The sequence below is a fragment of the Cavia porcellus genome, unplaced genomic scaffold, assembly GCF_034190915.1.
Source record: "Cavia porcellus strain 051 isolate PalLab524CR breed Dunkin Hartley unplaced genomic scaffold, mCavPor4.1 scaffold_12, whole genome shotgun sequence".
NCBI lineage: Eukaryota > Metazoa > Chordata > Mammalia > Rodentia > Caviidae > Cavia > Cavia porcellus.
The window spans coordinates 69,297,346-69,432,169 of record NW_026947495.1 but is presented as its reverse complement, the minus strand read 5'-3'; the positions used below and the strand labels follow the sequence as shown (position 1 = coordinate 69,432,169).

Below are 134,824 nucleotides of genomic sequence, written 5' to 3'. Positions count from 1 at the left end.
GGTGGGAAACAGTGAAATTTCTGCTTCCTTCCTCCGGCAGGGTTCTGTGGGGTCCCTGCCAGTCACCCACAAGTCTCATTCCTGCAGTTTACATGTGTGCTGTAAATTTCTAATTTCTAAGCTACTGTGTGCTGAGAATGAAACACTTAGGGAGAAATGGGCTCTGTTTCCTTCCATAAGGACACTTGCAAGGAAGAAATTCATTTCTGAACAAGTCTTCCTAAGTTGGCAATTAGTAAGTCATCTAAATTCTGTCCTTTAGAAGCAATAGCACATTCCCACCTTGTGATCATCTCCAAACACCAGCTTCCCCAGTGAGCTCCCAGATTTGCCAGAGGGAGGACCGTGTGGGCTTTGGTCAACCTCATGGCCACTTGGTGGTAACTTTGCTGTCTGCTCTTCTGACTGTTTTCTCCAAAGCTAGTGTGGGGACAGCTCCTTCTAGGTGCTGCTGTTCTAGTCTTAGACAAGGCGAGTGGGGTGTCACAGGGAAGAGATGAGGGGGCATGGTTTGGGGGAGGTGCACCCAGAATCTTTTTTTTGGGGGGGGTACCAGGGATTGAACTCACAACCTCTCACTTGCCAGGCAGCTGCTTAGACTGTTGAGCTAAATCTGCAGCCCACCAGAATCTTTTTTCCTGGTGTTTATGCCTCAGTTTGAGCTTCTACATGTCCAAGTACTTTTGCCCTGCCCTGGTTCTCTGGGCCTTTTTATGGTAACTTGGGGAAGAAGGGCAAGAATTGACCGCAGGAGACTGCAACGCCCTGAGGATCTCAGATCCCCAAAACATTATCAGCTCTTCCAGAGCATAGTAAGAACCGTTTTAGGTGACTCGTGTGCGTGTGTGTGGTTTGGGGATGAAACCTGGGTCTCTGAGCCAGCATCCTCCCTGTTGATGAGATATTCTGATATCCTAGGACAATTGCAACTGGTTTCTCTTTAGGGATTTGACATACTTTATGCTTAATACATACTATATATATATATATATATATATATATATATATATATATATGCACACACACACACACACACATACACACAAATAAAAGAGGGCCAGATTCTTATAATAACCAGTGTATTTATCACTTTCTGTTTGATCTGTACTGGTGATATTTGATTTTGCTCATCTTCTGAGGTTTCTGTCAATTATTTAAAAACTCTAAAGGGAGAAGCTCTATGAATAAAGTAGAAGTGGGTTTTCAGCTTGGTAGCTGCAGTATCTTCATTAAGTTATGTGTGGCTTTTGGGAGATGGCATGATTTTATCATGGTGCTCACATTTGTAATCAGGCTGTGAAGCGCTGTCTATTCTGTAGTTGGCACGGTACAAAGACGCCTCATTAGTGCTTCTCTGCAGGCTTTTCTTGCAGATACTGACTTCAAAAACCACTGAAAATTGTAATATACATGCTCTTTGCCGTCTAGCAATTTAAAATTTCTTTAGAAAGTTTTATCTTTGGGGTTTTAACCTTTTAGCCAAATTTTTCAAAAGCCAGATGCATGCTGGGTAAACTAGTAAAAATTAGTGGCACACGTGGATTCCCCTTTCCATGAATACTTGAGTATTTTACTATGTCACCCGCAGTGTAATCTGATTCAGGGCCACATGCTGCCCTGAGCCTGGGGGTGGGGTGCAACAGGCCCCTGCCTTTCCACAGCTGGTACCTATTAAGGAAGCAAATACCTAAGTCACAGCCACTGTGAGTAAATAGCAGTGCGAGCTGCCTTCTCCAAGAAATTATTCGCTATTGCATTTCAACCAGCAAAATGACTTTAAAAAATTATTTCAAGGTTAATATTTAGTTCTATGAATTTTAACATTTTAATACACACGAGCCTTTAAGAAGGTGGTTAAAATGAAATAAAGCAGAGATGGCCAGCATAGTGTTACTGAAATCCATCCTTTTGAGTAAAAAAATATGGTTCCCAGCTGTCTTAGTTTTAAGAAAAACAGTATAGTCATACCTTTGATGATGATCTCCGATGTAATTTTGTCTAACAGTGGCTAGGGCTCTATATAAAACACATGTGTTATATATTCTTTGAAAGTTTGTGAAGTAGATATTGTCATTCCTAGTTTATAGGTGAAAAAAATCGAGGATTCAGAACTTCAGAGACATATAAGTATCACAGCTGAGCCTGAGCCCCTCTTATCTGTTTCCCAAGTGATACGTTTTCTGTCCATGCATTTGGGGATAAAAAGATAACATGCGGTGAGCCAGGGATATCGCTCAGCTGTGGAGCACTTACATAGCGTGCGTGAGGTTCTGTCACAAATAGACTAAATAATAAAAAGATAATGTTTTATAGTGTTTTAGAATGTAGTACAGTGCTTTATAGTGTTTTTAAAAAGATGTAGTGCACGGCACATGGCAGGTACCACTGTTTATTTTTAGGTGGAAGTCTGTTGACTGAGAGAAAGGCGATATAATGTAGTCTCAGCTCAGCCCCAGGGACCATCCTTTCCCTTTTGTTATCTTGCCCTCTGATGCCAGCATTTTGATGGAATCACTGAAGTACGGAACGGTCAGGGGTAAACAGTGGTCCTTTTGATGTAAATAGTTTAAAGGTATGTGATTCTCAGTAGAAAAAAAATTTTGTTTTCTACTTTTTATCTTCTCTTTGGAGAAAAGCATGAAATTAATAATGTTCAGTGTGGCCTGGAGGACAGCTGAGGTTAAAAGTTGACAAATAAAAACAGGATCCTGCATTTCTCATTTTTAGATCACTCTCTGTATCCCTCCGGCAACTGTAGTCCTCCAGGTCCCATAATCAAGGAAGAAAAATACTCTGTGACCTAATTTTCCTGGTTTTTCTTCCATAGTTTTTTTTTGAGACAGAGTTTCCCCATGCTTGAATTCACTGGGTCCAGGCTGGCCTCGAACTCACAGCGGTCCTCTTGCCTCAGCCTCCTCAAGTGCTAGGGTTGCAGGTATGCACCACCTGCATGAAATGTCCTGATCATGAAATATTTTTATGACAAGGATTCAACATGTTGCAAGGTGAATAATGCAAGCATCATTCTTTGGGTAAAATGCAAGTATCGTTACGTTCCCACTTCGTTGGGTGTTGGGGACGTGATGCTGGCCGTAGACAGAAAGGATGTGATGTGCTCAGGGCAGTTTGTCCAATAGCAAAGGTTATGGACTGTTGAGGAGACTGATCCAAACAACGAAAGCAGCTGCAGAAAAGAGCTTCCCACTAACCACGGGGTGGAAGGACCGATGCCATGCACTGCACAGCGGTACCCACTTCCTAACGCAGCCACCACCCGTCCCCACACAGTCGGCACTCAGCTAGAGACAGAAAATAATTCAAACCAGGGAACAAAGCATTTCATCATTTACACTAAATGGTAAATAACGCTGACATGTAAAGTCAATGGGGATCGCTATAATGTCTTTATAGCTACATTATATTTGTAATTCTGGGGGAATCGTGGCTTCTCAGAGGAGCAACCCTGTGCTAGCACTGACAGACAGAACTTGAGATGAATAATTATAACCTGACCCAAAAAGACTAATATGAACAAGATCCATATTCAAAAACGCTCCCTGTGATCCACAACTCAAGTGACAGATCAAAGCTTTAAAGAGAATCACGAAGCTCAGAAAAGAAGACTGCATCGTTCTCTGCACATTTATCTCCTTCCCGTCTGGCCACTTGTTCCTTTTCTATTTCTCTTATTGCTTGGCTGATTGAATCGAGCACCTGCCTACAGTAAGTGTATTCATAATTGCAAAAAGATCAAGCAAGAAGTAAAGAAGAAACTGTCCGATGCTCTTTAAATACACTGATCTGTGTCCCTGAAGCCCATCTGGTTGCCTGTAGGTCCCCAGCTCAGTCAGTGTGGTCAGGAGAGACTCTTAGCGCGTAATAGCTGGAACTGTAGCTGTCCGCTTTCCTTCTCGTTGGGAGGGCACTTTGAGACTGCCCTCCACTCCCAGTGATCTGCTGAGTGCATCTTGAAAAGTACTGTAAAGTTGGGACACCTTGATTGAAATTCTCACTTTGCAGCTGCCTATTATTGAGCAGCCTGTAATTTTCAGAATCAGGAGAGATGAGCAGGTTGGAGGCACTGAGCAGAGCCTAAAGCATGAGAAGAGTTTAGAAATTATTAGAATTACTCCACTATCACTTCCAAATCCACCCTGTGGCACCCTGGTCCCGAGAAGGGCTCTAATGAGTGTTCCCCAAGTCTGGATGAGAAAGTGACTTTTCAGGGATCCTGTGCCCTGTCCTGTTCTCTCTCCTCCATCTCTAAGAGGCCAGACTTAAAAAATTCTCTCAACTCTTCCTCAAGTTGAAGACAAACTTTTCCTTTTCTTCCAGCAAGGCAGAGGTGCTTAGAAAGTAGCATGATCAGAAGACTGGAGGAGTGCTTGTTTGATCTTTTAAATGATAAAGTTTTACACAAACCACAGAGAACTCAATTATGGAAATATTTATGTTTTATTCCAAATATTATGATTTATTTTGGAAACCAAAGAACCGCTTTTGAATTCAGGGGGTGGGTAAATTTATAGGATGTTTAATACTTGATGCTGGTTATTTCCATGTAGGTGTCAATTTCCAGATTAATTTATTTAATCCTTGAACTTTTACATGGAACAGTTTGGGGGGAAAAAAAAAACCACTGTTATCCACTGTGATGTATCATAAATAAGCAAAGCAAGTAAAACCATTTTAATGTTGTTTGTAAAATTTGGCTTCCCCACAATGTTATGATTCATAGGACAGTCAGCAAAGGAAGACCACTTGGAAAGATGTGTTCTCAATAAGAGCTGAATTTTTGTCAGAAGAGCTTCTTAGTGTTTTTCATTTCCTAGGGAGCTGCAGAAGTACTAAAATTATGTCGAGACAAAGTGTTTATGTTTCAAAAGTGCAGGCCCCGCATTCCAGGCTCCACACTGAGATCTCTCAAACAGAGGCAGCTTTTATTGGAGCTGGGCAGTGAGGCTAACTCATAAAGGGCCTGGGCTAGTCTATATTGGAAAAACAGACGATAGCCATAGAGGCGGCTGAAAAAGGAACAACCACGTCCGGTGCTTGGCAAACTTTTCCATAAAGGCTCCAGTAGTAAATACTGAGGCTCAAAAATAGACCCTGATAGTACCTGCATGAATGAAGAGGGCTGTGTTCCAATAAAACTTTATTTACAAAAGCAGGCACTGCGCTGGACTGGATTGGGAGGATGAACTGTGGTCTGCCCAGCCTTGGGTGCCTAATGAATGCTCACTGAATGATGTGATCATTCTTTGAACTTAGTGAAATTGGTGGTTTGGGAAGCATAGGAACTTTACTACTCAAAAAGGTGAGGCTACTGTTGAAACTGGACTTCACCTGAGATCTTTCCATTAACGAATCAGTCTTTTAGGTCAAAGGATTTTTTTCATGTCACAAACCTGCTTAAAATGAAGATCTCCTAGAATAGATCAAGTCACCACTTCCATAGACTCTAGTTTATTTACTTCCAGCTTATTAACTTCAGCCCTAGAAGCTTCATAAGAGTTCAAGGTACCGGGCTGGGGATTTAGCTCAGTGGCATAAGCACCTGCCTTGCAAGCAGGCGGTCGTGAGTTCGATCCCTGGTACCAATAAAAAAGAAAAAGACAAAAAAAGAGTTCAAAGTGCCTAGGGTAGAAAAAAGAGGACTGAGGGGGAGAAACTGCCATAAAAGGAACCTAGTAGCTCCCATTCACTCAAAAAACTGCCCCTAGACTCCAGGAGCCACCCAGCCACACATGTATTTTGATCCAGCAGCAAAGGTGTGTTCTTTAGGAATAAAGTCCTGCGAGAAAGAGTGCTCATTCCTCCAGAGTGCTTTTACTCGGCTCCTGCAGACACACATCTCTATCTGTTTTGGCCGAAGGCACAGTACTAGGAGCTGAAGGTAAGAAGTGGAGTGGGTTAACCCACCAGGGAAATTCTGGGTATAATCCTGGGAAACAGAATTTACACTCGACACCAGAAGAAAGGGTAACTCAAGTCCCTCACACTGTCAGTCCTATTTCAGCCTTGCCCTTCCCTCTGTGCATTCCAGTTTGATGCATTGAACTGCGGTCCTAGAACTGATTTTTACTTATTTTTTTAAAGCCAGTGTGCCAGAGGTAGCAGTAATTATTAAGACTGTCATTTTTACTTTTGAGTTTATTTTTGTCTGTGCAGTGCTGGGGATCGAACCCAAGGTCTTGCTGGTAGCTGATAATTTTTAAAAATCTTTTTTTCCTCATCTTTTCTGTTTCCTTAAGATTTTTGTTCAAATTGCTAAAACTTCGAAAAATCTTAGGAAGTGTTTCTAGAATACTAAAGCCCTCTTGTGTGTTTAACCCATTCACTATGAGCTTGATTTACAACTGCTTTTCTTGCTTGATGAATCCCACATGCCCCATAATTTAAACATCGTAATGTGCCCTCACTGGAGTGCCTTTTTATTTGGATGTAAATTGACCCTGAAACTGCTCCCAATCAGAAGTTTGTGTTTGATATACTGTAGCTTAGAGCTCAATACGGTCCTATGAAGGTTCAGGCTGGGAGGATAGGCCTGGGGTTCAATTGCTGCCGTAATTAACCTAGCTCAGGTTAATTTAACCATAAAATATACACTTCAGCTGACTGTTCAACCTGCCACATGTAGGTCTTGAGCCGCTTGAACGGCACGTGTGTTCACCTAAGTACAAAGGAACCCTGAGTTCATTCCTAAAGTTATGCAGCTCAGTTTAAAAAAAAAACATAAGGGCTCTGAGGGATTTTCAATGGAAGATCAGATGCTTGAAGAGTCCTAGATAAGGGAAACTAATAAATTTTTACCTAGTCTTAGAACAAACACAAACCATGGAAGAGTGGTTTATCTGTGCAAATGTGTGGTGGAAAACATTAATGACTTCCATTTGTAGATAATTCTAGAGCTTAATAATAATTCCCACTATTGGCAATTTACACTGCAGGTTTTAGCACGAGAAAATGGCAAATTCCATGACATGTTTAGCTGGAATTATGAAAGTTATTACTTTTCCAAGTACTTATTCAACACTTTCAACCAAATTTGGAAATATTTCAAACTTAGTGTGAGCATCGTCTCAGTGAGTCTTAGTAAAGTCAGGTTCCAGTTTCTCCAGGCTGAGAAGGTAATGAGGGTGCAGTAACAGTGGGAGAAGACTGAGGGGGAGAGGTACCCTGCTTAGGGAGGGACACGGTCACAAAGTTAGAATCATTGTGAAGTGCAGGAAGCTAAGCCTGAGGGTCCTTTGCTCACACAGTACCAGCCTCTTCCAAAGCCCAGCACTAACCATGGGTTTTTAAAAAAATAATTTGCAGGGGCTGGGGATTTAGCTCAGAAGTAGAAGTGCTTGCTTGGCAAGTGAGGTTGTGAGTTTGATCTCTGGTACCAAAATATATATATATATATATATATATATATAATTTAAGATTAAAACAATTATTATCCCATAAACATGTTTTTCTTAAATGCTATAAGCTTCAGAGCTCTCAAAATCAGGGTTCACACTTAGTATTTAGGGAAGACTCCTCTGAGAATGGGATAGTTCAGTTCCCAATAGGATTAAAAGGAGCCTGCTGTGTTCAGCGCAGGAACAGAAATCCAGGTTGGTTCAAAGGCTGTTTGATAATTCTGAAGATGGTACCTGCCCAGCCAGTTGGAGGAGCCGAATGGGAAGAGAGGTAGGAAACACATTGGAGAATTATCAGCAGTGATGTACAGGGCCATGAAAGACATTCCAAGGAGTTGGTTTCTACAGAAATGATGGGTGAAGTCACTGCCGTGTTCTCAGGGGAGAATGACATGACTGGATTTGTGGTTGTCAAAGATTATCCAGACTCAACCAGGAGAAATGATACAGGGGTAGGGTTTGGTTGGAGAAAGGAAGCTGTTGCAGTATTCTAGGTGAGAGACAAGGTGGCTTGGAGCCGTGGTCATGGGAGGAAGCAGACCGGTTTCAGAGATACATTAGGCACCCATCACAGGAACAGCTGGTGGATTGCAGGTACCAGTTGGGAAGAGAAAATCTCAAAGATGTCTTAAGTGAGCTTCCAACGAGAGCCACGAGGTTGCTGGTAATGCTACTACCATCTACACTGAGGAAGGCCCAGAGAATGGGAAAAATTGGGGAGGGATTAAAGAATTTGGATTTGGCTATAATGTTTGAGATACTTACCAGTTACTTAGGAAGATGCTGAATACACTCAGCTATATGAGCACATTTGGGAGAAAGCTAAAATTTCAGGAGTCAGTAACAAATACCTGGTAACTACAACATTTCTAAAATGTAGAGTGTCAGCATCTATTTTTGTTATTGTGTTCACTACTGTTCTTGGTATTGGTCTTGCATTCCATCATTTAATTGAAGCCTGACAAAGCCTCTAAACTGAATTCAGTAGAAGCCTGCATAAAGAATTTACAGAGGAACTGCAGGATTCTTAGTAAAAGGTGTTGGAAGTTGGGTAGAAGTACTGTCAGGGGATTTCAGGAGTCACAAAAAGTTGTTTTTAGGGATATCTAGCAGGGAATTTAGCAATATTACAACAGATCTGGCTTTACACATGTAGACACTTTATGGCGGACACTGCTTTGAAGGTGATAAAAAAGCGGGATTATGGATTTAGACATGGTTCTACATCACTTAATCCCACTGTGTGCAGGAAAGAAGTAGGTATTTGAAATATGTATACAGTGCCAGCTCCATCAATCAGGCTTTAACTTTGTTATCTGAGTTCGTTTACATTTCTCAGCGGCCTGGGAGAAACAATTACATGAGCAACAGTGAATCACTCTGATCAATGAGATCAGGCTTTTGAAGCATCCAGGAAACTTTGAGCTTTCAGTTAGGAGATGTTTTCCAAGTGCTAAAAACTTATTTTCTCAAATAACAAGTAAGAGAAGTGCAGGGTAGTCTGAATTTCCCATTCGTTTCAAGTCTAACTGAAAGTTCTAAGTGTAAGTTTTTAGTAGCATCTGGGGTATAGAATCCCGATATATTCATACTTTTGTGTAGTGTCTGTAGCACCAGGGAGCATTTCAAAGAGCTGGGAAATGAAAATATTATAGCATAAAGGAGAAGTAATTTGCTATGCTGCTATTGAAAGAATTCTTGGTTTTCCCTTAGGCAATATAGATCAGTGTACCCAGTTGGTTAAATAAAATGAAAATTATTATTGAAACCAGTGTTTCTAGTAGGCTTTGAAAGAATATGGATATCACTATGAAATAACTTTGGGCTAAGGAGGAGATCATGAGACTGCAAAATGCTAGGCTCTCAGGGAAGGCATCTATAACTGTGCAGATGGAGAAGGCTCTGGTCCACTTAGCATTCAATGTCACAGAAATCCACAAGTGGATTTTGTATGAATTAGTTTGAACACTTGGAATCCCTTTCTGATTCTTTTTTTTTTTTTGGTCATTCAGTACTGGAGATTGAAGATGGGGTCTTCACATAGCTACCATCTTCCAACTGATTTTTTCTTTTTTATTTTTTGATACAGGGTCTTGCTAAGTCACTAAATTGCCCAGGCTGGTCTTGAACCTGTGATCCTCCTGCCTCAGCCCCCAGAGTGCTGGGATTACAGATGCGCACCACCATGCCTGGCTGATTCTTCTCTGTTTTTGGATGGCAGTTGCATATATATGGATTTTTGGATTTCGTCTTGGTGGCATTTCTGTTCTTCTGCAACTCACATACAAGCTTCTTGAAATATGTATGCTGAAGCCTAGATATGCATTTGGTGGTGGTTGATTAGAAGGCTAATCCAGTTTAAAAACAAAAAAGTAGGAGTGAGGAACACACCAAAAATAAATTATTTTTTGCATTTATTTTATTTTAAAGAGGATAAAACCAAGGAAAAGAAATCAGAATAAAACCATCAAAATAAACCAGTAATACAGGACTTCAAAACCCCACGAAATCAACAATAGTTACCATAATGACTTTTGTTGTCTTTAAATTAGCTGCAGGTACCTTGGGACATAGTGCAAATCGGATAGAACAGAACAGAAGAGAAACAATAAAAACAAAACAATGAATGCAAAAACGACTTCAAAATAAGCCAATAGTAAATCCAAAATGCCTGCCATAATATGTCTTGCTGTCTTATAAATAGCTGCTCATGCCATTAGATTTAAATAGAATCAAACAAAACAAAAGAGAATAAAACCCAACCCAACAAAATAAGGCAAATGATGTGGTTTCCAGGCGGGGATCCTGGTGCGGCTGGGGTCTGGCTGTCTCCACTCTGGCAGCGACCCGGCCCACGCATGTTGCTGGTTTCGAGGCGGGGATCACCCCCTGGTGAGGCCTGGTTCTCTCCCCTCCGCAGTTTGTGAATGGCCCCAAAAATAAATTATAAAAGATGCAAGCAAATATAAGAAATACAGGGAGCAAAAATAACACTTTCAGGGTTTCTTGGCATTACAGTGTTAAGCTGTAAGTAAATACAGAACAATGGTAAAGTCATGTTCTAGAGGAAGGTAGGAAAAGAAGGGAGGACTGTGACAGGATTAAAATGAGACAATTCAGGAGCTCCTACCAGCCGTGCTGCAAAGAAAGCCGTGCAGCTCTCAGCTGCTGCTGTTTGTAGAGTGCTAGGACAGGTGGACAGCCACACTCAGCTAATTCCTGGGAGGCCGTCTCCTCTACCCTCTGCCTCCGACCCAGACCTTCCCTAGCTGTCCTCTAACTGCCTGGTTGGATCTGGGTCGTTAAAAAGTAAATGCTAGCACCTGGGAAGTTAACCACGCCAAGTGTGGAAGCGATTCTGCCTCAGGTGCTCGCAGGTGAGTCACAGGGCTGACAGTCACCCACGGCTTTGGTAGCCAGTCTCGAGGCGCAGCTCCTTGAGAATGCACCCTGCCTGCTGAACACTTAGCACACGCGGACCAGAGGACCCGGAGAGAGCAGCTGCCCTACCAGGGCATGGATGGCCCTTCTGCTTGGGAGCTGCTCCAGAATCTGCCCACACAGCTAGGTTCCCACTCCAGCAACTTCTCCTGCCAGCCCCTCCAGTGCCTCAGTTTCCTTCCTGTAACTGCATCACTTAGACTGTCTCACCAGTCCCCCCACAAACTAACCGGAACTAACCCTGCGCCTACTCAAAACACTAGTGCTGGTTGCACGGTCCATAAATAACCTTATAGGACCCTGGTTCTGTTGCTCTTTATGGTTGAGAGAAATCACTTTTCACTGAAAGAAAACTTTTTAATGAATACGCAGTCTTTATCTCATTGTTGCTCAGTGTGACGTTTATTAAGGTTTTATGAGAAAATGAATAACTTTTCATCAACCACCCATGGAAAAAAAGTGGCTTAAATTTGAGACTTTCACAAGATGAATTTACAGTTGGGGAAATCTGCTAGATGTCTCCTGTTGGTCCTGTTCTTTAATGAATGTGTAAGATAAATGCATCATAGCTAATTTTGCTCCTCTGTTAATAAAATTAGTTGCCTGTGCAGCCTGGTTGACCGGCCTCCCGCTGCACGCAGCTGCTTCAGCATGCTAATTGAACTGTCAACAATAAACACAGGAAAGGAGGCACTTTAAGCTACCATTTCAGGCCACAAAACCCCGCTTTAAGGCTGCCTGCTGTTTCTCCTGACTATGCCTGAAAAGCAATTAAGAAAGGTCTTGTGTAACTGCATTCTGCTAAATCAAGGGTAAGCTGTATGTCCAAGCTCACAAAAGGCACACAAAAAACGTTTGCAAATCTTCTCAGGGCCAAACTGCGTGCAGCGGTGCTTGTAAGAATGTGTGGCCCAATTAATGGAAAAACACTTAGCAGAAAGTTAAATGGCCCTCTTGCCTTTTGCCCTATAAACTGGCGTCTAGCCTTGAGCATGAGAACCTTCTTTCTCCACAAACTTATGTCACCAAGGCGGAAACACAATGAGCCAGATAGGAACCAGTCTAATAGCTTCCCCAGTCCTGGGTGGTAAGAATGTCCACCCAGTGAATACAAGGTGCTTTGTTATCACTAATCGTGGCGCTGAAAAGGTTGCTAAATTCCCACCCGTGATAGCACAAAAGACACTTGGCCAACACAACAGCACTGTTTGACACCGTGGAAAGAGAGGACTACAGGCATCTAGGCTGGGTTAAAAAATAAACAAATAAAATAAAACAAAGACTGCATTTACTGGTAGTTCCATATCCGTTGGTCACATAAACTTAGTTTTTAAATAGCTTATAATTTTAACACATACTTCACCATTTAAAAATTTAGTAATCAAGCCAGGTGCAGTGGCACACTCCTGTGAGCCTAGTGCTCGGGAGGCTGAGGCAGGAGGATACTTGCAAGTTAGGAGACCAGCCTGGCTACAAAGTGAACTCAAGGCCAGCCTGAACCACATAGCGAGACCTTGTCTCAAAAAGACAAAATAAAGAAAAAAATAATTATTAGTCATTCTGAGTGTCAATAAACTCAATGTTTAGGAGTTACTGATATGTTTCATGGGATGAGGTACCCAGGGGAAGTCTTATACCCTAATGCTTAGTCTTATACCCTGAGGTACGGTGCGTGTTACCGCAGTGGCTGTGAGACGTGACCTGGAGAAGCTGCTGGCGCTTTCCACCATGCCAGTCTATGTTTGCTTGAGAGAGTAAGATCTTGAAAATACCAAGCATGAAAAAGCTTGAAGTTTGCTAAGCACAGTGAAACATAAAGTCCCTCCCCAACAAAAGACATTTTAAGCCTACCTTTGTTTATCCGTTTATTTATTTAGAAAATAGGAAGGCTATGTGTTGTGTGGTAAAACCACACATTTTATTTTTATACTTCAGTGAATTTTAATTTTTTGTTAAAAATTAAAAATCTTATTCATATGTGTTAAGCTTACATTTTTAAATTGCAGACAATTTACAATTGTTCTTTGCTATGTACTTGAAGACAGACATAAACCTTAACATGCTGTTTCATCAGAGTTTTATGATTAACCTTATTTTATGGAAGGTTAGAGTTTATGAGAAGTATACATGCACCTAAAGTTATTTATGAGAAGTGAAACTATTCTCACCCAGCTGATTCCAATTGTCCCTTAATTATATTTTTAAGATTAGGCAATGACATATTGTAGTTATTTAAATTTTAAAGGATTATTTTTGTTATTTCAACTGTCAACCTTAAGTGCCTTTACCGTAGACAGCAGCACCCTTTGTTCTGTCAAGTAAAAAGCACTTTAATAAGATTGGACTGGGCTTCTGGACCTATTTTTAGTAAGTCAAGGATATGTCTTAGAAAATATTTCCTCTGGACTTTTTTTTTTTTACAGCTCCCAGTAAAAGCTAATTATCTTTAGGAAAATTAACGTTGAAATCATTCAGCATGTTAATTTAAATTTTGTGGATTGTGCTGGATGAATGGATTTGATGTTTCTTTCTAAAACCAAACTTATTTCAAATACACATAACATTGCTGCAGAATGAATAAACACAATATTAACAAAGCTGCATCTCACATGCATATGATTCAGGACACTTCTGTGTTTAATCTACTGATTCAGGTAAACTATGGTCAGCACCAGTTAGCGGGTAGTTAGATACTTAGAAATTTTTCTTTCTCTTTTGCTCATCTCGTTCTTACTTCATTCTTGTTTGTACAAATCGTAGGACAAAAATTACTAGCATTCAAAACATGTTCTCTGAAGTTACAGTTCTTGCTTACTGATTTGAAGCAGCTATAAAGTTGTGTTTTGAAAATGAGTTTGAAAACATCGCCAAGTAGAAAACTTCTAAAACTTGCATGGTTGGGGTTTATTTTTCATTGTTGAAACAAGCTTGTAGGATGCCTGGTTTCTCGTTGGGCCTAAGACTGTGTAATTCCTACGAATACTTTTGAAAATAGACAAAAAATGAAAGGGTAGCAAAGAAAAGAAAATCAACCAGTACAAGATTTTGTCCCTAAATTTTTGCAGTCAATTAAAGCCCTGTTCAAGGTTAGGCTGGAATGCCTCCAGCTGTGGTGTTCCATGTAAAATAAAATATTGCCAGCTGTGGTCAATTATTTGATTTCCCTATGAAACTTGAGAAACGTGTAATCACTGCTAATCTGGTAAAAGTTGATCAAGTGTGGCATGTTGTGTAATCTACTGATTGCAATTGCTTTTAGGTATGAGTTCAGAGGAGTATCACTGACTGCTTTCTAGATTTCAAGGGCTAAAGTAAGAATTTAACTTGTACATTTCAAATTTAGCTTTATCAGAGAGGATTGGTGAAAAGACCTGTGTTTATCCACTTGAGAGGAAACTCAGCTATTACATGTCTTTGAAGAGTAGTTAATAAAGAAATGCTTATGATAGAATGTAAATGAACAAAGCAAGACCCAAAATTTTATGTATAATGAACCCCGTTGCATTAAAAAACCTGAAGTTAAAAAAATGTTAAACCATCAAAACATTTTTTCTGGTTTCCATTTCTGTTATGCCAAATGTTTGAATAAAAGATTACATTAGGCAGTTTGCATAAGATTTGGGAAAGATCAGAGGGGAAAATATAGTAAAGCCATAAAAAATCTTGAACCAAAAGTAAAAGAACACACACACACACACACACACACAGCAAAAAGTGGAGAGTTCTGAAAACTAGGCGTTCACTTTCAAAACTTATGCCGAGAAGCAGTATCCATGCTGCGTGTGCTTTGGAGATAGGCATTCCCGGGGATCTAAATGTGCTCTTTATCTTTGGTGAGAGTAATAAAGACAAGACTGATTCATTTCTTATAGTCAGCTGTTGAAACCTGGAGCTCATCATAAATCTAGCATCAAGTCTGTAAGGTTTCTGCTTTCTTATCTGTAAAGAAGGAGCATTATCTACCTAACAGGCCAACTAGACAACCAAGCCAGATGGTTTAGAGAAATGCTGAATGCATTTCTGGGACACTGGTAAAAGTTTAATAGGTGTTACCTACTTTTATGAGTTTTCATTGTCTACAATGTTCTATTTTTCAAGTTATGAACTACGATCTGTAGGTTTTATGTTTCTAATGCAATATGTTATCGATATCTTAAGGATCTTTGGAGGGCACCAAATACTTCAAGTTCTCTATGATGAAAGTGCCAGGGTATTAACTCTTACTGTCTCTGAGATCAGTAATTCTAGCGTTTCTTAAACCAGTTAGTTCACACATCTGTCAACATTAACTCAGGCATCGCTTCCTCCGCATTCTGCTACTTACACTTAATGTTCTGCCAACAATGACATTGTCATTTCAGTGTACTGAGCTCCATGTAATTTTGAAGCATGAGCCATCTAGTTTTAACTTCGGCTCTGTGTATCTGATTAATTTATTGATTAATCAGAAAATGGCCAAGGACTAATGCTGCAATTCATGTTTTTTGTTCTGGGGGGTGGATAATATTTCACCCATTTTCAACAGAGATGCTTAAAAAGCCGGTGATATTCTAAATTTCCATGCTCACTGTGCTGCTCCTCAGAGCTATAATTTTACGTAACAATGATTCAAAAGGGGAGCAGAAAGACACTCAAGCTTTGAGATTCCTGTATACATTTGGCCCGTTTGAAAAACGGAAAAAAATATATTGCTCACTAGGGTCTCCTTTTAGTATCCAGCTAACTAGATTGAGCTCTCAATTTGTCTACCAAAACAATGGGTCCTCCATGTGTACTCCAGTCTGCAGGGTCAGTCTGGGTGGCTCTGGACACCTCCACCTCCTCCTCTGAAAATGGCAACGGTCCCCTGCCTTCCTGTGCCAGGGGCTGAGGACTCCAGCAGGACCTTGGAAATCGGAGAGCTGTACCCTTAGAGTTTTCGGGTCCCTTGGTTACACCTCAGAGGATCCTCTAGGGCTGAATGTCCTGTCGTGGTTCTCTTAGAAGCTCTAATGCACACCTCTGTGCTAACTCTGCCTGTTCATCCTTGTGTGAGGGCTTCGACTCCCCATCTTGATGCCCCTCAGGCAAGAAGGCACCTCACAAATGTTACCTCTTGGGGCCATGTCAAGGCCCGGAATCTGTCACCACCCAGCCAGAAGCTCTGTCTCCCTTGGGTGAGCTGTGCATATGCACCCGTCACACTCCTTGCCTGGTTTCTCTTTCATGAAAGTGAGTGTCTATTTCATGGGCTTTTTGCTTCCCTGCCAGTGGGTCTTAGGTGAAATCTTCTAGGTCCTCTGATAGGTGCCCATTTCTTGGAATCTCAGGAGGGCTTGGAATCTCCTCCACGCAAATTCATCTACTTCCTCCCAAGCTCCTGTCAGGCTCCTGACACCAACAGCTTGGGAGGGGAAGGTTCAAGACGCACCTTTCTGAGCTCTCCACTACATAACTAAAGACAATGTCAAGCTAGCGACACCCACATTTATAGCATGATGTGTCTGACATAGGCCAGTGCCCAGATTGCCATTATAGTAGTTCAAGTTTTGTTTTCCTTGGGTTTTGCAGATAACTCCTAAAACAAGATTCACAATGGTGCGGGATTCCCAGCAGGTGATTTTTGCCACGGGGATCCCTTTTCAGAACTGTTTCAAACATCATGGGCATGAGGAGCGTGCTTTCTTTCGGAGGACAAGCACGGGCCTCGCCTGTCTCCATCTCCCACTCTCACCATGCCCGGCCAGATCTGAAGGCTGTTTCATTGTCGCTGGCTGTGGAGACAAACAGGCCCTCGAGGTCCTTCTGAATACCGTGTGACTTTGGGATTTTCCCCTCAGCTGCAACTTGGTATTTTTTCCTGGGGAAATCAGAGAACTCTAGATGTTGGACTAATTTTATTATTAGGAGGAAAATCAAGGTAATTTATGCAAACAAGATAAAAATACTGAAACTCACATACATCAGTTAACCCTTAATTTTCTTAAGATACTTATTACAATATGCCAGATGGTTACTTAAGTCCAAAGAAAATCCTTAAATCAAATCAGCTGGCAGTAAACGGAGGCCAATTGAGCCACAAAAGATAGAGATTTGTGTGATTGTTTATTTAATCTAAACATAAACGTCAAGAGTTTAAAGCCCCTAAAGCCATGTTTCTTTTCCATTTGGAAAATTGCAACTAAGGTTTTTTTCCATTGTCTATTTTGGTTCTCATGAAGCAGAGACACGGTCTGATGAGGCCATGGTAATGAAATCCACACCCGCCTCCAAATTTTCTCTTCAGCAGGGTCCAGTTGACAGCATCTTTAACACTTGCTGCTATTAATAAAACCTGAATAAAATGATGCCTTTGTCTGAGGACATTAGCAGAATTGTAGAGAGTTGCAAAGGACAGGGGGTGGAGAGGAGGGTGGAGGAGGTCGGTCGTCCAGGGCACCAACATAAAGTGGCTAACTGTGTTCAGGGAGCAGCACCCCACCAGCCACCAGTGAACCAACCACAGGGATGGTGCTGCCAGCCGGGGTGTCCGCAGGGCTGGGGACAGTTCTGTGCACCTTCAGCAGTTCCATCACAAGCCCTGCTCTGAAATTCTAAAGACTATTTATGCACTTAATGAGGCAGGTTTAAAAATTAGAGTCTTGCCTGTCCATATGTTAATGAACAATTTAGAAGTACATTATAAAGCTGTCTAAATATTTCAAACTAAGGAAACTGTACCATCTACCCTTCCCCATCCAACCCCTGCCCTATAGAAAAAATGTTTCCCTGTGTGGTTGTAATTGAGGGTAGTGCAATGTTTTAGCACCCTGGCTGGACACTAAAATCACCTAGAAACTCTGGGTCCGACCATAGTCCAACAGAAATGGTATCTCAGTGTAGGCCCAAGCCTGGGTTCATCTAGCTGCCCGCTAGGGCTCTGCAGCTGATTGCAATGTGCCAAGATGCAGGAGGACAGTGCAGTGGCGGTTACCACAGTCCCTTCAGGCTTTAGTGTGCACCAAAATCACCTGACTGCTCGTGCAAACAGATTTATGGGCCATGCTCCTGGAAGTACTGATTCTGTTGGTCTGGACTGAGGTCATTTTGTCTCTGAGTCCCGGTCCTAGTTGCTGCTCTGGCACCCATGATTTGAGAACTACTGCTATGACAAGATTCCTGGGCCACTCAGCACTTTCCTGTGCAAGAAATCTTGCGCAGGAGTTGTCAACAGCGGAATTTGGAGCAGGGGCATCGAGCCCGAGTGGAGGAAAGATTTTTAAGAAAAGATGAAGGCGTGAATGATAAGATCAAAGGGGAAATTTTGAATTTTAAAAGTACAGGCTGGACAGTTTTCCCAGAGAAGTTTAGGACAACAGAGGGGAACTCCAATGAGTTGAGATAATTTAAAAGAAGAGTTCTTGGGCTGTCTGTGTTTTCTTCCATGTGCCAAAATATAGGTAACAGTTAGTTTGGGTTACGTCACCCCACCAACATCATTAGTGCCACTTCTGTCATGAATGAGCCACAGGTATTCCGCTTTCCTAAGCCTTAAGTTCTTGTTCCCGTTGGCTTTTCCACAACCACTTAACTTGGACAGTTCCTTAAAGAAATGAGAGTTATTAGAAGGAACAGCATTGCAGAGCCTTAGAGTTGGAGAAAGAAGTCTAGGAGAGACTATTTAGGACTGTTTAGCGGGTGGCATGAACCGTGAAAAACTTACCCCATGACTCCCAGATCTTGATGGTCAAAAGAAACCTGAGTGTAGAATCCTACGTCAGTTGCAGTGAGGAAGGAGGGAGGGTTGGGGTGAGAGACCCAGAAGGGCTCTGCAAAGCAGGCTGCCCTTCCTGGATTTCTTGTCATCCACACAAGGCTTGGACAAGGTCAGATTTGGGCTGAGAGGCTCTGAGGTGGAGCGGGCTGGAGGAGTCGCTGCTGTGGCCCGAGACAAACTGTCAATTGCTCGTGTGACAAGAGTCCACTCACAAACAGGCCACAGAACCAAAGGTGCTATTTATTCCAAACTGTAGAAATCATGGCAACACTTCCTAGAAAGGTCACAGCAGACGTCACCTTTGTTTTTTGTGCCCACTCTCAGGGCAGGAGACATTAACAAGCCTGAAAAATAGGTTCACAGTAAAGTAGGAACCGGGGTTCTAGGTATCATGAGCAACACTGCTGTCTTCTGGGCTGGTGAGTGAGGGTACAACTGAAAAACTGAGAAAAGAAGCTGCTGAAGTTGCTTTTAGGAGAATCCTGTGGGGCTTGTCATTCCTTGGTTGCACAATTGGTTTTTAGCCATGTATGAGATGCGATTGAAAAGTACAGTGCATGTTCATGCTTTAAAAACATTTACCACAGCAAAAGACACATTGCCACGAATCCCCATCGGAGTATTCCCCCTCGCTGTAAACACACTTATCCAATAGTTCTCGCCACTTTGAGGCAGTTCGGGAAGTTCTCTTCTGTGTCTTTAGCGGTGCTGTTGTGGCTGCCTCAGTGTCCTGAATAGATTCCAGCTGTTTACCTTTCATAGTCATTTTGATTTGGGGGAAGAGCCAGAAGTCACCCAGGGCCAGATCTGGTGAACTGGGTGGAGGAGGACACACTGTATTAGTTTTACAAAACTGACTTTGTTGGATGCACTTGACCACGGCAGCATGCACCACATTTCTTTTTAATCACAACTGATACAGGCCCTCACGAAAGAGCACCTCCAGAGCTGCTTCAGAAGAGGCAAGAACAATGGGATAAATATGTTAAAAGTGAGGGGAGTGTTTTGAAGGGAATTAATGGCAATGCATCTTTTACTGTGATAAATTTTTAAAAAATAAGCATTCACCGTGTACTTTGATCTTTATACTTGTGAATATTTTGTCAGCATATCCCACTGAGAGGGGGATGGAACTAATCTAGGTATCAGAAAACCCAAGGTCCAAAGCTACTTTTATCATTCATTTGCACTGTGAGCTCCAGCACTTCAGCTCCCTGACTTTCCATATCCGCTTACAAAATGATTTTCTTTGAGATTACATCTGACTGATATCCTAGGAAACAAAGAGGACTCTGGTGTTGGGGCCTATTTAGGACCCAGTTTTGGAAGCGTATAGGTGGCATCAAATAAGATTCCAATTAAGAAAAACTGCATGCTGTTTTCTTTGAGTTTGGGGTTGAGACCAAAATAAAGTTTTAAAATAACATGAAGTAGACGCTTGTCCCTAAGGTAGGACAAGCAGGACAGATGCTCTAACAGTGTGGCTTTGGTAAACAAGAAATTTGGAAACATTAGCACAATACTGTAATAGAGTGAAATGACTATTTGAGTTTTCTTTTTTTTTTTTCTTCTTGAAGAGTAGAAAGTAGTTTACATTAATAAACTCCTAAACTATGTGAGGTTTATACTGCAATCTTTATACATTATTGCCCTATTTCTTCCAGAACTTTTTTTAAAAAAGAGATAGTCATTATCTTTTGCAAAAATTTTTGTTTCCCATTCTTTGTTCTATTTCTACTTCATGCATTTTTTGACTAAAGTAGAAACAAATATGAAAATTCAAATGAGGCACTTATAAATTATAACTGAGTTGTTAGGATACAGTCATGAATGTAAGATTGTATACAAGTAGCTATTTTATACAATTGCATTATTAAGCTAATTAGTACTAAAATGATAATGGTATTAGAATCTCAGATCACCCTTATTGGTCATTTGTGGTTTATCAGTCTCATTCTCTCACTGAAACCTAATTTCCATTGAACTAATAATATAAATGTCATCCTTCTTTTAGTTACTGGTTCCATCTCTCCTCATTTAGGGCTTTCTCCTTCTGAATGTACTCCTCATCACTAAAATTTACTGTTGAATGTTTTTGCTTCCCAGATGAGTATGCTCAAGATGTCCCTGCAACATACAAGGGGAGCGGGGAGAGAGAACAGCAGAGATCTCCAGGCTTGGGTGAAGGCAAATTGGTGTGGAGTTTATTGTGCCTGGGTGCAGGCAGGCAGAGAGTGAGAAAGCCATCTGCCCCGAACAAAGAGAAGTGGGCCTCTTTTATAGGGATGGAAAGAAGGCAGGGGACATTAGGAAGATTTTAATAAACATCTGTGGTCAGAGTTCTCTGGCTGTCTTATACCTCAGCGGGCAAAGTCCTTAAAGTGTCCGGCGTAAATTTTTGGGTGTCTCCAGATGTCCCCAGATGTCCCAGGACCTGCAAAATTCCCTGTCCTATCTTATCTTCTTTACAGCATCCTGTGCTGGCTGATCAGTTTTCTGCTGACAGGACTGTTTCTGCTGGCAAGCAGGTTGGGGTTGGGGGAGTCGGGTCCGATTCGAGACTTGCAGTCTGACTCTCAAAACAGTCGAGTCCTGTCTGCCCACTGCCGGGTCAGTCTTTCCTTCTGTTTCTTTTTCTCCCCTGACCTCTAGCTTTCCTGTCCCCTCTTGGTCTCCCTTCCCTCCTGTTTCTCCTCCCACAATCTCACACTTTCTCCTCCCACAATCTCACCCTTTCTCTCATTTGTTGGTCTAGTACTTTTGGAGAGCAGGCTTCCCCTCTGTTGTCTAGAACGGAAATGAGTTTTGGCAAACATGAGTACGCTGGAAGGCTGGGCTTTGTCCTTATGGCATTTTCTGTGTGGTAAAGATGACAGACATTTAGGAACCATGCGGCGGACTGTCCTGACTTTTCTCCACCTCCGATCCATTGCAGTTGGGTTGGAAACTTCAGTGTAGCCACCAGGGAGCTCTCAGACTGAATGACTGCTTTGTAGATTTTTACCATCTCATTCTTCTATAAATGTCCTCGTTCTAGGTTTTTGTCTCTATTCTTCACTAGCTTGCTTATTTTATCCTCCAGACTTTCTTGGCTTCTTTTTCTGTATCACTGAAATGGGTGGTATTTTTGTACTGTCTGTCCTTGACCCCTTTTTTGTATTATTCTGCTGTCCTCAGGCAAATCTACTTCATGCATTCAGCCAGCACCTCTAGACCTGTAGTTACACAGCCTTCCCTCACTGTCGCTATCTTTTGAATGGCTCCTGGGACCCAGCTTCCTCTGTTCAGCTGTCTGGTGGGCATTCATATGCTCTCTCAGACTCAGTAGGTCCTACACTGAGTTTATTTCCTACCAAACTGGTGGCTCCTTTTATATCTCCACCTTTGTTTGGAGAATGACCATACCTAATTGCCATGTTCACCTGTTGAAATGAAAGCAGGATTTTCAAGAACTGGCTTGCATAGGTAAGATTTGAATTGAAATTTAAATGACAAAAAAGGAGCTGGTCACCATATTTGGGGGACAGAGTATTTGTATTCCAGGTAGGACAACAGGAAGTAAAGTCCTAGAGGTAGAGCATGGATTTTGAGGAGTCCCTGGAAGAGCAGCAGTCCAGCGTGGCGTGGGGACAGGAGGAAAAGAGGGAAGCAGTGCCGAAGGGTTCAGAAGTCGGTGGGAGCTCCATCACCATGTGGCAGGGAGTAGAGAAGGGTAAATTTTATTTCAAGCCAGAATGGAGCGTGGAAGGGAATGTTATCTAGGTACATAGGAATAAGGTGAAAGTGAACCCTATAGGTTGACAGGATGGATCCTCAAAGGGTGAAGTGGGAAAGGCAGGGCAGATGTAAAGGCAGTTTGCAAAATCTGTAAGGCTTTTACGTTTTGTGGTGTGCTCGGTAGGGGACTGTGGAAAGCTTAAGGGCGAATTGTGTTGTTTCAGAAGCACAGTTTTGGCAGAATTAAGGAGGATAAACTGGCCAAACATAAAGCTTTTAGAGAAAGATGGAGGTTGCAAAGAGACAATATCAGTCAGTGTCTACAGAGGGAAAAAGGATTTGTGAAAGATTAATATGGAATGGAGTCAACGGAATATACAGAAAAAGGCATTATTGGGGTAGCCTTGCATTAATCAGATCTGTTTCCCTGGTTTCAACTCTACTTTTATAAAAAGACCTACCTGAAGGTATTAATATACTGTCTATACCAGTAAGTACTACATAGTCTATGTTTTAATTTCATACCACAAGATGTCTTTTTACTTATCTCACATTACTATGTTATTTTGAAAAGCTACGCAAGATTAATTTAAATTCGTGTAACATCCCAGAAATAATTCTGTAAGTTAACTATTATTTACTATAGACACAAATATATAAATGCTGTCTTGATGTCAAGATAGTTTATCATCTAATTTTTTAAGCTAAAAGTTAAGAGTAAGAACTCAATCAAGGTTTTGTTGTCTTGACTCAAATGGAATTATTTCTCTTTAAATGTGTCACAGCCAAAGATTCAAGGAAGAATTCTTTGTTCATGCTGGGGAAACACCATTAAAATACCTCTGTAACCCTCTAGCCAACTTTTTTGCTGTGGATTACTCAGATAGGAACACAAAGATCCTGAATTGTTTAAGTTTTAACTCTCTAGTCCTTTTGAGGCTAAGACACTAACGCACTGCCTGTTCTAACACTGTAGTTCCACAGTGTGGCTTTTCTATAATCAAATAAAGGATAATAGGCCAAAAAAATTACATAAAACAGTATATACTTTTTATTACAAAAATCACTCAGGGCTGGTTCGGCAGCACATATACTAAAATTGGAACAATACATAGAAGATTAACATGTCCCCTGCACAAGGGTGATATGCAAATTCATGAAGCATTTCCTATTTAAAAAAACGAACTCACAAAAGTCACACAACTGTGGGTTGTCATTTCACTGTGTTGGGAAGAATGTTTTCTATTATATATTTTGCTCATCAGTAAAAGGATGAATGTTTCATGATGCCTTTGAAGTGCAAGCAAAAATGACAGGCTGGAAGAGGAATATCTTGCAGCTCCAGAGCAAAGCAGTCTTGGTGTGTGTTTCAGGGCAGTGTTTCTCATAGTCTGTAGGTGTTATGAGCTGTATCCAGATATCCCCCCAAGTCTCATGTCATCACAGGCGGGACTTCTCAGAGGCAGCTGGATCTAGAGTGTGTGATGCTGAGAGTGTGGCCATGAGGCAGGGACTGAGTCATGGTGCAAAGCTCAGATTAGGGGTGCTAGGATTAAGTGGGTAGAATTTAGGGGAAAGAGGGCGGCTGTGCTTACTCATCACTTGCTCCTTCACTTCTTTGCTGCCTTCCTGCCTTCTGCCCATTATGAACTGTTTCTCTTCTGCCATGTCCCCCTGCCATGTGCCATCCTGCCTTGGAGGTAGCCAATTATGAACCGAAACCTCTGCAAACTGTGATCCAAAATACACCTTTCCTCCTTTAACTGTGGGCACTGGCTATTTTGTCACAGCAACAAGATAATAGCTAAAGCAGTAAGTCTGTCCTTTTACCCACAGACAGCCTTAGCATAGGAGCCAGTGCACTACGGGAGCGGCACCATCAGGGCCACAGGCAGAGGCCTGGGGCATGGCTCAGGGGCAGAGTGCTTGGCTTGCTGTCTGGAGTTGCATATCCAGCTCTGCAAGCAACAACAACCCTCTCAATATGTCAATATATTGATATAGATAGATATGATATGCAATGATATATATATATGCATAAGAAACTTTCTATGTATTTTAAAGTGCTCAGTGACAGTTTGGAGATAACTCTTTGGGATCAGTCATACTGCTGGAACTCTTGTACTTTGTTAACATTAACAAAATAGAATCACCATGCATGGGTGCAACTCAGTGGAAGAGGCCTTGCCTAGCATGTGTGAGGCTTGGGGTTCAATCCCTGCAAAAGGAAAAAAGAAAAAATTGCTCATAATTCAGGATCTCAACCATGTTAAAAATAGACATTTTCCAAATAAACATTAAGCAACTAAAAAGTTCCAGTGTTTTTTAAATACAGCAACACAAGTGACAGAAATATAACACTGAGGAGCACAGTGACTAACAACTGCTCAAGAAAGTGAAGAATTAGAGTATTTTCCACATAATAACAGTATTGAATGAGGTGTCATGCTGAAAACACATTAGGAAATTTAAAAAGTTGGTGGATTTGCAATGGCTATATTTGGTATAGGGCATTATATAATCACTGTTCTAACTTTAACAAACCTACATCACAGCCAGCATTAGAGTATACTAGTCACTTCATGAATGTTTGAATTAATGTGAAAATGGCAAATTACATGCCAATTTTTAAATTTATAATCTTACATGAAAAAAAAAGATTCTCTGATTTTGTTCAAAAGGCAATCTTGATATGAGATACATGTCAAAATACATTTGATCTGCATGGCTTGTGGACTGTATTTACAAATCTGCTTTTTACTAAAGTATATTTGTATCTCCCCAAAATTTAGATATATAGTGGCAAAAAAATTTGGGATTGTCTAAAGTGCATAGTTTGATAAATTCTGGGAAGACAGCAGAACAATAAGCAGCAAAATAAAAAGCCTCTCTGAAACAGCCCAGATGCTGGAATATAGCATTCTGGAGAAGACCAGAAGGAAAGAAATGAATCCTCTTAAGCCAGGAAGAAACTAAAGTAGAGCAAAAAAAGAAAGAAAGAAAAGAAAGACAAACAGATGGCAGTAGCCAGATGCACTCTGATTGGGGCCAGTCCCACTGTGTGTGAAGTGCCACCGGAATCTGGAGACGCACGGTCACAGTGAAGTTGGGGGTTGGCAAGCCTAAAGTCTTGGCAGGGAAACACAGTCACGGAGGGGAGCAGTGGACCACAGAACTGGAGAAGAGCTCTGGCTTGTGGTGAGTGTGGGGGAGTCAGTCCTCCCACCAGAGTGGGCGATTGGCTGGGTGCCATTTTGGAGTCCAGCAGGATAAGCCTGGAACCAGAACTGCAGCCGACTTCACTCAATCACTCCTAGTACAGAGCAAATTGGTGAAAATTGCTTGCACTGATTCTTGTCCCTGTATGTGATCCAATAACCAAGGCTGAGGTTTCCCTAATCAGCCCGGACCATGCAGCACACACTAACATGAAGACTCTCAGTGGTTAACCAGCTCAGAAGGGAGGGGCCAGCCTGCCCTACCCCTGCTTATACTCCAGGGTTCACCAGCAGATTAGGGAAAGTAGCAATCCTCAGCCATCACACTTCAGAGTAATTATAACCAATACAGGAAGTGCCTGGGACCCCACTATCCACTTGGTCTGGAAGAAACCAGGAACATGATAAGAGGAAAAAACAAAAGGCAGTCTCCAGCCTCCAACCTAAGCAGTACTGGTCCAGGAGAGGTAAACACAGAAGAGATTGGGAGTTGCACACCTGCAGTTTCTGAAGCAACAGCATCTGACATAAAGAAACAACTTCATGAAACTATAAAAGAACTTAAAAATAGAAATATTAATACAAGTAAAAGATGTAAGAAAAATAATAAAAGAAATGTTAAGCACCTCTCAAGAAGACACAGATGGAAGAATTAAAGGAGCACAGAAAAAGGAAGGAAACCTTTGATGAAGAATATAAGAAAAATTTAGAATACATGAAACATTCAAAAAGATTACCAGGAAATTAAAAACTCCTTTGAAAGCTGGCAAAACTTCTTGAAAGAAAATAAAGATAGACTATCAAACCTTGAAGACAGGTTTGCAAATTGCAATTGTGAAAGGAAAGAGCTCTTAAAAATTAACAAGGAACCAGGAAGTAACAATACAAAGGCTAGAAGATGACAAGAGGATCTATAACTTACGAATAAAAAATGTGAGTAAAGAAGAAGGGATAAACACAAATGAAATACAAAGGCTATTTACAGAAATAAAGAAAAATTCCCAAGCATAGGAAAAGGAAATGATATTCAGATATATGAGGCATACAGAACTTTAGCCAGCTATAACCAAAACAGATCTATACCCAGACATATAATAATCAAGATTCCAGAAATCCAACACAAGAACAGAATATTAAAAGCTGTCAGAGAAAAGAAACAGATCACCTATAAAGGAACACCCATCAGAATCACGACAGACTTCTCAACATAAACCATCAAATCAAGAAGAGGCAAGGGGGAAATAGTCCAAGCCCTGAAAGAAAATAACCTCCAATCCAGATGATGTACCTTGAACAACTATCTCTCAAAATTAATGGAGAAACAAGATGCTTCCCTGACGAAGAGGAACTGGGAGAGTTCATAACCACGAACCCAACCCTACAAAAAATACTGAAGGACATTCTAGAGAGAGAAGAAAGACTATGGCTTCAGGAACAGTGGCAGAGGGGGCTCACTGAATGGGGCAAACAGTGGAATGAAGGGGAAAAGTAGACAACCAATGACAGAAAAATAGCATGGCAGAGATGAGGCAGAGAAGACTGGCTATAATCTCTAACACAGATGGCTTGATACACTAACAAAAAGAAACACAGACAGAGTGGATCAGGAGATACGGTCCATCAAGATTCTCTATATAAGAAATATAATTAACTTGCAAGAGGATTTATGGGCTGAAAGTCAAAGAAGAGAAAATAATTTTCTATGTGACATGGAACCAGAAAAAAGTGGGAGTAGCTCGCCCACCAGCTGCAGATTGGTTGGACAGACATAACACTTTTATACAATGGAGAACTACTCAGCTATAAGGAAGGAAAACCTTGAGCCTCTTGTAGGTAAATGGATACAACTTGAGATCATGCTCAGGGGTAAAAAGGTTCAGAACCACTTAGGTAAGTAGCGGGTTGCCTCCCTAATCTAAAAGCTAAAGGAGTTAGTGGGATACCAAATTTACAATGCACCCTGTGAAAATGAAAGGGGAGGAATTGTCTAAAAAGGGAAGGCAGAGGACACTGTTAATCTTGTGTCATGATTTGAAACCCATATTGTTTACACTGCTGTTTAGTTTGGTTATATTCTGTTCCAGTTTGTCTACTTGTACTAGATTTGATGGCATGGACAGCTATTCCAAAGACAACAGGATATATTATGGTAACCATTTTTGATTTTCTATTAACTTAATTTGAAGCCCTGTATTGCTTTCACTGTCTTGTTTTGACTGATTTTATTTGAATATTTTGTTTGATCACTGTCTTGTTTTGATTGATTTTATTCAAATCTGTTTTGATAGTATCAAGTCTGAGGGTTCAGGTAACTACTTTGAAGACAATAAGATTCATTATGATACCCCCCCAAAAATAAAGTGCATAGTTCCAGTTGACACTGCATAAAGTGTTGTTCATGTCTTCAGCTGTAGAAAAGTGATCTGCTTGTATTCTATTTAATGTCATGTTTTTTTCACATTTTTGTTAGTAATTTTTCTGGTTAAACTGGCCCCAGAGCACAGTGCTTAAAGCACTGCCCACTGTTCCTAAGTACAAGACTGATGTGTTTTGTGAGAAACAAAGACATGTTAGACATGCTTTCCTTAGGCAGTAGTTATGGTGTTGCTGGCTATGAGTTCAATGCTAATATATAAACCCTGCACATTAAATCAGGTGTCTTTAAACAGAAACATGCAGTAAACAAGGCAATGTAGTGATTAGTTAATGTAATATGGCTAGAGGCTTCGAGGAACCTAGTCTTGTATTTTTCCTAGGAATAATGGGATAGCATCTCCTAATGCAGTGTTTGTGAGGAGTTTGTGGAACATAATCATCTGGAATACTGAGAATCCCCTGGATTTACCAATGATGTGATGTGATGTGATGTGATGTCTGGGAATTGCTTATAATAATTTAGGGTAGCATAGGCAGCTGGATCTAGGCATAGATGAGGTAAATCAGCACTGAGCTGAAAGTTATCTAAGTGGCAGTGATGGGCATCTGGGGTTCATTAAACTGTTTCTCGGGGTGGGGTGGGGGGACAGCTCAGGAGTGTGCCCCGGACTTGGCATGTAGAAAGCCCTCGGTTTGATCTCAAGCACCAAATTAAATAAAAGTAAATAAGCCATTTTTAAAATTTTTGAAAATATATTCGGTATTTTCCATGATAGATGCGTCTTTTACAACATCGTTCTAAGTATTTAGAGATTTAACTTCAAACTGGATGCTTTTGTTGTTGTTCTGTTTCAAGACTTAAAATTTGCCTAATTGTTTTTCCTCCTCATTCTGTTTTCCCAGCTTCACCATAATCTGTTGTAGAATACAATCTGAGGGCTGCACAAAGAGGCTAACTGAACTGTGCAGACCTAAGAAAAGCAGGTTATGCCTGAGATTATAGGTCTGTTAACGTCTCTGTAAGTTTCACCTACACAACTGTCTTTCCGCAGCAAGGACTCTGACATCCTCATTTATTTGATCTTTGGAGAATACCTTCTGTAAGCGAATCCTGCTGTGAAGGGTTAACCTTTACATTCCAAGCCCGGTTAAGGACTGGGGGATCGGGTAGTTTGTCTCATTGGAAGAACATTCTCTTTGTAGTTTCGGGTTGCCTTTGACCCTTCAGTGTAGAGGATGATCTCAGTACAGCCCTTGACAGATGAGAGGGTTAAACTGACAGATGAGTTAGCTTACCAAGGGCAAAATAGGCCACCGGCTCTGTTTGTTTGTTTTTAATAAAATAACAGCCCCAAATCGAAAGAGACAGGAGAAAAAAATACATGGAAAATAACATAATTGTAGCTTATGCTTTCCTAATGTTTTTTGCCTGAAGAGCTCAAAATATTCTCTAAACATAAACTGAAACTTCAGTAGCTCCCGGTACAGACAGGGCGAGTGTTGTTACCCTCATCTGGAAGGTAAGGTCAAGCAGGGCAGGGAGCGCTCAGAGCCAAGATGAGGACTCAGAACTTGACTCCTGTTCAGCAGCCAGTGGAATGTACTCCAAGACCTTCTCTACTGGCTAAGTTGTCTTCTCTACTTTAAATCTCACTACAGGCGTCTCGCGAGATCCCTCCTCTCAGCATCTCTTCTGAACCTCTGGCCCCCTCCTCTTACCCATACACCTACCAGCACTTTATTCTCTCTTGGCCCCTCCCGCCCAATGTATTGTTTATTCTTGATTCACTGGGTATTTAAGTGAATATTGTCTTCTTATATCTCCAGTGCCAGTTGAGCCAAACTGGGTGCTGAGTGAATATTTCTCGACTAAATTCCTTTATTAAAACCAACTTTTAAAAATAATCCAACAGGTTTATCTCAAGACTTAACACATCTTCCGTGGATTACTGTACCATAGGAGAAAATGTTCTGTAACTGAAATTTAAGGAGAAAAGCTCTTTGACTCATAGCAACTAATGTTTGGAAAGAGCACCTTTGCACAGCAATGACTTCCTTTGGTGATCCCTAACACTGACACCAACTTTCGTACCACTTATCACGGGAGATGGGGATGAGAGAAGAAAAGTGGGTGATCAATACACCCCACAGTGCTGTCTACATCATGGGGAAGTAAAGTACAAGGTTTTAACCAAAGTGTATTCAGCAGTAGGAGTTAAATCTTTCTGTGTGCTTTAATAACATTCTCTTCTGTGCTACCTCTTTCTTTGTGCTGATGTCTGACTTCTGTATCTAAGTGCCCCCTCCCCCCCCCCCCCCGCGCGGCACACACACACACACACACACACACACGCACAAGGGAGTCACTGCCTCGGGGGCCCAGCAATCAGAGGGAAGCTGCTTTACAGTCTCAGGTCCTCATCAAACAACAATAAAACAGAATTACTGCCCCTCCCTGCGAGCTTCTCTTTCCTGTGGATAAAGTGTCCTTCTGGTCTCCAGGGGCCCTCTGAACAATCACATATGTAAAGAGCTTTTCGTATAGAAAGGCATCAGAAAAAAGCTGAGCATGGTCAGACTTCTAGTAGCTTTCGTGAGGTTTAAATACCAGATTAAGGGCTGTCTGGAGGACAGCTCAGGTAGCGGACCCTTTGTAACAGTACTTCTGTAAGAATCATCATTTCCATATTGGCCACTTCTCCCTTTCTATTACTATACTCAGCACGTGCACACTCATATGCTTTTGTTTCCATTCAGTCAGGAAATGATTAAGGTGGTAGTATCAGTGTGTACCAGAGAGACAGATAGGACACAAGGTATACAAATACGTAAGGATTTACAAGACCTAGGGCTGGATGAGGAAGCGTGCAGAGGCTGCCTGTATATAGAGAAAGAAGGATCCAGTCCGAAGCCTGGAGCTCACTGCAGTGTCCCAGGCAAGTCTGCAACAGGAGGCCGGTGGGCCTGCAGTGGAAGCCTGAAGAGTCTGCGCTAGAAAGCTGAAGGATCTGCACCGGAAGCTGAAGGATATTCACCGGAAGCTGAGGGATCTGCAGCGGAAGCTGAGGGATCTGCACCGGAAGCTGAACAGTCTGAACCGGAAGCCAGGAGATGATGTCCAAGGTGAAGGTGAAGGCTACAGCTCCTCCAAAGAACAGAAGCAGATCTGTCCCACTTCATTTCCTCTTTATACCATCCAAGTGATGAGCTGCTTTAGGGTAGGTTTGCCACACCCAGGGTGTGGAATTGCTGAGCCAATTTAGCTGAGCGTCTCTTAATTTGACACAACTATCACAGTGGCTTAATAAGTGCAAATAATAATAATAAAATATTACATTAAAATTGGGGGAGGAGGAGATCAATACCAGTGAAAAGTGAGTAGAAAAGATGAGGTGAGACAAATACTGTCTAACCATAAGCAATTTGCCATAAGATGGGTGTTACTTTCCATTTTACAGAGCAGATAACCGAGGCATGGGTAAGTGATTAAGACCTAGGCAGTTTAAGTGACAGTGGTCTGGGACTCAAAATACAGGCCCCTGGTCCTATGATGTTTTATCAACAACGATGCTGGGCATAAGGTTAATACCCAGGGTACAGCTTGTCAAACCCTCTGGTCAGGAGACTGACCACAAGTGTGACTCTGTTTTTTGGCAGACAAAATGGAGAAGAGAAAACAATCTGTTACATGGTGCACAGTAGTTAGGAGATAAAAACAAGCTTGCTCGAGTACTATAATTATTTCTGGTTTAGAGTCCCGAAGAAATGTCTCTATAAATTCTCACAAAGAAGTCATTATGTGATAAAGAGGCCAAAATTCTCCAGTAAGTCTGAAAAATATTCATAGTGCTGTTTCTTGTAACATCCCTCACTTTGTGAAGTACCAAAGCCACATTCAATAAGAGGCAATTCAGTATGTGGTGGGGGGTGGAGACAACCCCTCAGAAGTTGAGGGCAGGGTTGTGTATCTCTGCTGGGCTGGTTCAATTTAACAAATTGTTTTAGGGTACTTAGAGGGAAGGACGAGCTGTAGACCCTGAAGGCCACTTGTCCAAATTAACTGTATTTGTAAAACTTTGAAAGGCAGTGAAATTGAGGATATTTCTGGACCATTACCTAGAGTGCTGTTATTCTGCAGAAAATATGGAGTTTAGCTTTAGCAGTTAAGTAAGAATAGGCAGGAATGGTTTTCTTTCTGCCTTTTTCTTTTTTAACTTAGACACTGTTTATATACCTTTAAGATACTTTATGATTATTTGATGCATGTGTGCAATGTATGATAAGGAAAACAAGGCAATAAGCATTTTCATCTCATCAAATGTTAATCGTATTGATGTGTGGTGTGTTTGTCAGTTTTCTTATTTCTGGGAAAAGTATCTGATATCCACAACTGAAAAGAGAAGTTTATTTGACTCCTGGTTCTGTCCAAGGCTTGCTGGCTCTGGGGCAGAGACATCAAGCTGAGGAGCTGGGCAGCATGCTGATCACTTCACAGTGGCTGGAAGCAAAACAGCATCCCAAATGGGCAGGAACCAAATGTAGTATCCAAGGTCATCTCTCTACAGCCCACTTGGACAGGTCCGGAAATGTGATTTGCTCACCTCTTGGTTGATCTCAAGCTTATTGAGTTGACAATCTAGCTTCCCTGTCACATTTCATCCATTTTCAAGTTGACACCCAGACATCTCTGGAAACCACACTTAACCTCCAAGAAAACACAAGGTCATAATTCCACCTCACGTGACATAACCATCCTGAGCACAACTGAACATGCACTAATTCATTTGCAAAATTCTCAGTGGTTGTTTGAAAGACCAAGTTCAAAGTCTTCTCCATGACTCAAAGCAAACTCTTCTCCATGACTCAAAGAAAACTCTTGGCTGTGAACCTCTAAAACTCAAAAAGCAAACTACATGTAAACATTATCATTCTAAAAAGGAGAAATAGGGGAGATAGAAAAGAATGGGACCAAGGAAACAAACCAGTGGGGCCAAACATTAAGTGCAGTAGCTCTATGCCTGGCAGCCAGGATTCAGGATGGTGAAATGTGTGAGTTTTTAAAGACCTGGACAGTCCCATTCCCTATGATATTGCTGGTTGCAGCCCACACAGCTTGCGTCTTGGCTGGCTTTGCTCCTGTGGTTTGCTTCTGCAGAAATTCCAAGTCTCAGTCCAGCAGCCTCAGCTTTCTGGGGCTCCACTGTCCTTCAGGATAATTCTCAGCACAGTCCTCTCTCAGGGGCACCTTGCTTGGCTCCAAGACCTTCCTTTGAGATCTGGACGGAAGCCTCTATGACCCCGTTTTCAGTGCCAATTTTCTACACTATTTTTCCCATTACTAAGGAGAAACACCCGATACCCACAATGTCAAGGGAGAGATGTTTATTTGGTTCGTGGTTTCATTCTGCGGTCAGCTGGATCTAAGGCAGGTATCATGGTGGAAAGGCTGGAAGAAGAATGCTGCTCACCTCATGGCAACTGCAGCAGGACATGAGGATGGCAACAGACAGGCGAGGTCAACGACCAGAGATAGTATCCCCAAGGTAACACCTCCCTGACCCAGCCAGACTTGCCCAGACCCATGCTTTGCTGATCTTTCAGGTGCCTCTCAAACCAGACAAACTGGAAATCCAGCTCACTTCAGAAAACAGATTTTTAAAACAGTGTTTAACTTACTATTCTATAGAAAACCAAAATGAATTCCTCTTTTCTGGGTTTTGGTGCCTTATCTGATGTCTTTCCATGTCCCATGTTCCCTGCCTTTCCTAGTCTCCATGACCACTGTTCCACATGGGATTACCTTTTTAATTCCCACAAAGGAGGACAAGCTGTGGGATTTATCCTTCTGCACTGACTTCACTTAATGGCCTTTGGTTCCATATATTTTGCTGCAATTGGCAGAATTTTATTTTTTGTGGCTGAATATTATTCCACAGTGTGTACATACCACATCTTCTTCATCTACCCATTGGCCTTTGAGTTGATTCTATAGCTTAGCTATTAAAATGTTGTTTCAATAAACCATTCAGTGATAGACTAGGTTTGGTAGCTGCATTGCTGGAGCTTGGGGAATCTGCTAGACCTTGTCCAGGTCCTGACCAAAAGGCAGAAGTGAAGATGGGACTTTTTGTGCCACCATCTATAGTCCCAAGGCTGTGGGCTGCAGGAGGGGACCTCCCCAAGTTCCTGCAGTCAACACGGGCTGGGTTTGGACTTGGCCTTATCTTGAAACTGTACAGATGGAGTGGACTGTTTTTGACTCCATGGGTTGTGCCCACGCCAAGGCTTGGTGACATTACAGGGTCAGCTGCTCATCCCTAAGGCAGGATGGTATCTAGTGGTGGCTATTATAGCACCTTGGGTCCCAAGGATGGGGAGACCCAACATAAATCCTTTCTCTGAAGCAGAGCAGCTGCCCTAGAGCAGTGAGCTCCCCTAACCATGTGAGCACGGTTCCCCTGCAGTCAGGAGGAAGCTCTTTTGCAGGGGGCTGCTGGGCCTTTCCTGCTTTCTTTATTCTACCAGTGTGGATAGAATGGCCCACCCCCTCAGTCAGGAAGTCAGGGCTGAGAAGGCAGTTTGTTTTATTCTTATCTCTAGGTTTTCTTTCTGAATCTCTGTGGGGTTTTTTTTTTTTTTTTTCCTCCCTTTGGTTAGGGCTTCCTGTCATATCCTTACTGATTTCCAGGGTTCTACTTCAATTGCTCTCATTGAAGTGCAGTTTCTGCTTTGTTGCCCTGGTTCTTCTCTGAGGCAGAGTGACACCCAGGGCATCTCCATTCAGCCATCTTGGATCCTGTCAGCATCACTGGATTTCTTGTAAAAGTTAAGGAACTTCAAGAAAGCAGTTTGAAAAGAAGATCACTCTACAAAAAGTCCTAATCAATGAAAAATTTGGAGCCTGAAACACTCCCTAAACAGATGGAGCCCAAATGATGGTAGAGATTTTAAAAAGTTCCTTATAGAAGAATGTTTCAGTATGGAATTCTAGAGCAGGTACAATCAGATAGCTACCTTGGTGGTTTAAAAACATGAACAAAGAACTAGAAAATTTAAACTTAAATGTAAAACCAAAGTAATATACATATTTTTTTTAAAAATAAAATGGTTTTAAACCCCAAAATGTTTTGCACCAACCCTTGCCATTCCTGGTTAATTTATAGAGGCCACCACTTAAAATACTTTATATTTACATTTCACCTGGATTACCAATTTTTAATATTTTGCTACATTTGCACTGTAATTCTCTCTTCCTATATTTATAGGGAGAGAGACATACTTGATAGTTTGAACCATTTGTTTGCATACATCATGCCCTTTACCCTCATTATAGGAAAACTTGAGACCAGTTAAATTTTATAGTATTTATTTGAGAAGAAAAGAGTTAAAACTGGGCAGCATTCCAGACCGAAGATTGTTCAAAATGTTCTACCCTTGTACAAATTGCTGTGTGTTTATAGCCAAAACAGCGGTGTAGTGAAACAACCTGATTGTTAAGGGTTGACATTTGCCCTGTCTGGTTATGTTTTGGCAGCTTTCAGCCTGGTTGGCTGGAAGTTTGGCTGCCATGATGGCTGAAACTGTTTCTTGGTTAAATGGATATGCTTTATCGTTCATCAGGGGAGGGGACAGCTTACTATGCATAGAAGCCCCTCTGAGCCAAGCATCATTAGAGTACAGAGGCTGGAAAGGGTCAAGTTGTTTTGGTTCAACACTGGGAATCATTTTGGTATGTATATCCGAGGCAGAAGCTGAATATCTTTAATACAACAATCAAAATAAGGAAACTAGACATCGGTTCAATATTTTAAACCATAGCTCACATTGTGATTTTATTAACTGTCCAACAATGTCTTGTAGAGCAACTTTTCTCCTTTAATGTGAGGTTTGTTCAGGATCAAGTATTGCATTTGTTTGCTGATCCTTTTAATCTCTATGTTCTGGAATAACTTTTCAGCCTTTTTCAATATTTTGCAAGAATGCCTTTTTAAATTTAAAAGTATTTGATTGGGATAAAATCGCCACTCAATAATCTATATGTAATTCTGTCATACTATTTTGTGAGTTCTAGGTATGTGCTCAGCTGAAATGACCAGTGTGACCAAGATAACAAACATATCCATGTCCACCATCTCCATCATTTCTCTCTCCAGTCCACCCAGTATTTATCAGTTTATATTTTGAGAATTTTATATAAGGGGAATGATAAGGTAATTACTGGTTTTGGGGTTCAAAATCATTATTAATGATGATTAATGATGTTAACATATATGAATATTTCCTGCTAACAGGGGTGTACTCCTTTGAATGGAATACTGCAGACTGTTGATAATGGGTTTGTGGTTGATTCGGATGATATCCCACATTCTGTCTTAGTTACTTTTTACTCATCATTGAGACAAAATACCTGATGCCCAAAGTTAGGGAAGGAAAGGTTTATATCTTACAGTTCTTGGAGTTTCAGTCCATACTCACTTGGCTCCAAGGTAGCATGGCATGGCAGGGCAGCCCTTCTGATGGCTGTAAACAGCAATGCATGAGCTGGCAAGAGAAAGACACACACCTTCTTCCCACCATTACATCATATTCTGGCTCCACCCCTAGGCAGGTAGAGCACTCACACCACCAATCCGAGCACTGGACAACAAACCAATCACAAATGCTACATTTGGTTGAGTCTATAATTGCATGAGGCTTGGGGGACACTGACATAAGCCATGACAGCTCCTCAGTGTCAAGTCCTCTAGTCCGCCATGGTCTGGACAGCGGTGCAGCGGTGCAGCGGTCCGCTGCCTTCTTCCATGAGTCTCAGCCTTAGGCTCTAGCAATTGTCCTACTCTGCTGTGGCCTCTGCTCCCAGTGTCTGCCCAGGCCATCACTTTCTGCCCTGGTGCTCTGGCCCTGGCCAGCTGCCTTTTCACTTGGTTCCTGCAGCGTTCACAGCTTGGGAGATGATAACTGACCCCAGTGGCTTCACCCTTGTGAAGATTTTGCAAGTGGCTTGAAATGACAGTGCAGCCAGAAGGCCTGGGGCGTGAGCAGCAGCCGGGGTTATTGTGAGCACCTGAGTGTATCTGAGTGTCCCTGAGGAGCTGGCTCACCGAAGGTGCATTCCAGCATTTGTTCCCTTATCTCCTCATACCTGGCAATTTGGATGAATGCCTCAGACCAGCTTGTGAGTGCCTGTATTGAATTTTTAATGATTTTTTTTGGGTTTGATGTTTTCTCTTCATTAGATTCAGATAGTGTATACCCAGCTGGCATACCATAAATAACCCTACATCCTTTTCAGAGCATCGAATCTGAAAACGTACTCTATTCTTGCATGCCTCACTGTTAAAATGGTAAAACTTGCTTCTGAACAAATGGGTTTCCTAGCTCTGTTTAAAAGCCCTGACGGCAATTACACCTCAGTAGAAATAAATGTATGCAATGTCCTGATTTTAGTCTTTAAATTTCATGTCCTACTTGGAAAAATGACAGGGTAGGAGCAGGAAAGGTACAAGGTAGGGCTACGATATCATTTCTTCCCCAATATTATTTTTGTTAATACCTGTTGACAGTACATAATGGCCATATCTCTCACGGAAAATCGGTGCATGCACAGAACATCTTGATTCCTTTATCCTCCTCTGCTCCTTCACCCTTTCTTCATCACTTGCAAAATATACATCTTCTTATTTCCTTCTCTCTTTCATTTTGCTCCTTATATTTTGGGTTTCTCATATAAAGAAAGCCATGTGATATTAAAGCTTGTATGTCTGGTTTACTTCACTTACCATTATGGTCACAAGAGGAGTCCATTTTCCTACAAATGACTCAAGTTTTGTCCTTCTTTATGGCAGAGAAGTGCCTCATTGTGTATAAATATCACTTTTTCTTTATCCATTCATCTGCTGATGAACATTCAGGTCAATTCTAAGGCTTAGCTGTGCTAGTGTTATGAACTGGGCTACTACAGACATGAGTATGTATGCAGCACTGTGAGACAGTCTCTCAAAGCCATTCGGGAAGATAGCTAGAACGGGAATAACTGGGTTGAATGGAATTTCTAGTTGTAGCTTTTTGAGGACTCTCCATATTGATTACTATAATGGTTGTACATTTTACAACCAACAGTTTACATTCTTGCCTATGATGCATAAAGGCTCATTTTCCCCTGCAGCCTTGCTAGAATTTGTTATTATTTTATTTTTGATGACAGCCATCCTTTCTGGATGGAACCTCAGCCTTTTAATTTGTAATTCTCTAATAGCCAAAGGTGTTGAATATTTTGTTATGTGCTTATTGGCCATTTGTACTACTACTGAAAAGTGTCTATTCTGAGGGCCATTTTGGATCGGGTCTTTTACTTTTTTTTTTGGGGGGGGTCTAATTTTTTTAAGTTTTTTATATAGCCCAGATATTAATTATCTGTCCAAGGAATAGCAAGCAATTTTTTTCCATTCTGTAGGCTGGTTGTTTTCTTCACTGTGCAGAAGCATTTTAATTTCGTATGATCCCATTTGTTGATTCTCAGTATTATTTCTCGTGCATTTGGGGTTCTGTTCAGAATGTTCATACTTTTACCTATGTCTTCAAGAATTTTAGCAACTGGGCATGGTGGCTCATACCTGTAATACCAGCACTTAGGAGGCTGAGGCAGGCGTATTGTTGCAAATTTGAGACTAGCCTGGGCTACAAAGTGAGCTCAAGGCCAGCCCGAACTGCATGTCATTGTCTCTGTCTCTCTCTTTTTTTTTTGGTACTGGAGATTGAACTTACGACCTCGCACTCACCAGGCAGGTGCTTACATCACTGAGCCAAATCCCCTGCCCTGAGTCCCTGTCTCAAAAACAAAAAACAAAAACAAAACAAAACAAAACAAAACAAAACAAAGAATTTTACCAATTTTGTATTCCAGGAGATTGTATTTTTAACATTTATATCTTAGATTCATTTTGATTTCAGGTTAGTACATGATGAGCAATATGGGCCTAGATTAATTTCTTCTGCCTGTAGATATCTAATTTCTTCCCATTTACTAAGTAGGCTACCTTTTCTCCAATGTGTTTTTGGTTGTTTTGTCAAAGATCAAAAATAGCTGAATGTGACTGGGACTGTTTTAACATCCCCTGTTCAGTTCCACTGAGCTATGTATTTGTTTTGTGCCAGTACCATGCGGTTTTTATTGCTATAGCTTTATAACTTGAGGTTCAGGAATGTGATGATTCCTGCTTTGTTCTTATTACCCAGAATTGCTTTTGCTATTTTGAGTTTCTTCTGGTTCCATATAAATTGTAGAATTGTTTTCCTTAATTCTGTGGGGAATGCTTTTGGTATTTTGACTGGGATTGTATTAAATCTATATATTAGTTTAGGAAGTATGGTCATTTGACTACCTTGGTCTGCTTATCTAGGAATGGAATGTCTTTCCATTTTTTTTTTTTTTTTTTTTGGTACCAGGGATAGAACTCATGACCTCACACTTGCCAGGCAGGGACTTAGTCACTGAGCTAAATCCCCAGCCCATCTTTCCATGTTTTGATATCTTCTTCAATCTCCTTTTTCAGAGTACTGTAGATTGCATATTTCACTTCCTTGATTAGGTTAATTCTTCAATATTTAATTTTTCTTGATAGTATTGTGAATGGTATTTTCTGAATTTCTTTCTCTGTGAGTTCATTGTTGGTATGCAGAAATGCTTTTGATTTTTGTGTGATTGTCCTATTGTGCTACTTACTTTGGTTATTAATTCCAAGAGTCTCTTGGTTGAATTTTTTTGAGTTCTCTGTAGGACTCATGTCATTGCAAATAAAAATTTGATTCCTTCCTTTCCTATACATTTCTTTTTCAATTTTTGTTTATTGCTCTGGCTAATGTCTCGAGTACTGTATTGAACAGAAGTGGTGACAGTGGACATTCTTTTCTTATTCCTGATTTTAGAGGAAAGCTTTCAGCTTTTCCCTACTCAATATGATGTTGGCAGTAGGTTTGTCATAAATAGCCTTTATCATTTAGAGAGAGATTTTCTTTGGGCTGGTGCTGCTGGCCCAGTCTATCTGTTCTCCCTGAGCTGTCTCTTCTCCCTGGAGTTTCTCTTGGGGCATTTGGTCCACAATAAGGTCAGTCAGTTAGTTGGCCACTCTCGCGCCCTATGCAGGCGTGGAGTTGTTGAATGGCTACAGCCATGGCCTGAAGCTCATGGTGTAGAGCTGGGTAAGGGAGGGCACTGTACAAAGGCAGGTTCTGTCCACAGGGTGTCTATCTCTTTATGATAGAAAGTAAAGATGTGCTAAAAAATGATGAGGTGATGTCATAGAAACATAAGACAGATTTGAAGGGGGGTAATCTCTGTCCCAATCTAGGACATTTCAAGGATAGTAATCAATTATAAAGGCCATACTGATGAGAGAGAGGGAAATAATTCAGATTTGTATTTAAAAAATGACAGTGCAAAGCCAAGCCATGGTGTTGAATTCATTCTTTCTCTGTAGGTCTCATTCAAAGGGGAGTCCAAATGGATTGTTCATTCCTATGGAAGACCACCAGGACAGCTCCTTGAGAGGAGATCAGTTATCTCCATTTTGGTTAAACCTGGCCCTATTCCTATGTATTGATATGTACGGAGCTGGTTAGAGCATTTTCTCAATTGGCATTAAGCAATGCAAATGGGTCTAGCAGAGGGACTGATGTACATAGCCTTTAAAGCAATGCGACAGGGCAGTAATGCCCCCGACTATAGCTCCCAAGTAGTATGTATGAGCTACCCAACAGATGCCATGCTGTCCTTAGCATGAGAGACTGAGCCTTGAGAAGGGATCTGTGATGTCTCAGGGCATGTAGATTACACATCAACACTGAAGCACTGACCCCAAGACACTAGGTACTGCCCCAACCTGTGATATGCAGGTTGGTCTTTCTGCTACTCTTCTGGTCTCTCTCTCTGTCTCTGTCTCTGTCTCTCTGTCTGTATCTCGCTTTCTCTGCAATGTGTATATTGCAGGCTTCCTGCCTAACGCAGCTCACAGCCCTCACGTACTTCCCACTTTCTCTCAGTCACTCGTCCCCAAGGCACTCCCCTCTTCAAGAATGAGTAAAACCCAGGTTTGGCCCTGGGTCAAGGCCTTTGTTCTGGCTGGCCATTATTCTAACTGGACTTAGGATCCCTGTTGGCTCCCCACAACTACAAATATGCCTTAGTGCTTTATTCTCGCCGTATGTTGTAGTGGAAGTGGTGGATTAACTAGAATTCCAATAACTTTTCCATGGAATTACACATGTGGACGCCTCCAGACTGCGAAGAGATCTGGGAAGGGATTTCTATACATTTGTATATTCTACCCTTTGTTCCTTTCATATTCAAGTTTTTCCCAAGCCCACAGACACGGATCTGACCCACTGCGTTTCTTACTTCCTCAGAGACCTCCTTCCCACACGCTGTGCTCTGTGTTGGACCTGGGTCCCTTGCTCAGCTCTGGTCCTGTATTCTGCTTCTGTTTTGGGGTAGAGCCCTGGGCTTTGTGATTCCTGCAGTTTTGTTTATGCCTTCATTAGTGGGGGCATTCCATCCTCTAAGCATCTGAGAACATTCTCTTCATCATTGGCTGGCATTTGTCAGTCTCAGTAGGCACGCGCTTGGGAGACATTCCTCACAGTTTCCTAGCATACCTAGAATTCCAGTCTGAGTCTTGTTTCTCCTGTAGATAACATGTGAGGGCAAATGAGGGTGGGTATTTTTATTTTGGAAAGTTTAGGCATTGCTCAGTAAGCAGCCCATTGGCTTGAGGCTGTCTTTGGATTTTGAGTTCCTAGGTAACAAAGTTCAACTTTACCTGTACATAAACCAGCAGAAACCTAATCTAGAAATACATTTTTTGTTCTCATTCAATTACAGATAGCTGAGCTTCAGCCAGTCACAGGTGGCCAAGTGATCAGACCATATCTACAAAGGCAGAGGGCTGGCCAGAAGAGATCAAGTCAGCGCCACTTCTTTTTTTTTTTTTTTTTTGTCTTTTTCCTTTTTATTGGTACCGGGGATCGAACTCACGACTGCCTGCTTGCAAGGCAGGCGCTTATGCCACTGAGCTAAATCCCCAGCCCCTTCTATTTCTTGTCTGGCAGTGCTGAGCACAGTGCTCTGAACCCGGTTGCTTCCCTGCCACCCGAAGCAGGAGGTGTTGCTGGCTCAAATAGTTTGTTAAATGTATTTTGTAAAAAAAAAAAAAAAAAATTCTTTTTATGAGATCTTTTTGGTTCTGAAAGTTTGAAGTTTCATTTTGAGTATAAGTTAAAGTTTTAAAAATGATCTTCCAAGCCCTCCTGAGATCTGGCTTCCCATCCCCTCTCTTTTCCTGTAACTCCTGCCCCTTCCCCCCAAGCCCGCCCCTCCAGCCTGACTCTTCCTTAACTTGCCAGCCCACCCTGGCTCCTCTCTCTCTTTTTTTAAATTTTTTTTTTATTTTAAAGAGGGTAAAATTAAACAGAACAAAACAGATAATAAAGAAACAATTTAATGAAACAGGGATTTCAAAGCAAGACCACTGGAGCTCTTCACTATCATATTGTCTCTTGTTTTCTTCCAAATAAGTTGACCACATCTTCACACACAGTGAATACATACTGAACATTATTGTACTAAATTAATCAGAACAGGATGATCAAAGCTTTTTAGGTCTTTAAGACCAGACATTAGGGAAGTCAACAATGGCTGCCATAATGTCTCTTTTTCTCTTCGAAGTAGCTGTACATATCTTTACGTATGCTGAAATTAAACATAAGAGATTAGACTAATACCACTCTGAACAGTGAATAATAGTATTGCTAGATTTTATATCATAATGCTACAGAATTAGCACTGTGTATTTTAGTGTCTCTTCTTCAGAGTATCTGTTCATTACATTGTGCATTATATAATCTGTTCCTGTAAACTGTTTGGAAATTCTCCACATATATGAATCTCTACATGTAGACCTATCCTTTCTGTATTATAGGGAAAAACAGATCCAAACAAGACAACAAAACAAATTCCTAGAAAAATATGAAATGAAAAAGACATATAAAAACCACAATATTAGGTGATCTACAGTAGCTACTATGCTTTCTCTTGTTATTTTCAATAGAATTGTCTACATCATCAGACATAATATATTTGAACATAGCAATGCATAGCAATTTTAATAAAAATACAAATTGGAGACATTGTAGAACTTCAAAAGCAGTTAATGAACTGGAATGGGTATCTTATTATATCTTGTTATCTTCAGAGTAGTTGCCTCTACTCTTAGATTTGATACTATCAAGCATACCAAATTCGAATAAAATCAGTCAAGACAAAACAGTAGTCTAACAAACCAGATTCAGATAAGATCAGTCATAGTAAGACAATGTAATACAGGGCTTCAGTTTAAGTTAACAGAGAATTAAGGATATTTACCGTAGTATATCCTGCTATTTTGGGGATAACTGTCTGTGCCTTCAAATCTAGTATGAGTAGACAGACTGGAACAAAATAAAATCAAACTAAACAAAGTGATGACTAATACGGCTTTTAAATCCTGATACACTATTAACAGTGTCCTCTGCCTGCCTTTTTTAGACAATTCCTCCCCTTTCCCTTTCTCAGGGTGCTTTGTATATTTTGGGGCCCACTAACTCCTTTAGTTTTTAGATTAGGGGGGCAACCTGTTATCTAAGTGGTGTTGAACCCTTTTACCCTGAGCTTGATCTTGAGCTGTATTCCTTTACTTGCGAAAGCCTCAAGGTTTTCCTTCCTTCTAGCTGAGTAGTTCTCCACTGCACAAAAGTGTCATGACTTTCTAATCTATCTGCCGCTGCTGGGTGAGTTGTCGCTATTTCTGTCTGGTTCCCTGTCAGATAAAGCAACAGTTTTTCATCTTTCACTTTCAATTTATTAACCCTCTTTCAGGTTGAGTGTATTTCGTATTCAGAGCATTTTGTATTAACCCTCTTTCAGGTTGAGTGTATTTCGTATTCAGAGCATTTTGTGGATCCTGTCTCCTGATCTACTATGCCTGTGTTTCTTTTTGTTAGTGTATCAAGGTTATCTACATTAGAGATCATAGCCCACCTTCTCTGCCTCATCTCTGCTATTCTATTTTTCTGCTATTATTTGTCCACTTTTCTCCTTTAATCCACTGTCTGCCCCATTCATTGAGGCCTCTCTGACACTGTTTCTGGAATCCTGGTATTTGTTTCTATCTCTCTCTAGAATGTCCTTCAGTATTTTTTGTAGGGTTGGATTGGTGGCTATAAACTCCCACAGTTCCTCTTTGTCTTGGAAACTTCTTGTTTCTCCATTAATTTTGAGAGAGTTTTTTTTAGGGTACATCAATCTGGGTTGGAGGTTATTTTCTTTCAAGGCATGGACTACTTCAGTCCAGGATCTTCCTGATTTGATAGTTTGTGTTGAGAAGTCTGTTATTATTTTGATGGATTTGCCTTTGTAGATAATTTGCTTCTTTTCTCTGATTGCTTTTTTTTTTTTTTTTTTTGTCCTTTTTGTTTTTACCAGTACCGGAGATCAAACTCACAACTGCTTGCAAGGCAGGCACTTATGCCACTGAGCTAAATCCCTAGCCCCCTCTCTGACTGCTTTTAATATTCTGTTCTTGTGGTGAATTTCTGGGCTCTTGATTATTATATGTCTGGGTGTAGATCTGTTTTGGTTGTAGTTTGCTGGAGTTCAGTATGCCTCATTTATTTGGATATCATTTCTTTTTCCTGTGCTTGGGAAGTTTTCCTTAATTATTTCTGTGAATAGCCTTTGTAATTCATTTGTGGTTACTCCTGCTTCTTTGCTCACATTTTTTGTTAAGTTATAGATCCTCTTGTTGTCTTCTAGCTTTTGTGTTGTTACTTCCTGGTTCCTTGTTATTTTTAAGAGGCCTTTTCTTTCATGATCACACATTGCAAATCTATCTTCGAATTCTGAAAGTCTAACTTTAGCTTCTGTCAAGGCATTTTTCCAGCTTTCAATGGAGTTTTTAATTTCCTGGTAATCTCTTTGGATCTGTTTCATGTATTCTAGATTTTGTTTATATTTTTCATCAAAGGTTTCTCTTCTTTTTCCTGGATTCCTCCATTCTTCCATCTGTGTCTTCTTGAGAGGGGCTTAGCATTCCTTTTATTAATCTTTTTATATCTTGCCTCACTTGGATTAGAATTTCAGTTTTAAGTTCGTCTATAAGGTCACAAAGGTATTTCTTTATGTCCGCTGATGCTGTGGCCGATATTGCATGCTTGCTGCCCTCGATCTCTCTGTATTTATGTCTCCTGGACTTATTTTCCCAGGGTCAGTGTCTGGAGGCTTTTTCTTATTTCTTTCTCTTGTCATGTTTCTGGTTTCTTTCAGACAGGTGTGTGGTGGAGGCCTCAGGCCCTTTCTGTATTGCTTACAGTTTTTCAAAGCATGCTGGCTGGGGGTTTGCTGCCTTCTCCAGTTTACTGTTATCTGAGGTGCACACAGGGTCGATGTTGGCTGGCCCCCCTCCTCTGAGCCAGTCAACTGGTGAGTGCCTTCAGCATGTTAGTCTGTGCTTTGTGGATGTCACAGTTTCAGGCCAGTTTCATCCCTGGCTATTGAGTTCTGACCAGGGGCGTGACCCAGCCCAAGCAGGTCCCTCTCCGGGCCAGGCGTGGCTGACTGACACCACTGTGGTTCCGGGTTCAGGCCCATCCTGCCCAACTCCAATATGTCCTCCAGCCGGCCCCACCTGCCGAGAGACCCGATTTCCAGCACTCACTGAGATTAATGCAGCTTTCCACTGTGGCTCCACTCTACACTGTGCTGCGTCCTCCCGCCAAGGGCCATGGACTCACTGACTCCCGTTATTGGTGGTTGCAGCTTCAGTGTGACTGTGAATCATCTGGTTCCATGGCAAGCCCAGCACAGCGCAGGACTGGTCCCAGGAGCACATCTGGTTCCAGCCTTTCATCCATTCTTTCTTTTCTTTTCTTCTTTCTTTTCTTTCTCCTCAGTTTCTTCCTGGGTCATGAGAATCCCTCTCCATTCATCTGGTCTTCTCCATGTTAAATTCTAGGGTCTGAGTTATTTTTCTCAGAGAGGCTCTCCACCCAGCTCCCTATCAAGTCACCATCTTTGGAACTTCCCGGAACCTTGATCTTAAACTTAAGAGGCATCTTACTGCTATAGTCTGGATTTTGAATGTCCCCCAAATACCCACATGTTGAAGAATGGGTTCCAAAGATGGCCTTATTGGGAAGTGGTGGTGGTGGTGGAAATGAGGCCTTCTAGGAGGTTCTTTAGATCATTGCAGTGTACCCTCAAAGGGACTGTGGGGGTCCTCATGCCTCTCTTTGCCCTTCTCGTTGGTGAGGCGAGCACGCCTCTCTGCTACACAGTCCTACTGGGGTGTGTTTCTGCCTCACAGTAGGTCCAAAGTGACGAGGCCAAGTGAGCACAGACTGGACGTTCTTCAAACTATGAGCCAAAATAAACCTCTTCCCTTTAGCAGTTAATTCTTTCCATTATTTTATTGTAGTGGAGAGAAGCTGAGCGACACCTGGCTCCTCTCTCCATCAGACAGCCTGGGTTTCAACTCCATGGTGACTAGCACCTGCCCTTCCCACCCTGTGCTGCTGCTCCCCACACTCACCAACTCTTTCCCATCCTTTTTTATTTCTTAATGCGCTTCCTTCTGGCAGACTTTAAAATTTGCCTTATTTATTATCCATTCCCCCACCCTGCCAGACTCAAATTTTCATGAGATCAGGAATTTTAATTTATCACCCCCCCCCCACTTTTGAGACAGGGTTTCACTATGCAGTTCAAGCTGGCCTTGAACTCACTTTGTAGCCCAGCCTAACCCCAAACTTGAAGTAATCCTCCTGCCTCAGTCTCCCAAGTGCTAGAATCACAGGCAAGTCCCACCATGTCTGGCCTTAATTCATCATTTTAAATGCCTAAAAGAAGCCTGTCACATGCAAGTTTGTGTCAAATCATCTGGGGCAATGGTGGGGAACCTATGGCATGCATGTTACTTGTTTTTAAGACAAATGTTGTTAATGTATGAGTGATTGTGTTTCCTAAATTACAGCTGCAGTATGGGGGCTGGGAATTTAGCTCAGAGGCATAAGTGCCTCCCTTTGCAAGCATACAGTTGTGAAAAAAAGTATAAAAAAAAGTTGCAGTATTCAGGTTTAATCGCAGTGTTGGCATTTTGCAATCAATAAATGGGTTTTAGATTGTTGTCTGGGCACTTGTCTCTAAAAGGTTTGCCATCACTGATCTAAGGTGTGTTGAGCTCTTGTACCTAGCTCATAAAAATGATTTGTACTCAAGAAGTCAAAGGAAAAATGGCAGGAGGGCCAAAGCTTCCATTAGTGGGAGAGCTGAGTGCGATACATCACTTTACATTACAGGCTTCAAATGTACCTTACATTACAGGCTTCAAATGTACCAAGAAAATGGCATGCAGATTTCCAGTGTCATGGCTCTGGTCCTGAGTACATTGTGGAGTTCTTCAGCTCGCTAGACCACCTTTGGTGACTTCTGCCAGCTGTGGGCCATGTGGGAAGGACTCTGGGATACCTGGAAGCCATGCAACGGTGATGCAACTGGAGCGGCTGTGAGCGTGGCAGGCTGCTGGGACCTGGAGCACCAGGAAACCAAGCAACCCCTCCCCACCTCCATGAGTGGCTGTGAGCCTGCTAGCAAGTGGGAGCCAGTGATCTGGACATCCCTTGAGAGGTTGACTATAGGCAATGTAGCAAATAGGGGGGAATTTCCTTCTACCATCTCTTTGAAGGCAAATAATTTTATCCCTGTTTTGCTTCTAATTAATGGTGTTATTTTAGCCTGTTTTATTTTTTGAACTTCAAAACACATGAAAGTACGGACAGCTATTTTCAAGAGAACGAGAGATTCTACGACAGCCATTAGTGACTTCCCTATTGTCTGGTTTTGAAGACCTAAAACACCTTCCTCATTCTGTTCAGATCAGTTTTATACTGCGTTGTGTTGTATGAATTCTCTGTATGCAAAGACCTGGACAACTATTTGGAAGAAAACAAGAAAAAATATGATAGACAGTGAAGATCTCAGGTTGTCTACCTTTGAGATTTATATCCCTTACACTGCTTTCTTATGTTGTATTTTGTTTGTTGTATTTTACCCCCTTAAAAAAAAAAAAAAAGAAACTGGCATGCATTTTAGTGGGCTGTCTCAGCCTAGGTATAGGATTTTTGGAAAGCAAAGGAAATAGGTTTGACAATAAACTTGCTGATTGGGATTTTTGGGATATTAACTTGAAAGACCAAACAGAAAGCTGAAAATGAATCAACTAATTCTATCAGAATTTGTACCAACTAGGGGTTGGGGATTTAGCTCAACGGCATAAGCACCTGCCTTGCAAGCAGGCGGTCGTGAGTTCGATCCCTGGTACCAATAAAAAGTTAAAAAAAAAAAAAAGAATTTGTACCAACTACAATGAAAAGTTTTAAAGAAGGAAAAGGTTGAATGCATCTTTTGTATTATTCTTGGTCTTCAAAATATTCTATTCCACATACCCTGGAATGAATGAATCCCTTACAGTGATAATCAGCTACATGAGTATATTCTTCCATAAAAATAGGCTTCAGCTGATGCATTTCATTCTATTGAAATTGTGAAAAGTTATAGCAGAGGAGTGATAGTTATTCATTGATTGTATGTCTACATTTGTGAGGATTTCTTATGAATTGACTTGTGTACCTATTTTTTTCTTTCATTTATTCTCCAAGTTCCTATTGAGCACTGAGACTAGTGTTTTAAAAATGAACAAGTTGGACGAGGTGGTGCACACCTGTAATCTCAGCACTTGAGAGGCTGAGGCAGGACGATTGCTACAAATTTGAGGCCAGCCTGGTATGCAAAGTATTTTTAAAGGCCAGGCTGAGCTACATAGTGAGACCTTGTCTCAAAAGAAAAAAAAAAAGAAGCGAACAAATTAGTATCAAAGATAAACTCTCAAAATTTAAGCAGTTAGAGCAGGGAAACTAATACACAAACATTCCCAAATTTGCAAGAAGTTTTAGGATACACTCTGATTCTCTTGAAGATTACATTATTTAGAATTCAATCTAAAATTCCCATTTTTAACTTTGTAAAATATAAAGCATAATTTACAAATACTTTAAACATCATTAACTGCAAATTTGACTCTTGAACGTCCATTGGATACTCATGTTGCAATTAAAATATGACAACTAATTCTAACTAGATATCTGGACACATTAGAAATAACTAAATTCCTGCTTTTGAAGTGCACTGAAACACTACAGTTTGCACACCCGGATTCTGAATTTATTAAACAGAAATGAAGTGAAAGGCAGAATGAAGTAGTCGTTATAGGAACCAGAGCTTACTTGTCAAGAACGATTCATCCCATGGCCAGTTTAAGGAGCAGGGAGCTGAACAGGTTTGGGCAGTGTTTTGCGCTAATTACAGACAGATCTATTTTCTCCAGCATAGTGTCAGAACATTCACTGGCTTCTAGCTGAGCTGTTAAAGCTCAAGATGTTTTTCTTTTTGTTGGTGTTGTTGCTAAATTTCATTTTACAGTAGCTCATTTGATACTAATATGGCCAAAATAATATTGAATACGATGTGTATAAATGGCCACTTGAATGCATTGCTCTCTTAATTTCTAACTCTTGAGCCTAGGTGAGGCCTTTTTATGTTAAGGTTTATTCACACAAGGCAGGCTAACTTTTGTTGCCAACTAGTTATGACTCAGGAGGACTGAAAACCAGGCCCTAGAGTTGCTTGCAGTGGAGAATTACTGCTTGGATTCAGATTTTATGGCTTGATCCCAAAGAGCTGAATTGCCTACTTCTGAGAGAACACATTTCATGAAGGATAGATCTGCATGGGGTTTTTACCCACCGAATTCATATAGTGTATAGTTTTTTTCAGAATGAAGAACAAATGAAAATATCTACTTGAAAACATCTAGAGTTTAAATCCTGGGAGAGTGAAAAAGGGAGAAAGGACTAAGGGATAACTGAACAGGAAGGGCGACAGGAAAAGGACACCTGGGGCAAGTAAGAAGATACAGCAAGGGAAATGTCGAAACAGGCCAGGTCGGCAGGCTCTGCATCTAATAGGCCACTAAGGCTATCCGGGTTTGGTGCGGGAAGGCATGACTGTTACTAGCATAATTTAGTTTTAAAAAGAAAATAGAAAAAAGAAATGGATGTGATAGTATACAGCAAAGGGAGGTCAAAGCAGGAGGGTTGCTGCAGATTGGAAGCGAGCCTGAGCTACACAGCAAGACCATGTCTTAAAAAAACAATAACCCAAACCAGCCAGCCAGGAGTAGGGATGCAACCCTGTAAACCCGGCACTCAGGAGACTGAGTCAGGAGGATTGAGGTGAGTTCAAGGCTAGGATGGGCTAGACAGTGTATTAAGGCCAGTCTGAGGTATGAAGCAAGACCTTGTCTCCAAAAAAAAAAAAAAAAAAAAAAAAAAAAGTTGCTTCATTAGACAATGTCTTTCACTTCTGACATTTTATCCAGCAAATTAAATGTATTTAAATATTACTAAGTTCTGTAGGAGTGTTCAATTTGTAAATTTCATATGCAGAAAGTTGTAATTTTATACTAGTAAATGAACGAAACACACTTCTAAAATATTTATCTAATTTGGATTAACATGGAAAAATTATGGAATGATATTGGGCTGAACAAAAAGTTTTGTTGTTGAACATAAAGGTATATGGTGCGGAGTTGACGTACCCTTTAAAATTCAGAAATCAAGGTGTAGAGTATGTTGAAAAGTCAGCAAAGATTGCATAGCAGAAGTTGGATTTGAGGGCCAAGGATGAACAAGGTACCCATGTAGGAGAATAATATGAAAGTGTACATTAACCAATTTTCCACAAAATATTTTGATGTTAAAAAAACAACTTTTAAAACTCAAAGTGGAAGCAGTGAGCTCCCACTTCACACCCAGTGTGGACTGGGATACCCTTGAACCAGGATATGTAGCATCTTAAAAGCAAATTTTTTCAGCTCTGGGAAAATGTTCTAATAGAGAAGACAAAGTATCTAAATGTCCAGTAATAAATGCTTAAATTTTGATAACTTTGTATTGTTAAACATTACTGAGAGCAGTTAAAAACAGTAGTGTAAGTTGTAGATAAGAGACTTTGAATTGTCTTCCAGATCCTGTTAAATGAAAATTCACATTACAAAATAATGTATTTCCACAGTGTGAGTTCAAGGCTCCTCATCTTTTTTTTTTTTTTTTGTCTTTTTCATTTTTATCGGTACCGGGGATCGAACTCACGACCGCCTGCTAGCAAGGCAGGTACTTACGCCGCTGAGCTAAATCCCCAGCCCCAAAGGCTCATCTTTATAGTTGCCTATATAAAGGTATACTTGTGTACATATATGATGGATTGAATAGACATTGACTCAGATTTTACTTGGTAATTTATTTAAACTTTACAACTGAGCTATATTCGTGTTATCTGTGGACTTAGGAAAATTAAAAAATGGGACAACTATGGAGGATCAGAGGAGCAGAATTAAACTATTTTTATCCTGGTGAAAAAATAGAACTAAATTTTTTCCATGTATATCAACTGTCACTCCAGTTTAGGGGCGTGCGTGCACTTGTGTAAGAGAGAAGGCTTCAGAGGGGTTCAGTATGGATAGGCAGGGGTACCCCTGAGAGAAGCACCCCCTGGCTGCTGCCCAGTGAGTGTGGGGTATCTAATTCCTGGGTTCTTCCCTTGGAAACAGCCGCAGTCACCTGGGAGGACGCTGCACTCTGCCCTTCAGAGAGAAATGAGTCACTCTTCTTGCTAATGAATGACGTGATACCTCTGTGTCAGACTAGTTTGACCAGAAAATCAAGTCCAGTTTTGAGAACTCAGGCTTATAACTCCAATGAGGCAACAAGAATATAATTTTCCAGCCTTTTCAGGACTTGATCCAAATTACATGGGCTTCAGAGGAGAAACAGGAAGTAATGATGGGAAAATAAATTTTATGCACTTTCTTCCAGTGGTCCTGCTGTGTGCCAAGGACTTCCATCCTCATCCTGTAACTTCACCTCTCACTCACTAAGGTGATTCACTGATAAACAAATGCATAACATTTTTTATATCAGGTTCTGCATACATTTCAATACTGTGCCAATTACAAGGATGTTTTTTTCTTTTTTCAGAAAGTGTTTCACTGTGCAGCCCAGGCTGGCCTTGAACTCCTGGCCATCCTGCTGCCTCAGCCTCCTGAGTGCTCCAATCACCAGGCCTGCCTTTGTTTTGCTTTTTATAAATAAGATTTAGCTACTGAAGGGGGACCACCAGTTCTGGATAGCTGGGCAACTTTACTTAGAACTTGTCTCAATAAATGAAAATGCGGTCTGGGCAGGAACTCCTAGCCGGCGCAATTCAAACAAACTGTAACCAAAAAAGAAAAAAATTGGGCCTTCTACATTCGCTTGTATGGAAGGAACAAAAAGTATGGGAAGAGGAAGCAATAAGAAAGGGTCCTCAATCCTGAGAACACTGATCCAGGAAAGGGAAACGCAAAGAAGACAGAAAGCATGCAATATCAGACATGGCGCCAATAGACATAAAGCGATATCTCCAGAGCCTCATAGATGAGTTTAAAAATGAAGTATTTAACGAAATAAAGCAAGAGATAAGTAGAATAGTTAGAGAAATGCTAAGCACTGCCCAAGAAAAAACAGATGGTGGAATGGAAGAACAGAAAAAAAGGGGAGAATTGTTTGATGGAGAAAATAGAGAAAACATAGAATACATGAAGCAGGTTTAAAGACATTACCAGGAAACTAAAAACCCTATCAAAAGCTGGTATAACAGCTTGAAAGAAACTAAGGATCCATTATCTGAATTGGAGGGCAGACTTGTAATATGGGAGCATGAAATGAAAAACTTCTTAAAAATAACAAGAAAACAATAATACAAAGACTAGAAGATGATAAGAGGATCTACAACCTAAGAATTAAGAACATAAAAGAAGTAGGGACACAAACAAATGGACTACAAAAGCTATTCACAGAAATAATCCAAGAGAATTTCCCTAATTTAGCAAAAGGTAAAGATACTTAGATGTATGAGGCATACAGGACCCCAGCCACCTACAACCCAAACAGAGCTACACCCAGGCATATAATAATAAAAATTCCAGAAATCCAATATAAGAACAGAATACTAAGAGCCGTCAGAGACAAGAAACAGATCACTTACAAGGAACACCCATCAGAATTACAGCAGACTTCTCGGCACAAACCATCAAATCACGAAGAGTGTGGGGGGAAATAATTCAAGCTTTGAAAGATAATAATTTCCAGCCAAGATTGATATATCCTGCAGAACTATCCCTGGAAATTGATGAAAAAACAAGGTGCTTCCAGGATAAAGAGGAACTAGGGGAATATGCAACCACCAATTCAACTCTACAAATACTGCAAGATATTCTAAAAAAGAAAAATACAAAGAATCCAGAAATAGTGGCAGAGAGGCCACAATGAATGGAGCAGAAAACAAAATGAAGAAGACAAACTGACAACTAATGACAGAAAAAGAGCTCAACAGAAATGAGGCAGAGAAGATTGGATGATAGGAACAGCTATTTTGGAGAAAATAAGACATCATAATAGCTAGTGCTGATTTTAAAGTCCCATCAAGCATTTATTCTTCTGTCTCCATCAGTCTTAACAGGCTGTCTCTTATTGGATTTTATTATATGTGATAATATAGGCAAAAACTTTTATAGACAAGGAGATTATACAGAAACCGTTGTTCATTTTCTGATAGTTGGTTCTAAATACCCTGTAATACTGTCATTCCCTTGAATGGTTTTACATTGTCTTGATATGTTTGGTGCTACAGTATACTAAGTTATACTCAAAGATTTCAAGTAAAGACACATTATGGTAACTATTTTTATTTCGGGATGTCTTGTGGTGAAACACTATTTTGCTTAAATGGTTGTTTTGACCTGCGCTGTTTTGTTATTATGCCCTCTTATATCTCAAACTCTTTTTAAAAATTATTTACTTTATTTTTTTTAATTAAGGGAAAAATAAAAAAGCAGGATATATTATTATAGTAACCCACCTTGATTTCCTATTAACTTGATTTGAAACCCTGTATAGCCCTTACCATCTTACTTTGATTGATAGTACCAAGTTCGAAAGTATAGGCAACAACTGTAAAGACAATAAGATTCATTATGACGCCCATTCCGGTTGACTATTATCTTCTTTTAAAGCCCTATAATGTCTCCAATGTTTTGCTTTTATTCTTTACTGTTTTGTTCAATTTTATTATAACTGATGATATAGGCAATTCTTTTTAAGACAGCAAGAGCAGTATGGTAACCATTGTTGATCACCTAGTATTTTGTTTTTACATTATCTATTATGTTCATCCTTTTGATTTGACTGACTCTGTTCTATTATGTCACATTTGGTTTTACTCTCTTCAATAAAAAGTAGTAAGAACGGTGGGAGTAATAAAACCCAAATTGTATAATTGTCATTGTACAAAAGAAACGAAAAGAAAGTGCTCTAAAGAATATAACCGCACGTATATTTAAGTGTATAAGATAGATAACCATATTACTGAGTTTTGTTGGATCATTGAACAAAATTGCTTCCAGTCTCACTGTTTGAAAGTCCACTTTATATGCTTTAATTTTGTAGCTTGAACAACTATTCCTAAGATAACCATATGTAATCTATTAACTAGTGATTTCCTATTGTTTATTTTTTCTGAAATTCTGTATAACTTGTACCCTATTTTTTTTCTTCTTAACTTAATAAAAAAAAAAAAAAGAAAGAAAATGAGGTCTGGGTGTGGCTGTTTCAGTGACAGAGCCCCTCTGAGTTTCATCTCAAATACTGAGAAACAAGATCCCCTCCAAAAAAGCCTTCTAAAATTAATTTTAAACAAAACTTCATAATGAAACATTGTGAACAAACAAAAAGCCAGTATGATGAATCCCTATCTGTTTCTCCAAAATCTGTTACTGAAACAAGCTTGACCCTTTTTAGTTTCCCCTACATCCTCATCACTGGATTGTCTCAAAGTGAATTTCAGATATTATCATTAAATAATGTTAGCTAAAAATAACATCTCTCAAATACTTGATTAATATCAAATATTATTTTTCTTTTTATTTTAATTAGGACCCAAATAAAATCTACATACAACATTTGGTTAATAGGACCCAAGGGCCTCCTTCCTTGTGTGTAATCTGTTACCTTTTTTCTTACCATGTTTTTGTTGATGAAATCATGTCATCTGCTCTATAAAGTTTCTTGCATACTTTTTGTTGCTTGAGATTTTAAAAATACATTATTTATATGACTACCTGGTAAGAGAGATCTTTTCCACACAGCACGTGAGTTAAGTATGGTGCAGGTAAAGGAATCAATTTTTCCAAATTCAAGGGAGTCACGTGTGTAGAACCCAGAAACCTACCCCTTAGACCAGGAGTTCTTCCTACCTGAAGGCAGGAAGGACTTTTATTTCATACGTTAAACCAGGACTGAAACTTCTCCAGAAAACTTGGAGAAGTTTGAATAATAAAGAAATAGGCAGTCATCAGCACAATGTCACAAACACTTCATAATTTCCGCAGGGCGACCCTGGTAAACGGGCGGCGCCTGCAGCCTCCTCAGGAGGGAGCCCTCTGCCCCAAGTGACTATGGCAGTCGGGCGCCTGGAGGGCGCTCAGGTTTATTCTTTCATGCCAGTCACACATCTGAGCACTTCTGTGTCTTATGGCATAACTTTGGGTGTAACATTTAGTTGCTTTGTGATTTCACATATTCAGTGATCCTCCAGAACAAAGGCAAACTAAGCTGTGTGCTTAACTCAAGTGCTGAAATGGCTTTTTTTTAAAAAAATGAGATGTCTCTTATTTTTCACTGCCACCTACTGGTGCCTGATGTTTTTAACTAAAACCTTCAAGTCTACCTGCCAAGGGGACTTTCACAGACAAAATAAACCAAATGCTTTGAAGTCACTCAAGTTTCTTTCAAATGATTACATCTACATTGATGGGCAGAGCCACCTTAAATTTTAAAACAAAAATTACAAACATCTTAAAAAGTTTACTGTCCATTGCTGTACCTGTAAGCATTGTAAAGGCTGTTAGTTGAACTCAGCATCTCTAGTGCTTATAAGTAGCTCTGTACTGAGACATAATACTTGAACATCTTCACATGGTTATACTACGGTGAGCTGATATAATGAGTCGTTAATCAAATCAGGCTAATTGTTTTAATCTCTTCAATATTTTATGTAGGAATTTTGTGCTCTCTAGTCACCCTGAAACATACGTATGACCAGAACTACAGCAAATGTTTAAAAAGCAGTAGGCACATTGCCATTAATTCCCACCCACACACTTCCCCTTGCTTTAAGCACACCTGTTTTGTTCATGCCTTTTTCCGAACAGTTCTGGACGCTTTGTGTCTTTAGCTGTGCTGTCGTGGCTGCCTTGACGTCCTGATCAACCTCGATGTTTCTTTCATGGACATTTTGACACCGAGGAAGCATTAGAAGTTGCAGTGACATTCTGTGGGGGAGGACACACTGTCCTGTCGTTGAGCTTGCGTGTCGCATGTCACACAGCCAGTGTTCACTTTTTCTTTAAAAAGTCAAAACTTTCAATACTGCTTCAGAAAGCGGCCAGAATGATGGAATTCCCATTTTGGAAGTCAGATAGAGTAAAGGGTACGGAGGGTGACGTCTTTTATTGCACTAAAATGTAAAAACTTACTGTATATGCTGATCACTCCTTGCACTGTAGATCACTTGTTACCCTGCTGTGCTGAAGAATGATGATTCTTCTCCTGTCTTTGGTACCCTTGATTTCCCACATCCTTTTCTTCCACTGGCTTCCTAGTCTCTAGTGTACGGTCCCGCTATTTGGGGGAGTGCCTGGGAAGTGAGAACATGTCTTTCTTTCCATGTCTGGCTTATTTCACCGAATAAGCTCCAGTTCTGTGCACTTCCTGCAAATGGCGGGCAGTCGTTCTTTTTCCCCTATGGCTGGAGTACTGCACTGAGGGTATTATGTAATTTCCTTTATTCACTCAGCCACCAATAGGTATCTGGGTTGATTGTGCATTTTAGCTACTGCGAATGGTGCTGTAATACGTACACCAGTGCAAGTGTCTTTCTGATATGACTTCATCTCCTTTAGAAACAGACCTAGTAATGGAATTACTGTAGCACAGGCAAACTCCATTTTTAGTTTTTTGAGCAGCCTTACTCTTATTCATAATGGCTGTGCTAATCTGCACTTGCACTGTAAGAGTGGAAGGGTTTTCATCAGCACTTGCTACATCTTTGTGATGACAGCCATCCTAACTGGTAGATTGGTCTCTTGGTTTTGGTTTGAATTCCCAGAAGGTTAGTTAGATTGGGCATTCCTTCTCATACTGCTGTCCATTTGTATGTCTTCTGAAAAGTGTCATTACAGCTCTCTAGCTCATTTTTAAACTGGATTATTTATTTGCTACTTCCTTTGCCTGTGTAAGATTCTTAGGTTGGTATCATCCCACTTGACTATTTCTGCTTTTGTTCCCTATACCTTTGGAGTCTTATCTTAAAAAAAAAGTCAATGCCTTCACTAATGTCTTTAAATGTTTCCTCTATGTTCTCCTCTAGCAATTTCTTAGCTTCAGGGTAGTTAGATCTTTTGACTTCTGTACACAGTCAGAAAGAGAACTAGTTTCATTCTTTACATGTATATTCAACTGTCAGCATTACTTCTTGAGGAGACGGTCCTTTCTTATGTTCTTTGTGCCTTTCTCAAAAATCACCTGGGTGTATCTACATGACTTCTCTAATGTGTTCCATTGGTCTTTGTGTCAGTTTTTATGCCACTATCATGCTGTTTTTGTTACTACAGCTTTGGAGTATGTTTTGAAGTCACTACACTTTTTTTTTTTTTTGGTATGGGGATTGAACTTATGACCTCAAACTTGCCAGTGAATCAACATTTTTATACTTATGCTTTGTGGTTTCGCCTAAATTTTATCATTCTTACTAAAAACAGACATTCACTATAATAATTTGAGTATATTTAAAAACTTGCAATATATGTGTAAAATAGAACATTAACAGAAAGATATACTCTACAGGATTAATTTTATCATATAGATAGCATTTAAGAAAATTAAGACTCACTTTAACTTTTATACTATTTAATAGTTTTGAAAGAATGAATGTGACTAATTTAAGACATTTATTTGGTTTTGTGGGGAGATTTCAAGGATGAACTAATGTTACACAAAAACTGTTAAAATATTTGACTTAAAAATGCTGCTCTTGTTACACATTTTATTAAACTGATGTCTCTGTATAAACTGTCCCATAGCAAACAATATAGCATTCTTTTTCAGCCTCACAGCTGACTGCACAGGCTCAAAGAACAGTATTTACTATTTGCTGCCTGAACCATTCCTCGGTGTGGGCAGTAGCTGCGCAGGTGGTCATTTAAAGCTGGAGTCCAGGGCCAGAGCTGTGGACTGGCCTCGAGAGACAAGGCTCAGGCTCACACCGCTTCTGCACACACTCTGCGCCCAGGGCCCGGCACGCAGGTAACTGCTGTGCTAACCTCGCACACATTCCCAGGACCTCTGCAGCCTTTCCCCTTTGGGGTTTCTGTACATTCAACTGTTTTCAGAACTTGTAGGTTTAAAAAAATTTAATAAATGACAGACTTTTTACTGGTTGATCATCATCAATTGTGTTTCAAAAAGTTGGTGGTAAAGTGGTAACTGTTCCAACGTGTATGAAGCAGAATGCAAGACATGGAGCCATCGTTATAAAGAAAAAGATGGCACGAATACGCATTCGTCGGTTACATTTTTACACATTACAGCTCTAAAGTGACCTTTATAAGAAAGGAAATACTGGGGAAGAGGAGATGGGTAAAGGGATAAAAACAAAACTCTTCCAAATCCAATACACCATAAACCTAATAAATTTTTGGAAAATGCAGTGTTTTTATTCATTAACCTCTTTCGGAAAGCTGAAATTTTTAGCATTCTATCCACTGAATTATAACTAAACTAGAGGTTTCAGTTTTGTGGAAACGCAAGGAAAAATTCTGTGCCATTTTGAATCAAAACAACTCAGCAGTTAAAAGATCCCATTTTAGATTTATATACTTGATTTTCTTATAAAAATAACTTCAGTTATGCCAACATTTATCTGAAAAAGGCAGCCTCTGACATTAAGTTAGTGACTGAAACAACCACAGTATCATTATGAGCTACAGTAAAATAAATCTATAAAATTGCTTTTCTTACTGGAATAATAGCTTGGAGAAGAAAACCACAGCTACAGAAAAATCAATGTAAATAAATAGAGAACAGTAAATATGTAAATAAGATGCCTCAAAAAATGAACTGTCATTGAAAACATTTCTATGAAAGCAACTTCAGAAAACAAATGCACACACATTTTAAAGCCACAGAACCCCACTTGCTATGAGGGTGACTCAGAGGCCCGCTTACCCACCGTGAACACCTCTCCCTCAGCTTTTCTGGGTGGTAAGGCAGTCGGTAAGATTTTTATACTTACAGTTGCACAAAATTTTCTCAATTGCAAAATATAACCCCCTTCAACTTTTAAAGCACAATCGGGAATTTCTTTACTACGTAACAGCATGAGTAGGGTATCATTTGAGCGCTTTTGATAATCAAGTTACATTTCTCCACTACGTGAACGGGCTCACGGGACAGCTGAACATCAGGACATTTTTAGGGGCCATCATTTGAGGCCAAGGACTGAGTTTGGCTTGTGATCTATTTTTGTATGGCCCTGAGCTGAGAATGGGTTTTTATGTTTTTTAAAAGCGTCTTTAAAAACACAGATGTGACAAAGAAACAAATACAGTGCACAAAACCTAACACATCTGTGACCTGTCCTTTCTGAAAAAGTTTGCAGACCTTTCACTGTATCAATGCGTGGACTTCAGGCAGTGCAGCTTCTCTCAGTATAAGAAGACAATGTTCATTAACTCCCACCACGAATGCAGTTAACATTCTTAAAAGGACTCTTCTTCTGATGCTATCTTCAACATTAAAGTTCATCCTGCATTGTAATATAAAGGTATTCAAACATGTTTAGCTTTATAATATTTAAAGTATGGCACAACATACACTAATCAACATTTTCAGAAACATTTAATACCCTTATTTAGCGGGTTATCACATAAAACACACCTTGCCTAACAGTAAAAAAGACAGGAAAATCTAGTTTGTACTTGCCTGTAGCAGACACCAAAAACTATAGTTTTACAGTGGTACCTTGGCTCACAAACTTAATTCATTACACAACTTTGGCCACAAACCAAATCAGATGAAAACTGAGTCAACTTTTCCCATACAAACATTGTTACCTACCCATTACACCTGACTAGTGAATTTGATTCAGTTCGGGACCAAAACTGTAGAAAGAAGTCTGTGGACAAAGGCACTGTTGTATATACTTCCTAAGTCATAACTAGTATGTTCCTTAACTTGATTTTCATTAATGATATTCTGGGTTAGGGTTATTGTTTTTTTCAAATACTTAACTTGAAATAGTCACAAATTTTAAAATAAATTGAAAAAATACAGCCAAAACAGTAAAAAACATGTTTGCTAAGTAAATACGTTCATAACTGTCTCCGATTTTTTAGAGTTGAACAAAAGTTGCACAGATTCTTCCACAATGTCTTAGTTCTGAACTGGGTGATGGCAGAGCCTGGGTTCTAATTTGGTTCCATAAAGCCACATTTTTCTAACCTTCTCCAGAAGCTGTGCTGTTCTTTGGCTAACAGGATGAGAACCCAAGATACTTCACCATGACTGTATTAAACTCCATTTAATACATGGACTTGTGGTCTCAGTATTTATTAATAACACTGACTTATTTTAAAAAGGCAAAAGATGAATGGGATTCTGAGGAATAAGAATTAAACTGATTAAAAATTCAAAGAGATCAATATGAGTCTCAAAATGCATTCTAATATACTGAAGAAAAAAGGGATATTTACTAGCTAAGATGTATTAAGGCTTTAGTATAAAACCATGTTTTCTTTGTATCTGAACAAAATTTGATGGCCATAAATGACGATTTTTTTTTTAACAGCTTACATTTTACATACCATAAAATTCCTGCAGAGGAACACAGGTTTCTAGTATATTGAGAGTTGTACAACTATCATAAAAACCTTAGTTTAGAACGTTTTACACACTTCAAAAAGATACTTTTTACACATTAATGGTCACCTTGACTTCGATCTTTTCTGTTTCACTCCAAGAACCACTAATGTACCTTGTGTCTTTATGGATGAGTCTGTCCTGAACATCTGATACAAACAGGGTCCTGCACTGTGTGGCCTGTACTATGGGGCCTTCACGGTTCACTTAGGAAGCCTATTAAGGCTCTTCAAGCTGCGGCAAGGATAGCTCATTTCTTGTTAGGGCTGAAGAACACACCCTAGTATGGTACGGACAGAACACACTTTGATCAGCAGCTGATGGACACCTGCATTTAAGGTTTTTGGTATTCTGAATGGTGCTGCTGCGAACATCTATATGGGTGTTTTTGTACTGAACCTAGTCATGGTTTCACCTGCACACAGTGCTAAGCATTTCGTATTTAGAAGTCAGAGGTGTTCTCTGATTGTCTTTATTTCCCAAAGTAGGAAACTGACTCTCTTACTGTTTCTCAGCTTCATTCTACATGCAATGCACAATGAAACACATTTCTGTAACTTCTGCCAAAGTCAGTCCTAGATTTTGTTCTCACCTTGTTTCTCTTTTGATTTTGGAGCGTTTCCAATTTTCCAAAGATGAAGGCAGCAATTGTTTTTGCATCTCTAGCACTTATATGCTCTTCCCACATACTTCTCTAAAATTAAAAACACTCGTCATGTTTTGATTAAGTATGTAAATGATAACACTGCCATCTAACAGCTTGACTAAATATGCTTTAAAGTTCTTTTGTTCCAAAACTGTAAGTGTTTGAAATTCAAATTTCTTCAAGGAAATAAAGCTGCAGTAGTACAGGTAAGCCATCCCTGAAATACACACTATGGACATGTAAAATAATTCCTGGAAACAGTACGGCGCACACTTCAAAAGCCTCAAACATACCTGGACTGCGTAAGCAAAGATGTCCACACAGCCCGCACTCACATCCGAGTCCCTGAAGCCCGGTCCTGCTGCGTGTATACGATCACTGTGTTTCTGACAGTCTGCTTGGTCTACACTGGCACTCAGTTCGGCCACTGTGCCCGTGCCTGTGGGGCCTGGATCCCGAGTCACTGCTGTCCGCACAGACACCTGGCTCGACTCCGCACACTGAGGAACATCCTTGTCTAACAGTGCCCCTGGGGCTTGGTCAACTCCGCGTTCCTTACACTTGGACCTGCCTACCATCCACGTACCGGAGTTAGACCCAGGACCACCTGTCTCTCAGCTGTTCTGAAAGCGGAGATGGAGCTACTGAAGAGAGGAGTGAGGATTCCGGCACTTCTGCCACTACTGTGCTGTGTGTGCCTCAGGCTGTTCCTAAGACAGAAGTGACAATCCTAGGTCTCTGGAATCTGTCACCTAATGGTTTTCTTTTTGGTGAGACAGGGTCTCGCTATGTAGTTCACTGCCCTCGAACTCGCAGTGTTCCTCCTGACTTTGCCCGAGTGCTGGGATGACGGGAATCTGTCATCACGCTCAGGACTCATTTCTTAATCCGATATTCTTCTTCAAAGTGTTACACATTAGAAATTATTTGACTGTTTTACCAGAAAATCTGAGTATGTGGCAAGTATTTCCTTAGTTTATTGTAGTTTTTTTCTCTGGAAAAAAAGCCCCTTACTCTGAAACTTCCTCTGTAGAGCAAAGCATTTGGAATAGCGTTACTGAAGGCAGTAGTACCTACGGGATGTTCCCAGTGACCTCGACGGCCACCCTAATCTTGTGAGGCGTGTGTTGCTGTTGTCTCCTTTTCTGCTGCTCAGACCGTGCTCCCTCCCAATGGCCACCCCTGTCTGCCTGCCTTGCTCTGCAGGGCACCAGTTTTCTCCTATCATTTCTTTTGCTCTCCCACAGCTTTTATTCCTATCACTAAGTTATCTTAGTCTATTTTTTTTTGAGACAGGGTGTCGCTGTGTAGCCCAGGCTGTCCTTGAACTCCTGACGATCCTCCTGCCTCAGCCTCCGCAGTGCTGAGATTACAGGCGTGTGCCACTATGCCTCGCTGCCTAGTCTACCTGTGCGTAGAAAACAGTTTCACTTTTCACCTCTAAGTCATACTGAAAAGTGGCTTATTTTCTTGCTGTTTCTGGGATTCTAGCAGGGAGAGCAACATTTTATTTTTCACCACATTGTGCAATTTGCTCAGTCCTTTTATTTGTTGGGTTTTACCTGTAATTTAAAAATACCCTGCTCAGCTGCCCTTTGCTTATTCCTCTGCTTCATTTGGGCCATCCAGGGATTGAACCGCAGGCCTCACACATGCCAAGCAAGGCCCTGGCACTGACCCACACCTAAGCGCCTTCACTCACTTTCTTACAAACTAGTATAAGGAATGTTGTCCTCAATTCTGCTTGAAAAATATAAAAATTCTGTTTGAAATATTTTTTTTTTTTTAACTTGAGAAGTCAGCAACCATCACGAGGTACCAATTATGCTGGCTGTAGGACACAGTCTATGTACCAGTGACCACAGAAAAGGGTGGTCCTCTTCATTTTGTTAGGGCCCCTTCCTGGGTGGAGAGCTGTACTATTTGCTGGAGAAAAAAAGTATTTTGTTAGGATTGCCCAAAAGTAATAGTAACTGAACCAAAGAACCCTAACTTTTATTCTGTAATCTAAATCTGTAGCACAGGAAGTGCTCAGTGACCAAGGCTGAACATATCAAAGTATTACTTTTTTCTCTTCATGGAAAAAATTTAAAAAGCAGTATCTATTTATTCTATAAAAAGTAAAAAAATATAGAACTTCACAGAAAATAATTTCCTTATTAGTTTATTACTTGTTGCCACTTATTAATAGTTTGTCAGGTTACTTTATAGTGCCGAGTAAAAAAATTTTAAGGCAACTGAGGAGTCCACCAACCACGAAACAGAAAACCTTTTTAAGAATACCTGGTGCGGATCCAGAGAACATGGTGGACAGAGAGCAGCAGCTACGCAGGCTCTCTGCGAGACCCAGCTTAGAAGCCAGGAATGGTGCAGAGTGAGGGATCCTAACCAAGAGGAGATATACCCTGCTGACCCAAGAACGAACTGGGCTGAGAGATACCAACTGGGAATGCAGTCCTGGTGCTATAATAGGAACAGATAAAGCCTGAGCGTGGAAGCTGGAGCTCGTGCCATTGGAAGCCGCGATTTGGGTTTCCTGCTGCCGCTGCTGCATCTGAATCAGCTCGGCAGGGAGAGAGATGTGAGAAAGCTCTGAGAACAGGAATCGGTGAACAGAGTTAAGAGCTGGGCGGGCAGGGAGCCGTGCATGGACCTGCAGTGAGTGAGGGAAATGGGGACTCTCCCACGGTCTAGGAGGCGCCAACAGAGGGCATTCTGGGACCGGGTAGACTTGCTGGAACAGGGTGCTGTAGTGACTTCAGTCACATATCTCCCTCTCAAGCGGGATTGGTGAGCAGTGCCTAGCCTACGTGACGCTGCTGGCTGAGACCCAGTAGGCTAGCACAACCCAGGTCCCAGTGCCTGGAGAGGCACTCTAGTGGTGAAGCCTTCTGCAGGTTGTCCTGGAGGGGTGGGCCCCAACACCTAGCCGGTGCAATTCAATCAGACTATGGCTGACAGGGAAGGGAGCTGGGCCTCCTATATACGCTTGCATATATAAGGAACAAAGAATATGGGAAGAGGGAGCAACAAGAAAGGCTCCTCAGCCCCCAATCCTGAGAAACAGGCAATAGCAGACACGCCACCAATAGACATAAAAGGCTATCTCCAGAGCCTCATAGACAAGTTCAGGAATGAAGTTATTAATGACCTGAAGCAAGACATAAGCACAATAGTCAGAGAAATGCTAAGTACCACCCAAGAAAAAGCAGATGGTGGAATGGAAGAACAGAAAAAGAGGGGAGAATTATTTGATGGAGAAAATAGAGAACACATAGAATACATGAAGCAGGTTCAAAGAGATTACCAGGAAACTAAAAACTCTATCGAAAACTGGCATAACAGCTTAAAAGAAACTAAGGACAGATTATCTGAAGTGGAGGGCAGATTTGTAATATGGTAGCATGAAATGAAAAACTTCTTAAAAATAACAAAAAAACAAACAGCAACAATACAAAAACTAGAAGATGATAAGAGGATCTATAACTTAAGAATTAAGAACATAAGAGAAGTAGTGGGGACACAAACAAATGGACTACAAAAGCTATTCACAGAAATAATCCAAGAGAATTTCCCTACTTTAGCAAAAGGTAAAGATACTTAGATGTATGAGGCATACAGGACCCCAGCCACCTACAACCCAAACAGAGCTACACCCAGGCATATAATAATCGAAATTCCAGAAATCCAATATAAGAACAGAATACGAAAAGCCGTCAGAGACAAGAAACAGATCACTTACAAGGGAACACCCATCAGAATTACAGCAGACTTCTCGGCACAAACCATCAAATCACGAAGAGCGTGGGGGGAAATAATTCAAGCTTTGAAAGATAATAATCTCCAGCCAAGATTGATATATCCTGCACAACTATCCCTGGAAATTGATGGAAAAACAAGGTGCTTCCAGGATAAAGAGGAACTAGGGGAATATGCAACCACCAATTCAACTCTACAGAGAATACTGCAAGATATTCTAAAAAAGAAAAATACAAAGAATCCAGAAATAGAGGCAGAGAGGCCACAATGAATGGAGCAGAAAACAAAATGAAGAAGACAAACTGACAACTAATGACAGAAAAAGAGCTCAACAGAAACGAGGCAGAGAAGATTGGATGATAGGAACAGATATCTTGGAGAAAACGACATCATAATAGGTAGTGCTGACTTGGTATCATCTTATTTTGAAGTCCCATAAAGCTTTTGTTCTTCTGTCTCCATAGGTCTTAACATGTTATATCTTATTGGATTTTATTATATGTGACAGTATAAACAAAAACTTTATAGGCAAGCAGATTATACAGAAACCATAGTTCATTATCTGTTAGTTGATTCTAAATACCCTGTAATACTGTCATTCTCTTGAATGGTTTTAAATTGTTTTGATATATTTGATGCTACAGTATAGGAAGTTATACTCAAAGATCTCAAGGAAAGAGACAATATGGTAACTACTTTTATGTCGGGATTATCTTGTGGTGAAACACTACAATGGTTACGTTTTGATCTGCACTGTTTAGTTGTTATGCCCTCTTTTATCTCAATCTCCATTTTATTATTTACTTTTTAATTTTTATCCTTTTAACTAAAGGAAAAATAAATTTAAAAAAAGCAGGATATATTATAGTAACCCACTTTGATATTCTATTCACTTGATTTGAAGCCTTGTATTGCTCTCACCATCTTGTTTTGACTGATGTCCCTGTATTCTGCTTTGCTTGATAGTACCAGGTTCGAAAGTTTAGGCAACAGCTGTGAAGATAGTGGGATTCATTATGACGCCCATACTGGTTGACTATTACCTACTTTTGAAGACCTGTAATGTCTCCAATGTTTTGGTTTTGTTGGTTTCATTCTTTACTGTTTTGTTCAATTTTATTGTAACTGATGATATTAGGCAATTTTATTTGAGATAGCGGGAGGCATTATGGTAACCATTGTTGATCACCTTGTATTATGTTTTTACATTATCTATTATGTCCACCCTTTTGATTTAACCAATTCTGTTCTGTTAAGTCACATTTGGTTTTACTCTCTTCCAAAAAAAAGTATTAAGAACTGTGAGAGCAATAAAACCCAAAATGTGTAATAATCATTGTACAAAAGAGAGGAAAAGAAAGTGCTCTAAATGATATAACTGCATGTATATTTAAGTGTATAAGACAGACAATGATATTACTGAGTTTTGTTGGATCATTGAACAGAACTGTTTGCAGTCTCACTGTTTGAATGTCCACTTTATATACTTTAATCTTGTAACTTGATCAAATATTTCTAAGATGACAATATGTAATCCATTAACTAGTGATTTCCTACTGTTTATTTTTTTTTTCTGAAATTCTGTATAACTTGTACCCTTTTTCTGCTTTTTTTTTTCCTTTTTCTCCTTAAAAAAAAAAAAAAAAAAAAAAGAATACCTGGTGCGGGTGCAATAACATACTGTGCAGCAATACGAAAAATGACAAAGGCAGAAGGAGCTAGAAAAGGAGAGTCAGCTTTTGGACGCAGCTCCCGTGCACGGCGGCACTCACCTTGGCTCTGTTGTAGGTATACAGCTTAACGGTCGGGTAGGCTCTGATGCCGGCCTTCTGGCATGTCTGGGCATGGGCCTGGCAGTCCACCTTCCCAGCTTTCACCCTGCCTTTCACCATCTGGGAAACAAAAGTATGGCTGGCCATTTTCTGGCAAACTATTTTGACAACTACAAAGCAGTATGATAAAATTATTTCAAATCTTTACACATTTAAGGATTTACTTTAAAAACTCAAGATTTGGACCTTCCAATTCAATCAGTATTGTTTCCAAATTTTTTTCCATGCCTTTAAACTTTTCACTCTCACCTCTCCAACAGCAAATAAACTCCCTTCTTCCTCACCAGAAACACTGGGAAATGATTTCCTCATCTTCTCCTGCTAACCACACCTGGCCCATGGCACTACAGACATGTTTCCTCCCCAGACCCTTTCCCAGCCTGAGGGAGCATTCTCCACCTGTGTCCTATGTCCTCCGGGCAGACCTCACTCTCTCCAGTGTACACAGATGATCCGCGAGGTTCTCTCCCTGCCTGTAATGACTCCTCCAGCTACCAGCATGTGTGAGCACCCATCTGCCTGCCTCTTTCACAACGGCTTATTCTTTAACCACTGCTTCATCACTCACTTATTTGGCATTTTAGTCTGGATTCTGTTCTTAAGGCTGCCTTCGATGACATGGCTGTAACTTCATAGTAACTTCTACTTGACCAACATGAATGGACATTTTCTTGTTCTTAATGAGCCCTTGGACCATTCTTTTAGTTTCTATTTTCTTTCTTGGTGTATCTCAGTACTCTTGCTGTTCTGCAGCAATGGAGACTTCCTCTGTGGTGGTTAGGGTAGAGGTCCAAAGCCTTGACTGGCTTTGGAATCCATCCAGGTCGATGGTGGTGGACACTCTGGGTAAGCCATGGAAAAAGAGGTGGCCTTGGGGGTCTGTCTGATCCTTTGCTCCTCCTCTCTGGCACTGCTCCGTGTTCTATTTCCTGGCCACCCAGAGCTTAGTACCTCTGCTCTGCCATGATGCCACTGCCTTAGACCCAGCTTACCATGGACTGAATTGTGAGCCAAATTAAATTTCTCCTTCTTTAAATTGTGGGTGTCAGGTATTGTCAATGAGAAAGCTAACTACTGCATCCTTGGCTATATTCAGGCTACAATACCCAGAGTTCCACTCATAGGTAACAATCTTTTCACAATGAAGTCTTGAACCTCTATTTTTAATCCTGATTTTGTATTCAATTCAGCACTGGCCTGCTTTATCTGAATGTTTGAAGCACAATCAAACACAATTCTAAGGATAATCCTTCCCCCTTCACTCCTCTTTTCCCCTTTCTATATGCACTCAGTTCAAGCCAAGAAAATGGTTCTCCTAGCCTCTCCCTCATCTATCACCATCAAACATGAAGTCTTTCTTCTCTTTCTTTTGCATCTGTCCCCTCGCTCATCTGTCACAATAAGAAATCCTATCTATTCTATCACTGCTGTCCTAATCCTGGTGCAAATTATCTCTTATTTCACGACAATCAGAGTGTCACTGCTATCTCTAGTTTGACTGCCAAGCCTTGCTGGAATATACAAACAGGAAGACTGACTTGTGCTAGGGCACCAGCAACACTGGGTGTAAGTATATACACGGACAGACACACTCTTACAGACGGTCAGCAAACTCTAGAAATGTGACTTTTAGTTAAGTTTCTATGTCATTTACAAAATGCTTACATAGCAGTTTACTTGGATGTCAATCATCCCTGGTACTGTAATCGCTCTTGGTGCTCTAAACAGCTTTCTCTGCCCTTGTTCAGGCCAGCAATGTGATCTTCCTAAAACATAAAATGGGTCCCGCCACACACATATTCTCAAGCTTATAAAGAAAATATTGGGGACAATATCTGTTCTGTGGGCTTCACTTTCTGCCATTCCACTTCCACCCCCCATCCCCCAATAATGCTTGTGAAAATGGACTAACAGTGGAGGCCCTGCGAATGCCCTGCTCTCATTTCTCTGTATGTTACTGAAGACTCTCTTCTCTTTATGAGGGCTCTTTGGCCAACCCTTTCAAGAGCCAAACTCCTGGTCATGTTTTATTCTTGTCTCAAATACTAACTTTTCTTTGGAACCCTTTATCTCTCTCTAGTATGACTCTTGATCATTCTTAGGTTCAAATTCTGGCTCTGTTCTAATTTCATTATTGCAACTGTCCTATGGTAGCCTTGATTTGCCTTATACCTTTCCTCTAGTTAAAAAGGTTTAGATTTGCTCAATGAATAATCCTTCTCATGTTTAATAATTTCCAGTTTACTTAACATGTAGTTGTATCACACAGTTTGTAATTACGTTAGCTTTTAGTAAAGGAGGAATGAAGGCATAAAATATTGTAAGAATTATCTGACAGGAAAGAAGCACAGGCAAGTTTAAGTAGGAATAAATAACCTCTTATCTGAAGGACTACTCAATAACTAAAATAACTTACTGCTTGCAGAGCTTTTTTAAAAATCCCCCTGCTAAAACATATTTCTGTATTTTGGGAAGCTAACCTGTTTTGAATTGGTGAAATTGGTGTGACTTTTTCTCTCTAAAAACACTTTTTCTCAGTGTTGCGTCTGTCAACTGTAGGCATTCTCTGAGTTAGGTAAACAAGCAAGCTATCAGTCAGGACCACACCATCAACAAACCTCCTGTGACCACAGAAACACCGAACAGGTAGCCTTACACTGTTTTATCCAATTGTTAAAACAAGCATATGAATACAGCTTATATTTGAGCAGACCGATAACACTTACCCTGGCTAAGAGCTCAAATTCTGGAGCAAAATTTTGGCAAGGTCCACACCAAGATGCATAGAAATCTACCACCCAGTGATATTTCCCTTGTAAAACTCTTTCAGTGAAAGTCTGAGTTGTCAAATCTGTGGACACTTGAGGTAAAAATCTGTAGCAATAGATAAAAATCATTTTTCATTATACAAAACTAAAGTAAACATCTAAAATGCAGTATCGCTCAGACTTTCTAAGTTAAAAATGATTACAGGTGTATCAATGTATCAATACTCAACCTCTGTGTTGGTAAATATAATTTTTTAACAGGTAGTTTAAGTGCAAGAATCTTAAAACACAAAAAATTTACGGAAGAATAAATAGCTTCTCATATTTTATGCAATAATATGTACTTATTTTAATTACTCACCCCAGACCCCAGATTCTCAGGGAGTAAGCATCCCTATTCCAACCATTGTAACTACTGAAAGATAAAAAAACATACACACATTAAGTTGTAAACAATACTTTCTATTATTGGGTATATTCTGAAAACAATCTTATGGTAGCATTAAAAACTTAAGATGAGGGGGCTGGGGATTTAGCTCAGCGGTGTAAGCGCCTGCCTTGAAAGCAGGCAGCCGTGAGTTCGATCCCCAGTACCGATAAAAAGGAAAAAGACAAAAAAAAAAAAAAAAAAAATATTAAAAACTTAAGATGACTTCACCTAGTATATCCCTTCTTAGATATATTTAATTCAGACGCTGATCATGTGGTTTTTGAACACTTTTCTCTACGCTTGCATTTTGTCTTTCTGGGGAATGGTACGTGCGCGTGTGTGTGCACCAAACCCAGGGCTCACACGTGAAACTACACCCTGAGCCCAAGTCTTTGTACATCTCTTCTGCTCTAGATAAATCTGAATGTCCTGCTGCCTGCTGGACATATCCTGCAAGTTAGGTGAACCTGAAAAGACACAATCTCTAAGACTTTAGTTTCTGAACTTGTATCCAAGTTATTACTGTCAACTTCCCATTCATTTTATAGACTGTTAAGTCAGAAATTACCTCAAAAATGCAGCTTCTCATGATTTCCTGTTATAACCTGCTGCTTCTTGAAACCCATACATCACTTTCCTTGCTTTAATAACATTCATCACACTCTTGCTCAGACTTGAGAATTCTACTTGGAAAACGAAGTGGTGGGGTGGAAACAGCACAGACTGTGGGGCAGGCTCGGGTTCAAGGCCACACTTTAACCCTTGGCAGGTGGGTCACTTGGGAATGGTTTCTAAATGCTGAGGACCCCCCTTCTCTGGGACAGTGGGAAAGGCAGGAATCCCTTCCTCAGAGAATACATGAAGACTGGTGGAGAATGTGAGTAAGAAAGATCCACTACAGTATAACACATGAACGGAATAAACATTTAACGTCAGCTCCCTCTCCCAGGTTCCTGACCAGCCTAACTTCCTGAACAGTCTCACCGTTCAGTTCCCTTCATCTTCTCAACACTGTCTTACACATGGTGCGTTCCCAATATCTGTGTAGCTTTTAGTTAGAATATCTGTATGCTGCTGTGATACACAGCTTCAAATCTGACAGAATACTTACTGATACTGATAGCCTTTATTTGATTTTTGTGGAAAAAATCTTATCTCAGGGTATCTCTGCACATTTTCTTGGGCACAAAAAGAGTGATACTGTTCGCAGTCTACACTGCCCACATTGATCAGTCCAGTTAATGTCTGGAAAAGAGGAAAACAGTAGTTTTATCACTGATTAAAATAATCTCCAGAGCTTTGATGTTTATAATAAAAAGATGGTCACTGTGAAATAGTCATTATTTACTAGTGACTATATCCAGAGGAAATAACACACAACAGGGGTTCTTTTTTGGTCTTTTTAAGATAGGGTTCTGCTGTGCAGTTCAGGCTGGTCTTGAGCTCACTTTGTAGCCCAGGTTGGTCTTGAACTTGCAACGATCCTCCTGCCTCAGGCTCCTAAGCGCTGGGATTACAGGTGTGCGCCACTATGCCATTTTTTGACCATTTTAAAAATCTAATCTGAAATCTAATTCTGTAATTAATAACAATCACTACAGAGTAATATATTTCATTTATTACAAAGGAAATGTAAGTATTTTCATTTCCAAAACTCTGTTAAAAACCAAAAACTAATGAAGCTCTCTGCAGTATTTTAAATAATTACTTTTTCCAATAAAGGCAAAGATTGCATGTAATCCTTTAACTCACACTCAAATTATAAAATTTTACTGAAAAAGATCCAAAATTTATAATCTTAAATGTTAAGACACTAAAAATCACTCTCTTAGTTTCCTTTTATTTTAGAAAAGATTAAGTGCATTTTCCTCTTTGGTATTTAAATAATTTTCAATCTTTCATAATTTCTAACACTGAATTTATTTGCAGGAAATTTCTAAATAGCAACTGTTTTGCTGGTCAACACTATTTTGCTTTATTTTTTAAGTCCCACAGTACTGTGATGAAATGATCTTTAAATTCTAAAGAGGCAGAAAAAATCTTAATAGAAAATGAAGAGTTTTTGGTTGACAGTGGTAACAATTTGGTCAAAAGTGACCCCACACAAAAAAGGCTGAACTACATAGCTGATGTAACAGATGGAAACTGAGGCAGGGTCTTGATGGTACGATCAGGGCTGCTGTTAAGTAACATCCACTGAATTTGTTTATTTCCGTTTCAAAAACAACTCTGCTAAATCAACATTCCTTAGTAAATGGTTAAGATTTAAAACAGATGATTTCACTATACCCGGGCCATGCGTTTCCACTCTGGCATCAGGACCTGACAGGGGTGACACCACGGGGAGTAGAAATCAACCATCCAGACTTCGTCATGCTTTCTGTGTCTAACCAGTTCGTTGAATGTGGTGGGTGTGAGTGAGACCACTGAAGGGTTCCTAAGATCCTAAAGAAAACACACCCTACTGTTAATAGATACTAAAAAGAGTTGTTCACATAGTCTTGGCAAAGTTACTGCTTTAGAGAAATGAAAAGATGCTTAAGGATATTTAAAGGAAATCTATAGTGAATTGTTTCAAAATATAAAAATCATAGCTGGGCATGGTGGTGCACACCTGTAATCTCAGCAGTTGGAGGGCTGAAGCTGGAGGATTGCCAGGAGTTCAAGGCCAGCCTAAAACTACAGAGTGAGACTTACTTTTCCTTGTGTCTATCACTAAAAACCACTGTAGGCTGTTTGAAGAGGCTTTTCTTTGAGGTTATGTGTAGATGATACAATAAAGAGTTCCAGGAGACGCTCAGTGGGCCACATAGGCCACAGAGAGTTCTGTTGTCCCCAAGAAGGACTGGTTTGGAAATGACCCTTAATTACTAATGGGATGGAATGCCTACTGTTCGTTGTTTCCGTTCCTTTTTGAGATTCTGACTGCAGCTACTGTAAACCTCTTTAGAGACCACAGTTCTAAATGCTATTTGTAACAAAGTTTCAGCCTATGACTTAGATAACTAACAAGGAAGGCACTGTCCCTGGGAAAACTATCAAAAACATCCAACACTGCTTTGGAGGGGAGTGGGGAGGGATACAAGCATAGGACACAGTAAAGTGGTGATGAAATGGATGAAGCATGCTTCTCTTTGGTAGGTGGCCTGGGACCACCTCCCTGAGAATGGGAGGTGCTGTGCACATGGCCCTTCTGTGCTAACCACAGCAGGTTGGTGGAGACTGCCCACTTGCTGCTGTGCATGCAGGGCAATCAGGTGACAAAGCTTCAGACAATCAGAATTTCATGTATTCAAAAAACAGTTGTATCCCTATCTATGTATAAGGCAATACACTAGGTAACAACGCAGGACTTGAATTTTTTAAACTTTCCTTTTCATGAAATAATGTTTTAGCATGAACAGTCAATACTGTATTTATGAAATGGTCATTTCAAGTGTATATATAAACCAGGGTTTCTAGTCATATACTGTAACGGAAAATACCTCTATGAACTCTAGGATCTGTTCAGCAGAGTGATGTCCTTCATACTCATGAATACTGGACTGGTTGAACACCACCGTGGTAGGATAAGCCTGAATATTATACTGTTAGGGAGGAGAATACAGATTAGTCAAAAATGTTAGATATGATACCTATTTCCATTTTATAAACAGCTTCCCCAAACAATAACAATCAGATTTGAAAAACCCAGTGCAAAATTTCTAGTGACCAAAAACTTTTGGCCTAGACACATTCAGCAAAGGAAATGCAGCCCCAGTTGTTCCGATAACCTCATCCTTATTTCAGGGACTCCATTAGTGATAGGTATCAAAAGTATCCAAGAAGGTGAGCATGAGTAACTGCATGCTCAGTCCCCTTTTGCTGAACCAAAGGAAGAAACTGTAAAAAATAGGTCTGTAATTTTGTAGTTTCTGAAATCACAATAAATACTCTTACTTTTTCTACACATAGATGATCGAGAATATAAAACAATGAATAACAGCACAGGACTCTATTTTAGGTTGAAGAAATATGAATTATGCCCTAAGAATGTGGTCATGTTTTGTTCTTCATGAAAGATAGTCTTTGTGGTACAAAATGTTTAATTTCCACCTCAGAACTGGTATGGGTATGGCTCAAGACATACAGTATATTTCTGAAGTTTTTATTTTTTATTAAGTTACAAAGAGATTTGTTATGGCTTAACTTTATATTCTTAAGAGAATAAACACAAATTAGCAAACTGCAATATTTGAAGAGTCATAAAAATAATTTTAGAAAAAAGACATTTATCAGTTCTGAAAAAAGTGTGCAAATTCAAATTCATTAGATTAATAAAACAGTAACATTTCAGTGCTTACTATGTGTCAAATACTAAACATACTATTTCTCATAATTTTGTCCAAGAGTTAGAATTACAAAATCCACCTTCGCAGATGAGAAAACAGTCACTGAGAGGCCAAGTGACTTAGTCAAGGTGAACCAATTAGTGAGAGGCAACTAACGAACGAGTAACAACTCTGATTCTGTATTTCCTTTTTTTTTTGGTACCATGAATAGCACTTATGACCTCATACTTGTCAGGTATGTGCTGTGCCAAATGAGCTGTATCCCCGGGCTCTAATTCTGTATTTAAACCCTTATGTGGTACTTAATGATTTGAGATAAAAGGTAGAAAAACTAAAGCAATTCAAATGAGATAATTATTATTTATCACAAGAACATCTTTGGTTGGCATTTATTTTTCAAAGTCACCTACAGAACATTAGAAATCAAAAGCTGTTTTTTAAAATTTTTTTTTGAAAATTTATTATTTCATGATGTTGAAAATGAGAGAACAGAATCTGATGAGTACCTACACATCTGTCCCCTCTCTTCACAGCAATGGACTGTGGAGAGACTGTGAGGCTCTCTTCGCCAGTCCCGTGTGGCCCCCACTTCTCCCTCCTGCTCACATATGCTGAGATCTGGAGATACCCATGGTGCCAGCTAGCTTGTGCTCTGTCACTGCACTTCTCATCATTTCAGGATTTTTTTTAATGCCAGTAATATTTAGAGGTAGTATACACTTTCATCACGAAGTATAAAACTGGAACTGAAGACTAGAAAGTATTTATCTATGAAAATATTTTCATGTAAGCAAACGTTTTGAAATGCTTGTTAATGGTTTTAATTTTCCTTTAATTTTAGAAGACAATTATAAAGAAAATCAAAGAAAATTATGCACAGCCCAAAAGGTAATGCTAAGAAATAAATTACCTATGTGGTTTTTCCATTTAAGATATTATATGGACAGCTAATCAGTATCTGCCTTATTATTAAGATGCTTAAAAGTCTCTTATTTTATAAAACGTTTTAGTTCCAGTATATTTTCCATACTTTGCCTTACCGTATTACAGAGCCCTTCGTGGATGGTACAGTCTAGTGTGCCAAATTTCAGCTGACCATAAAGGAGTGTCGATGCTTTCCGTAACTCGGGCAGTAGAGCTTGGCATGGTGGACACCACTAAAAAAGAAAAGCGCGTTCATAATCATTGAGAAAAATAAAAAAAAAAATTCACATCACTTTTGTAATAAGCAAGACACCGAGAAAGGCAACTGTGCTCTGGGCCTTTCTTCTGGCACATATTTAACCTCCGGTGGGTACACACCCCAGTGCTCACTTAGGGGTATACACAACAGTGGCTCAAACAGAATCAAACAGTTCTACTACTAAGGGCTAAACATCATTGACAAACTTCTTTTGGCCACGGCAAGAGGAAATAGGGTATAGAGTACTGAAATCTGACAGATAAAAAATGACTTACAGGAGCAAAAAAATCAACAAGCCAAGGTTCTTTGTCACTGGATGGAAAATTTTGAGGTCCAAGTGTGGTAACATGAGAATTAACACTTTCTTTGGCAAAGGCAAGTATATCATATAAAATCTTCTTTCCTTTGAAATTAAGAGAAAAATTAAAATCCACATTCTATATTTACATAAACATTTCAAAGTTCAAAATATTGAAGCAAGATGACCTTAAAAACAAACTGATTTTGATGTAATTTTGGTGTTTTTTTGTGTTCTATATCTACATGGTTTTAAAAAGCTCTACCAGAGTTCCCCTCCCTTGAATGCCCACTTCTGTATCTGCCTCGTCAACACTTCAAGGTCTCTGTGGAATGCTCCATCAGAGGCAGAATAATCTCTTAGCTATAATGACTGAACTCTCCATGCTATTACTATGGCCTAACTGCTGTATCGGTTCCAACTTACTATAAATTCAAAACCTGTATTACCAACTGAACAGTGGAAAATGGTATTTGAGTAGCGCGTGAACCCTGCAAACACAAGATACCTAAACAGAGCGGAGTTAAACTTTCCCCCAAACCTGCACCTTTTCTCACCTTCTCTATGGCAACAACATAACCTCATCAATCGGGTGCCTACAAAGGACTTGCCCGAGTGACCGTGGCCTTGCTTGTCTGTCCTTGTGTCCTAACTCCCTTCCGTTCACCTCCCACCCTGCTGCTACTGCCTGAATCTGCCCTGGCCTACTGTAATAACCACCCCAGGATAGCTGTCATCAGCTCTCCCTAATTAATCCATTTTCTACACTGCTAGCAGAGTCCACCTAAAAATACCAACTGATCACACTGTCTAAAGGATACCATTGGCTTGGTAAATACCTTTCCAACCAGAGCACAATTTATTTTCCCAAGTGTCCTTTGACTTATTTATTCAGCACTCATAATTAAGTATCTAATATGTGTCAGACATGTTTTAAATTAAGGCAGGTAAAAATGAAAAAATAAAGTTTTCTCATTCCTAGCCCATCAGAAGAAAACATTTCACAGCTACATACAGATAAAAAGCATTGTGTTGTCCTGCTTTTTTCTTTAGCTTTTTCTTCAACTGTTTCGCATGAATCCCTGCCTCTGACCACGAGGCTCTGGACCAGTCTGCGTGTCACCAGAGTCCATATCCAGCAGTTGCAGGTCAGCTTTCAGATGGCCTGAGCCCTCACCTGCTCTGTGTCATGAGAGGACCTGAGTCGAGAGCCATGCAGCTAAGCTGTTCTTGGATTCTTGGCCTCCAAAATCTGTGAGTTCACAAATGTGTGCTGTTTCAGGCTAAGTCTACAGGTAATTTATTACTCATCAACTGATACCTACTTCTCCCTACTGCACACAGAGATTTTAAAAACTTGTTCTTTTACTTGTCTGTTTTTTCTTCTACTCTATCATGTTCTTTAAAGCAGTGATCAAATACACATTTTTTCCCTATTTTTCTATACTGTACCTGTTTACGTTTAAACACAATACGAGATACAAAACTAGTAACAGCACATAAAAGATGGTGCCTGGGACTCTGTGGGTTTTTCCATGGGAGAAACTGCTGAGTATTTTGAGGCCTGGGTGGCAAAATTACAATGCAAGGAGAAAACTCATGTGTGAGGACATTAAGAGTAAAACAATAAGGCATTTTCAAGGATCCAAAAGCAAGATTCTAGATAAGACTATCTGGAGAGGCGGCGGTGGAAGCTGATGTTAGAAAAACTGGAGGCGGGAGACTGTGAAAGTCCCTCATTCACTTAACAAGTACTTCCTGAGTTCTGCTGCCTGCCAGGCACCATGTTAAATGCAGGGACAGACACGGCAAGACAGTCATACTGCTATGCTAAGGCCTGGACCTTATTCTCAAAGAATCAAATCGAATGAAAAGTGTTTTGGCTTCACGCTCTGAAGACAGGACAAGGACTCAACTGTAAAAAGAGAAGACAAGATGAGCAGCCTTAAAGGAAAAAATTACCTCCGCAGATCTAAGAGGTGACGGGCTCGAAACAAGGCAGCACACACAAAAGAGGGCAGTCAGAAATATTGGGGGAAAAAGTGTGTCTCCACTATTCCGGGTACTTTTGGGACTGACATAGTTAGTAAGCTTTAGCTTTTTGGAGTCAGATAAGCTTGTGTTTAAAAATGTACTCTGTCAATTTTTTAGTTACTAATAAATGAAAGTAAAAGTTGTTAACACTAAACTTGTACATACAAAACAAGGTAAAAACCAATGAGAAAATCTCTCTTTGGAGATGAAGATGAAATCATCATCTTCCCATTTTTACCATGATGGAATTCATATTCTTTGGTTCCTTGTCCTTTAAATACTGCCAGACAGGGCTGGAAAACGTAGAGATCCCCACAGACGCCTGGCGCAGAGGAGCAGTTAAACCTTCCAACCTGGAAAGTATAAAGATGAGGTTGAATTTGATGAAAAAATCCTACCCACTCAATTTGTAGTTTTTTCCTAAAGATAATTCTATAACGACACTGTTCCCAAAAGAAGTTAATCAGTTAACAAAAAGAAAATAGTTCATTTACATTTAGTACTGAAAATTCAATTCAGTTAAAGATGCTTTCTAAAGAGCTCGGAAACCTGAGAGCAAACGTGAAGTTCTTTACCAAAACTTTGCTCCCAAAATATATGAGGTGTTTAATCTTGGGCTAGGGGCCAGATAATGCAATAAACAACAATTAGAAAAGGTTCATTTTCTATACAGCATGAAAGAAAAGACCTTAAATAAAACAAGGAAATGATAAACCATGAAAAAATTTGAGCACATAAGGAAGATCTATTAAGAAAGAACAATCACCGAAAAGCTCGTCTCCCAGTCTTGGGCCGAAGAGAAAACACACGACTCTTCAGTGCGCTTGTTCACAAAACTTGGTTTTAAAATAAATACATTAAAACCTCCAAACAAAAAAAAAGAAAAAAGAAATAACAAGACAGTTTGTACTCCCAGCACTCGGGAGGCTGAGGCAGGAAGACCGCTCTTCCTGAGTTACATAGTAAGATCCTGTCTCCAAAAAACCAACCAACCAACCAACCAACCAGTAAGACAAACACTGCACAGGAAAAAAGAAAATGTGCCAGGGATATAAAGAGAAAACAAATTATAGAAGAATTATGACCTACCAATAATTGTCTTTTTTTCTTTCCATTGTACTAGAAAGCAACTAAAGTACAGATTGTTAATATATTATTTTTGCTAATTAGAATAGTGAATAAAAAAATATTATCATGATGTACACAAATGTAGAGAAATACCCATTTACATGCTGTCAGTGAGATTCCAAATTTATAAAAACCTTCCGGAAGGTTCTAGTAATAAGGATTAAAAAGGAAAATAACCCTGAATCAAAATTTTTTTCACATTAAAATACCTGGACAAGTCTCGCATCATTTGATTCTTAAAAGATTGAAATAAAAGCAAGAGATCTGTCAACAATTATGATGTTAACACACTTTTACTAAAATATTACTTAGCTTATAGGGAGAGACAAGAATATACACAGATACACACGTATGTATGTACCACACAGGCCAGCAAAAGAGTCTGAAGCTGTTGAATGTAAAAGCTTACTACAGAACAATATATAAGAGTACCGTGATTAAAAAGTACACACATAAGCCAGGCACGGCGGCACATGCCTGCAATCCTAGCACTCTGGGAGACTGAGGCAGGGGAAATGCAAGTTGAAGTCTATCCTGGGAAAGTTAGCAAAACCTTGGATTCAATTTCTAGCAGCACACACACTCAATTACACATATAAATTTACATGTGTATGTACATGTATTACATCAACCATTACACTATGTATTCATGTGCATGCATGTATCTACCCACTTACACCAGTACTCATAAAATATCTGAAAGTTCACACAGTAAATTCTTTGTATGGTTATCAACTGCACTGAAAGTACAGGTGAACTTTTAGATAATACTCATTTTTGTGTTTATCTATGTTTGTATATCCTAATTTTTAAGTGATGAGCAAGAGTTACTTAGGGAAAGAAGAATTTATAAAACAGCAGTTTGGCACAAGGTATATGGAGCTTGGAAATTGTTACTGGCTGTCATCCATGAGAAGAAAAGGCTGACTAAATTAGAATTCAACAGCTCCTACGTCACTGGACTGGGGTCATAGGGCACAATGCTGCTCCCAAGTTGAAGAGCTGCATAGGAAGGTGAAAAACCACACCTTACCAGAGTAAAGCCTTACCCCAGGAACTCTGCGGCACCTGGTTTGAGCATCACCCCGTAGCTGTCTCAAAGCATCAACGGACTGATTTTCATTGCCTGAGGTGAAGAAAGGCCAGACAAGAGTATCCAAGACGGCCGAGCAGAGGCACCCTGAGCTCGCTCCTTCCCAGAGTGGAGCCAAGACACTGAGAGGACAGTGGACATGGCAAAGGCATGATGGCAACCCTAAGCGGCACAGATGGCAAGATAGAGTAGCAAAATGTGCTGCGACAGCAGCCCAGCTGGCCCCTCTGGCTGCAGAGGACTCCACGCTGAGAGGAGAGGCTGAGCAGGAAAGTGCCAGGGACTCTGTAACACCGCAGAGCGGCGGTTCCACCTGTGAGACTCACACAGCTCCCAGAGACTTGCACCCCAGGCCGGGCAGCTGTCTGAGCCCATGCAACGGCTTTACACCAGAGAAGGAACTCAAAACAGGCTCCTCTACTGACTTTCAGAGCTCAAGCTGCTAGGCATGGTGCCATCATAAGGATAGAGGCACAGCTAGATGTCACCACGACCCGGGGACGGGTACGCAGTCTGCTCACTGCTCTCAGGCGCTCCGGTGGCAGAGGCACTTACTCTGCAGAGCTGAGGACGCGGCTTCCATAGTCCACGCCCCAGCACTGCAACTGCCATTGACCCCTAACTTGGCGGGCCCACTACCCTGCACAGACACACACAATCCACTGGCTGCCGCCCTGAACGCAGCTGAGGGGGGTGTGTGGAGACTACTGCGTCTTCACCGAACACCCACAGCAGAGGACCCACCAAAATGGCACCCGATGGCTCATCTACATGCAGGTCTGCCCACAAAAGCTACTCCTCACCAAAAAAGCTAAAGAGACAACTGTTACACTAGGGGCAGACACCAAACTAGGGATGTAGGAAAATATAATACATTTCCAAAGTGACACAGTAATTCTTCAGAAACAATCTAACATAAAGAAAATCTATGAAATGCTTGGAGCAAATTTAAAGTGATGCTAAGAATCCCAAAATACAAGATAAGACACACAATTCAATGAAATGAGTGCAACAATTTAGGAAATGAACAAGACATTTAATAGATACAGAAATCGTAAAAAAAATAGAGACTCAGAAGCTGAAAAATTCAATCACTGAGACTGAAAATACAACAAAAATTTCAACAATAAGCTACTTAAAGCTGAAGAAAAAAAATGAAGACAGGTTTTTAGAAATAACTCAGTTTAAAAAAAAAAGAAGCCTATGATACTTATGAGAAACTATGGAGTGGACAAGTATTTGCACTACAGGGATTCCACAAAGAAAACAGGGAAAATAACAGCCAGAAACTCTCGAAGCCTTGAATAATACACAGACATCCAGACCAAGGGAGTTCAAAAGACTTCAAGTAGATACAACAGAAACGACTTCCAAAGCTTATTTCATGCAGTCATTGTCAAAAGTCATAAAGAAGTCTAAAAATAGCAAGAGAAAAGCATTTAGTCACACACAAAGGAATTCCAATTGCACTAACGGACTTCTCAGCAGAAATTCTAACAGGCCAAAAGAGAATGGGATCTTATATTCAAATCCTGAAAGAAAACAAAAACAAAATACAAAAGAACCAAAATAGAAACTTGTCAACCAAGAATGCAGTACCCAGCAAAGCTACCCTGTAAAAACCTGAATCTTGCTATTGCTAGGCCAGCCTAACAAAAACTGCTTAAGTGAGTTCTACCTTTGTAATGAAAAAATGCTCAGTATTATTAATCATCACAGAAAGGAAAACTCAAACCATGATTCATCTCATCCCAGTTAGAACAGGTATTATCAAAAGGAGAAAATTAACCAATACTTGTAAAGATGACGAAAAAAAGGCACTCACACTGCTGGTGAAACTCTAAGTTGGTACAGCCACTACAAGGAACAGTACAAAGACTGAGATTCAAAAAGCGAACTGCCATATGATCTGACAATCCTACTACTAGGTAATCTGAAGGAATCAAATCACTATGTCAAAGTTTATCATAACACACAATAACTCACAAATTATTAAATCATTATATCCACGGTTATCCCAACTCACAATAGCTAAGCCATGGAATCAACCAACGTATTCATGAAGGTGGCATGCAGCACATACATAGGGGTTACTCAGCCCGTTAAAAGAATGAAATCCTGTCAATGGTAGCAGCAACGCAGGGGAATCGGAGGACATCATGTTAAGTGAGAAAAGGCACAGAAAGACAAACACCTCATGCTCTCACACCTGGTCTCACAGCGGAGACTGGGACGTGTAGGAGGAAGGGAAAGAGGCCAGTAACAGGAATCAAGGCACTTACACAGGAAGAATTAGTACTGACGTTCTATGGACAGTACGGTAACCACTGTCTACGATTTGACATATTTCAAAATAACTAGGACAAGGTTTCTTTTTTTTTCTTTCTTTTTTTGGTGCCAGGGATTGAACTCACAACCTTGTGTTTGCCAAGCAGGCACTTACGCTGCTGAGCTAAACCCCTGGCCAAGGACAAGGTTTCTAATACAGAGAAATGAAAAATGTTTGAGGATATATAAATGCCAATTACCTTGATGTGATTATTATTCACTGCACTGTACTACATGTATTGAACTACTGTACTATGCTTCATAAATATTTACAGATACTGTGTCAATTTAAGAAAGTGAAAAGATTTCATATTGAAGTGGTTTTCACTACATCAGGTTAAATACAACATTATTCTGAAAAAGGGAAAGTCATTCTTGTATTCAAACTCAGAAAACTGTATGATACAGGTTTGTCAAATGACAAAAAAAGTCACCTTGTTCAGGTAACACATCAATTTTGTAATACCAAACAAAAAACAAAAACTCCAGCCCCAAGATCAAAAACGTTCATAGGCTTCTTAAAGCAGAATGCCAACAAACACTGTTATACTATCTAAAATTCAGTTATAGGTATTACACTGATGAGGAAGCATATAGCAGAAGGTACAGCAAAATAACATTTTTTCTTACTTGAATATGATCATTTTTAAGTAGAGTTTTCAATTTTTTCAACTCTGGATCATCTGAATTTTCACTTTTTCCAAAATGGAAAAATACGAGCCAGCGATGATGTGCTAAACGATCCTTTAAAGTAATGAAGAAAAGGAACATCAAAGATGGGAAATTCTAAAGGATCTAATTTTTATTTCTTTGAAGTTAGTTTTAGCTACCCTACCCATTCACGTAAAATACAACCTAAAACGCAGAGCCATTCATACTGTTACTGTGAGTTTACTGGGAATAATCCAATGTAAATGAATAGTATGGGTAGGTTAAGTCCCTGAGTTAATAAATTTTAAAGAAGATGACTGTGACAAAAATACGGTTTTAACAACACATAGCTAAAAATGGAAGGCAAGTTTGGAGAAGTCAGCTTTTTGGGTTTCACTGGATTCTTTCTACACAGTCTATTTATATGCCATGCTGCTTAATTCTCAGTGGACAATGTAAAGTGTTCTGGTGGCAAGAAAACAAAGTTCCAAATCACGTCCAAAACTGCTTTGTGATCAAAATCTTGCCTTCCAGACCCTTGTTCTGAAGTCCACCTTCCGAACTGGGCAGATTTTCCAAAATTACAGCATTCATTTTGAATCACCAACATCAGAATTTCAGCAATTACAATTTAACCTAGAAATGACTAATATCCAAGTCTTTGAAATGCTACTTTCAATTAAATAGCAAGGAATAAAACAAATGCTTGAGTTTAAAATACTAAGACTATTAATAAAAATGTTACCTCTAGCGTTTTTGCTGAAAGTAGTTCAAAATCTGGAAGTTTATTTATTATCTCTAAATATATTTCTTTAGCATCCAACGAATTAAGAAACTAGAAGAAGAAAATCATATTGTAATCTTTTGAATAAACATTCATTTACTGTACTCTTTTTAGCTAGGAACAATTAAAAAGTTAGATAGCTTTTCAAACTATTCCACAAGCTGTTTTTTAAAAGGTATATATTATATTATTATTTTGGTAAATATTAAAAATATTACAAAGCTGGGTTGTTTTTAAAAAAACGATGTAAAAGAAATTCCATCATTAGGTGTTTTATTAACTGAATTTTGTGCTAATCCTACAGTAACTCAGAGTAACCTTTAAATCATAATAAAATAATTATATCCAATTTAACGTAATCATCTTTTATAGAATTCCAATGTACTGCACTGCCTTAGAATTTTTAATACTAGAATATTTGATGATCTAAGACACTTTATATGGCTACCATAATTAATGGTGATTAAGAAGAACTTGTGATGGGAAACTGGAATAGTTATTACTGATTAGTAAGAAGGTTTTCAGAAACAGTAACTTTTTCTTTATTCTTTTGGGATTCTACAAGACTGCTCCAATATCCCATTATTTATCTTAGCTCTTTGTCAACTAGCTCAAGTCCCAGTTTCCTCACTCATAAACTTAGGGAAGTAAATGACTGGATTTCCAAATGGAGTTCACACCAGAATCCCACAGGCTGCTTCAAGAACTAGAGAGCCCATGCATGATCTGTATTTTTAACATTATGAAAACAATTACATGGAACCCATTCAAACCCCTAAATATTTTTTCACTAATCCTAAGAACGTATTCCATGCTTTTGGGGTTTCAAAGACTAGTAACTTTAAATGTAATGTAAATGTCAGTTTAAAAATCAGAATTAGTGAAAAATTACTTCTTTAAAATAATGAAGTGTTCCACAGTCCAGTGACATGAACTCATTCCTTGCTTTGTTCACCTCTTACAAAATGATGCATTTCTATTGAGTATGTATATGCATGTTTCTGTGTAAAGACATTTGCTTAAACTTATTCATACCAAAATGCTGTTTTTTTCTTTGTTGTTTAAAGTGGCTCCAGGAGGAAAGTAAGCAGTAGTACTTGTTGTAATATCCAGACTTTTGCAAAGATTATCCTGGACAGCACAGTTCATCCATCCTACACTGACAAGACCGTCCTAAAGCAAAAGCAAAAACATGCTGTGTTGTAAAAAGAAGAAAATGGGATTTTGCTTTACCTAGCCAAAAAATCCACTTTTCCATTGTACAGTTGTACTTTCTTAACAGTATTAAGTACCTTGAGATAATAAAATGCAACTTTCCTTTGATATTATACACCTATGTTTAATATTTGTACAAACATAAGTTTTTATAGAAAGCAGGCTGTTCAATAATCTCTTAGGCTAAAATCAAACCTGTGTAAGACTTATGATTGTACTTTAGGTATGCATCAGAGTTTCTCAGATATTTATGTGACTACTATAATAAAATTAGTACTTTCCCAATTTTTAACCACTGGTTGTTAAACTCTTCTAATGACCTCCAAAAAGCTATATGAAAAGTTTTATTTTTCAGAATCTTAAGTTACTGCAATAATTTTTCGGACAGGGCAACTTCATAAACAAGGATGAACATACATTCAGTCAGGACTCCAAAATAAAAAAGGAAAAAGAGTGGGACATAAACAACAATTGAAGTAACAGCTGACAAGTTTCCACAACTTGGAAAGACAGCTAAGCTATGGATTCAGAAGTCCTATAACTCTCATAGCAGAAGAAATAAACTCACACTTATGCAAGTTATAACATAACTTCAGAAAATCAAAGTATCTTAAAAGCAGCAAGGATACATCTTGGGGTTCTTTTTTTTTTTGCAGTACCGGGAATTGAACTCACAATCTCGCCCTGCTAGGCAGGTACTTACACCACTGAGCTAAATCCTGGGCCCATGGGTACATCTTGATCTAGATAGTGTTACATAGGAACATATACATGCTAAAATTAAGATTTATAAGAGTCAAAAAGTTAAAAAAATTTACAAAGTAAAAGTTACAGAAAACTAAGATTAAACTTCTTACTGAAGAAAACTTTTATTTTTATAAATGCAGCACAGCCTAAGTACGCAGTGTTTACAGAGTCAGGGTAGTGCACTGTCACGTCTTCACCTTCACAGACGACTTCCAGTCCTGCACGCACGCTCCGTTTATGTCAGGGAGCTATATGGATGCACCCCTTTTGACCTTTTGCCATGTATTTTCACTGCACTTTTTCTAGGTGTAGATACAAATGGCACTGTATTCCCAGGGCCTGAGTTTTCAGCATAATAACAGGCTGTATAGTTTTGTGGCTTTGGAGCCTGTACCTCACAGGCTATGTGTGAGACAGGTTTGCGTACACGGACTGGATTGTGTTCACACACTAATGCAACTAATGACATTCATGACTATACGCATAAGAGAGTAACAGAAATACAGGGAGAAACATACAAATCAATGTTTTTAACTCAAGACTTCAATATGCTCGCCTTGAATTACAGATCATGTAGTACAAAAGCCATGGAGATATGAATCTGTGATTAATAAATTTGATCTAATAAACATAAAAATTACATCTAGCATACAGAGAGAACTTGTTATTTTTAAGCTCACATATAATTTTCCAATATTTGCAACTAACTCCTCAGTCACAAAGGAGCATTAGTAAGATCCAAGAATCAACATGTATCAGACCACATTCTCCAACCATCATATGACACAAAGAAATAAACTAAAAAAGTTTTGAAATGATGAAAACACTAAACATGTAACTAGAACACATAATAAATATTTAAACTGCAAGACCTTAGAAGTGAATGAGAATAAACACTCCATGTGGCAAAACTGAATAAAGCTACTTAGAAAGAAACTTAAAGAGTTACAACATATTTATCAGAAAATAAAGCTTAGAAATACACATGTTCACACAATTATAAAACTATTTGGAATCAGTTTATAAATGTGCTTCTTTACTGGGTGATATAGTTTTTACAAAATGAAGGGTGCTTACCAACATGCCACTGAGCCTGAGTCGAGTCTGTGGAGTCAAACAATCTGAGAGGGAAAAATATTATGAGACTAAGCTTACACTGCATGCCTGTCTCCCAAATAACCCTGGCGATTCTAAGGCAACAGTTGAGTTATACTGTCAGATACTGAAATTGTAAGAGTAACTGGCTTTGGAAGTCAAAGTTTCATTTAACACACACACACACACACACACACACACACACACACACACACTCTTTCATTCTCTCCCACTAATTTCTCAGGATTTCTAGGTATAGAGAAAAGGCAGGTGTCTATTTAGGTTCTTGCTCTCAAACTTCTATCAACAATCTTTTTTATACAAGAGATCTCATGATTTGGAAAAAATAAAATGTAATAGATCTATCTGATAAATAAATACAAATAAAGGATCCTTGAAATAGCATAGCATAGCACAGCATAGCACAGCACAGAGGTTCTGCACTGTTTCTATAAGGGATGTATAAATATGAATGCTGAGGTGAGACTTGAAGGAAGGGATCAGTAGCATCAGAGGCAACATAAAATGGTACAAGCAGGTTATCTAGATGAAAAGTAAAAGAACGTTAGAAAGGTTAAAAGTCTTTTTTTTTTTGTTCTATTTTTTGGTACTGGGGATTGAACTCACGACTGCGAGCTTGAAAGGCAGGCGTCTATGCCACTGAGCTAAATCCCCAGCCCAGGTTAAAAGTTTTGTTCATGTGTGGATGAACAGAAATCTGCACAGTACTGTAAAATGAGACAAAATTCCTTGGTAAATAACTAAATTTATGGCTGATTTATGCTCAAAAGTAAAATCTTCCTAACATCGTGAGGAGAGTGGTCAATTTTAGTTACACTACATTGTTAACAAAGCTGCATGGAGGGTGAGAGGTAAAATGTGAGGAAAAGGCCATATCATCATTCAACACATGAAAATGTAAAGAATTACGATGGTCAGTAATACTGTGGCCAGTTTTTAACCAATCTAATTCAGTATGATTTCCACTTTGTAATTTGTATCTGAAGTATTGAATTTTTAACTTCATTTACAAGAGAAAGGTCCTAGAAATGAGAACCTGTCATCTTCATATAGATTCTTTCATAAGACAAATGTATGTATTTTTTATAGGGAGAGAGAAGTAAAGTCCCTATTATTAGGGACGCTGGGAGGGATTATACCAACTAGCAACTATTGTAAACTACCAAAACATACCTGTGGCTACTGCAGGAGCAATTTACCATGAGTACAATTAAGCTGAAAAATTCATCCACCAAATGTAAAACTATAAATAATCCATTAACAAATCAACAAACTGATACCCTTTGTGGGGGGCAGGAGTTACTGGGAATCCCACCCGGGGCCTCACCCTTGCCAAGCAGGCACTGTGCCACTGAGCTACATCCCTGGCCCGATAGCCTTTCGTGTCTAAAATAATGAAAAAGGTAAACACTTACTAAGGTAAAAGAACTGCAATCTTGGGTTTATATTGTAGTCTCAAAACATGAACTGATTATTTACTAAAAATCACTTCGAGTAGCATACTAAAATTAACACCTGAAATTTAAATGTCAGTCTTTTCATTTTAACAAAATAACAAATAAAATTACCTCCTTCTTTAGAACAGAAAGTGATCAGCCAGCCAATACCAGCAGCAAAAGCAGTTTGTATGGAGTTAACAAAATTCCCTTAAAAGAAAATAAAGCAAATTTGTAATCACTTATTACTCAATAATGGAAAGTCTTCCAAATGACTTTTTTCCTAATCCCACCCTTTTCCAATCCATTCTGAACATACTATCTGTTACCTTTCTAAAACTCTTCTTGAACATGTCAAACCCTTCACTGGCTCCCCAAGTCTTTTATCACATCAAACTCATATCCAATATGTCCTTAAGAAGAATACTACAAGCCGGGCGTGATGGCTCACGCCTGTAATCCCAGCACTCGGGAGGCTGAGGCAGGAGGATCATTGTGAGTTCGAGACCAGCCTGGGCTACAAAGTGAGCTCAAGGCCAGCCTGAACTGCATGGCGAGACCCTGTCTGAAAAAGACAAAAACAAAAGAAGAGAAAAGAAGGAAGAAGAAGGAAGAAGAAGGAGAAAGAAAAAAGAAGGAGAAGGAGAAGGAGGGGGGGAGGAGGGAGGAGGAGGAGAAGAGAAGAAGAAGAAGAAGAAAGAAGAAGAAGAAGAAGAAAGAAGAAGAAGAACAAGAAGAAAACTACAAGTGGCAAGAAGGCCCCTTGTGGTCTAAGTGCTGTCTGCAGCCATCTTTCTTTCCATACTACTCTACTGGTTAATAATTTTTTTTTGCCAGATTCATGAAATACTATGAGTTCCCAAACTTGATACTCTCTTAAGGCTTCCAGTCTGTTTCCATGGGAGATTGGGTATGACCTCTTTTGAGAAGGATTTTCTAACTTTTCCTTTTTCCAACAGGATTGTTTCATGTAATTTACTTATGCTTTTCTAAGCTGACCTCTATCATAATTTTGTTACAACAGAACCACTGTACTGTAGTTAGTTACTAGTTCTTCCGCATTACAGTAATGAAGTTACTGATGGCAGGGATCACTTAGTATGGCTGTCTGAGTGTTTAATGTTTCGGACACACAATTTGGTATTCATGAAAGAAACATCCCTTTAGCCATGAACACTATCATTTCATGGACAGTTTTCAGAGTAAATAACCAGCCTGGCATAAAGTGATAAACAAAAGATGATTCTGAACATCAACATTAAACTAGAAAACATGAATTTACTATCTGTAAAAACACACAATGGTGAAAAAGATTCAAGACATTATATACAGGTACAAATTCCCTATCTTGAATGTGATCATTATGTATATCAAAAGTGTATCTAAAATTAATTAAAACTACACAAACCGAAACCCAACATTTGGATTATTAAATAGTAGCATTTGAAAGATACCTTTTAGTCCCACTCGTCCACTTCCCACATCCTGATTGTTTTAGTTTTTATGTATAACTAGTTTGTTATATACCTCCTTCCAGCAGAATCAGAGAAATGATGCAATTCCCTTTTTGAAAGCATGGGAAAATTTGTTAAGACTCTCAGTATTCTGACCCAAATGTTGACACATGTAAATATTTTAATGCTGCCAATGCAAAAGTATCCTTGAAAATGAAGCAGATTAAAAAACAAGATTACCTGTTGAAAGTTCTGTCACTGAGCTTCTCACATGCTGCATGGCAAAGTTCACTAGACTCTCCTTTGATCTGTCTCCATGATATTTCACTGAGGCCTATTAGTTTTTATAAAAGAAACAACTTTTACATTTTCTTTTTAAACCTCACTAAAATGATACCAAATACTTTGATTTTACATTATTTTGAATAATTCAGTGAAGTTCTATCCATTTGAAGTGCATTTCCAAACGATACTCTGAATCTATCATACACAGAATACAGTTTAATTCTATTTATAAAATAGTTTTGTTTCATTATTGGAAACTGGGAAAAAGACTAGAATTTTAATTCAATGAAAGTATCTACAAAATACTTTGCAACCTATAAAGCACAATATGCATAGTGAAGAAATTATGTCCATTAGCAAACATTTAATTTTAAAATACAGCAAGGTCATAGCATATACAGACTCATAAAATAACCCAGTGTTCTATTATTAATAGTTAGATGGCACCTAACATGAGACTTACACTATATAAATTGTTTTGTTGTATTTTCTCTAGTATTCACTTGTTACAAAGTTCCGCAAAACTGGAAAATGCTAATGCTACTGCTTACCATTCCAGACCTAAAGATGAAGAGGCTTGGATAACTGTTCACTCCTTTCATTCGGCAAAGCATTCTATCATCGCCACAGTTCACAGCTCCAATGCGAAGTAACCCATCCACTTCTTTAGCAAATTCTCGCCACTATGAGAGAGAAGTGTAAATATTTCTCTGCTAAGATCACTTTCCTCTACATGAATATACTGAGTTACATAGTCTTTAAAAAGTCTAGACTGCCCTTGGACCTGCAGCGATCTTCCTGTCTCAGCTTCCCTAGTGCTGGGATTACACATATGGTCGTAAAGGGCAGAATTTTTTATTGAATAAAACCATCCATATGTAAAAGTACTTCGATATTTCTGATAGTTATAATCACTATTAGTAAAAAATCTCAACATATTAAAGAGAAAATATGCACAAGTAACAGATCAATGAGAAATAAAACTTTCATAATATGAATATAAATACGTACAGTGGGGGCTAAATCATGGCAATGTGAACATCCCGGGGAATAAAAATTTACAAACCACAGTTCTCCAGAGTTAACAGCAGCATCTAAAAGCACACAAACAGAATTACTTTTTTACTAAGGTTAATGCATGTTTTAGTTTAAAAACTTTTTGTTGAGATCAGAATGGTAATATGTAGTCATGAATCTTTCAACACCGTCATTTTCTACAAATTTAATGAAAGCTTTAAATGTCAAAACAGTAACTTTAAAAATACTCTCTTAAGCCCATACTTAGGAGACAAGCAGCCTTGAATTAAAAAACAGAGCCAGGAAGCTCTACAATGGGTGGCATGAAGACACAGTAGCCAAAGTCATCGAGGGGGCCATGCAGATGAGAAATGATGAGCAGCAGCCCAGAGTGACGGCCCGCCCCTGCCACTGCCTTTCCCGGGCAGTCCCGAGGGACTGTGCACTTCAGAGGCTCCAAGACACACAGCAGAGACCCACACGCCATCACAGACGGTGAGGGCTTTGGGGATTACCTTTCACCTCTGCTCCCACAAAGGCACTGTCACTGGAAAACCATACTGACTGAGAAGTATAAAATTAAAGTTTTCATTACTTTAAAACACTAATACATAGTTGCTAAGACAATAGATTTGAACACTATACAGTATTAGCCACCAATGTATTATATGATCTGCGAAATAACGGTGCAAAATTAAAAAAAAGTCATTCATTTTAAAAGCTCAACGTTATGAGGATGTGCTCTACTATTCAGGACAAAAGGCAAAGACAACATGCTGTGGGTTAAAGGTTTTCACATACAGGAATTCCATATCAGAATCAAATGAAACTTGGTAAATTACAGTAAAAAGTCAAAGCATTCATACATTGCTAAGTATATGCAACTGATTTAGGTTAGTTAGCAACATATATAGGACTCACCACTTCCTGACAATTCAATGACAAGCAAAGCAGCTAATCTGTACATTACGGGCAATGTATGTAACTTAGGACTTTATCAAGTGTTCTCTGTCAATATTTAGAAATTCTAACAAATAGATCGCTCTACTTTGTTTTCACAGAGCACTTCTAACATCTTATTCAGTAGACTGTTGAATAGAATATTTCAAAATATTTAGCCCTAAATCCTACAACTACAGTATTTCTTAGTATTATACAACTACAATAGCTTTTGCTTATACAGAAAAATATGACAATGTAGGAAGTGCTTTCAATTCTCTCTTGAGCCACTTTTAAAAGAATGCTGGGATTATGTGATGCTGTTTGTAAGCACTTGTATACACACACAATGTTCCTTTTATTGCAAATGTATAATACCTAAAACTTGATTATAACTGATATGTTACTGTATAGTAAGGTAAAGCACACCTGAATAGCATCGGATATCAATTTTGTTTTGTTTGATATGCTACTGTATTGTAACTCTAAAAGGTTAATTTGGACACATGAAATGGAAAGGATGAGAACATTTTTTAAATCTCTGAAACTAGAATTTATTAATCACAGCTTCCTTTCTGTTCTAAAATTGAACATTTTAGGCTACCCAGTCAAAGTGAATTACACAATTTAAACTAATTCTCTAACAACTGGAAAACGGGACAAAATATAAAAACGCTCTGCTGAAAGCACTAGAGAGGTAGGGATGCAGTGAAATTTAGGGGCCAAGGTATGGGAAAAGGTCGTCTCCTGAGAAGAGGCAGCTGACAAGTCAGCAAAGAGATTTCACATGGTTCCCTGGGCTAGAAGGGCAAAGGGGCTGGGAGACAGCTCAGTGGCGTAAGCGCCTGGCCTGGCAAGTGTGAGGTCCTGAGTTTAATTGCCGGAACCAACAAGGAGAAAAAAAAAAAAAGACAAAAAGAACTAAAAGGGAATTTGGGGCACATTTAAGGAAGCATTCTGTGAACACAGGTGAAATGGAAAGAGATCAGTTTCTCAACAGTTTCTGTTTTTTTTTTTTTTTGTCAGTACCGGGGATCGAACTCACGACCGCCTGCTTGCAAGGCAGGTGCTTATGCTGCTGAGCTAAATCCCCAGCCCCTTTCAACAGTTTCTGAATTCCTTTACTATTTGCATGAAGCTTGAGATTGCTGGTGACCTCACCAGAACATGTTAAGTCCTCACTAAAGAAAGAAAATATATGAAATAACCAGTAATAAAAAGAGACCCATAACTAAGCAGTCTCATGTTGCTATGTACACATAAGCTTCCTTCTGCCTCTTCAACTGCAACTTCAGGGTCATCTGCTCTCAGTCTAGTAAATACCAATAGTAGATTTAGAGATCAATGGAATGGTGGAAATATGCACTGAACCTACCAGAATCAGTTAATTATTCTGAATCACCACTACTGGCTCCCAACTGTAATTATTTGAATCTACCATTTAGAGTTCTATGTGAACTATGAGCAGTTTTTAGGCTCTTTTGTGGTGACACACCCAGAAAAGGTGGAACCCACACGCTATGTAAGTCATTACACGCTATGTAAGCCTCATTCTAGTTGAACTCATGGATTGGTCTGCAGGTTTTGTTCAGTTCCTCGGACGGTATCTATAGTTCCAATGTGTTTTTTTTGACCCTGTTGGCCTATGAGACACACACTGATACACTAGATGAGTGACAATATGCACACAAGAAAAGCTATAGGTTCACATGACATACTATGAAATTATGATTCCAACAGTTTGTGCAATGGCATTAGTTTTATCTAATAATACAAATAAACCAAAATTTCCTATTTTCATTGTAAGGAATATATATTTTTCTGTTCACTTAAGTAGAATTTGTTCAAGTGTTCACATTAAAGATTTGTAACACAGTAGTAAAAAGACTTTTTAATACCTGGGCTCACCCATATAAAAATTTAGAATAAAAGGTAATTCTCATTTAGAAGAAACAAACTGTAAAACCAAGTGGTGGTAAAATATCTTGTATCATGGTAACACAGAAAAAACATTTTCCAAATATATTTTTTGCAACTGGTATACTAATTTTCTAAACTAAATGACTGTAAAATATAGTAAAATAAAACTGGAATCCCATTGAAACTGGAATTTTGTTTGAAGCTGAAAGGAATATAATTATTTAATCACTACATAAAGCCTAAAAATTTAAAAATTTAATTTGGTTTTTAAATTTTCCTATTATGCAATGGAAAATGTAGAACTGTATTCTTATATCCATTTTCACACAAATCATGGATCACATTAAATGTTTCTAAAATAATCACATACTGACCTAAAACTCTGAAAATCAAAAACCTTTAAAACTGGAGGTGTTCTGCACGTATGGAGCATGCCGACTTGATATTCAGACTTGGTCTGAACTGCTATGGGCTATATTTTGTTCTATTTCTTTTACTTGGTATACACACTTACAAATTTTCTGCAGCAACAGTAGTGCTTTTATTTTGGTATACTGTCTCACAGGCTGCTGGGAACACGGTTTAACAAACAGCACATACCTTTCTAACTTCCTCAAAATTTCTTTTTGGAACATATTTGGATCCAACAGTACTGGATAATTGAACTTGCGCTAGTTTTAGAAAATCAACATAAACTTACCAAATTCTCTTCTTTCCAGTGTTATGATTTCAGGATCATCATCATAAATACCTAATTTAAAAAGTGCACAGCAATTATTAAAATTCCACATAACCTACCATATAAAAATTGACTATTCACTCAATAATAAAAAAAAATTATACTAATTCTCAAATCTAAATAATATGCAACAAACTGAGAATAAAACCAACAGTAAACAATATTCTTGGGGATACATTTAAATAGTTTCCTGGCAACAACCTGCTATTGCTAAGTTAGTAAGCAAACAGGTACATAATATTCATGTACTTTCATCTCTACAAAAGCTTTTTACAATTTTTAAACTATTTAAAAATAATTAAAGACTTGCTGGAAATTGCAAAAATAAGACTCTCATGTACTCTCTACCCCATGTGCCCTTCGTAGTGATGTTAGCTACTTATAATACAATGCCAAAACTGAGAAATGGAGTGCCTATTACTGTTAATTGGGTTATTTTCAGGTTACATGGCTTTTATTTTTTATACATGGTTTTTAGTTAGTCTAGCACGTTAAAATATTTTTCTCTGCCAATAAACTTGTAATACAGGTAGATAAATAGTAGCAATTATAAATTTTAGGTACCATAATTAAAAAACAAAATCAATGTGAAAAAATTCTCATTATTATGTAAAATATCCAAGTAAGATTGATGGATAAAAACAAGGGGTCAGCAAACTTCTGCAGAAGTCATTAGTATTTCGGGGTTTGTGGGATGTATGGTTTTTGTCATTCTCAACACTCAAACTGTGAAAGAAGCCACAGACAGTATGTAAACAAATGAACGCAACTGTATTCTGATAAAAACTTAGTCTTGATGGGCAATCGCTCAAGAAAGAAATGTAAAGTATTTTATTTAGTCTAGTATAAAAGCCTTTTTAGACCGATCTGAGCGTAATGAATGACGATGATGAATGCCGGTTATCTGAATGCACCCTCTGCCTGGGTACTTCCAGCTACATTTTTCTGTCCCTTGGTGCTTTTAATGCGGCTCCTCCTCTTCCTTGCCTCACTTCTTATTCCTGTCAGCCACGTGAGAAGGACAGCACTTCCACTGAAGCAGCCATTTGATTTACAATTTAGCTTTTGCTTGGAAAATCCAAAGTTCAAGTTTGAAAGGCTTCAATATTTAACTTTTTCTCATGCAAACATATATATTTTTATTAAACAGAAATTCTTATTTTAAAAATATTAAGATTTAATCAATACTTATTTCTGTATAATTAATCCCTGTTTACCAACTAACTTCCCTTTAAATTTCATTCCCATGACAAATTAAAAAGAGCTAATCAAGGAGACGCATTAACTTTTCTTCCACTCAGAGAAAAGAAAAACTTCACAAGTAATATGGCACCTTACCAAAATCGTAACGATAATAGTTCCAGCTTTCATACTGGCCTCCTTGGTTATCTTCAAGCCCCTTCTCTCCATATTTATCATACTTTTTCCGTAGATCTTCATCTTTGAGTACTTCATATGCTCTATTTATTTTTAAGAAATCACCATGTGCATTTGGATTGTTCTGTGAAAAAACAAATATAAGTTATTTCAGATACACAATCCAAATTTCTTCAAAACCTTGATACAGTAAATACATTATTTCAGAGATATGCTGGCTAGGAGATACCAGCATACAGCGGTAGAGAAATGTGATACAAATTATCTTGGAATACAAAAAAAAGTATTTTCTAAGGCACTATTTAAAAATAAAAAACAAAAAAACAAAGAAAAGTAATAGAAACTAAGAATCTACTCTTCAAAAAGGTTGACATGCTCGTGTGATTTAAGTTATGTGATTCAAGTCACTCCTTAAAAATGCAGCAGAGATGCTGAAATTCTTAATTTTAAAAATATTTGTTACTTCTGAAATGAAGAGATTTGTAGGCTATTTTTAAGCAAAATCAATAAATTAACTAAAAAAACCCACACTCCTATTTACCAGAAAATTAAGTAAGTGCCTGGGTTGTAATTCAAAACTGGTTTAGAAATGTTCCTTTATTATTTCTAAGGATGCTTTAATGTAAGTAATTCTTAGATATCAGCCTCTCATTGTTACATGGGAACTCAAATTTTAAAAGAAAAAACTAAAAATCCTAAATAAAAAACAGATCTGAGGGAATAAAGAAACAAGAATGGTTTTGTGTGTGTGTGTCCTTTGTGTTATTAAACCCTGGGCCCAGGGTCTCTGCACTGAGCCCTTTAAATATTTTTAAAATTTGATCTAAGTCAATAAGTTCCTTAGGCGGAGGTCCAACTTGTGATACTCGTGACTCAGCTTCCCAGAGTGCTGGGATTACAGTGTGAGCCATCACACCCAGCTATAATTGAGTTTTAAGGAAGTATTATTTTAATTGTTCAATTTTATAAACTGATATAAATCCATTAAAAAAAATTCTTCCTAGAAAAAACTGTAACCTAACCATGTCCTTTTCAATATTAGAGCAAAATCTCATTAAAATACCATTAAATTTGAAAATATTTAGTTCTAAAGATTATCAGCCACACAAGTATTTTAAACTGAAGGTATACTGGGGTGCTCTCAAGTTTTAAGTAATCAAACTTCCCAGAGTTGGGGATACAGCTCAGATGCAGAACATTTACCCAGAAGGGTCCTAGGTTGAATACCTAGTACCAAAAGCAAAACAAAAAAACCTGAAAACAAAACAAAACCAAAAAAAACCCAAACGAACAGTAACGACAACAAAAAAACCTAAACCAAAAAAGTAAAACAACTTCCTAACTCTGGTCTGTGCACATGAGCTTTGTAAAATAGTTAAGCATGCTATCATTAGCTATTAGTATTATTTTCAGCAAGATGTGCCCTGTGAATTCTAAGGAAATACTGTTGTTACTATTCTAAAGTACTTGATCTCAATCTATTTTCCTATGAAAAATAATGCAAAGACATTATGGTTTTGGGATTAATATCTTTAAAATGTCTCTGGGAAATGAGTTTACAAATTAAGAGGCAACTGCATATTTGTTACTAACATTCCTTTGTACTACTCCAAAAAGAACATTTTGCTTCTTCTGTTTTTAGAATACCAGTTTGAACGAGGATTTTTACCATGCGATTAGTTGTAAGCATTCTGAACCCTTATTTAAAATAAATATCCAAATGTACCAAAATGCAATAATCACATAATGTAAAAAACATTTTACCTACCGGGTTTTTATCAGGATGTAACTTCAACGCTAATTTCTTAAAAGCTTGTCTTATTTCTCTACTGGTGGCAGTTTTGGATACTCCAAGTAAACTGTAAAAATCCTGATCTGTGTCCACTAAAACGGCCATAAACACTATCAGGAGACAGAGACTGACCCTTCTTAGGTCTCTGACATAGCCATTTTTCTTTAACCAGACTCCCATTCTCCTTCTTATACAAGTTCTGATTTAAGTGAACACAAAAATATGATGCTGGGTCCAGCCGATAAGATACACTAATCTTAGAACTTCAATCCACATTACTTCCAGGGTGAATCAAGCAGTGCAAACTCGTCTCCAAACATGTTACTTTAAAGAGAAAAAACCAGGTAGTTAGAATATATTCCAAATTCAAAAGCAACATTATTTATCAAATAAAAATAACACTATCACAATACCTGCCACACTACCGACCCCGTTAAATACTAAATCAGTGTCAACACCTCAGATCTATTCACTGGGCCCCTTCTTCACTACGACGATATTCAAATAGCCAGATTTGTGAAATCATTCAAGATACCAGATAGAAGGTGGGGGTAGCTGCTACTGAGAATACTGAAATTAACACAACAGGGGAAATTTATCAGGCGACAAAGTCTGATTAGCATCAGTACGCCAGGGTAGAAATAAACTGTTTCCTTCCTCTTTCTACTGCTTGAGTTTTCCTTTTTTGGAACACTTCTTCCTTTTAAGCACCCACTAAAGTTACTCAGTTTTCTTTTTAAATTAGATCTCATTGGTAATACGTGTTCTTTGCACAGACTCGAAGGAGACACGATGTTCTTCCAAAGGGTCTGTACTTTTCACTTGACTTTTTAAAAAGTGTCAGTGGATTACACTGTTATAGTCGTTAACTTTCTTAGAAAACTGGGCAAACTTCCCTGTTTTCTAAGGTGCTTACACTGAATGAAACATGGTGGCTTATAAAAACAGAACAGTAATTCCAAAAATTAACTTTACTGCAAAGTTCACGTTTAGTATTAGCAAAAGTAGGAAAAAAAACTTAAAAAGAGTAAGGAATCAGTTATGCAGACACTCTGGAGAGTAAAAAAAAAGTCATTACTTTACCCTATTAGACTGGTTCAGCTCTTGAGATGTCATACTTTTGAAAAATCTACCTTTCCTTGCATCCCCGGTTTCACCTTTCATTTGATCTCGCGTCTATTTTTAAACATTTCTTGGTACCTTTGAATGCTCTATTTATCTTACAAAAACGACCTTCCGACAGTTCACTGTTGGGGCGTAAGCAACAGCCAGCCAGCAAACCCCAACCTGGGGAGCCACGACCCCGCGGGGGCCGGATCGCTGCCGGCGCGGGGTGGCGGGGGCCGGGCCCAGGGCCAGGTGAGGGCCGCAGGTCCGTCGGCCTCTACGCCGCTTCTCTCGGGCAGAGCGGGGACAGGGCCTCTCACAGGGGTCGGGACGGGACGGCCCTGCGTGTGTCCGGAGTCTTGAGACGCAGCAAAGCGATAAACCGGAGCAGGAAGCCGCCGGGCGGGCAGGGGAAGGGTGGAGCACCGCGGGGAGGAGGGCGCGGAGGCAGGCGAACCCGACACACTGCCGCGGGGTCGCGGATGCCCAGGCTCAGCTCTCCGTCCGCCCCTCTCCTCCCGGAGCGCCCAGGCCACCGCCGGCCGTCCGGCCCGCGCCCACCTCGCTCTCGCCTCCGCCAGCTACTCCCACATGCCGGTCAGCCGCGGGGGACACTGCTCAGCCAGCGAGCACGCGCTGCTCACGCCGGAGCACCCTCTCTGCGACGCGGCCGCCGGCAGAGCGAGCTCGGGCTGGGAGGACGCACAGCGCAGCCGGCCGTGAAGCCCGCGCCGCCAGCGCCCGGTGCGGTTTCCACGGGAGCGGGGGCGGGGCCAGCCGCGGGGCATTGTGGGAGAGGCGTGCAGGCAGCGGCGGCGGCGTGAGACCGGCGGCGGCCGCGCGCGCACGCGGGCTGGCTGCGTGGGGTGAAGTTGACGTGGCCTTCAGTGCGGGATCCGGCTCCAAGTCCGGGTGCGGCCCGGCGCTGAGGGACGCGCCTGCACGCTCGGCCCACACCCCCTTGGTAAATGTGGCCTGCGCTGGCCGGCAGCGGAAGGAGGACCGGGAGCCCGCCCCTTCCGGCTCCCGTTGCCAGGGTGACGGCGAAACGGAGAGTGGTTTCTGCGGTGCTCAAAACGGAGGCAGGATGTGTTCACGGTTGGTGGGTGGCGGACCTCAAAAGGAGATATTTGGCTGAGGAAGGGGAGCTAATTTGAACTTACACTGATTGCATCGTCAGCCTAGAGCACCGCGTAGGCAGAGGGATATTTGCAAGAAAAAAAATTACCGATCTTGTGTGAGCATGTCAACAAACATTTGAGCATTCTAGAGTTATTTTCTGATTTTTGGGGTCATACAAACTAGAATATTAGGACGTTATCCGTATGTTCCTCAGCGATACAGAATCAGGGCAAGCTGTATTTTTGACACACGCTATTGCAACAATTAAAGTAACTACATTTATAACTATCAGAGTCGCAAATGTCAAGATGAAGCTGATACCTGGTTATATGAACCCTGACATGAAATAAATTGTTTATAAATTGCCTTGGATTATTAAATTTTATTAATATATAGGATCCATGACTAACCTAATACATGGTAGGGAAGACGAGGACGTAGAATAAAAACGAAGGGAGAAATACTAGAAGCAGATACTAGATGTAGAAGTTGTGATACTTGTGAACAAGTCTAAGCACCATGTATTAGTTCTCCAAGTAATCTTGTAAGATGGGGACGTTATCTTACTGATTTCACGGTTGAAAAAGTTGAGAGAGTATGTGTTAAAACTTAGATTCCTATCTAAGCAATTTGCCTCCGGAAATTAAGATACTAATCATTATGTGTTACTCTAAACCAACAATATTCTTAGCAAATTCAAAAGTGAAGCAGACAACTGGAGAATTAATTAGGGGCCAGACTTCAGTTTTTTATGTCATGATGAAGACACAGACTACTGTTTGGGTGATGAGGAAGCTTTCTAAAACTTTTAAGGGACTGAGATTGTATAGGGGTAACTACTGGAGAAGATACAAAGCAGACCCAATGGGAAAAAGGAGAGCGTTAAACGGAGAGTGCTAGAGAGGTTGAACGTGGCAAGCAATTTATCAAAGTTCTTTTCTGTTCTCTGGGAGACCCTACGTAGGTCCTGTGGAGATCTCTGAACTGAAGAAATAAAACGATAGGGACACAATTTTTCAAACATTTATATTTATGAAGGGAACATACTTGGTGCTGTGAGAATGAGTAACATGAAATGATCAACTTGTCGGGGCAGAAGTTTAGAAAAGGTTTTCCAAAAAAAAAAAAAGATATTTGATAGCAAGATCTGTGTGTTAGTGATGCTGCATACTATCAGAGTTCTGTTGCTTCTTGATAGACAAAATTAGGGGATGAATATTCATGTACAGACACACATGCTCACATTTACATATATAAAGATATTGCTGCAGGAGAAACGTAGCTCCCAACCTACTAGATGTTGACATGCTGAGTTTGTGCCTCTTGAAATCGAAGAATGAATTCCAGACAAAGGAGGTTAAGAATAGGAAAGGTTTATTGGAGAATGGGAATAGCTCCTAAGGCATAGAAGAGGTCCCGAAAGTGGGTCATTTCTCCAAGAATGTTTCATAGGGCAAAATAACTATAGTCAATAGGATCACAAGTATAACCCCTTAGCTAATATTAATGCAGTAGGGAATTGGGACATGTAGCATTAGACTTGGCTTACCTATGGCTTCTAAAACAGGAACATTTTGGGGGAAGGGATGGGTCCAAGTGTGCTGGTCACACACCCAGGTGTCTGATATATATCTGAATTTAATGGACAGGGTGGTACTAATTACAGCATACGCTCAAATTTTCATTCATCCTTTCAGGAAATATGAAAGTCTCACTTTGTGACTTTAATCTTGCAGCCTTCTTCAGGTGCACCTCCAGCCACAATTCTGATGTCTCCCACCTTTCACTGACTTGAGAGCTCAGTCTCTTTCTGACTGTATATTAATTTTTTAATCAAACTTAACTCCATATAATACTATAAGTTTACACTGGTACTTTCAACTGCAGTGTAATGCTACAGGAGTCAGGTTTTATTAACTTTATATTTCTTCCTTTCCATACATGTAGCATTTTTCTCTGCCAGTGAATCTTTGATGTGCTCATTTGCTCAGATCCCCAATCTGTTCCTAATCTCCCCTTGCTTAGCCAGCCTCTCCCTGGTGCATTTGCTGTCCTTATCATGCTTGGTTGGGTTCCACACCTTATGCTGACCTGCACGCTTGAGCAGGTGTTCTGCTCACTCCACAGGTTCCTGCCTGTGCCAGGCTGTCCTCTCACAGTGACCCTCGCCCTGAGAGGGCTCCGACAACAGTGACTGTTTTCCTTACTTACTGGACACTCTACTCACTTTGATTGATCTCTGATACTGAAGCAGCCTCATGTACTGGCTTTTGGTCTGAATAAATGGGCTGTGATTTTCTTATAATTAAAGCTAAACTTTGAAGATTATATTGGAAGAAAACAACAGTAGATATAAGGAAACTGGCTAGGAGACTGGTCATTGATGGTGTAAGGTGGATTTAGTCACATATTGAGAAATAAACAGATTCAAAGAAAAAGTAAGTCTCATGTTTGTTGCAGCACTATTCATAAAAACCAAGAGGTAGAGACTACCTAAGTATCTCATGATGACCAGATGAGGAAAATGTGTTATAAATGTAATGGCATATTATTCAGACATAGAAAAGGGGGAAATCCTGTCATTTGTGATAACATAGATGAAGGCAGAGGAGACTGTTAAGTGAAATAAGCCAGACAACAAAAAGCAAATACTGTATGACTTTAATTACTTGCGGAACCTTACAATGTTGAATAGATATAGGATATAGAACAATGGTTCCCAGAGTTGGGATGGCGTTAAGGGATACAGGAAGATGTTGGTCAAAGGGAACAAACTTTCAGTTGTAAAATGAATATATTATATTCTCAGGTTCTCGTGTTCAGCATGCTAACTATAGTTCATACCATATTGTCTGCTTAAGAGAAGATTATAAGTGTCCTCACACTGACACACAGACAGACATACACACATTCACATACAGTAACTATGAGTATTTTATGAGTGTTGGAGATACTAATTCAACTATGATATTTAGTGCATAATGTATACATTTTGAATATATACAACAGTTGTTATTTAAATAGTTTCAAATAGAAGAGAAACACTTTATGTGATTTCCTAATTATGGTGAGTGTCGTAGTGAGGGTTCACAAGGGAAAAGATTTAAAAGAGGATATATAATTCACAGGATTATTTTATAATATTCACCCAAAGAGAATGCAGAAGAGATCAGGCAATCTGTCCACACACTAGCGACCCAAAGAATCCAGCTGAGGCCCTGGATCTCATTGCAATGTCCTGCACGAGTCCAGGCAATGTCTCCTGCAAGTCTGTATCAAGGATCTGCACTGGGATGGCCCGAAGGTCGGTCATGGAAACTAGACAATCTACACCAGTAGGATGAAGAATCTGTGCCAATAGCCTGAAGAACTGGCACTGGAGCCAGGAAGTGACCCTCAAAGTAAGGACCAGAGCACCCCAAAAGAGAACCATGGCCATCTTCAGTGACAGTGAGGACCCAAGCTCCAACGATGAAAACAAATGAGGTCCTATCAGGAGAGTCAGGCTGACTCTACAGGAGAATCAGCAGCACGTGACCTTCCCCTTCAGTTCTCCCTTTATGTTGTTGGCAACAATCTTCAGGTCAGCCTTCCATACCCAGCACTGTGCTGACTCAGTTCAGCTGGATGTTACAAGTTTAACATTAGTTAATCTACCACAGTGGGGAAAAGAAAGATATTTGAAGATATACCTGTACTTCAGATGTCTCATATCCGTGGATCAAGACCTTACCAGCCCCAGTTTAATAAATCAGAATGATACAACACAGCTCATCAAACATACATGAGACACGGCAAGGGGACTATTTCATTTTTTAGTTCTATCTAAAACTATTTATCTTTCAAGAACCAACATATGTTTCTTCTGGAAATACATTTTCTGTGAGCCATTCAAGCATATTTTATTGGTTTAACTTTTATTATTGAATGTAGCACAATATATTAAAATTACATTTTATTGATTGGTCTACCAAACTGAATTCTTTCAGATCAGAAAGCTGATTTTATTTTTCCCCCGAATGCCTAGCTATAACAGCACTTGGCTCTTAGTACATGCATTAGGAAGTGAAGAATCAATATTATGTGTAAAGAGGAAAGAGGAGGCCTTTGTACCTAAAGTTACTGTCTAGTGTGGTAAGGGTGGATGAAAACATATTCCCATGTAAAAATAAAATAAATGTCAAGTGACTGATATAAATAATATGGTCCATGAGGTCTTATCTTTAAGGTGAAGTGCTTAGAGAATTAGAGGAAAATATGGGTGTTTCTAAATATAAAAACAATGCTTTAAAACAATTGAAATTTTAGAATGATGTCAGAACTTTGAGGTGATGAATTCTATTTCTTCAACACATGGAGAAGAAACTGGCCCAGGAAGAATTATGTGTAACTTGCCCAAAGACACTCAAATGCAAATGGATAAGATGGGAATACAATATGTTCCCTGTTTTCTTGAACAATGTGAAATGATAACTATGACTTATATGTGGATCATGTTTCTCAGGCACTGTTATAAGCATTTTTGCTTATGTTAATTATTTCTTGTAACAACCCTATGAGATAAATGCTACTATTATCAATTTTACTGATGAAAAATCAAAAAGAGAGATTCAGGCACTTGCCCCACATTATACCATTAGAGGTGGTAGAATCCAGATTTTAACCTAGGCAGTTTCCCATTAAATAACATCATAACTGAAATATTTTTGCCAGCATTTACTTGAGCTACAAGAGATATTTTTTTCATAGAGTTTTTTCCATAACATTGCACGTGTTTGGTGGTGTTTTATTAGGTAATACACATTCAGTCTGTGGCATGGGTGTTTTTCTACATTAAGAATCAGGTTCAAATGGTGCAGCTGAGTGACTTCAAATTTTTGAGTTTCATGCAGAGAGGAATTTCCTGTGATGTTAGGCCTGTAAAGTAGGAGCAGAGAAGAGCTTCATTATTGAAAAGATTAGCATTAAAAAGAAGCCAGTACCACAGGACAATAGGGAAGATGCTTTTAGGGTATGTTAGAAACCAGCAAGATCCCACTTTTCCAGGATCAAAGTTGCAAAGGTAAAAGACTTTGCTTTGAGAAGGCCTAGGTACCTTGTTGGAGTACAAAAACAACCACCAAAGGAACTAATTCCCTGGATTCAGTGCAGCCATAATTCAAAAGGGTTTGGCTACTGCTTGAACTGTCAGCAGACCTTGGTGTCATTCATGTGGTTCTGGTTTTACACGCTAGCGGAATGCAAGAGATGGGGGGTCAGGAAGTTTTCACCAAATGTCCAGAGAAGACTTGAGAGACTAGGCAAAGAGACTCTGAGAGGACAGTGTGTGAAGCTGGGAAAGTGAAGCTGAAGATTCAGTGGAGACCCCAGAAAGTTGGAGAAGCCAGGAACATAGGATATCTGAGAAAAGCCACAGGATTGAGCAAAGCAATCACAAGATGGAAGCCATCAGGACTATATGCACCAGCAATGCCCCAGAGATAGGCCACCCGATCCCTTGAAGTTCACACCTCCTGGCCACAATTTGCCTTGTGTGCTGGATGTGGAATTACAGGATTTAATGTTTGCCCTGCAGGGTTTCGGAATTGCTTTGATCTCATTGGTTTCTATTCCTCTATTCCTTCCTTTTGGAATATGAATGATTATCCTGTGCTTTTGCATATTAGCACTATTTATCTTTCTTTTGATTTTTTCAGGGGCTCACAGCTATGAGTTTATCGTAAGAACTAGAGGAGACTTTGTACTTGAACTTTCTAGAAACTGTTAGGACTTTGGCAAAATGCATTAGAGGTGGGCAAAATGCATTTTGCGTAAAGAACTATTTTGTGAGACTTGTGGGGTAGAATGTTATGATTCATATCTAGTTGTTCTCTAAGAACCCCATGCATTCATAGATAGGACTTCTGGAAAGTGACCAAATTATGGGGGCTTTAGCTAACTTGCTGCTAGGAGGTAGGGTCACGGCCTAGATCCTTGAAAGGACATGGGAGAAGTAAGCATTATGAAACATCTATGTTGAAAACATACAAAAGGACAAAAATGAGTGAATTTATAATACACCGCTTGATACCAATTCCTTATGATTGTCCTTTCAAAGAGGTCTCTTCTGAAACCCATGGGAATCAGCTATAGGGGAATGGTCAAAGAACTCAATGCAGGTAGAATTTTGAAGTGGTGTATCCTGTCATTTGTCATTGTGTGCAACCAGAATCTTGCTTATGCCAGATAGGGGTGTTTTCCCAATCAAAATCGCATAGCACAAGAGCCTGACTGAATGTCTTTGGTCTAATGTTTAGCCTTCTAAGTGCTTGGTTCTAGCCAGGCTATGATAAGAAATGGAGAACCTGTATACCTACTACTTTCTCAGCAGCTTGTCACAAGCCTGGTGTGTTTGATGCCTGGTCATTTGACAATGTGGGCTCAACAACTGGCCCAAAATCAGGGCGTTATACTAAACTACTACATACCAAGGTGCCACAGGTCAAAGATCTACTCCAGAAGTTGAAAAAGTTTAAATAGAACAATATGATCAGCTTCAAGGATTGGGGTGAATAATTACCAATGGGTTACAGGACCCAGTCCTTCAGAATTTGAAACTTCATAAGCAATACATTTGCTAAGAATGTTAAGACCCGAGGAGATACAGGTTGCCAGCATTCCAGGGTTGATATCAGGGCCTTGGAGAGTGTTGGAATGGAGGTGAAAGAGAATCACAAGAATTAACCAGAGACACAGGTAACACTGTTAATGGAATATGCAAAGAATTCTAGATAATGCAAGGCCAAAGAAGCAGGCCATTTCCCTAAATCCACTCACTACAGTTTCCATTGCAGCCAGGGTACACAGGGTTCTGTCAGCCCTGTAGAATAGGCAGAGGGTGTTGTTACAGCACTTAAAGGCAAAGAGGAGTGGAAGCATAAAATGTGACCAAAGGGTAATGATTTTATCACATGTACTGATATAATTGTGGGCAGATTACAATGAGCCTGCCTTTTAGGTTATCTGATAATGGGATTTAAAATGAAGGGGCCAAAGGGAATAGGTTTGAGGCTGGCCCAGTTATATGTTCTAAAAAACGAAACTAGAATACCTACTTATGATATCAGACCCAGTCTTGGTGTGCTAAAGAGGGAATATTAGGGGAGAGTTCGGACCATCTGGAAGATGAGACCAAGGTAGAACCCCAAATTGCATCTCTTCTTTGGCATCTAAACAGTAAAGTAGTTTATCTAATGAAGTGGGTGGCCTGTAGGTGGGGCCAATCCCACCCTACCAGGACCTGGTGCATCTGATGATTCAGTGTGAAAGCAAGGGAATAGCTCACTAGATGTAGGTGCTCACCTACCTAGGTAAAGCATTGGAGGGTGACGCCGTGTCCTTCCAGGCTGACCCTGAGTCCTCCAGTCAAATGCTAGCCTGGACTAGAATAAGCTGGGCCTTTCCGCATAGGATCCGGCAACTATTCCTTGTAGCACATCATCTGTAGAATGTGGAGAATAAAGTCCTAGTTGGAGCTCCTGGAAAAAGTCAGATTTCCCATCTGTTCTTTACCATCTCAAGGCAGGCTGGTGGCCTAGATCGATTTCTTCAAAGGTCTGCTCTCAGCCACCCTTCAGTGATGCAGGAAATGGGGAGTATGGAAGCATCAGAGTACCACACGTACAGGGTACAGGGAAGCAGCCTATTTCTTTTGGGTTTGGTTGATCCTTTAAATTTTTATATCTTAATATAGAGGTTGCATTATTAATTTGAGGCATCTCTTCTGGTCTACACATTTACAGCTGTTCATTTTTTTCTAAGTACTGTTTAAGCAGCATCCCCTACATTTTGATGCCTTGAGTTTTCATTTTTATTCAAAGCAAAATATTTCTAATTTTTTCTTGTAATCTTTCTTTGGTCCTTAGGATTTAAGCTCTAATAAGGGGAATAACTTAGTGCCTCACTGAAAGAAATGCTGTGGAACGCACAGGACATTGGACTGCAGTGTTTGACATAATTGCTTTCAGCAACTGGTGTGTTGTTCACTGCCAAATTTACCTTTCTTTTTCCTCATTCTGCTCTAAAGAGAAATTTGGATTTTCTCTCATCTCTGCTACTGTAAACACTGGGGTATTTTTAAATTGCTCATCATTTCATAACTCTTTTGTTGCTAGCAATATGAAACCAGGATGCTATGAGGACTTGAACTTTCTCACAATCCTAAGATACAATTGGTTTCTTTGATTTAACTGGAATGAGAAATAATCACTATTTGTCTTTTGCAACTTCTGCTTGCTTTAGTAGCCACATGCCTTTTTATATTGTGTGGCTAAAATAAAACAAAGAATCAACACGGATAGGCAATTAGAAACAAAACATTCTATTGCTTTGATGGTTGTCCTCCAATCAGAAAAGTTTACTTTGGCTACTCTGGAATGTATTACTCATTTCAACCAGCTCCAAGTTACATGTGTCCCAAATTTTGGTGAATCCTTTTTACACCTAAGTGAATTTCTTTACTAGGTGTCATTTCCAGGAGTTTTTCTTTCTTCATTTTAAAACATCAAACAGAATTGAATGTGCCCATATTTGTATAATCAAAGCTAAGATCAAATAAAATATGAAATTTCAAATGCAGATTAACACCCTGACACTCCCACTCAGTGTAGAATGGAGCTGCCAATTAGGAGAGGCATTCTGTGTCCCTAAAGAAGGACAATTTCAGGGAAGCAGCAGATGCTGAAAGGCTCTTTCAATTTTTAAACACAGAGCCACTGTTCCCGGCTAGTTACGTATGTCCGACCTGGTGGTGGTGTCTTGGAATTTGTTGTACCTAAAGGGCAACTTCTTACGTTCCTTTATAGGCTTCTATTCTGTTCTACTCTTAAAGGTTTTAATTCCTATGACAGTTGAACTTAGATCACGCAATTCTCTTAAGTGGTTACAAAATCTCATGTTTCTTGTCACTAGTGGTGTGTTCTTTAAAGCAGCCATTACGTTTGGAAGAAAGTTTTATAGTAAAATAACATCAGTATGCTGCAGTCAAACATAACTGCTTAATTCCACTATAACACATTTTTCCTTTAAAGACTTCATCCTTACGAAAATTTATTTATACCTCAAAGGCCTACTCTTCACTACAGTTTTGACCAATCACTTTTCCTTTATTAATTAGCAATATTAATTAGTTGAATAATTTTTTATTGAAAAAGCTAAAAGGCAGCAAACATACGGCCTGTCTCCGTATGTTCCCACTGTAATTGTTTCTGTTCAATTTGTGAAAACACCATGGAGCCAGCAAAAGCCGTCATGTACTATGAATGAGACAACACAAGCTGCTGACGTACCCAGGACAGGAATAGGAAGGTGGCTCTCCAGTGAGAAAGCTTCATTTCCCAGGCAATTTTGTTAAACATTTTCATAAATAATATTTGAAGTTCCAGCATACCCGCAGGTTTTCATATTTGTCTGTATTCTTAACGTTTAATACCAAACTGAGGTACAAAATTTTATTTTAAGTCAAGGTCTCCTTATGTTTCCCAGGCTGGTGTTGAATTTACATGTGAATTAAAAAATATTTTAAAATTGTGTTTTAATTTCTAATACGGTTAATAGCAGCATATACTGTACACATAAACAAAGGTATCTAAGAAAACGTATTATTTTTGCTATTATATCCCAAAAATTGCATTCCTAAATTTTCTTTCTTTCTTTTTTTTTTTTTGGTACCGGGGATTGAACTCATGACCTCATGCTTGCAGAGGCACTTACAACCACTGAACTAAACTCCAGGCCCTACATGCCTGAATTTTTCTGAAATATCCTTATACATTTTGATGTTCTCTCTCAATTTTTATTTCCTGGATTCTGTGTCTTCTCACCCTACCCCCAGCCAGTTACATTGAGTTCTAAACTTCAGGGTCCTTTATGGCTTCAGAGGAAGGATTACTTGGGGAAATAAGATGAGATAACATTAGAACCAATGAACTTTAGAGAACTGAAGTTTTATCTACACTATTTCTCCTAAACCACACATTCATGTAATCAAGGCAAGAACTGATCAGAAATAGAACCTTATCATTAAGGACAGTCTGAAATATGTTTCACTCTGTAGGTGCTTTGTTCTTTTTTAAAAAATCTTTAATCCTTAAAATATGGGGGATTGTCTAAAGATAAGCATGGTTGACCTATTTCTTCATCAAAAACACCCATTTTAGGAGTAGGGGCATGATTTGTTCAAGACAACACACCTAATCAGTTGCATTGGGATTCACAGCCTTGTTTGATTAATTCATGGACCATGTAAATAAGAAATGCCTCTCAATTCCTTTTGTAATATTTTCTTTCTCTCTCTTCATCCCCCAAGTGGGGATTGCACCCAGAACCTTGCTCTTACTAGGCAAGTGCTCTTCCACTGAAGTATATCCCTACATCCCTAGCCCGCATCTTTTCTTCTTTAAATTTTGGCTTGAAAGATCATAACACTGGATCATAACACCTATTTTAATTAATGTATTTTTGTAGCTTCCACCATGGCTGACAAGGAAGCAGTCTTTGATGATGCAGTGGAAGAACATATGATCTAGGAGAAGTACAAGATATGGAAAAAGGAACATGCCTTTGCTTTATGATTTGGTGATGACCCATGCTCTGGAGTAGCCCAGCCTAACAGCACAGTGGCTTCCAGATGTAACCGGACCAGAAGGGAAGGATTTCAGCATTCATCAACTTGTGCTGGGGACACACACATCAGATGAACAAAACCACTTTGTAATAGCCAACGAGCAGCTCCCTAATGACGATGCCCTGTTTGATGCATCACACCACAACAGTGGGATAGGAGAATTTGGAGGCTTTGGCTCTGTTAGTGGGAAAATTGAAATAGAAATCAAGATCAACCATGAAGGAGAATTAAACAGGGCCTATTATAGACCCCAGAATACTTGCATCATTGCAACAGACTCCATCCAGTGATGTTCTTGTTTTTGACTATACAAAGCATCCTTCTAAACCAGACCCCTCTGGAGAGTGCAACCCAGACTTGCATCTCTGTGGACATCAGAAGGAAGGCTATGTACTTTCTTGGAACCCAAATCTTAGTCAGCACTGACTTAGTGCTTCAGATGACCATACCATCTGCCTAAGGGACATCAATGCTGTTCCAAAGGGAGGAAAAGTGGTGGATGTGAAGACCATCTTTACAGGGCCCACAGCAGTAGTAGAGATGTTTGCTGGCATCTGCTCCTTGAGTCTCTGTTTAGGTCAGTTGCTGATGACCAGAAACTTACAATTTGGGATACTCAGTCAAACAACACTTCCAAACCAAGCCATTCAGTTGATGCTCACATTGCAAAAGTAAACTGCCACTCTTTCAATCCTTATAGTGAATTCATTTTCACCACAGGAGCAGCTGACAAGACTGCTTCATTGTGGGATCTAAGAAATCAGAAACTTAAGTTGCATCCTTTTGAATCACATAAGGATGAAATATTTCAGATTCAGTGGTAACCTCACAAGGAGACTATTCTGGCTTCCAGAGGTACTGATCGCAGACTGAATATCTGGGATTTAAGTAAAACTGGAGAAGAGCAGTCTTCAGAAGATGCAGAAGATGGCCGACCTGGGTTACTGTTTATTCATGGTGGTCACACGCTGCTAAGATATCTGATTGTTCCTGGAATCCCAATGAACCTTGGGTGATTTGTATCAGAAGATAGTATCATGCAAGTGTGGCAGATGGCAGGGAACGTTTATAATGATGAAGACCCTGAAGGAAGCATGGATCCAGAAGGACAAGGATCCTAGGTATGTCTGCACACGTGATTTTAGATTCCCTTTTTCCCCTCTCAACCCTGAGATTGATTTAACACTGGTTTAGAGACATACAGACTGTGTTCAGCTATCTCTCCATAATAGATGCCACCAATAATGCTGTTTGCTCCCAAAGTGGGTATTTTCTAAATATTAACTGGGGTATTTGATTCAGCAAGGCCACAAACATATTTTAATTTTCTTCCGGAATTCTCTATTAACAAACCCAGGCCTAGTTAGCTACAAAAAGGGGAATATAATGTGTGATTATTTTTCTTTTAAAGCTATATCCCAAGTTTTCCAGAGTTGTTTCAGTAAAGGTTAGAGTGAGGAAGGCATAGAGCCAAGTGAGGTTAGGTGTCTGAGCCATGAAGTATAAGTACGGATGTCATTTTAATTCAGGAATTAGGGGTGAATCAAGTCATAAATTCATGCTCTAAATCATACTTGATTGTTGAAGACTCATATTTTGCTATGTAGACCAGGTGCCTTTTGGTTTCTTCAGTTAAACCAAAGCTACGTGTTCCTCCTTCCTGTATATTTTTGCTTGTTAGTGTATTTCTTGAGCTGTTTTAATATTATTCCTTTCCTTTCTGTGAAATGGTTTTTATTGTTTTAACTTGGGACCACCAAGTTGTAAAGGTGTATGTATGTTTTTACTTGACACTTATGCCTCAGGTGGATTGTCAAGTTGAGAAGGGGGATATTGTTACAGACAGCTGAGTTAGATAGAAACATTATAGGCAGTCAGACAGGGCTGGCCCGTGAGGGAGCCAGCACAGAGGACCAGATGTCTTGTGACCTTGGAGGAGACTGACACCTCCTGTTGTGAGCCAGATCTTAAGCAAAAGGTAAAACAAATGCAACCACACCCTGAGTATAAACATCAGAGACTGATATTCTAAATAGGTATGAATCACCTTGAGGAAGCCAGCAGCCACCATCCCAACCCCTTGCAGGAAGAGTGACTGCTCTGTAAGCATGCCCACTTACTAAGAGACTCGCTTCTCCATTTGTCCCTGATTTGGTCAATTTTACCTGAACAATGAATCTTATTATTTGACCATAGTTGTGTTCCACCTTGTGCCTGCCTTGCGAGTTCCCATTTTTTCTCCATCTTGGACCCACCTCACCTCATGGTTTTACTCTATACAAGTCCTTAGAAAAGGCAGAGTCTTTGGCAACCCACTCAAGATCCCTCTGTCTCTCAGACAGAAGCTTTCTTTCTCTCAATAAATACATTCCGCTCTTCACCTTTGTTGCTCCTAAAATTCGTTCTTTGATTTTAGAGAACACGAACTTGTACAGGACATCTAGCAGGTGGGGAGTTTCAGTATGATAGCTTGTATTTATTTTTAAAATTAAATTGCCCTTGATAAGAGTTACCTGTATTTTTTTAAGGGAGTAATTAGTCCTTGACCACTAGTTTGACACCATTTCCATTTTAGGTGACCTGTTTTACTAGCAAATTTGTTACTCTCCATGACTAACTGTGTAAGTCCTTATAATGGAATAAATTGATTTTCTACATAAAAAAATTTTTGTAGCATGGAATTATAAATTTGACCAAACCCAGGGGCTGGGTTCTCCTTAGCTGTTTTAAATATATTTTTTCCCCTCTCATGTCATTGCAGCCTCCATGATCAGAATTAAAATTTCTGAGTATTCCTTACACTCATAAATGGATGCCTTACATTTCAAGCAGGGCTCTTTTAGCATGAAGAGTCACAGGCCTTTCAAGAGGTATAAAAATTAATAAAAAAGATGTCTATTTTTTCTAGAATGCAAATTGAAATGAATCTAATAGAAACTTAAATTGCTAGATAGATTGAAGAAGGATTTTATGTAACACAGTCTGCATCTTGATATACTTTTCCTGATCCTCATCCTGAAATGAAATTCTGTCTTGCTTTTATTAGGTTATTTGGTCTCAGTTAGGCGATTTGGTTCCATTTCAACAATCAGCTCAAGTACCTGAACAAGTTTAGATCATTAACTTTCATCTCCATTTGAAATTATAAATGAAGACTTAAAAATAATGATCATTTGTTCAGACAGCATTGTGATTTTCCTGTCTGAAAGATCACAGGGAAGACAGCGAACACAAACCCAAAGTAATATATTTTAATAGTCACTGACTGTTGTAGTCTGGGGTTGAGCAGAGAACAATTAGAATCAGGATGTGGAGTTTATAATATTATTTTTATCATAATCACCCAGAATTAACACAGAAAATGCAGAAAATCTATCCGCAACATCAAAGACAGAATATTTAGTCAACAGCCTAAATCTCACAGCAATGTCTCACAGGAGTCCAGATGAAAACTCAGAGCTCAGGACAGTGCCTCCCACAAGTCCAAATGGAGGTCCAGAGCCCACAAGAAGGACTCATGCCAGTCTCTTTAAGGATCTGTGCTGGGAAGACTCAAAGGTGGCAGTGGAAGCCAGAAAGTCTATGCCTGCAGGGTGAAGGAGCTGTGCTGATAGGTTGAGGGTTCTAGGCTGGAGCTGAGAAGTCGTACTCACAACAAGGATGAGGGCTGTCCTGCAAGGCACCACAGCCATCCTCAGTGACACGGAGACCCCACTGACAACAAGCACTGTTGAGCACCTGCCAGGGATCATCCTGGAGATCAAGTGGCACACGTCTTCCTCTCCGGAGCCAGGAAGCAATGCTCTATGTGAGGACCAGAGCTTCTCCAGGAGAACCAATGGCTCAAACAACAATTTGTAGGAGAACCCACAATGCCTCAACACCTCAACGCAATAATGCATTAACGCCTTCCTTCTCCTTCTCCACCTCTCTATTTATGCTGGCAACTTTCCTCAGGTGGAGCATCTTTGCTCAATCATGCTGATGTAATTCAGCTGGCGTTAAGTTGACCACCAGTTCTTAATTCATAACACCAACTGATTTTATTTCTGATAGAATGAATTCATTGCACATACCTTGTGACACACAGCACACACTGCCATCCAGGTACATTTCTTCTTTCCCTCACCAGAGGGTGAGCTAGTAAGAGCAGAGAATCCAGCATTTACCTTCGTATCCTTCACTAAAAGCAACACAGTGCCTTGCATATTATGTATGCCCAATGTTCACAGAAATAAATTACTCATATATGCTGAAGTTTTCTCATAATTAATATTTTGTCTATATGGTTTTAAGAGGAATCTAGAGTTTAGAATCCAAAACATAGCCATGTTCCTTAAGTTTTATTTATTTGTATTCTTTAGATGAGGGTTCACATAAAATGCAGGGATCACCTAAACAAGGAATGGTTTTGTTAGCATTGTCTGGGTCAATTAGTTAAATTGGAATAAAAGTCCGGTTCTTTGACTATAGGCTCTAGGGATTACAGCTTCTCCAAGGATGTCTTTCAAGATGTTTGGGATCATAGAGCTGAACATGAATAGCTGGTTTGAGACTAATATGCTCTAGTACTATAGATGGAGGTTTAAAAGATAAACCTAAACATTTAGGATGAAATAAATTATGAATAAAATAGAAAGTCATGAAGTAATCTCAATACTTGTATCAGGAAAGAGATATTTTCTTTTATGAACATTACTCAGTGTATAAACTCAAGGTTTAAATTTTGTAAATGCAAAAGTCTCCCTGAACAGATTTGCCATCTGTTGTATTTTAGACAGACTGAGCCCACTAAAGTCCTCACAGTGTAGCCCACCTGAGAGCAAGGCTCTACTTTGTATTCTTGGGAGATGTGACCTAACTATAAAGTCTCTGTTAACCTTAGGAAGAGTGACATAGTGACTGAGGTGAAGAGAAAGTGGTTTGCCTCGTAAGAATATTGTTTACAGGGAAAGGAAGAACAAGTCTTGCGCGCTTTTTCCTGGAGGAGGGAGAGGTTGGATGACCAGGGGCTCTGGCAGCAGGATGAACCCATGATTAAGAGCAGATATTTCAGGGGAATCTTGCAGGTATGAGTCTGGGTTTCAAATATGCCATTTTAACCACCACCTTTCCTTATCTGAAAAGTAGGCATAATTCTCTTTTTCTCATAGGATTGCTTTTGAGAATTACAAGAATCATATTTTTAAAGCTCTGGTATCTAATATGTATTTGTCAAATGGTAACAAAAAAACAATCACGTAATTTATACAAAAATTTTCTTACTGCTGAGAAGGGTATTTCATGGTGGTACTTTAGCTTGGGGAAAATATTTCATAAGAGCCTACAACTGTATCCAAAATTCTACATACCTGAATAACCTCTTATGTGATTTTTTTTTAAGAAAGAAGAATGAGCTCTTCAGATAAATATTTTACAGTACAAACCATTTGATTTTGGGGTTCTTGATTTTCAATTAGCTTCTTGTAAAATACATTATTTTTATCAATGCTTTACTATTCCTTTACTGAATTGATAAAATTGAATTTCAGAAACCATAATAAGAAAAAATTCAATTCTGAAATTTTCTGTGTTTAGTAAAATAAGATACTTTATGAATTTGAAATAATTCAGTTATCATACCCCTTTCTTTACGGAAAGACAGAAATTAAATTCTTCTGCGGAGTGAATGGCCAGGTATTAGTGTGGTGTGTGGCCCAAACGTCTTGATGATCCACATGAATACAATAATTCCTGTTCTGGTTTCCTGTATGGAATTTCAGGGCCTGAACATTGTTATGTACTTGAGTATTGCTTTTCCCCCACAGTTACGATCAGAAGAGATTTGAATCAAACAGGAATCAAGACACCATTTATTATCACTAATGAGGGACTCTGTCAGGGACAGACATGCAGTTACAGACTGCAGAACAGCACAGACTCAAGAACAAAGATGTTTGTGCTTGATCCTCTGATTAGTTGACAAGCATTGCCAGGTGTGTGCAGTCCTTGGGCAGGAGAGGACCCAGAGCCAGATACACCGTGTTCTCATGCTCTCCCACGTGGGTGTTCAGAGCTGAAGTCAGCGTGAAATGAGCACTAAGCACAGCCTTCAAGGTGGGTGAAGTTTATGCTTTTGCTTGAGATAGGGACTCAGTGTGCTCACTCCATGCCAATCCCTCTGGGTTTTAAAAAGAAGTATTTTTTTCATGACAAGAATAAGCAATTAAAAAACAGCAGAATTGTGTTCAGGTCCCTTGCTCCTGTATAATTATTATTAATGATTTTCTATCTTTCAGAATTTAAAAATCTGTAAAAATATTGAAAAATAATATATTTCACCCCATTTCAAAGAATGCATTTCCATGCTACAATCTTTATAAATGTTTATAAACATGCCACAATCTTTACGTGTGCTTACATATATATACACATGTATATATCACCAAATGGATTTGTCTTTTTGGTACTAAGATTCCAACTCATGACCTCACACTTGCCAGGCAGGAGCTCATGCTGCTGAGCTAAATCCTCAGCATATTAATTAATTTATTTTTTGGATTTTGTCTAATTCACTCTGTCATTCTACAGTTATTTCCAGTTGTTGAAGTTATTTTCAGATTTTCCAAGGTTAATCTAAATAATGCTGATGTAAACATCATTTTGCTGATTCAAGTATGGGCCTTTTCCGTTTTAGATATGTTACCTTAAGATAGGTTCGCAATAGTCAGGATCCAGGACTCAAGTATTCTGGCAGGGCTTTTATTGGAGATAAGGAACCACTGTCTCCTGTTAAAAATCCAGTCAGCACTCTGAAATCTGGTGGCTGAAGGCTGTGCTGAGCAGCTGTATTTTAACAATGGCAACAGAATCCAGGAAACTGGAAAAGGGAGCTGCGTGCTACAGTGCTTCCAATGCCAGGAGAAAGTACTGACCTTTGATAAGACTCTTCCGATGCCTGAAAAGGAGTTTCACAGAAAACAACATATTTTCAACTTGACAGATGCCTCAAGAAGGGAGAGAGAAGCTATAATTTATGGAATGCCTGTTTGAATCCAGACACAAGGATCTTATTTTGCATTGATTATTGTTGGAGTTGAAATTGGTCACTGGGATTTGTAACCTGAATTGCACCGTTCATCTCTTCCTTCTTTCTGATCAATATAGGATACAGCAGGGATCTACTCACACAGGGCTCAACGTCTCAGCCGTATTACTGATGGAACTAGATTGAGGCATTCAAAATGCCTCCTAATTTCTCCAACCCAGAGTTAAAATTCCACTTGTCTGTTGATTTATCTACCTGCTTACAGTTGAGAAACTAGAGTTGAAAAAATAGGTCTATTTTGGTCAATCTATCCCATGCAAATTGAAAACGCAGGTGCCCACTGTACAAGACAGCAGAATGAGTGATCAAAGAAAATGAGAGAGACAGCCTCCCAGCTCCCTGGTTTTATTGCACGTCACCCCATGGCCTGCACAGCCTGATGGAAAGCTGTCCATCTGCTCACCCCACCGGGTTAGGCAGGGAGACAGGGAAGATCTGCCCTGAAGCAAACACGAAGAGGGAACTAGGATTCAGATCTCTCACTCCCCCAAATCACCACAAACAGCCTAAAAATATTATGAGAACTGGAATTGTATTTGCAGTAAGGAAACTAAGATTCAGATATGCAATTAATTAAGGTCACAATGAAATCACTGGTAGATGAGCCATTATTCAAACCCAGGTGTCTCAGCCTTAAGATCCACTTTCTTTTCATCACGCTGTGAGTGCTTCTGGCTTCAGGAACCCTGCCTTCTCCTAGAACACTCACCTTTTAACGAAGGTTTTCTCCAGACACAGTACCTTAAGAGATAAGACTGACTCATGCTGGGAATTTCAGACCTCTTGGTTTACCAGAAGGGTTGAGGTTCTGGGGGAATTTGGACTTTTGATATTTCTGAAATGACAAACCATCTATAGTATTTGGGATAGTTGTGGGGTTAGGAAGATTTCTATCATGATTTCAGAAAAAGGCCTGGGAGGCCAGACAGTGTGCTCCTGAGAGGGCAGTGTGTGAGCTGTGAGTGTGAAGCCAAAGGTGGAGTGGAGACCCCAGAAATTTGGAGAAGCTGGGAACATGGATCATGAAGGTAAGCTGCAAGGAGGGAAAACTCAGGCCCAAGAGAGAAGCCATGGGAGCTGCACCCACTGTAAGTGACTGTGACTTTGGAGTTCACCTCTTGCCACAGATTGCTTCATGAAACTACAAGACTTATTGTCTGCCTGCTGGGTTTTCGACTTGCTTTGGTCCCACTCCTTTGTATCTCCGTTTGTAACATCTGTTGTGTGCCATTGAACGTTGGAAGCATTCAACTTTTGTTTCATTTATACAGAGGCTTGTAGCTAAGAGTTTGCCTTTAATCTTAGAGTATCCTTGGAACCTGGACTGTTCATCAGTGCTGAAACTCTTAGGACTTTTGGAAACTCTTAGAGCTGGGCTAATTTCCTTTTGCATAAAGGAATGAACATGAGTCTGGGGCTTCAGGAGTAGAATGTTATGGTTGGTGTCTAGATATCCCCCCTAAAGTCTCATGCAGTCATGGGAACAGGCTTTTCACAGGTGGCTTGAATTGTGAGTTTGGTTGATTGATTCATTGTCCAATGGTGGGATTAAGGGTGTGACTACTATACCAGCTCTAGGGCAAGTACCCTGAATAAAACCCATAGTGTTTTACAGTACCCTCTCTTAATGCTTTTGCTCCCTTCTGCTGCCATAAACTGCTGTCCCTCTCCATGTTCCATCCTTCCTTGGAGTCAGAGGATTATGGACTAGAATTTCTACAAATGGTGAACTTAGTAAACCTTTCCTTGGGTGTCAGGTAATTTGTCTTGGCAATGAGAAAAGTAACCAAGACAGTAATGATCCATGAGAATTGTATTGTTTTGTGCTTCATGTATTTCATAAGATATTTTTAACACAGATAGCAATTTTAAGTTCAAAGAAAAAGTGAATCGAAGATACAAAGATTTTCCATATGTCGTCTGCTCCATACATGCACAGCCTCCCCTATTATGGATCGCCCTCACTAGAGGGTACATTGTTAGAACCCATGACCTTGCACTGATATCTCCCAGAGCCCTTGGTTTACCTTAGGGTCACTGTTAGTATTGCACATTCTATGGGTTTTGACAAATGTATAATGGTGTCTTAGTTACTTTATGATCGTCGCTGAGACAAAACACCTGAAGCTCAAAGTTGGGAAAGGAAAGGTTTATTTCTTACAGTTTTTGGAGGTTTCAGTCCACGCTCAGTTGGCTCCAAGACAGGGGGGCGTGGCTGGACTGCTGTTCATGGTGGCTGCAAACAGCAAGCTCAAATCAGCAAAGAGAAAGACACACCTTCTTCCTGCCATTACATCACATCCTGGCTCCACCCCTATGTGTGTGGAGCACTGACACCATCAATCCAAGCACTATACAATAAACCATCACAAATGAACAATGCAAACTCATGAGGCCTGGGGGACACAAACATAAACCATGACAAACGGCATGGATCCACCATTATGTTACCATAGAGATTGGCTTCTCTACCCTAAAATTCCTCTCTGCTCTGCATATCCCTCTTTTTCTTTTCATCTCTCCTCTTCCTCAACACCAGGCAACCAGTAATCTTTTTACTGTCTCTATAGTGCTGCCTTTTGTGGAATGCCACACTGATGGAATGGTATGGTATGTAGCCTTTTCAGATGGGTCTTCCTTAGGTAGAAAGTCCATATTTTCCGTTGTTTGGTGATCATTTTTTTTTCAGCACTAAATAATATTGTCTGGGTCTACCAAATTTTATTTAAACATTCATGTACTGAAGGTATCTTGGTTGCTTCCACATTATGGGAATTATGATTAGATTTGCCCAAAACCTTCATGGGAGGTTTTTAAATAGGCTACATTTTCAAATCCTTTGGGTAAATACCATGAAACACAATTGCTCAACTATATGACAAGAATGTGTTACTTTTATAAGAGAGCTGCCCCTTTCAAAGTGATACATCATTTGCATTCCCACCAGGAAAGAGTGAGAGTTCTTGTTGACCTGTAATTAGTGCTGGTACTGTTCTGGATTTTGGCTCTTCTAAAAGTGTGTAGTGAGTCTCATTGCTTAATTTGGACTTCCTGGGTGACATATATGAAGTTTTTTATATGTTTATCTGCCATTTGGGCATCTTTGCTCATTTAAAAACTGAGTTGTCGGTTTTCTTATTGCTGAGTTTAAAAATTCTTTGTAAACTTGCATTCTTTTGGGTTTATTTTGCAACTAATTTGTCCCAGCTATGGCTTGTCTTTTCACTCTTTTGAAAATATCTACTGCAGAGCAGATTGTTTTTAATTTTAGTAAGTTTATAACTCCCAGATTTGTTCACACTGAATCTCCAGAAGTTAGCAATTACAGTTTAAGATTCCCTAACCTAACACGGGTTCCAGCGGAGGTGTCTGCTTATGGTTTTCTGGTCTGGTAAGTTATAATTCTCTGTATTTACCTGTCCTTCCATTTAGGGGGCAGTGCTTTAACCCTTCTTCCACTTGACCTGTGATCTTACTTTTCTTAAGATCTGAGAAGACTTTTGTTGAGTTTTTCAGTTTGTTCAGCTTTGTACTTGCTAGAGTAGGGTGGTGATGTTCAAGTAATTAGATGCCAGGCTGGCCAGACTTGTTTTTCAAGTCTTGAGAGAAATAAAATTTTTAAAAGATATATTTCAAAGACAGAAATAGAAATAATTTTTCAATTACAGCTACTAACCTCTTTAATTTTATAATTTTATTTATTTATTTTTAATTTTATTTTAAAGAGAATAAAAAACTAAAAATGATATAGAATTTCAAAACAAGATGACAGGAAATTAACAACGGTTATTATCTTGCATATTGTTGTTACTACAGTTTGTCAGTTTCTAAATTGTGAGTTACTGCTAATTGTACTACTGCAGCTGAGATGTCATATCTGTTGTAATCAGTTGTTCTCCTTTGTGTAATGATGTTGAGAAATTCTATACCAAAAGACTGGAGCCTAAGCCAACAGGAATCAGCATTACATTTCAATTAATGGGGAAGGTAGGCTCTTAGGAGAGACATATACTTTCTGTTTGCTTTTTTGAGACAGGGTCTCCTATGTAGGCCAGGCTGGCCTTGAACTCATAGCCATCCTACCAAGTGCAGGGATTACAGGAAGGGGGACATCATGCCTGGCTTAATTTTATAATTTTAATGCTTTATCTAATTTAAAAACATTTGGCTATAGTAGTGATCATTTTTTGGATTATAAAAACAATTTGTTCCTTTTCCAATAAAATGGAAAAGCAAACAAAAAAGTGCATCAATAATCTCAAAATTACTTTTATAATTTCTTTTGTAATTCTCATGTTTTTAAAAAAAGACTTGGCCTATTTTTAATGCAAAACCAATAATCTTTCATTTTTATCACCAGAGTTCTGATCCCATAATCCATTATTTTCTTAGGCATCTTTTTTCACTCTTCTTCCTGAATATTTAAACACACCTCTATTCTCCTGCCCTCTCTCCATAGCACTGGGGATTCAGCCCAGGAATTTTGAGGTTGTTTCACTAAGTTTCTAAGTTGCCTATGCTGGGCTTGAATTTGTAGTCCTTCTGTTTCCACCTCCAAGTGCTGGATTACTGGCACACAGCACTCTGCCTGTCTTCTCTCCAGTTCTTATTTTTCAGCATATGAACATGCCATTTTAATCAAGCGTATGCATTTTTTCTGTAAACATTTGTTTTGGCACAACCACACCTGTCTTTTCCAGCTCTAAGTTAAATGGCCTTTGTTTTTTCAGGAGATAGTGTTTTCCATGGGGCTCTTATCCTCCTGTGCTTCTCCTGGGTGAGCCAAAACTGCAAGGCCACGACTACTTTTTCCCTTGGACCATTTCTCAGACAAAGAGAAGGCCTGCTTGCATTGTGGTACAGGTTTCCCAAGCTCAGTGTTCTTTGGGTGCAATGCAAACCCACTGCATGCATAGGATCCAGGTCCACTGTGTCATCAAGACTGTATGGCACTGGTTTTGACATATATGCAAGGGAATGGAACTGAGAGTCCAGAAATAAACCTGCACACTGATGACTCACTGATTTTGGCATAGGTGAGGAGATGATTGCATGGGAAAATAGTAAAGAAACAGTGCCAATATCCATGTGCAAAGAATGAAGGTGGATCTCAACTCACACCCACATACCATGTAAAAAAGTTGACTCAGAATTGATCAAGACCCACATGTAAGATATCCACCTATACATTTATATTAGAACAAAATATAGTTTTTTTTAACTAAATCTTCTTGAGTGTGGATAAGGAATATTATCTAATTTAGTCAATGCCACAACAGAAGCAACCAAAGAGAAACATAGATTAGACTAAATCAAAACTGAAAAGTTTTGCACTTTAAAAGACATTACAAGAAAGTAAACAGACTATGCACAAGATAGGATGAAGTATTTGAAAAAAATATCTGATGAAGGTGTGATGTCTGGAAAATATGAAGGAGTCTTACAACCCAACAATAATGTGACAATCCTATGTAAGAGAGAGAGAGAGAGAGAGAGAGAGAGAGAGAGAGAGAGAGAGAGAGAGAAAATAAGGATATGAACAAAAGAAGACAATGAAATGGTCCATAAGCAAAGATGCTTAATATCTATCAGGAAAATTCAAATAAATATCAAACAGATACCATCTCACATACACAAGGATGCTGAGAATTTTAAAAAGACATAAATGATAGGATTATATCCAAAAGATGAGAAATATAAAACAAAAGAGGCCTTTATTCTGAGAACACAGAGAGAGAGAACCAACACCCCCCGACCGCTGGAGTCTGGCTTTTTCTCTGGCGGACACATGGCGTGGGGGGTCTATAAGTAGCCTAAGCTTAGGGTAAGTGCTCTAAGGCCATTAGAGATGCACATGTATCTCATTGGCACATGTTTGGTGCCAGGGGCAGATTCCTAAGAGTGGGGGGAGATAGACTGACAGGTAAATCCTTAAGGGCAGGGGAGATAGGAGCTCCCTGGTTCCAGTTGAGGCTGTTTCTGGCTACAGAGTCCTGTCTGGGCCAGAACCCTTTCATATCCCATCTTATGATTATTATTATGAAAAGGGGTGAAGATTTCTCTCTTTAACTACTTCCTGCTGGCAGGGGGCACCATACTGGAGTCTAGGGGAGTCGACGTGATGACGGTTGATGCCCAGGTAGATGCTGGTGCCAGGTGTTTTAGCCAGAACAACTTCACTGGTGAATGCATGTATGTTAGACTGGAAAAACAAAGAGACATGATGTTATGAGGAGACATGGCACTGTCATATTTAAGGACCCAGGTGAGGTAGAGGGAAAGGTGCCTTTGATTTAGACATGTCATTATATCAGGATGACGTTGAGGTGGGATCATTGTCACGGTGAGGTAGAATTCTGAAAAATAAGTGTGAGGTTAGGAGGAGTGATGTTATGAGAGGTGATTACTCCCCCATCTGAAAGCATAAAAGTTAAGAGGGTAGGTATGTAAAACTTGTCTCTGGTCCAGGAGTTGAACTGGAAAAAATAGGGGGAGTAAGGAAGGCAGTGGCTGTACCAGAATAGGAAAGGTAAGGGCTTAGGCTTTCAGGGATGTCACGTTTAACCAGACAGCTGAGGGTAGAAAGAACTATGATAGTTATCACATAGATAACTGTCGGGGTGAGTAGGGGTAACAGCACTGTTAATTACCCTAAGGTCCTGTACTAGGCAATAGGACCCATCAGGCTTGAGTACCAGGAGAATGGGAATATTGTGGGGTGAATGGGTAGGTTTAAGAAAACCATTGTCCAAAAGGCACTTAATTATGGGTTTAAGTCCCCTTAAATGTTGGGGAGCTATGGGGTACTGGGGAATGCAGGGAAAAATTGAGGGATCCCTGAGATGGATTAAAACAGGTGTGGCATGTGTAGCCAGAGTGGGATTGGATATGTCCCAAATTATGGGGTCAACCAGAGAAGGAGGAAGGGGAGGGAATGGCTCTACGATGCACTGTGAGGCTGTTTGGAGGATTAGGGCTGTGGGGAGAGAGAAAGTGAAGGAAAAAATTAAGCTTTTGAAGGTCTCTACCTAAAAGGGATGTGGGACATGTTGGGATTACTAGGAAGCTATGGGTAAAGAAAAGAGTCTGGAATTTACATGGGACAGGCCCAGTTTGCAAAGGTTGAGTAGGCTGGCCGTCAATGCCCTCAACAGAAATCAAGGACTTACTACAAGGTCCTGAAAATTCAAGAAGTACACTATAAGTCACCCTTGTATCCACAAGCAGAGATATTATCTTACCTGAGACCTCCAGTAAGACTCAGGGCTCCGACAAAGTTACCGGAGTGGGGGCTTTGAGCCCCAAGCCTCGTCAATCTTCCACAGCAGGTCAGAGCAGGTCAATCAGTGACAAATCTGGCATTGATGGAGTCTCCTGTGAGGGCGTACCCACTTGCTGGCAGCTAGGACAGTTGCTCTTCCAATGGCCCTTAAGGTTGCAGTATGGACATGGTCCTAGAGGAATGTCAGGCTTAGGGCAATCTTTTGCCCAGTGTCCTTGTTTGCTGCATTTAAAGCACAGTCTGGGCGGGACTTGGGCAGCCACACCTTGTTTTGGATTTCTTGTCCTGGGAGCCCCAAGTGCCACTGCTAAAAAGATCAGAGTGATATTTAGCAAACTTTAATTTTTGAGCTTGCTTCTCCTCTTTTTGAATTTTATCTCTGTTGTTGAAGACATGGAAAGCTAATTTAAGGATCCCCTTGTGGAGTTTGAGGGCCATGTTCAACCTTTTGTAATTTTGCACGAATATCAGGAGCAGACTGGGAAATAAGAGTTAACAACAATCATCCCTTCATGGGAGTCTGGGTTCACATTAGTAAACTTAATTAAGGTTTCCCGAAGCTGATTTAGGAACACAGCTGGGTTTTCATTAGCCTCCTGGACCTGTTCTAAAAGTTTGTTATAGTTAGTATGTTTGTGAGCAATCTTATTAAGGCCCACAATCATCTTATATAATTTTGTCAAACTTTGTCCATTTTGATATTTCCAGTTAGGATCTTGTTCTGGCACAGCTACAGGCCCAGGCCATTATCAGTGGTGTTTGCCTTATGTCTGTGATCAGCTTCTTCTCGAGCTGCTTGCCACAGCTGATTTCGCTCTTGTGAGCTGAGAGTGGTATTTAGAATCACATAAACATCCTTAAAATGTAAATCATAACAATTATTAATAAGTACAAATTGCCTGATATAATTCTGTGGGTCAACAGAGAAGCTACCTAATTTATGGGTAATCTGAGATAAGTCAGAAAGGGAGAAAGGCACATGTATATTAGCAAGTCCCTTGGGGCCAGCTTGCTCTCGAAGTGGTAGCAGAGATCGAGGAGAAGATTGCCGAGTAGATGCCCATTGGGCAGCCATCCGTCCGGTAGACATGTGTGAGCAATTATCTTAGAGCAGCTACAGAGCAGCTGCCAGTTACCCTGGGACAAGGAAACACAGGCAGATGGCATCTCACTGCATGCCTTGCAGCGATGAAGTTGCTGTCAGCAGCACAATGAACCATCATGTGGACTGCAACAGGGTGGCTGTTGCTGTTCACAAGAGGAGCCACAAGGGGGTGTCCATTGACTGTGAGATCCATCCCAAGATGGCTGCGCCCTGTCATGTGGCAGAGGGCCACTGTTCCTGGCGCAAGCTGGAACAGTCACGAAGCTTGCTGGAAGGGCATAGTGACCAAGACCTAGTATGGTGAGCGGGCAGCGAGAATGCTGTAGAGGACAGAGAATTATCAGGGGAGTAAGAGGTCAGAGACTGGGAGGAAGTGTTAACAGAGGGATTAGAGCCACTGGAAGAATTATGGGTCCCTGGAGATGGAGGGGAAAACAATCGCACAGTGGGAGGTAACTGCGATGCAGAGGGATTAGAGCTGCTGGGAGAATAAGGGATAGAGGGAGGGGAGGATGGTCCCACGGTGGGAGGTAATGGCGAGGAATGAGTTTGGGGGTAGGCAGGCAGCAGCTGAGAAAAAACAGGGGGTACATCATCGAGCAAATCCTGAGGGCAGGAGGGAAGAGTCTGCGTGGTGGCAGAATTAGCTAAAAGTATCTGGGTGGGAGTACAAGACTTAATGAGAGACGGGCCTGTTCTCAGAACAAGGAAAGCCTGTATGTAAGGGAGTTCCATTAACCTGTCACCGGCCTGACAGAAATTATACAGGTTTTTGAGAATGCAGGGGTCAAGCATCCCCTCTCTGGGCCAAAGGTGGCTGATAAGTGGGTATGTTGGCCAAACCTCCTGGCAGTAAAATGTTAATCATTTAGTTTTTGTGGTACTTTAATCTTAAGAGTATGTAGATTGGAAATTACGCATTGTAGAGGTGTCTTTTAGGAGTTAGAAAACATGTTTCCCATGACTAATTCAGGGAAGAAATGAGCTGTGGTCCGGAGGGCGAGGTGTCATTCGTTCCATGGCACCACATGGCGGCTAAGGTTCCAAAAACTGGTATATTCCAGTCGTCACTGAGAGATTTACGAGTGGAATCCATGTGGGGTCAGTAACAGTTCTGCCTGTGAGAGTGTGAAGCTCTAAGGGAGATGAGAGACTTTCAGTGTGGGCAGTGAGGAAAACTCTGCCTTGGGCTATCCAAACCCAAAGGACGTGAGAGATTTTCAAGTGTGGACGCAGGTTGCCCAGAAAGACCCTGTCCTGGGCTGTCTTAAGGACGTGAGAGCATCACGAACCCACGTGAACGGGGAGAAAACTCACCTGGGCCTGAGCCCAGCGCCAAGAATTCTCCGGAGTTTGCTCACCTGAGATTAATCGGGCTGGTGTTGTGTGCGAGCGGTTGGCGACAAGTCAAGCAGGTCCCAGGAGAGGAAAACAGAGAATTAATCCAGGATGTAATCCAGTTCGTGAATCGGCTGGGGACTCAACTGGGTGTGTCCCAGGAGTCAATCACCTGCCAATCGAGTCATGGCGCCAAATGATAGGATTATATCCAAAAGATGAGAAGTATAAAACAAAAGAGGCCTTTATTCTGAGAACACAGAGAGAGAGAGAGAACCAACACTCCCCTATCACTGGAGTCTGGCTTTTTCTCTGGTGGACAGGTGGCATGGAGTGTATATAGGTAGCCTAAGCTTAGGGAAGTGCCCTAAGGCCATTAGGGATGCACAGGTATCTTATTGGCACACGTTTGGCGCCAGGGGCAGATTCCTAAGGGTGGGGGGAGATAGAGTCACAGGTAAATCATTAAGAGTGGGGGAGATAGGAGCTTCCTGGTTCCGGTTGAAGATTTTCTGGCTACAGAGTCCTGTCTGGGCCAAAACTCTTTCAATAAACAGTGTTGCCAAGGACACAGAGACATTAAAAATTTAATGTTACTTTGCTGGTGGGAATTTGAAAAGAGTAATTTCTTTGAAAATGAATCCAGAGGGTCTTAAATAGAATTATCAGATGATTAAATTCTCTCATTCTTAGAAATTTCAAATACAATGGAATATTGTACCATATAAGAAATAAAACTCTGATACATGATACATCAAGGTGAGCCTTGAGAAAAATATATAGATGAAAGAAGCCAGACATAAAAGGACACACACTGGATGATTTTGTTCATATGAAATGTACAGAACAGCTGCATAGATAGATACAACAGTAAATCGGAAGATACTAGGAGTTAGTAAAGCAACAGAGAAATGTTTAATGGGTATAAAGTTTTATTTATTTTTCAACAAACTTTAAAAGGATTAAAGTGTCTGTCCCTTCCATAGGAGGGGAATCAATATACAAGTATCATTTTAGCATGAGCTTCTTTTCTGTTTGTTGTTTGAAATAATGTACAAATTCTCTTGTGGGGATAGAAACTGTCTTTTTATCTTTGAAAACAAAAAGGAGGAGAGACAGGAAAATTATTGTAAGAAATGCATACTCTCAGATACAAGGACTGTGGCAAGACAATCAGAACAAAACAAAAGTATGAGAACAACATTGGATTTCAAAAACTAGATGGAAATCCCCCTTATTTGTTATACTGCATACTGTCATCCTCCCAACAGATGCTCAGATGTCAGCCCCAGGAATGCAAAGTCAAGCAAAGAATGCAAGCATTCAATTGCTTTTTCTGTCTCAGTTGCTATCAACTCAGCCTGTGAACCAGCTGGTTGCTTGGGGGTGGTGGTGGGTGGCAGCAGGGGGAGCCCTAGATTCTCAGCCCCCACGCCTGTATGCTCATGGGAGGTGCATCTGACTTCTCTCTTCCTGGGTCCCACGTGGCTTGCACGGCTTACCAGAGAGGCCAGTTACTTGGCTAGTTGGTTAGCTCCTCTCAGCCCCAGCATGACCCGTTCTCAGCAGGCACTGACTTTTCTCTTCCTGGGCCATGCATAGCTTCTATTGCATCTTTAAAAAAAATTCACTTAAGCTAGTATCTCCGTATGGTCCCTACTCTCCCTATATTTCAGCTAAACTATATTTTTAATTGAATTTTGTAATAGAACAGTAGTGCTGTGTGATATTTCAATACATATATTGTTGAAATATTTTTGCCAAATTGTTTAGTTGTACTGTGTTGTATCTAGGTGAGTCAGTGCTCAAGAGTCATTTCTGCTCACAAGCATCTGTCTTTCCTCAAATTTCAGGAAGGTTGGTCACCCTAAGATATCTGGTCTTTGGTAGGATCAAAAGAAGTTTTTTCTTTGTCAGTTACTTGCATTTTTCTTGTTCTTAGCATAAGAGTAGGGGTCAACTTTCTATATCCTAAATAGAAGACAGAAGAGATAAAGCATGAAATGATTCTTTTCTCTAATGAATTGAAAAGACATCAATTATCTTTAAATTCATGTACTTAGATTTCTCACCTAATTTTCTTGTAACAATTTTCAAAGGACTATTTTGGATTTTAAAGATATACAAATAGTAAAATAAATTTTTTATTTCAATAAAGTACTTTATTCAATATTTAATCTACACTCAGCCTTTTATATCCATACATTCTGTATCCTCAAATTCAACCAAGCATGGCTCAAAAAAATTTCAAAAAATTGTATCTGCTCTGAACATGTACCAAATTTCTCTTGTCATTATTATGCCCTGAACAATATCACAACTACTTATAGAGTGCTTACACTATATTAGGTAGTTTAAATAATCTAGAGATGATTTAAGGTGTACGTAAGTTATATACAAATATTATGCCATTTTATGCAATAGATTTGAGTATGCATGAAAGTTGGTATCCACAGGAATCCTGAAACCAAATGACATAGAAACTAAGGGGAGATGGAACTCCTTTTAAATCATTATCCAGGAGTTTCAGGAGCTTTTGCAGTACCGCAGATAATGTTACATCTTGGAGGTTTTTTTGGTGCTAATTTTAATGATAATTTAGCATTTTACTGTTTAATAAAATGGTAGTTGCTGCTTTTGGTTTCTTTTCATTTACTTCTAGTTTTTATTAGCTATGACTGTTCTGTAGTATTGAGTGCTTTATGAACACTATGTGGATAATGCAAGTCTGATTATGCTATAAATTAAATGAATATAGAATACACTTAATAAAAATCTCAAATGTTCAGGCAATAGAAAATAAATGAGAAAACTCCAAAACTGATTCCTTATAAGTTCAATAATGGACTTAGACATTGATCACCAATAGCTGCTAATATCATACACACAGAAAGAGGCAGCAAGACATCATATGCTTCTTGATACAAGGATGCAACATCAGCTATAGGATTATTGCCCAAAATATTGAAGCTAGGTCTCACTGACCTCAAACTCAGCTCTAAGTTTAATAGAGACAAATGAGAAAGATTTTAAATGATAGCATTGAAATACAATCAGCAAAATACAAACAATGGCAGGTCCTACAGGATAGTCTTTCTTTTTCAGAAAATAAGGTCTAACAAAAAAAGATGATGGAAGGGAACCTTGTCTGTTTCTTTTTTTGGTACTGGGGATTGAACTCACAACCTCATGCTTGCCAGGCAGGTGCTTATGCCACTGAGGTAAATCCCTGGTGCAAACCTATTCTTAAATGGCATGTCAACCTCATTTTTTATGGTAATCTATTTTAAAATTATGGTATTTATGAGGAAAATGGAAACTTGAATTTTGGATATTTGGTGTTATTAAAAGATTCTTAACACAATTCTCTCAGTTGTGATAATGGCATTGTGCTTATGTTGAAAAGATGAGGAATGTATTTCTGATGAAATCATATTTTTATGTGTGATTTGATGAAATGATATGTAGGGGAAGGAATTGTGTAGAAGTTAAATGAATACTAATGACCGAGATGGGTGGGTGAAGTTGGGCGATAGATGTACAAGAGTTCAGTTAAGTCTTCAGTGATTTGAAATACATTTGAAATTTGAAACAAGTTGTTAGGATTTTGGGGAATTGTTATAAAGCCCCTAATTATGCCAAATAGGGCAATAAAAATGGAAAATCGATTTATAAAAAGTCCAATAAATTAAAGAATGCAGGTTAAGACATAATCACAGATAGCTGGTAAAGCAGATTACTTTAAGTAACTCAAGTGGAACTAGATACTATTCCACTGATATCTGCATAAAAAGTAGCCAACAATTTAAAGATAACCATAAGAAGTAACCAGGATCAGTGTTTGCCTCACCATACCATTGAAACCAAGAAGCAAGATGGTGACAGATTCTCTCCTGCAGCTGCCCACAGACATTGGGTCAGGGCTCAGCCTCCCACTGCTTCCACCAAAAGAAACACATCTGGAAAGGCAGTCTCAGCACCTGCTGCGAGTGTGGCCCTTGGGCTGGGAAGGATGGAGGCGTCTCTAAGTTGGACTAAGTGATCTGTTTTGAGAAGATCGCCCAAGACAGCCACCAGATGAAGGGTACTATGCTAATTCTTAGTAGATTAAAGAAAGAATTTTAAAACATTCCCCCCAAAAATAAAACTAAAAGTCACCAGGTCCAGATGGACTGAATTCATTCTAACTTTCAAAAAACATGTGATTTGATTATTTACTATTTCAGACACAAGAATGCAAACTGGCTGCCATTGATTTTTCAAAGATAATCTTAGGAATGAATACTAGTAAGAAATATACTAGACCCCAGACTGTTTGGGACCCTCCAGGCTTCCAGGTGCAGTGAAGTGGAGAGGCAGGTTTGAGGCAGCTACATCCACCTCCACATCCCAGCTGCACTTGGAGAGCTGTGGAGCTTCCAAAGGGCAGGTGGGCGCACAGTGTCCCTGAGGCCCTGCTTATCTGGAACTGCCATGTTCTGAACAGGCAGAGGAGGGCCATTGGTTCTGCAGGCCCAGAGGCTTGGTTTAACGGGGTGCCAGAGTCTCAGTAGCTGCAAACATAGGAGGGGATTTCCAACAGACCCTGAGGAAGCTTTCAAATAACACTTTAAACACAGAAATATAGGAAAATGACAAAACAAAAGACCAAATTACAACCTCAAACCTCCAGCCCATCTCAAGAAACCCTAGGAGCAATGTATATACAAGAAAATATATGCCATTCACCTCAAATATGGGACACAATAGCTACTGAAATTAACAAGCAACTCCAGGAAGCTTTAAAGAAATTCAAACTCGAAATAATCTCCCAGGTAAAAGATGAAATGATAAAAGAAATGAAAGAGATTCTGAATATATCTAAAGAAAACACAGGTAAAAAATTGTAGGAACTAAACAAAAAGATAAAATCCCTAGATGAGCAATATAAGAAACAAACAGAATACATAATGCAGATGCACAGAGATATACAGGAAATAAAAAACTCCACTGAAAGTTGTAAAAACCACCTTAATGAAAGTGAAGATAGAATTTCAGACCTTGAAGACAGGATTGCAGCTAGTGAACAGGAAAGGAAAGATCTTTTAAAAATAACAAGGAATCAGGAAACAACAATTCAACAACTGCAAGACGATGCAAAGAAAAATAACATAAGAATGATAGGGATTAATGAAAAAGAAGGAGACAACATAAAGGATGTCAAGAGGATATTTAGAGAAGTAATAGCTGAAAATTTCCCAAGCATGAGATCAGAAACTGACTTCAGGATCAGTGAAGCACATAGAACTCCAAATAGTCATAACCAAAATAAAACTACACCCAGACATATAATAATCACCATCCCAGAAATCCAGCACAAGAATAGATTATTAAAAGCTGTCAGAGAGAAAAGACAGATCACTTATAAAGGAAAACCTATCAGAATCACAGCAGACTTCTCAGCGCAAACAATAAAGTAAAGAAGAGCATGGAGTGAAGTATTCCAGATCCTAAAGCAAAATGATTTCCAACCTAGACTGATGTATCCTGCAAAACTATCATTCAAAATTGATGGGGAAATACAATACTTCCATGACAAAGAACAGCTGAAGAACTTTATGAACACCAAACCAACCCTGCAAAAAATATTGAAAGACAGTTTGGATACACAAAGGAAAAAACCACTAAGCAAAGCAAATAATTAAACAGAACAGAAAGATAAAGATGCAACAGCAGAGAGATAACATTCCAACAATAAACCAGCATTTAACAGTAATAACCATTAATGTAAATGGTCTCAATGCACCAATCAAAAGAAACAAATTTTCATACACACACACACACACACACACACACACACACACACACACACACACATTCTTCCTTCTTTCTTCTTCCTTTGCTTTGAAAGTACTGATTCAATAATTTTTAAATATCAGTATGGCTTTAGTTTTTAAAGCCTTCAGCTATCTGGCTGTTTTGAATTAAAGAAAATTTTAGCAGTGAAATGCAGATTAATTGAAGAAATAGACTGTATACTCTACCAAATTTCAGTTTTGATAAAAATAATATCTGTTAAAATTACACAACTGGGACTATCTACATCTCAAAGACAGAAAAAGTGGCCCCAGATTTAAGGTTGCAAACCATCCAGTGATAATCTTCTTTTACCTCTTCACAGTAACTGACAAGGGATAGCTCTTCCCATACGGTGTTCTCAAGCAAATGCCAGATCTTTTCAAGGTTATGAGCCATGATCAAAACTGTATTTATGGATTTCTTAATCACTTAACACATACATATGAACTTGCATTACACTTTTTGTTTGGTTCTTTTCCTTGAAATTATGTCACTAATGAAATTTCAGAGTGCATTTGCATCCTTTATACCTTAAACCCTACAGATTTTGGGTGTGATTTTCTGCATAACGTGGTAACTAAGAATGTGTGTTTTCTGTTATAGGATACCTGATTAGCCATATTTTCCCTTGAGTAGAAATGTGCATTTATTTTTAATTTTAATTTCCACATGTACTTTTTCAATTCCTGGAAATTTGGTTTTGCTTCATGGTGTGATTACGCATATGCCAGTGCCTTGCTTTAATATTTGAAGCTTGGTAATACTATAATATTCAGTAGCATAAACTTTTTCATCTCTTTCTTTCATCTCCCCCTTAACCTCACATTTTAAAAGTTCTCTTATTTTTGCTGGATAATTTTTCTGTGTT

At 39.6% G+C, this 134,824-nt stretch overlaps 1 protein-coding gene, 1 non-coding gene and 1 pseudogene across 5 annotated transcripts; 2 read left to right on the top strand and 1 right to left on the bottom strand.

Moving 5' to 3' along the window:
* Window positions 1-23,375: 23,375 nt before the first annotated feature.
* On the top strand, window positions 23,376-23,481 carry LOC111754216 (U6 spliceosomal RNA). Its single transcript, XR_002788922.1, has one exon. It is a non-coding gene; the product is annotated as a U6 spliceosomal RNA (small nuclear RNA).
* Window positions 23,482-42,375: 18,894 nt separating this feature from the next.
* Window positions 42,376-100,272, bottom strand: Dnajc10 (DnaJ heat shock protein family (Hsp40) member C10). Of its 4 annotated transcripts, none has more exons than XM_003478497.5 (23): window positions 100,083-100,272; window positions 98,391-98,738; window positions 96,584-96,746; window positions 95,207-95,257; window positions 91,642-91,724; window positions 91,182-91,313; window positions 90,586-90,679; window positions 89,024-89,101; window positions 87,417-87,460; window positions 85,413-85,550; window positions 84,339-84,428; window positions 83,573-83,686; window positions 78,632-78,746; window positions 76,337-76,464; window positions 75,919-76,035; window positions 74,033-74,134; window positions 72,837-72,992; window positions 71,659-71,792; window positions 70,479-70,532; window positions 70,076-70,223; window positions 67,290-67,409; window positions 61,705-61,806; window positions 58,087-60,000 (listed from the first exon to the last, which is right to left on the bottom strand). In XM_003478497.5, exons 2-23 carry the CDS (start codon window positions 98,592-98,594, stop codon window positions 59,989-59,991), a joined length of 2,379 nt encoding a protein of 792 aa, XP_003478545.2. In that variant the 5' UTR covers window positions 98,595-98,738; window positions 100,083-100,272; the 3' UTR covers window positions 58,087-59,988. The 4 variants fall into 4 exon arrangements, with proteins under 4 accessions (XP_063115472.1, XP_003478545.2, XP_005007705.1 ...); XM_005007648.4 differs by lacking the exon at window positions 100,083-100,272 and adding an exon at window positions 99,498-99,815; XM_063259401.1 differs by lacking the exon at window positions 100,083-100,272 and adding an exon at window positions 99,615-99,815.
* A 10,882-nt stretch (window positions 100,273-111,154) lies between these two features.
* Window positions 111,155-112,427, top strand: LOC100728005 (histone-binding protein RBBP4-like; annotated as a pseudogene).
* Window positions 112,428-134,824: the final 22,397 nt, after the last annotated feature.

What these genes read in the sequence shown, in the direction of transcription:
- Dnajc10 (XM_003478497.5), bottom strand. Translation starts at nt 98,594, where the DNA reads ATGGGAGTCTGGTTAAAGAAAAATGGCTATGTCAGAGACCTAAGAAGG. An exon ending in AAGAAAAAAACAGCATTTTG is followed by an intron (nt 84,429 to 85,412) that starts GTATGAATAAGT and finishes TTCTTCTTCTAG; the next exon opens with TTTCTTAATTCGTTGGATGC. An exon ending in AGTGGAAACGCATGGCCCGG is followed by an intron (nt 71,793 to 72,836) that starts GTATAGTGAAAT and finishes CCTCTTTTCCAG; the next exon opens with ACATTAACTGGACTGATCAA.